At 34.0% G+C, this 144,179-nt stretch overlaps 1 protein-coding gene across 6 annotated transcripts; it reads left to right on the plus strand.

Annotated features, from left to right (window-relative positions):
* The first annotated feature begins 26,089 nt into the window (after nt 1–26,089).
* LOC6039439 lies at nt 26,090–114,445 on the plus strand. Of its 6 annotated transcripts, XM_038261984.1 has the most exons (7): nt 26,090–27,062; nt 46,725–46,766; nt 101,275–101,496; nt 101,817–101,933; nt 106,375–106,413; nt 106,535–108,869; nt 113,198–114,445. In XM_038261984.1, the coding sequence occupies exons 3-7, from the start codon at nt 101,284–101,286 to the stop codon at nt 113,629–113,631; spliced, it is 3,138 nt and encodes a 1,045-aa protein (XP_038117912.1). In that variant the 5' UTR covers nt 26,090–27,062; nt 46,725–46,766; nt 101,275–101,283; the 3' UTR covers nt 113,632–114,445. The 6 variants fall into 6 exon arrangements, with proteins under 6 accessions (XP_038117912.1, XP_038117914.1, XP_038117911.1 ...); XM_038261986.1 differs by lacking the exons at nt 26,090–27,062; nt 46,725–46,766 and adding an exon at nt 75,143–75,375; XM_038261983.1 differs by lacking the exons at nt 26,090–27,062; nt 46,725–46,766 and adding an exon at nt 75,390–75,981.
* Nucleotides 114,446–144,179: the final 29,734 nt, after the last annotated feature.

Below are 144,179 nucleotides of genomic sequence, written 5' to 3' on the forward strand. Positions count from 1 at the left end.
CGATTTAGGGGCGTTAATTACGAGTGTTGGTCGGTCGCGCGGGGGAATTTACGCTTCAACACTCTCTTTTGGTCGTAAATTTTCGCGCTTTTCTCGCGGTGTCTTTGGAGGCATGTTTTCCGCATCAGTGAGTGTGTGTGTGTGCTTTGTTATTAAATCAAGAGAAAATGAGGGACCTGTGACCGACCGGTAGCGGTGCAAAAATTCGAGGTTGATCTTTTTGAAGGTCGGCGACCTTCAAGGCGGGTTGAGGTCCTTCTACGAATTTGAGGTTTCTGATGCTTGCATGGTTGCAAATTTTTCATCAATTTAAAAATTGAATCATCTTTCCGAAAAAGAACCGCAGAAACAGAATTGATTCTTTTTCTAAAGTTCTTCTTTTTTGCAAGGTTTTTTGTTTTTGTTTTTGACAGAAAACTTTTCAAAGAGATTTTTCGTTAGTGATAAAAATAGAATCAATTTGTTATTGTAAATAAAGAATTACTAGCATCAAAGTTACAACATTTTTCTAGCCATTAACGACCATCATCTGCCGCAACAATCTCTGACCTTTTCCGCATTCGTCAGCCATTTTCCCTTGAACCTTTTCCCACTGACATCGCCTCAACAATCACCGTAATCATTACTCCAACATCGACACGATCTGCTGCTGCTGCAACAACAATCTATTACGCTTCCAGCCTCAGTCCAATTTCGCGGTTAAGGTCTCTCTCCGTCTCTGTCCAACAACTCCCTGAGTCGTTCAGCTCTCGTGGCTCGGCATTCCGAGGTTACTCCCGGACATTGAACCAGTTACCTAGTGCTAAATCTCTCTCTCCAGCCCGACTCAGCTCAGCTGCTCGGCCATTTCTCTTGCCGAGCTTGGTCGCGACATCGTCTACGATCACTTCGCTGGAAAAGTATTTTAAAAGGGCGTATCGTGAACAATTTTTTGAACAATTTCGGTAACTCAAATACCTTTACTAAAAATTAGCAGTTTATTTTGGTAGACCCTTTCAAGATGTTACTCCCAACCACCCCTCCGTTAAGCTTGGACGTCATTCGACCGACGACCACGCAACTCCACGTTGGCGATTACTTCAGCGGAACTCTTTCTATTACGGCAACCGAGCTGAACCGGTTTTTCAGGGTTTGCAGCTGGTCCAGTCCAAGTAAAAGGTCTTTCTCCGACCCACTGGCTGGTGGAGAAATGCTAGAGGTCTTGGGCTCCGACTCTGGATTAAGTCACTTCTGTTGTGAGAGGGCAGTGGGTGGTTGCTTCGATGGTGTGGCGTAATTTCGGTGCTGAACTTTTGAACCCCTCGGAGAATGTTTGTTCAAATTATGCACGGTTCGCCGGAGGGGGTTAGCTCATACAAATTGAACAATTTGGGCGATTCGTCATGGGGAAGGGAGTCGTGATTGTTGGATTGCTGGATGTTGACTTTTGTTGTGTGATTGCTAAGGCCGATGCAAATATTTAAAAAAGTTTTTGTCCCTCGGCCCTGGCCGAGGTCAAGGGGGAAAAAATAAAAAAAAATATATAAAAATTTAAATAACAAGGCATAGTCTTCACATTTAAATGAAAAAAGAGTTTTAAAATGCATTTTACACTAGTTCAGTTGTTTTGCAATCATTAGTTTTCAAAAAATCTAAGATCTGACAAAAACAAAAATTGTAAAAAAAAGATTTTGCATAGAAAATTTTCAAAAAATCTTAAGATTTTTTAATAACCCCAAACATGCTAAAAATGATTTTAAACGCAGGAGAATGTATTTTAATTCGATTTCAGCTGGCTGCACTTGAATTTTCATTGAAATTTTGAAGTTTATTGTAAAAATATTTTTTTTTGCCCCCTGATTTTTCGGGCCTACATTGAAGGGGGGGAAAAAACTTGTAAAAATATTTGTACCAGCCTAATAATAGATTTTTTTTTTAAATTGAATTGAATTGAAAAACATTGTAAAGAATATTCCTGCAATCCTGAAACCATATTATTAAAACCATTACAATATGATAAGGCCATTGCAAATATTATATCAAATTTTGTCCCCCTCTCCCTTTTCAATGTTTTTCAAAAAGCGGAAGACCAACAAATAATTATAGGAAAATAATCATTGGCTAAAATTGAATTTTGCATGAACAAATTTTGAATTTTCTGACTACAGATCGGAAACTAAAGGAGTTATTAGACTACGACAAACAAACAAACTCGCAAACATTTTTTTTAAACAGTTTGTGGTTTGTCTGCTTTATTGGTTTGCAGAAACAAACAAAGCAGGCAAACTTCCAATCTGTCAAATAGTTGGGTTGTTTGTCGTAGAGATATCTCCTTCATATACTGTAGTCGGAAAATTCATAATTTGATGAAAGATTAAAAAGCCTACATTTAAAATTACTATGTTTAAAAGTTTGGCAAACTGTCACACAAAATAGTGCGAATTTGTTTGAATGTTTGCCGTAGTCTAATACCTCCTTGACGTAAAAGTTTGGTGAATTTAGTCTGCCATTCTATTTTGAAATTTCTTCCTTTCCAGTCATTCTCGAATGACATAATGGCATATTTTTCAAAGCAAAAAAAAGAGGGATAAAACAGTACTGAAAAGTACATCCCAGCAACCTTTGAGTGCTAAAAAGTTCAACTTTTCAGCACTTGCATCGAAAAGCAAAACTTCTGGAGTTTGGCACTTATCTTGTTAGTAAATAAAAAAGTTTTTTTGTTACTAAGGCTAAAAGGTTGAACCTTCCTGTCTCGAAAGACTAAACGGCTTCCTTTTTTATCACCAAAAAAAAACTGAATCGAAACAGAACCTATTCAACAAACGGGCTGAAAAGTTCTACTTTTTAACACTCAAATTGAATTGAACTTTTCAGCACTTGTTTCGAAGTGTAATACTTTTCAGTATCATATCAAATCTCATTTAAAGTTCCTGGTTGGATAAATGTACGACTCACGAATAAAATAAATTTAGAAGACTTCTCTTTTAAAAGATACTAAAACAAATTCCCTAGACTTTTCACATCAAAAATTTTATTACATTTGACAGTTTTAAAAATTCAGATTTTTGTGCAGGTTGGCTGAAACAGCCATGCCAGATATGCAGATAAATCTGTATTTGACAGATTTTTCGATTCCAAAAATCGCAAAAATCTGTATATACAGATTTTTTAAAAATGATGATACTTAATAATTTCAACTATTTAGTGACCGAATTATACTTTAATATGATTGAAAAGCTTAAATCTACTGATAAAAAGATATTAATGTCTTCTATGGCCTCGAACTCGACATGGTACAGATAAAATATAGATTTATTTTTAAGAAAATACAGATCTGTCATAAAATAATCTTGCATCGTTGGGTTAAAATTATTTTAAATGTGTTGCAAGTTTTTCAAAAAAAAAAAAAATCTGTTAGGTGGATCTTTTTTTGGCTTTATTTCTTTTTGTATCATCAAACTTTCAGCAACTCTCTGAAACTTCAAACACCAACTATTTTTATGATTTTTTTATTTGGAAGAAATTTAGTGTGTACTTTTTCTATGACCAAAGAAGACATTTTGCTTCATATAAATATCCGACAATGTTTGCAGTTGACTATACAAAAAAATTTTAACTTTTTTTTAAACAATATCTTGAGAATAAACTTTATGATCCACTTAGTGTCTTCGGCAAAGTTGTAGGTATTGCTTAGGGTTCCCAGAAAAAAAATGATACAATTGAAAAAATATTATCCAACTATTTAATATGACTTGAAACACATAAACCGAATTTTGCAAAAGAACCATTTTTGGAAATTCTATTTTTAATATTTTTTAAATTACATAAAATGCTTTCTTTTGAGTTATGCCTTTTGGTAAATAAAAAAGGTTAAAAAATTAAACTACGAGTCACGGTTAAAAAATTTGTTTTAAAAAATTATTCTAAAATATTTTATTAAAATTAATTGAATCAAATTTGAGGGGGGTAAAACTGTGAATAACAATTACGATTTAAAAAATCAAGCAAAAATATCATAAAACCCTATAAATAACCAAAAAATTTTTTCTACATTTTTGGCTCAACTCTGAGGGCAGCTTCAGATTCAGCGGGCAAAATTACATGAAAAAATATATAGTTGAAAACTTTTCAAATTTCGATAGGGTGGTCACTTAGAAATTTTTTTTTCTACAATTTTTCTAACTCCTGTTAATCTCTTCGTTGTAAGGTAGTACGTTCTAAAATGGTTAGACTTTTAACAAACAGCTGAAAGGACCTCCAAAACTATGTTATGTACTGCAAATGAACTTATTCTAAAATGATTATTTACGAATAAAACTAACATTTAAAAAGGGCGTAATATTAAATGTTTGGCCCTTTTGAAATGTTATTCTTGATTTAAAATTTTAAAAATATTGTTTTCGAAAAGATCGGAAAATTTCGCGAATGTTTCATATTATAACATTGAAAATCGGACCACAAGCAGCTGAGAAATCGACAATAGAAAATAATGAGTTGTTTGGGTGAGACTTAGAAAACATCAATTTTCCTGGTTTAAAATGCATAACAATATCTCAGCAACTAAGGGTCGTATCAACAAAATTCAAAAAAGCAAAATATAGAGAATTTTCTCAGCTTTTCAAAATTATTTTTTTCAGAGGTGGGCAAACATGGGCATGTATTAAAAAAAAAATAACTGAGACTATTTAAAAAAAAATACCTAAAAATGGATTTAACTTGAAAACGGTGCACCTTATCAAAATTTCACTAAAGTACTATTGATTGAAAATTCGAATTTACATCGAAAAATAAAGTTGTAAAATTTTGGCGACCAGTATTTCTATTTGTTGATAAAATCAGTTTTGATTCAAAAATTCTTAACTCGGTTGAATATTTTTTGCCCATTCTGGAAATTTCTGAAAAGTTGGCATTTGATGTCCCCTAAAACATATCAGAAAATAAAATAAAAATGGTGTTTTTTTACAAATCAAGTTTATGTGACAAAAAGTGAAAACAAAACTCCCCAATTTTTTTTTAACTGTGTATCATATTTTTCAGTGTAGTCCACCAAATAGATTAAAAAAATCCTTCAAAAGATAAAGATTTTTGAATTTTCATGTGTTATTTTTGTACGGACAGCTGCCAAATTTGTATGGATAATTATATGGAAAAACTAGCCGGATTAAAAAAAAAAATCGAATGACTGAAATCTCAGAGAATTGCTCATTTGCAACAACTCTTCTGAAGACAGCAAAACATCATCATTTTTCGTAAAACACATTTTTCACCAAATTTTGCGCAATGGCCTTCCTACGGGTTTGATTTTTTATTGTTGTTGTTTTAAGTCACTTTTGTTCCCCAAAATAAAACTTTCCTACAAAAAATCAAGTTGTTTCCATCCTTCCCTCGCATCTTTCCTCCCCATTTTCACGGCCACCCCACATTTCGCGTTCCGAGTTCAACGAACTCCAGCAGCCTTCAACCAACCAGCCAGCCGCCACCAACATCGTCGACGTCAGGGTGACACAATTTCTCCTCTTTCTTTTTCTTTCCCACCCCATCCATACACACGCGGCACTGTCTACTTGCTTGCTAGGCCGATAACAGTGTTAGTAGTGTAACAGTACTTATCGTACAACAGCTCGCACACAGTCACAGCGTGCGCCTTCCCATACATTGTAATGTGGCAGTGAAAACCACCTCATTCAAAATTCGCGGAAACCATCACTTATTACACGGCTTGAAGAGTGAGCGAGTGAGAGAGAGAGCTAAATCTGGACCAAACAACGAGTTCATCGTTCGTTTAATTTTGTTTACTTCTCGCCGCCGATCGTCCTCTCTATTGTTTAATTTCTTCGTAACTCATTTTTTTTTCTTTCTATTCGCTCGTGATCGGTTTTCGCGATCGACGATCGCGCTCTGGGTTAGTGGTGGTGTTGATGATCGACCACAGACCGCACAATATTTGGCGGCGGAGGACTTGGCCTACACTTTCTTCACTCACCTAGTTTCCACACACGACTTGCCAATCTCTCACCACCGGATTATCGGAAGACGAACCAGCGAGTCGTGAAATGCGATGCAGTTGTGTGTTGCATTTTCGCAAATTGTTTTCCATGTTGAAGATTACACTGATAAACACGTTGTTTCAGCTTGAAGTGATAAGTTGTTCGACAACGATTGTTGAGTTGAATTTTGATGCGATTTGATGGATGGTGGAGATGAATAATTTTTAATATAGGATATTTTAGCCATTAACAATGAAATCATAAGTCTTTTGATCAATTTTGACTATTTGTTTCATCAGTAATTTGTTTTTGAGCAGAAAAATAGCCATTTGAAAAAAGGTTTTGTTTTTGCCTGTTATGGACACCCTTTTCCTATAGTTGACCCGGGTCCATAATCCGATTATGGACCCGGGTCCACTCTAGAAAAACTGTTATTTTTCTACCAAATTTAACCGATTTTTGGTGTTTTCATGCATGGTGGAGTCTTATGATAGATATAATGATTAAAAGATGGATTTTCCATCATAAACAAATATGATTTGTTAACAAATTTGGCTCAAAACAACAAAAAACCTAACAGACATTTAAACATTTTTATTTCCGAAAAATATCAAAGAAAACGTTTCAAAACCAACTGTATACATCAAAATGTTTAAAAAAAAGTAATTTTGATGCACATTTTCCATATCAATTACATAAATAGTTGACCGAAACAAAACAATAAACTTGTTAACAGTTGTTGATAAAACTACGCATGTTTATTTTCAAAAAATGGTTTTGTTATTGATTTAACATTATAAACTATCATTTCAAAATTTAATTATGATGCTTCAGTTAAGTACAATTAACTATACTTTTTTATTTGTTATGAATTCTTACGGCTTCAGCATTTTTGATACTTTTAATATAAAAACTAATTTAATCCACCTATGTGGTTGGTGCCTCCCTCACTTTTTTTCCAAAAATGGGTTTGGACACAAATTTCGTCTAATTTCGTTAAGTTTCGGAATACAAAAAACACACATATTACTCAAGGGCTCATAAGTGGCATCTTAGGTGGTCATAGCTTGAGGCAGGGTTACCTGATCTTCAATATTTTAGACTCGTTGGTGAGGTCTTTCGATTACCTAACCAACGATGGGTCGGATGATGGATCCGGACATTGTTTACATACATTTAAGTGAGATCCGGCTACAAAAAAGTACATAAATATCACTAAAGTGGTCAGAACTCGAGACAGGGTTGCCAGATCTTCAATGTTTTAGACTCGTTGGAAAGGTCTTTCGATTACCTAACCAACGATGGGTTGGATGATGGATCCGGACATTGTTTACATACATTTAAGTGAGATCCGGCTACAAAAAAGTACATAAATATCACTAAAGTGGTCAGAACTCGAGACAGGGTTGCCAGATCTTCAATGTTTTAGACTCGTTGGTGAGGTCTTTCGATTACCTAACCAACGCTGGGTCGGATGATGGATCCGGACATTGTTTACATACATTTAAGTGAGATCCGGCTACAAAAAAGTACATAAATATCACTAAAGTGGTCAGAACTCGAGACAGGGTTGCCAGATCTTCAATGTTTTAGACTCGTTGGAAAGGTCTTTCGATTACCTAACCAACGATGGGTTGGATGATGGATCCGGACATTGTTTACATACATTTAAGTGAGATCCGGCTACAAAAAAGTACATAAATATCACTAAAGTGGTCAGAACTCGAGACAGGGTTGCCAGATCTTCAATGTTTTAGACTCGTTGGAAAGGTCTTTCGATTACCTAACCAACGATGGGTCGGATGATAGATCCGGACATAGTTTACATACATTTAAGTGAGATCCGGCTACAAAAAAGTACATAAATATCACTAAAGTGATCAGAACTCGAGACAGGGTTGCCAGATCTTCAATGTTTTGGACTCGTTGGAAAGGTCTTTCAATTACCTATTCAACGATGTATATAATGATGATGTTTGGTTCAGTTTACTGCCATTTATTCAACTTCCAAAAATATGCGAAAACACATTTTTATACATAACTTTTGAACTACTTATCGAAACTTCAAACAATTCAATAGCACCGTATGGGACCCTAAACCAAGTCGAATGCAACTGGTTTGGTCAAAATCGGTTCAGCCAGTGCTGAGAAAACTGCGTGACATTATTGGTCACATACACACACACATACACACACACATACACACACACATACACACACACATACACACAGACATTTGTTCAGTTTTCGATTCTGAGTCGATATGTATACATCATGGTGGGTTTTCGAGCTTTAAATAAAAAGTTCAATTTTAGAGCAGGATTATAGCCTTACCTCAGTGAGGAAGGCAAAACTGCCATATTTATACTCATAATTGAAAAAAATATGCAATTAGGTTGATTACAACAATCATTTATTGTATGTTTAAGAGAAACTTTTGCTTAATTACAAAGTTTTCTTCATTTTTGAAAGTTAAATAACTGGGGTCCACTTTTGGAAAAGTTAGGATTTTCATTGTCCTGTATTGGACCCTCCTAATTTTGCTTGAAAATGAGCAATTCTTCGCTTTATTTTAGAATAGTTCCTCAAACTCACATTATTTTGACTTACTGAAGTTAAATAACCAATCAAAAAATGATTGGATAGTTAATTCAATCATATAATAGAAATGCTGTTTTGTTGTGAACATGCTAGTGGCCATGTCTGATTTCAGATGTCGAACTCAAAACACTTATTTTGGCAAAAAGGAAAATTCAATGTCAGTCAACATTGCTTGAAATGATGCTGAACATGCCAAATAACAGATTTGCAGACAAAAACACGCTTAAAATTGGGATTTTATTGATTTTTTCAGGGTCCACTGTAGGAAAGGGGTTTACTAATAGATAACGTACCCTAATAACGATAGAGAGCAGTTCTCTACGAAATCGGTCTTTTTTCTTCAATTTTAGTTTTTGTATTTTTTAATCCGACTGAAACTTTTTTGGTGCCTTCGGTATGCCTAAAGAAGCCATTTTGCATCATTAGTTTGTCCATAAAATTTTCCATACAAATTTGGCAGCTGTCCATACAAAAATGATGTATGAAAATTCAAAAATCTGTATTTTTGCCTTCCTCACTGAGGTAAGGCTATAATCCTGCTCTAAAAATGAACTTTATATTAAAAGCTCCTAGACCCACCTTCATTAATACATATCGACTCAGAATCGAAAACTGAACAAATGTCTGTGTGTGTGTATGTGTATGTGTATGTGTGTGTATGTGTGTGTATGTGTGTGTGTATGTGTGTGTGTATGTGTGTGTGTATGTATGTATGTGACCAAAATTCTCACTGAGTTTTCTCAGCACTGGCTGAACCGATTTTGATCGAACCAGTTGCATTCAACTTGGTTTAGGGTCCCATACATCGCTATTGAATTGTTTAAAGTTCCGATTAGTAGTTCAAAAGTTATGTATAAAAATGTGTTTTCACAAATACCCGGATCTCAATTATATGCACGTAAACGATGTCCGGATCCATCATCCGACCCATCGTTGGTTAGGTAATTGAAAGACCTTTCCAATGAGTCTAAGACATTGCAGATCTGGCAACCCTGTCTCGAGTTATGACCACTTAAGTGATATTTATGTACTTTTTTGAAGCCGGATCTCACATAAATGTATGTAAACTATGTCAGGATCCATCACCCGATCCATCGTTGGTTAGGTAATTGAAAGGCCTTTCCAATGAGTCCAAGACATTGAAGATCTGGCAACCCTGTCTCGAGTTATGACCACTTAAGTGATATTTATGTACTTTTTTGATGCCGGATCTCACTTAAATGTATGTAAACTATGTCCGGATCCATCATCCAACCCATCGTTGGTTAGGTAATTGAAAGACCTTTCCAATGAGTCCAAGACATTGAAGATCTGGCAACCCTTTCTCGAGTTATCACCACATAAGTTATACATAGTGTTCTTTTTTTTCTGGATCTAAAAAAATTATGAAACCACTCATATACCCATTTTTGGTAAAAAGTGAGGAAGGCATCAACCACATAGGTGGATTAAGTTAGTTTTTGAAGGAATTTTTTGATCGATTTGGTGTCTTCGGCAAAGTTGTAGGTATGGATACGGACTACACTGGAAAAAAATAATACACGGTAAAAAAAATTTGGTGATTTTTTTATTTAACTTTCTATCACTAAAACTTGATTTGCAAAAAAACACTATTTTTAATTTTTTTTATTTTTTGATATGTTTTAGAGGACATAAAATGCCAACTTTTCAGAAATTTCCAGGTTGTGCAAAAAATCATTGAGCGAGTTATGCATTTTTTAATCAATACTGATTTTTTCAAAAAATCGAAATATTGGTCGCAAAAATTTTTCAACTTCATTTTTCGATGTAAAATCAAATTTGCGTAATGTTGAATGTTTGGCCCTTTTGAAATGTAAGTCTTGATTTGAAAATTTTGAAAATATTGTTTTCGCATTTTATGTCCTCTAAAACAAAAACTAACTTAATCCACCTATGTGGTTGATGCCTTCCTCACTTTTTACCAAAAATGGGTATATGAGTGGTTTCATCATTTTTTTAGATCCAGAAAAAAAGAACACAATGTATAACTTATGTGGTCATAACTCGAGACAGGGTTGCCAGATCTTCAATGTTTTGGACTCTTTGGAAAGGCCTTTCAATTTCCTAACCAACGATGGGTTGGATGATGGATCCGGTCATAGTTTACATACATTGAGGTGAGATCCGGCTTCAAAAAACTACATAAATATCACTTAAGTGGTCATAACTCGAGACAGGGTTCCCAGATCTGCAATGTTTTGGACTCATTGGAAAGGCCTTTCAATTACCTAACCAACGATGGGTCGGATGATGGATCCGGACATAGTTTACATGCATTTAAGTGAGATCCGGCTTCAAAAAAGTACATAAATATCACTTAAGTGGTCATAACTCGAGACAGGGTTCCCAGATCTGCAATGTTTTGGACTCATTGGAATGGCCTTTCAATTACTTAACCAACGATGGGTCGGATGATGGATCCGGACATAGTTTACATGCATTTAAGTGAGATCCGGCTTCAAAAAAGTACATAAATATCACTTAAGTGGTCATAACTCGAGACAGGGTTCCCAGATCTGCAATGTTTTGGACTCATTGGAAAGGCCTTTCAATTTCCTAACCAACGATGGGTTGGATGATGGATCCGGACATAGTTTACATACATTTAAGTGAGATCCGGCTTCAAAAAAGTACATAAATATCACTTAAGTGGTCATAACTCGAGACAGGGTTCCCAGATCTGCAATGTTTTCGACTCATTGGAAAGGCCTTTCAATTACCTAACCAACGATGGGTCGGATGATGGATCCGGACATAGTTTACATACATTTAAGTGAGATCCGGCTTCAAAAAAGTACATAAATATCACTTAAGTGTTCATAACTCGAGAGAGGGTTGCCAGATCTTCAATGTCTTGGACTCATTAGAAAGGCCTTTCAATTACCTAACCAACGTTGGGTCGGATGACGGATCCGGACATAGTTTACATACATTTAAGTGAGATCCCGCTTCAAAAAAGTACATAAATATCACTTAAGTGGTCATAACTCGAGACAGGGTTGCCAGATCTTCAATGCCTTGGACTCATTTGAAAGGACTTTCAATTACCTAATCAACGATGGGTCGGATGATGGATCCGGACATCGTTTACATGCATACAATTGAGATCCGGGTATTTGTGAAAACACATTTTTATGCATAACTTTTGAACTACTAATCGGAACTTTAAACAATTCAATAGCGATGTATGGGACCCTAAACCAAGTTGAATGCAACTGGTTCGATCAAAATCGGTTCAGCCAGTGCTGAGAAAACTCAGTGAGAATTTTGGTCACATACATACATACACACACACATACACACACACATACACACACACATACACACACACATACACACACACAGACATTTGTTCAGTTTTCGATTCTGAGTAGATATGTATACATGAAGGTGGGTCTAGGAGCTTTTAATAGAAAGTTCATTTTTAGAGCAGGATTATAGCCTTACCTCGGTGAGGAAGGCAAAACGGTCTCGTGGCGCAGGGGTAGCGGCTTCGGCTGCCGATCCCGATGATGCTATGAGACGCGGGTTCGATTCCCGCCTTATCCACTGAGCTTCTATCGGATGGTGAAGTAAAACGTCGGTCCCGGTTTCTCCTGTCTCGTCAGAGGCGCTGGAGCAGAAATCCCACGTTAGAGGAAGGCCATGCCCCGGGGGGCGTAGTGCCAATAGTTTCGTTTTCGTCCTCTAAAACATATCAAAAAATAAAAAAAATTAAAAATAGGGTTTTTTGCAAATCAAGTTTTAGTGATAAAAAGTTAAATAAAAAAATCACCAATTTTTTTACAGTGTATCATCTTTTTTCAGTGTAGTCTGTATCTATACCTACAACTTTGACGAAGACACCAAATCGATCAAAAAATTCCTTCAAAAGATACAGATTTTTGAATTTTCATACATCATTTTTGTATGGACAGCTGCCAAATTTGTATGGAAAATTTTATGGACAAAAAAAAACGAATGACCGAAATCCTAGAGAACTGCTCTAGAGTATTTTCAAAAGAATTGAAAAAAATAGGAACTAAAATAGGGACATAAACTAAAAATGCCAAAATAACCTTGAAACTGCAATGTTAAATTCTAGAAAGTACGTATTATTCATATTTTCATTTCTGTATTAATTTTAACTTGAAAGTAGAAAAACATGTTTTCATTTTTTTTGTTCTTTGTAACATTGTAAGATTGTTCATCAGGGGTTTCATACATGTAAATCGGCAAAAATGTCAGAGATTGGTATGAGCACACATTTTAACTTTTTTCTAAATCTGTTTTCAAGGCATTGGAATATACAAGTGTATCTGCTAACAAAATAAATTTGAAGACATTTGGTTGAATCATTACTGAGATATAGCTATTTGATGTTAGCAGTTTCAAAAAACGGATTCCACGATATCTTAACACTGCGAATCGGCTCAAAATTTTGGTGTATTTCTTAGTAAATGTTGTAACAATTTTGTTTTAATGTTTTCGTTTCAATTAATCAAATTGTAATAATCATGCTTTTTAATTGGAAAGAAATGTAGTACAGTCCACATTGTCTCCTAAACTACGCTAAAGTGATTTAGAAATTATATATCCAAGATGGCGGCCAATATGGCGGTGACGAAATATTGAAAAAATGCATTTAATTTTTAATAGGCAATCAACTTTTCAAATTTGACTAAAATGGGGTCGCAGAACTCGAATTTGATGTATAAAACAAGAAAAAAAAATTTTTTTTTTGGTCTTTATTCGATCATCCGAAACCTTTGGATAAACAAACTTCAGATAATCGAAACTTCGGATAATGAAGTCTGGACTGTGTACACAAATAGGCTTGAATAAAATAGTTGAATCCAGATTTTTTTAAGTATGAGATTTAAAAAAAATGTATGCCAAATCGCGAAAATTCAATAAACCTAACTAAAAGATATAAATAATCATGCTGTTAAACTAAACATTTATGACTTTTTTCAAATTATTAAAAAAAATTGGAAACATTGAGCTCAAATCAACCAATTGAAAGTTAAATAATAAATTTTAAAATATTATAAAACACAGACCCTCACAGAATTAATCAACTCATCCTGAAAAAGCAACATTTTGCATAAACTACTAATTTACCATTTTTTGATGAAAGATTCGTTTTTCATGAAAAGGAATAACAGTACATCTTAGGAAAATTTTGATTGGCAACAGCCGTGTGAGTTAGCAAAGGATTACCCTTACTACATTTGAACGTCATTGACGTTCACAAGCGACTTCAACGTATCGTCAAGATTCTTGAACATGAGAAATTCCTGATTTTCGAGATTCTAGTACGATTAGTTGTTTCAGAAAAAAATATTAAGAAAAAAAAACGGACGATTTAGCTTTTACTAGCGAGACCACCAATTTTCATCATCCAAGAAGAAAAAAAGAACGGAAACCTTCCAATGAAATTAAAACAATCACTTTCCCGCCGCCGCAAACAATGCCAGCCTTTAATTAATGGAAATGATTTGGCACTCGTCCGGAACCATTCCCGGGCCACAAGTGAAAAGTGCTAGATTCCGGAAGAAGACCCCCTGCTAGTTGAAATAGAACAACCGACGACTAAACCTTGGTGCGGGGGAACTTCGTAGCTCCAAAAGCACACAGAGTGCTAACTGTAAAACAGTGAAATGTTTAGGAGGAGAAGGAGGAGAAGAAATAGAAGGAAGAAAAGCTGACAAAAACCTAGCCAAGAAAGAAGAGCTTAGTTTTAAAAATCACGGACAAGACACGACCGTCCAAAAGTCTTCAATGGCGGGAAACGAAGAGAGCAGTGCGAGCGAGTCAGCGAGAGAGAATTGATTAAACGGTACATTTACAACTCACACGATTTAGCGATCGTGAGCGCTCTCTCTCTCTCGCTCGCATCTAGTAGGATCTCGGGTGTTGATGATGTTGGGGCTCGGAATCCCCAATCGTGGCGAACTTGACTTGGACCTGGACGCGAGAGAGAGAGGGTTCGTTGAACTTGCGGCTGATTTACCTCGTTTTGATTTTTATTTTCTTCGTTTTTCTTCTTTCTCCGCGGTGTCTGTGTGTATTTTCGTGTATTTTGTCACACATTTTGCGCGGTTTTTGTGCTCCTCCTTCCTGGTTGGGAAGGTTTTTAAGTTTTTAGTTTTTAGTTTTTAGTTTTTAGTTTTTAGTTTTTAGTTTTTAGTTTTTAGTTTTTAGTTTTTAGTTTTTAGTTTTTAGTTTTTAGTTTTTAGTTTTTAGTTTTTAGTTTTTAGTTTTTAGTTTTTAGTTTTTAGTTTTTAGTTTTTAGTTTTTAGTTTTTAGTTTTTAGTTTTTAGTTTTTAGTTTTTAGTTTTTAGTTTTTAGTTTTTAGTTTTTAGTTTTTAGTTTTTAGTTTTTAGTTTTTAGTTTTTAGTTTTTAGTTTTTAGTTTTTAGTTTTTAGTTTTTAGTTTTTAGTTTTTAGTTTTTAGTTTTTAGTTTTTAGTTTTTAGTTTTTAGTTTTTAGTTTTTAGTTTTTAGTTTTTAGTTTTAGTTTTTAGTTTTAGTTTTAGTTTTTAGTTTTTAGTTTTTAGTTTTTAGTTTTTAGTTTTTAGTTTTTAGTTTTTAGTTTTTAGTTTTTAGTTTTTAGTTTTTAGTTTTTAGTTTTTAGTTTTTAGTTTTTAGTTTTTAGTTTTTAGTTTTTAGTTTTTAGTTTTTAGTTTTTAGTTTTTAGTTTTTAGTTTTTAGTTTTTAGTTTTTAGTTTTTAGTTTTTAGTTTTTAGTTTTTAGTTTTTAGTTTTTAGTTTTTAGTTTTTAGTTTTTAGTTTTTAGTTTTTAGTTTTTAGTTTTTAGTTTTTAGTTTTTAGTTTTTAGTTTTTAGTTTTTAGTTTTTAGTTTTTAGTTTTTAGTTTTTAGTTTTTAGTTTTTAGTTTTTAGTTTTTAGTTTTTAGTTTTTAGTTTTTAGTTTTTAGTTTTTAGTTTTTAGTTTTTAGTTTTTAGTTTTTAGTTTTTAGTTTTTAGTTTTTAGTTTTTAGTTTTTAGTTTTTAGTTTTTAGTTTTTAGTTTTTAGTTTTTAGTTTTTAGTTTTTAGTTTTTAGTTTTTAGTTTTTAGTTTTTAGTTTTTAGTGCCGTGTGCCATTCCTGCTCATGACAAGCTTCACTGTTGAGGCCACACCTCCCGTTTTGCGGGACACCTGTGACTGCTGCGTGCCAATTAGCTCCTTTGGCTAGCCCGCCACTTTCGCCCTGTTGATTTACTGTCACTTACCTCGGTTGACCACGCGAATTGATTGGCGGTTTTCTGAAACAGTGAGAACTTTCCTGGAACAGGTGCATTGGACGCCAGACACGTGTGGGACAAGTTTTAGGTCATTTGGGATTTCTGAGTTGATTTCGTAGCATTCTTCCTGGGATGAGTCAAAGACCCACTTGCATAACCCTTTGCGGCCCCAAGCAAGACCCGATTCGTCAACGTCGTCGTCGTCACGCTGCCACACCGCTAGAACCGTTAGTACCTTTTGCCTCCTAGCTGTCGTTGAACTTCAGCAGCTCCAGCAACCGAAATGTGTAACGTGAATAATTGTGAATAGAGTCAGCAAAGCAAGGCAACTTGAACCAACTTCAAGACCTGGAACGGGAGACGGCTGCTGCTAGGAAAATCAACAGCAAAATCGTGAGTCTTCGACAAGACTCCCCCGTCCGTGGCATCGCCCTCACCTAGCTGGTTGGGCAGAAGAATCGTGGCAGCCCCCGGACCAGCAGCGTTTTAAAGTACTCGGCCGGACCGGAGTTCAATTTTAAAGACGCGGCGACTCGACACATGCGCGTATAGCATACATAATTTCGGTGGTTGTTCACCTTTTTCACTGCCTCGGATGGCGCAATCTGGGTCAAACACGTCATTTCAGTACTTTGTTTGTTTCGTTTCACAGGTAGAGTAGGGGAGGTGTTACGTGGTTTGTTATTTGTTGAAGTTTGGACTTCTAGTGTTAATCAAATATTTTCGTAAATATTGTCAATGGAGGTTGTTTCTTTCCATCACAACCATGCAAACATGGTCCAGCATGACACATTTCGCAAATTCCCCAGAACTCCGATGATGACGTCGATGACAAACTGCTTGAAACTCGGTCAACGAACGTTTTTTCGCGATATCTCAACTGACTCAATCGGTAAACATCCAAAGCGCTGTTGCGCGTACATTTCCATTCGCTACATTTCCTTTTTCTCCGGGCTTCCCTTTGCTCAACTTTCTTCGGTAAAGTTCCGAGGGAATTCCCCCAGTTCTTCCCGGTGCTCTTTTCTTTTTCTTCTCTTTTTCCTTGTGCTGAATGAGTGCGACCAGGTTCGTCGTCTGTTCCCTTTAGCTTGTTTCAGTTTTTTTATTTCTTGAGATTTTTGGACTGGATGCAGTTTTACGCAGCGCTGCCTCACTTTTCACCGGAAAACGAGCGGGATCATTCAAGAAAGGGGGAAAAATAAAAAAAGGAAGAAGGTGTTGCTGGGTTCGAAATTTATGTTTCCCCCCTCCAATTTCGCGGTCACTGCGTTACGTTCGACTTGAGCCACCTCTTGGGTGTCGCGATCATGGATGAAGGTACTGTTGAAAATAATTTTGTAGTCAAATTGTTACTAAACTCATAAAATTATTAAAAGAAAAAAAATTAAATTCAGAAATACTCATTTATTAAAAATCAAAAAAAAATGATTTCAGGTTTATTTTTTCCATTTTCTATATTTTTTAACCGTGTTCAACAGAAGGCCGAAACTGGGAGAAGCAAATCTACGCACATTACAAAATCAAACTTTGGAGAGGTGAATGACCGTCCGAAATAAAAGCGACCACCCAATCGAGGAAAATGCGAACGCAATGGGAAGACGGACTTACGGATGACCAACGACTTTAACAAGCAACAAAGTGAGATTTGCTCTAGTTTTTCGTAGATTTAGAGAAAAGTGTTTGGAAGGCAAGGCAAAAATACAAAAATACAAAAATACAAAAATACAAAAATACAAAAATACAAAAATACAAAAATACAAAAATACAAAAATACAAAAATACAAAAATACAAAAATACAAAAATACAAAAATACAAAAATACAAAAATACAAAAATACAAAAATACAAAAATACAAAAATACAAAAATACAAAAATACAAAAATACAAAAATACAAAAATACAAAAATACAAAAATACAAAAATACAAAAATACAAAAATACAAAAATACAAAAATACAAAAATACAAAATACAAAAATACAAAAATACAAAAATACAAAATACAAAAATACAAAATACAAAATACAAAAATACAAAAATACAAAAACAAAAATACAAAATACAAAAATACAAAAATACAAAAATACAAAAATACAAAAATACAAAAATACAAAAATACAAAATACAAAAATACAAAAATACAAAAATACAAAAATACAAAAATACAAAATACAAAAATACAAAAATACAAAATACAAAAATACAAAAATACAAAAATACAAAAATACAAAAATACAAAAATACAAAAATACAAAAATACAAAAATACAAAATACAAAAATACAAAAATACAAAATACAAAATACAAAAATACAAAATACAAAAATACAAAATACAAAACAAAAATACAAAAACAAAAATACAAAAATACAAAAATACAAAAATACAAAAATACAAAATACAAAAATACAAAAATACAAAAATACAAAAATACAAAAATACAAAAATACAAAAATACAAAAATACAAAAATACAAAAATACAAAAATACAAAAATACAAAAATACAAAAATACAAAAATACAAAAATACAAAAATACAAAAATACAAAAATACAAAAATACATAAATACAAAATAAAAACAAATACAAAAAAAGATGACGAAGGAAAAAATATGAAATTAGCTCATTGACATCGCTTTTCTTGTTCAACCCCTTTTCATCGACTTATTCTTCACTACGCTCTTCGTTCAAACTTTGACACACATTCAGACCAAAACGTAGCTGTTTATGTAAGCAACAATTTCCTCCTTCGCTTCTACTACCGACTGCTACAACCATGAGCCAGCGTAAGCGACCCTTTCAAGACCTCTCCCCCCAAATGCAAACTCATCCGCATTCAATTATCACACCCCCTCCCCCCCCATTCTTCCAACGTGTAGTTACTACACGATCGTCGCCGTAATCGCTCGCTCCGGGGTCTTTGGCCAACCTCCAGGTGCCGCTCGACCACAAATCCCATTGTTTAGAACTAGCGCTTTGAACTCGAGTGCCCCCGCGAAACGGTTCAACTCCCGCGTCACGTAACATCTCCCTTCCGACGTTCCCCCGCAACCAACCGGGGCAGGTTTTCTAGACTGGAGCAATAGCTTCAAGCGCTAATCCCGTTACAAAACACACTGTTTAGTTATTTTTTTTTTTTCAACTCTCTGAAACACATTACCCATTATGTCACACGAGTGCGCGAACGCGCGCAGGCTTGTGAACTTGAAGAGCTGACACGTGGGGTAATGAGTGTGCTCGAAATAAACAGTTTGGGGCAGGGGAAAAAAACAAATTAGACTTTTGAGTGCAGCACGAAAAAACAAAATACAAACGGGAAAAACACTACTTTTGGACTTGATACAGTTTTGGTAGATGGTGGAAAAATCGAGTTAGACTAGGCTTCGTGTTTTGATCCAATCGGACTAGGAAATCTTTGTGCAGAGCTGTTTCTATTTATATATTTGTTTTCATTATTTTAGACTATCCGTGATTCAAATAGTTAATAATATCCTTTCTATCAAAATTCAGCTATTTGATCACGGAGAAGCATGAACCATATGATACTCAAAATAAGTTCATTTTGATTTTTTCAATTTGGAGTATGGCTCAACGATTATCCTCCAAAAAAATCCATGCTATAAGTAAAAAGAGCTATCCACTTTTCGATAACAGGCCGAGTGGGTGAGAGGCAGCCATACTTACCCCTACCTACACCATGGGTCCCGGCTACAAACATACTTTCTTATAATTTCACTGCCGGCCAGTGGATATTTGATTGGAAATAAAGTCACACACACAGTCACATGAATATTGTTTTACAGTAACAGTTTTATAGGCAAACAAATCACTTTACAAACTCTGTTAGGGGGCCATCCATAGACAACGTGAACAACAAAAGGAGGTGGGGGTTCCACGCTCCACTCATAAGAGACTGTTTTGCATGAACATTTGTGCACAAGAAGGGAACGGGAAAAGTCTGAAATTCTCTAAAAGTGTTAAGGATCGACAATTATGTTACACTCCACTCATTTTCATCAAAATTTGTATGGAAATTTTGTTAAAAGGGGGTCGAAAAATATTTTTTTGCAATTCCACTGTGAAACTGTCAACTCTTTTCCTGTTTTATTGGAGAAACGCAACGGCCTTCTTTTCCCTACCAGAAATAACTGAATGGAAAATTAATACCTTTCAATACCAGTGCTGAAAAGTTGTACTTTTTAGCACTGAAATGGGTGCTGAAAAGTTGAACTTTTCAACAATAGCATCAAAAAGTAACATTTTTCATTATTTTTTGTTTTGAACAAGAATGTTTGACATAAAATTTCATTCAAGAAGCGTTTTTCGGAATTGCAAAAAATGTTGTAAGCAACTCGTTTCAAAACTTGATTTTTTCAGCACACGTCGCATTTATCCAACTCGGCAAACCTCGTTGAATAAGCGTACAACTCGTGCTGAAAAAATCTTCTTTTTTCAACTTGTTGCATAAACTACTATTTTTCCGTTAACAACTTTTTTTTTCAAAACTTTTTTTTTCAAAACTTTTTTTTTCAAAACTTTTTTTTGACATATTCAGGCGTCATCAACTTTTGTTTGAAGAAAAACTTCATTTTTTTAAAATGTTTTTCTTGTTTTATTTTTAGTTTTATTGTTTCTGACAGTATTTGACGTAACAACGGTGTGACGATTCTTTTTTGTTCAGGTTTTTAAATTGTAATTCGCAATTTTATAAGCAAGCAACTCATTATCTCTACATATCGTCGTTTGTGTGTCTTATGACTCGTCTGCTGTAAAAAGATAGTACTTGTCACAAGATAGCACACATGCGACAATATTCTGAAAGTACGTTTAATTTGCCATGAGAATCAACTTTGGACTTAAAAATTGGGTGTAATTCGCTGAAAATTTTGTTTATTTTTATATATTATATTGAAAAGGCTGTGATTCTGCTTTATTATCTGGGTAATTCTCTACAAATTCACACAAAATCGGGGAAAGTTGCCCCGACCACTCTTCGATTTGCGTGAAACTTTGTCCTGAGGGGTAACATTTGTCCCTGATCTCGAATCTGAGGTCCGTTTTTTAATATCTCGTGACGGAGGGGTGGTACGACGGTGGTGTTTTTCAATAATTTACAGCCTGATACGGTGATGAGATAGAAATTTGGTGTGAAAGGGACTTTTATGTAAAATCAGACACTCAATTTGATGGCATACTCAGAATTCCGAAAAAAAAACATATTTTTCATCAATAAAAACACTAAAAAAGTTTCAAAAACTCTACCATTTTTCGTTACTTGACTGTAAAAGATTTTGAAACATGTCATTAAAAGGCAAATTTAATGTCTTTTTCGAATCTACATTGACCAAGAAGGGTAATTTTTTCATTTAGAACAACATTTCTCATTTTAAAGTTTCGTGTTTTTTTTCTAACTTTGCAGGGTTAATTTTTAGAGTGTAACAATGTTCTACTAAAATATAGAGAAGACAATAACAAATACTTTGGTATTTAAACATAAGGGGTTTGCTTATAAACATCACGAGTTATCGCGATTTTACGAAAAAAAAGTTTTGAAAATGTTAGTCGTCGTCAATCATGGCCGTTCATGGTTACCTGCGACAGACACGGACGACGAAACAAAGAGAAACGCAAAAAGTAACTTTTTCAAAACTTTTTTTTCGTAAAATCGCGATAATATGTTGATGTTTATTAGTTAATCCCTTATATTTATATATCATTTTTTTAACCCTGCAAAGTTAGGAAAAACACGAAATTTTAAAATGAAACATTTTGTTATAAATGAAATAAAATATTCGAAAAGTACATTAAATTTACCTTAAAATGACATGTTCCAAAAAAACTTATAGTCGAGAACGGAAAATGGCAGAGTTTTAAAACTGTTTCACAAAAAAACAAAGTTGACTTTATAACTGTCGGCCACCATTGCTAGTACCAACCACTAGTGTCTTCCTTTTATCTACAAGGACTTCGCCGCCCTGGGCTCCTAAGTGTATGAAAGCATGGCACGGAGCGACGGCGCCGAATACCCATATTTACACAAAGAATTTTAGAGCGCCCGCCGCGGGATTCGAACCGGCGACCTCTGGATTGTGAGTCCAGTGCGCGGTCCGATTGATTCACACGGGCGGGACGTTTATTTATTTTTTACTGCGTTTGTTTATATATTTTTTATAAAGTTAGGCACCTTTAGATTTTTTTTTTGCAAATTTGGAATTTTGGGACCTTACAATTTTGGGATATAAAACTTGAGGGGGAAAAATTACATAAATTCAATGATATTTTGAAAAAAAAAATCAACCAGCATAACTGAAATAACTTTAAATGCGTTTTGTGATACTTATTGCATTAAAATTTTGAAAGTTGGGCTTAAAAAATTGCAGTTTAGTTTTTTGTCCCATCCTCAACATTGACTGAAGCTTAGGGACAACAACTTTACAAATGATTTATACCAGCCTAAAACATGGTAAACCAAATTTTAGTATTATCTACAATTTGAAGAGCGCTTTTTTCAATGCGTTTGGCAAATTTAAGTTCAAAGCCCGCCTGATGGCTGGTTTGGTTTGTAGATTTTAAATGATCAAATGTATACTAATGAATTAAAAGAAATTCTGCAAATTTTCGAAAGTGGCATATCTATTGAATTGTGTAAACCATTTAGCAAAACATTTTCTTTTTTGAATTTTGAAAAGTTGGATTAGTTTTTTAAAAAATATATTAAAAGTTTTAATTACTAAATAAACAATTATTATTTTCTCAAATTTCCGTCTCCATCTCCCCTCCCTCTTTTCAAAAATTTTTAGGCTTCCACTTGATTCATCTTGGAGCGCGTTTTTTCTCATAAAATATTAATTTAACTAATTTTCTAGAAAAAAACGACACATATAAAAAGCAATGAACACCCTCACAAACAAAATTATAAATAAGAAAAGAAAAAAAAATATTTTTTTTGCTTTTTTTAACAGAGTGAAGAAAAATCACAAATTTTAAAGTAAAAGTTCTGCTCTAGATTAAAAGACGGTAAAAATTCAAATAATATCAATTCATGCAATAAGTTTCAAATTGATGATCTTTTCTTAGGACAAATCATACGTTTAATCAATGAAGCTGAACAAACGAGTTTTGCAGCGGGTTGCCTAAAACATGTTTTTTTTTCAATTCTGAATTGTTTGTTTTCCCCTCTTTTATTTGAGTCAACTCACAAACAATTGATTTTAAAAGTATAACTTAGTATTACTTTTCAATATAAATGCTGAAAAGTTAATCTTTCCGGCACGCAAATGAGTTCCAGAACAAATTTTTCAGCACTGTTATTTTGGGTGTTGATAAGTAAGCTAATTCAACACTAAACAAGCGATATAAAAAGTAAGTATTTGAAAAACGGGAATCACAAAAACATAGGGAAGATAAACCCATTTTTGGACGAAGATAGAATTGCGATAAGAAAGGGTTTATTTGCCCTTCTGTTGGAGTCTTTTTTGGGAATTATGTTTGTTAGAAAGAATTAAAAACCTCATAGAAACGATTTTAAAACAACTCTTTTCAACTGTTAATGTTTATTTTTCATATATGTTTTTTTCGATTTGGCGAAACGACCTTCAGCAAAATGTTCATTAGGTGAAACTGCTCTTCGTTTTCGACACACAGAAAAAAAAATGATGGTAATATTACATCTGGGAAGGGGTACATCTTTTATGTCAGAAAAAATGTGTAATTTTACCTCTGGAAATGTGTAATTTTACCACTTTTCTGGTGTAATGTCACTTTTTCAGTCTAAATTGAGGTAAAATTACATCATAAAAGAGGTATTATTCAACCTTCCAAAATTATAGCATCCAAATTTACATTATTTTTTCTGTGCAGGTTAGCTTTCAAAAGGGCATAAAATTAAACATAAAATGCAGTTTTTTCCACATACAGTTAATGTACATACACAGTAAAAAATTATGTAAATTTGGAAGGTGTAATTTTGAAAGGTTGAATATTACCTCTCACATCAATTTAGACTGTAAAAGTGACATTACAGCAGAAAAGTGGTGAAATTACACATTTTCAGAGGTAAAATTACACATTTTTTGTGACATAAAAGATGTACCCCTTCACAGATGCAATATTACCATGATTTTTTTACTGTGTATCTTCTAGCGTAAGCGGGTTGAATTGTTTGTTTACATCCAAGGTTCCAAAATGTTTCATTATCATCGATTGTGCCTTTTATAGTAGAATTCAGTATCCAATGTTTTCTATGCTAACTTCAAGCTAGCTAGCAGAAGCTACATTATCAAAACAAAAAATTGCAGCCGATTGTTTTTTAAGTTTTTGAATCGAGATTTTCTAGCATTTTTTAAATAAATCATTCTGTTGAATATGAATTGAATTATACACAGAAAAAAAAATCATGGTAAAATTACATCTGGGAAGGGGTACATCTTTTATGTCAGATAAAAGGTGTAATTTTACCTCTGGAAATGTGTAATTTTACCACTTTTCTGGTGTAATGTCACTTTTTCAGTCTAAATTGAGGTAAAATTACATCATAAAAGAGGTAATATTCAACCTTCCAAAATTACAGCTTCCAAATTTACATTATTTTTTTCTGTGTACTAAAAGTCATTGCAGTACAGGACAAAGTGGACCAAGAATTAGGTCATCGCCTTCAGCTGATCAAAATGATCACATCTTCAATCACTCTGCAAATGTTAAATGAAATATAATGATCATCTTCGCTTCACTCATTTCCCGATTTAGAATTCCATCCTCCTCCACAGCTAACTAGACAGGCTAACAAGATGCAGTTCGTTTCATGACTCTCGTTCTACAACCAACCTCATCGATCGCCAATCGATAGGCGGAGCGGTGATGGTTATTAATTTATGTAACCGAGCAATTAATTAAGAGAGACGTCGACTGGTCCCAAGTTGTAATCACCCGATGTGCATACTAAATCAAGCGGACAGCAGAGCAGCGGTTGTAGAACCGACGAAGAACTTCAACGCATGGGCAAGACAAGTTGAAGTTCCGCGTTAGATTTGTATCGTATTCGCGGTGCATTCGTAATTGGGATTGACGTGGTGTTTTTGAAAACAAGCATTTTAGAACCAAGAGTTATACTTCCTGAACAATTTTAATTGGGTTCTAAAATTATGCTTAAAAAATTCTAAACAATATCCTATGACTTAATAACCCCTCGCCTAATTATGCAATCACCTCCGTGTGTGTGCGTGCGCATTGTTATGCAACTCCCTATTCAGAACCCCACACACAAAAACCCCTTTTGTTAGCTTCCCCCAATTTAACGTTACATAACCATCACAATGCGCGCCGTCAGATAAAAGTGTCAAACAACTGAAAAACTAAAACATTCATTCGATGCGGGTGTCCCCGCGCGACAGCACAATGACCGACCATCGTAACGGCAGCAGCAGCAACCGTGAATGAAAGGTTGACCTCGACCCCGCGCTACCTCCAACGCAACGCAACGCCGGTGCAAAAAAGTTCCCATGAACTTCAGCGCAACGCGCGCTGCGTACACCCAAAGCTGGTGCTGGTGCGAAGTTTTGACGGAAATTGTGCGAAAAGTTGATCAAGTCGCGATCGCAAGTCACCCAATCGCGATCAGAGTGTACGACGACCCTACGCAAAATTCTACCTGTATGTCATGGACGTCACACACCGAAACCTGGAGAAGGTCGAGCGGAAGAGGGTGAGAGAAGAAGGAGCGCGACTATGCAATACAGCAGCAGCAGCAGCAGCATAAACTTCGATTCGGTGTGTACCGTTATTCTTTGCGGGCACGATCTTCTGAGCAACACACAACAAAGGGCGACTCCGGCGACGCAAAGAGGAGAGAAGGAAAGAAAGGCACAATAACACACACGCACATAATGATCGTTTTTCGCGTTCTCTTCCTCCTCTCTCCGTTCGTTCGTTCACACGTTTTGTGCTGCGAGGGTGAGTGATCGCGCGCTCTTCCTTCTTCTAGCTCTGTGATCGCTGGCAGTGTGTGAGTGTTGAGCTTTTTCCTGGTTCTGGATCGTCGCCCGCTCGCTCTCTCTCTCTCTCTCATTCTCTCGATCACAGGTGTGCGGCCCACACTCAACTCAACAAAAGCTCGCAGGTTCTAGACTCGGTTACACAACTCGGCCACTGTAATGTAGTGGTGAGTCGTCTTCCCCTCTCGGAGGAACTCGCTCACTGTTAGTGGTGGTGGGGGTAAAAGCACCTTGACCGTCAAAATTTTACCGATTCCCGGAGAGTAAACAGTGATTTTCCGTATCTTCCTCGATTTAGTTGCGCCGAAGACAATACACGAGACGGACGTTAGTTCCCGAAAGTTGCTGCCGTACTCCGGAACCACGTTCTGAGTGTAGTACGACCCCCTGTCGTGAGGTTTCGAGCGCGATCGCGGCCGAGCTCCGGTTTTTGGGCGGTGTGAGTCATTCGCGCGAGCGTTACATAAGTGTGAAGCGTGAAGAACGTTGATCGTGAAGAGTGAGAATTTTGTTTTCGGGGGGAGAGTGACGATCACGAAGGATTTGAACGAGTGTGCAACGTGGGGTAGAACACGAACCTGTGACTAGTTTTGGGGGAAGATCGCGGGATTTGGAGACTTCAACAGCTGATCATCGGCGCGTGATCAACCCGCACAGGATTCAACGAACTCCACGCAACGAAGCGGTGATCCTGGAGAACTGTTCGGGGATCGTCAAAGAAGAAACAGGAATCAAACGTGGATTAAGTCGTGTGTGAGTGGGTAGACCTGGATGATATTGTGCAAAGTCGCGGCCAACCTGGAATTGCGACTTTAATTTTAACCTGTTTGATTGTTCGCGTGTGTGTTTGTGAGTGGGGATTTCAGAATGTTCCCGAGGGAATCGCTGCCGTGTCTGTAGTCCCGCAGACCTTGAAGTATCGTGTGACAACGAAAACAGTGTGAATCAAGATATCAAGCGTCAAAACCTGGAAGTGATTTGAATAAGTTAGAACGCAATATAGCGGACGTTCCAGAAATCGATCCAGAACAGTGTGTTTGCTCTCTAGCTGAAAAGTTCGTGTTTTTTTGTCGCCGCATGTGATCGTGAAAATTAGCGATCCTTTACACCGCAGAGAACTCATCATCCCCGACGTTACATCAACGAATCTTCAACTGTACAGAGAGATAGCAAAAAAAAACACTCAATTAACATGTGCCTCGTAATCGAATACAGCGGCTAAGCGAGTACATTCCGCGCACAACAACAAAAAAAAAACAGGTAAGACGAACCTTCAAAAGACCTTCCTCGCGATCATCTCGCGAGATCACGCGAAAGGATCGTGCTCACAAGGTTGCGGAAGAGAACAATACGCTGCGCATCGCGCGCACCAATACTGAAGCAAAGTGAGCGTGAGTGACCTCGCGCGAACCAATACACGGGGAGCGCTCGTGAGTGGCACGTAAACTGGGTCACAGCGACCGGGGTCGTTGAACTCTTGAAGACTGTGTGGTGGTGTGAGTGAAGGCGACGGGTTGCGTTGTATTAGTGCTACCTGAGAATAGCAATAGAGAAATTTCTGGAAAAAAAAGACTTCTCCGTAAAAAATGGGATATTTGTGAGTGAAAAGCGATTTTTTTAACAATAGAAAGTTCAAAAAGTGTCACTACAATGAATACAAAAGAAATCACAAAAAGTAAAACACAAACTGTAACAAAGAAGATTATTTTGTTTAAAAAAAACATTAAAAACATAAAACTTCTTTCAAAATTGCGTGAGTGCTCCCCCTAATTTTTCGCAATAGAAATCGCGAAAAACCAAACAAAAAAACAACTGAGTTACCGCCCTCTAACTGGGTCATCGCAAGCGCGAGGTGAATGAACTGTCGTGTCGGTAATGCAGCTCGGACCCGAAGTGCATCGCCGAACATTGCCGAGCTGTGCCGAGCGAAGAGAGTGGGAAGCGGGAGAGCGAAAAAAACGTCAAACACGCGAGAGAGCGGGAGTGACTTTGAAGAGAGAGAGAGAGGCGCAGGCGCTCGCGCGCCCATGAGTGAGTGAGTGAGTGAAGGGATGAGAGGCGTTCGGAGCGGATGAGATGAGAGAGAATGGCACAGATGATTTTGCGCTAGAGAGAGAAAAATGAGGCTGGCGCCGTGGCGGGACTTTTCCGGGTGATGTTTAGTCTTGCGATGAGTTCAGTGAACTTGAGCGATTTTTGCGAGCGGGTGTTAGGGAAATTTTGTTGTGTTATTTTTTTGGTATTTAAAAGTGAATTTTGCTTAGTGATTTTTTTGTAATTTTGAATGGTGATTTTTTTTTTTTGAGTAAGTTTAGTGAATTTTTATATCGATTTAAAGAATAAAATTTTGTCGACAATAAAAAAAGAGTTTTTTGAAAATTTTCAATTGAAAATACTCTGTCAATAATTCGAAAAATCTTCGCCAAATATCTTTCTCTGTTTTTATTCTCAAACTCTAAAATGGCCTTGAAGAGGTAAATGTTACAGAGACATCTTATTGTGAGATACAGAAGCTTTTTAGCGCATTTGAATTTTGATTAGTTTAAAATTGAACTAGATTACAATTATTTTTTTAAAGTTGTTTTTGTTTTCAGTTTCACTTTTTAGCTTGCATTTTTTGTCTAGTTTTGATTTATAAATTATTCATGATTTAATTACGATTTAGCTTGTATTTAATCTTTTGGATTGAGTTAGGGTTTTGGTTTTTTGTCTTTTTTTTTGTGACACTTCAAAATTAATATTTCAATGTTAGTTTGTTAATGCTTTTGTTATTTTTTTTTTGGAATTGTTTTCAAATTTCGTCTTCAAATTTGTTGTTTATGTAGAGAGATTCACATGTTTATAGGAGAATTTTGCCTCTTTGTTTGATTTAATTATTTTCATTGATCAAAAAAGGAGATTTTACAACAAATCTCAACACATTCCATCGCCATGACTGTCGTTCAGCACATTCCTGGCAACCATTCTCGGTGTAATTTCTAGTTCTTGCAACCCGATCCCCCCTATTACAGCACACCCGGTCATTCCCGGGACGCCACAGACCTTGACGAGCGAGCGCACAAGTTCATGAACACGGGAAGCCCGCATTCCGCGGCTTCCACTGCAAGCTTCCGATCTGCAGTAGATCCAATTCCTCGAACCCTTATTAAAGGTTTAAATTACTAGAAAATGTGGCGCTCACGGTAGCATAACGCACTGGGAGTTGAAGGGGTTACGAACAGCTTGAAGAGTTTTGACAGTGAATATTGATCACGATTTCGTGAACATTATTCACAATATCGTAAATAAGCTCTTCATGAACTTCCCTTTAATCTAGAGATCTACCAAGAGGTAGATCACCATGGAAGGTGGGTGGGGTGTGCCAAACCTCCCAATAGCCGGTAATTATTTCTGCTACAAGCCCGCTTATGGGGAGGTCTGTTGGATCATCACTGCGAAGCAGTGTCTGTCTATACCGGGTAGTTCGCTGGTGTATGTGCTTCAAACCAGCCATAAAACATTCCTCCCCAAAGCTGGATGAATCAAGTGGGGGGAGGGGGCACATCACTGGGTGTTATTATTCTTGAACTTGACTCGTGCACACCTCTACACGCGAAGCCCCAGCGAGAACTCATCCAAGCGTGATTGCAAACCTTTTTTTGCTTGCGAACTCTCTGTAACGAGAGTTGGCACCAATACCCACAACCACCCTTTTCAGTTCGTTCCGGAGATTATGAAACCCGGCTGAATCTACCACCTGTGGGACACTTTTGCGATCACCACTTTGAAAACGAGGCAAATCCGCTCATCACGACGCGAAAATCCTTGACAGTGACATTAAGCGCTCTTGGATTACACACAAATACCGAACCCTTCGTCATACGTCGGGCAAATATCGGAGGCACGATCTTTATTGACATTGGCGTACCGGCGCGAGAGTCAGCCTTTTGCGAGGTTAGGTAAATTGTCATTTGAGTTGGTGGGGACGCGGCGGAACGTCGAGGTGAGGGGGGGGAAGGGGGGGGGGGGGCTCGGATTAGTCCGGATGAGTTGTAAAATTTGCTGTTTAGTGGATTGTTGAGGTGATGATGCTGGAGAACCAATCAATTAGATGGGGAGGTTTCAGGTGATTGGAACATCGGTTTTATGTCTTTATTCTGTAAACATTCAGTTGGAGTTCTTTCAAATAGAGTTATAGTCCAAAGTTCGAATATTTGAAGTTCTTTAAAGAATTGTAGATCATTTTTTTTCTCAATTCTGAAAGTCAAGCTAAAAATTTGGGTTTCGACTTCGACTGCAGCTTTTGAAAACATCTGACTCAAACTTAAAGAGGTTTATCTATTCCAACTCGGACTCCAATTCCAGCACTCTTCAAAATTAGCCATTTCCATCCTCGGCTTTTGAAGATTTAGTGACCTTCGCTCCCTCTACGGGTTCTAAGAAATCTTATTTTTTTTTTAAGTGTTGATTGTCACTTCATGTTATTACAGGGTGGCCACTTAAATTGGCAAAATCGAGAAAAACAGGAAAAAGGAGGGAATTCGACATTTTTTTCAAAAAAATCTTTAAAGGAAACGAAATTTTTTATGTTTTGTCGGAAATTTCAATCAAAGGGGAAATAAACTATTACAGGGTGGCCAATCAAGTCGGGAAATTGAGAAAGTCGGGATAAAATCGAGAATTCGTCAAAATCCTCAAACAAAAAAAAATCGGGAAAAAGACGGGAATTTGTGATTTTTTGGCAAAAAGTAGGGAATCTCGAGCATACTCGTTTAAAATTTGCTCTTGAATAATTTCGAAATATTTTCTACAATTTAAAGTGATAAAACTCAATTCTCCTTTAGCACTTGATTTTAATGTAAGGTTTTTTCTACCATTTTAGACTATTTGTTAATGCTGTTTGGCTGTTCAAGAAATTAATAATTCTAAGATTTAATTCATGTTTTTTTGTTGAAATAAAAATATAATTTAAAATTCAGATTTTTTTTTTATTTTTTCCTATCCCCTTCTCATTTTCAGTTAGATATGAGTTACAAAAACATTATAATTGGCGAATTTTAAAATATTCATTGAAATTTTATGTTTTGTTATGCTTTTAGTTATTTTGTGAAGAGACTCTACATAAAAAATTAGTGCTTTTCAAAAGTATTTTTTTAGTAATGAACTGTTAAATTTCTATTTCTACCGAAATGGTATTTTATAATGTAATAAGCAATTTTGTTAGGTGTTTGATATTAACTTTTGTTTTAATTATTCTTTAGATTCAAATGCCCTTTTACTTAGGTTCTGAAAAAGTCGGAAAAAAGTCGTGAATTGTAAAATGGGGGTTGAGTGGTCACCCTGTAAATATACCCATTTTTGGCTTTTTTAATGTAATACTTTGGAATATCTTGCAATATTACAAATTCAAAAATATCGAGGTATTTATATCAACAGCACTCAATCGGTCTTTAGCAATTAACTGAATATTTGAAGTTTCCTTTCACTTTTTTTTTCATTTTATTAAATTTTATCAAATTAAAAAAGCAAATGTGGATAAAGCTTGTTTTTTTTTAACTTTAAAAAATATGAAAAAAAAACATTTAATTCATAAATCTGTCTAAATAAGCTTAAAATTTTGTAAATATGGCTATATGAAACTGTTTTGAAAATTCATCTTTCAAAAACAAATTTATAAACATGGTGATAAAGAAAAAAATCTTATTAATCTGGATATTTTACTATAAAATAATATTAATATACTGACCACTCAAAAGATCGCCATAGATTGTTTAAATAAAATTAAAATCCACAATTTAAAAAATCACGGTGAAAACACATTTTAACACGCTTTCCTACTTGTTACTTTTATAAAAAAAATTAAGCTATTTTTTACGTTGTGCACTTCCCGTTTGTAAGTAAAACCGATAAACGATAACATTTAGTTTTTGACAATTTCAAGTTGAAATTTTCAATTTATCATTTGTGAGGTATTTAAAATATTTTTTATTTAATTTCAGCTTTGAATTAAAATTGATTGCAGTTTGATTTATTTAACCATTAATTGAAACAATGTTTCGACAATTGATATAACAGTTTTCAAATGCAGTTTTATTAGTTGTCATTATTCTTAGGGTATGTTTTTTTTACTTTTTAATGCCGTTGCAAATATTTTTCAAAGTTACTGTCGCCCCCCTTCAAATTCGGTTTGAAAAATCAGGAAAAAAAAATATTTTTTCAAAAAGCTTCAAAATTTTAAAGGAAATAGAAGTCTAACCAACTGAAAATAATTAGAAATGCATTTTCCTGCGTTTAAAATCATATTTAGCATGTCTGGGATCGATGAAAAATATTTTCAATTTTTGTGAAATTTCAATGTACAGCACCGCAAAAAGTTTTTTTTTTCGGCGAATCTCTCTTCAATAATTGAAAACTAATGATTGCAAAACAACTAGGCGGGTGTAAAATGCACTTTAAAATTCTCTTTTCATTCAAATGTTGAGGCCATGGCTTGTTGTTAATTTCCCCCTCCACGACACCGACCAAAGTCGAGGGACATAAACTTTAAAAAATATTTGCAACGGCCTAAAAGTCTTGAAGAAATCAGAAATTTTGAACCGAAAATTGAGTGGCCACCCTGCCATTATTCCATATTTGAGGTATTTACAAAAATGTTTTACTTAATTGCAGTTTTTAACTGAAATTAATTGAAGTTTGATTTATTTAGCAATTAATTAATGCAATTTTTCTACATCTGCTATGACATTTCTCTAAATCAGTTTTTCAATTGCAAGCTATCTTTGGTAAAGGAAAACATTTTTTTTTTAAATTCTGGAAAAGTCATTAAAATTTAGCAAACTTAAAAATTGGATATGAGTGGCCACCCTGTCCATATTGATTGTTTGAATAATTCTCTGAATCAAAATTATGAGTTTTGAAATTTTTGTAGTAAATTTTTAGACATCACAAAAATTTCTAGTTCAAAATTCGTTGTCAGCTACTTTTTTTTTAAATTAATTCAAAATTAATAACATTTTTTAAAAGAAATTTTTGACAAGGAATTGTAAAGTCGGGAAAAATTCGGAAATTTGCCAATGAGAGTTGAGTAGCCACCCTGCGTATATTGATTGCATAGAGGTTGATTCTTTGAATCACAATTATGTGTGTTTCAGTTTTTAACCCTCTACTGCCCAATTTTTTTTCGATAATTTTTATTTTTCTCTTGTTCAGGAGGTTATTTTGAGCAACTTTTGTTATACGAAAAACTTTACTTCTTTGGTTTTATGTTTTTCATGTTTAATTTTTAAGTATTTTAATTTGCATTTATCTTGTTTAGTTTATATTTGTTTTTGGTAGTATTTGGTCTATTCTGCCACCTTCTATCATTACATTTTGCCTATCTTATTTTTTCATGTTTTATAGCCACTTTTGCAATTTGTTGCTTGTTTTCTACATTTTTGGCTACAAAATAACACCATTATTACATTGTAAATAAATGCTGGGACAATAGAAAAATTACTGCATGCTTCTTTTTACTTAAAATGTACTTAATGTTAGTAAAAAACACTGCCAAAATTGACCCCTAAAAAATACCATTTTTAAAAACATTGGTAAAGTCACATAAAACAAGTTAAACTTCCAACCCATAAATTTTCTAAAATTTGAAGAGTTCTTCTTTCCAATACTTTTTAAAGCTAAAAAATTGGTTGAAAAATTGATTTTTGGCGATTTTTTGATTCGAAGCCCGTCTAAAGGCGGGGGTTTGTTGTAGAAGGTTAAACTTTTTTTTTTTTAAATTGAGTTGAATTTTTTCTAAAATTATCAATACTTTATTTTAAATTAAATTTATTTTTAAATTTTTAAAACAGTTTTTGAGTGTCAATCATTTTTTGTGTAATTTGAGCTTCTGTAAAAGTCTAGAAAAGTCGTCAATTGAAAACAAAAATAGATTTGAGTGGCCACCTTGGTGATATAGATTTCAAATTCTGAGAAGCCGAAGTTACTGTCGGAGTCAGAGTAGACCTGAACTTTACGAAAGGGTTTCCTCTGGGACCGCGCACTGGACTTACAATCCAGTGGTTACTGGTTCGAATCCCGCGGCGGGCGCTCTCAAAATTCTAAGTGTAAATATGGGTATCCGGCGCCGTCGCTCCGTGCCGTACTCAAACACTTAGGAGCCCAGGGCGGCGAAGTCCCTGTAGTTAAAAGGAAGACACTAGTGGTGGGTAGTAGCAATGGTGGCCGACAGCTATAAAGTCAACTAAATTTTTTTCGTTTCCTCTGAAGCTTTGTCATATTGCTAATTTAGACGATTCTTGGTGATTGATTCCATGAAAATCGGTTAAGATTTTTTTTTAAATTCCTCACTGAGAAAAGTGTTTAATTAAGAACAAGTCGAATCAAAATATGTTATATTTGAAAAACATTTTTGGATGATGCAAAAACAAGATCGATGAAACTACGACTTCATTCATGCTTCCTTTTCTTCCAATCCAACTTTACAGTCTCTTAACCCCACCAGAAATCAAAATCCGAGAACCCAAGCCCCATAGAGTTCAGCGGCTTCGCCCGCAAACCCATTCCCCGATACCCAACCAAGCGAAAAAGGTTCTTCAACTCTCGCTCCGCCTTCACACGTTCAATTAACCGCGGGAGATCGTTTCAGGCGTTGCTATCCAGGCGGGTGTGAAGTGAATGTTCCCGGGGGGGGGGGGGAGCGATTTCTTTTTTTCTAATTACCTCACCTGACTCCCCTTTTTCCGAGGTTTGCTTCCGCTGTGCGGAAACCTAGAACACTAGAGTTCCTCCAAGAACCTAATTACCCGTCGCCGAGGCCATATCGCGCGCGCACTAGACAGGCACGATCTATGCTGCACTTCTCCGTGCACTAGACCAGAACTTGCTCTCTCGCCAGAACGCGCGGGGGAAGAGTGCAAAGAACTCTGGTTTTGGTCTAGCGCGCGTGTATCGATCTTCTGCGAAGATCGCGGGCGATCTTCGACTTGTTGTTCTTTGAGCGATCGTTTCGCGTGGTTACGCTGAAGAGCGCACGCGGTTATGTAGATCATCCAGAGTGGTTGAGGTTTGTCGAATTTCCGAAAAAACGTATCAAATTTCCCCGCCTCAAGGTTAAGGTCGGACCGAACTCTTCAAGGTGGTCCTGCGTAGCTTACGCAACGCTATCGAATTACTCGGAAAAGCCACAAATACCGCGTCTTCTCGCGTTCGATCGAAAGTGACGGGCCCAGAACTCGGGTTGGCCAAATTACCACAAGAGTTCATTACACCGCACGCGTATCGCTGTGTGCGTGCGACGACTTTCGTGTGCGTAGGAGATTTTGGGGTTCGTGTTCTGCGGACGTTCAAGTCTCCCGGCTTGATTTGGCTACCCGACGCTCCGCTACGAACCGGAGAACCGCCGAAGAGTTTGGAAACAACAAAAATAACGATTTTGGCAGCTTTTTGGCGTTTCTGTTTGCGTTTCCATCATTCTGGCGGCTACTTGGAGGGGTCGGGACGGGTTGGATATCGCCTTAACGTGCTTAACCCAACCCAAGGGTGCGTTGAACCTTCCTTTTTGAGGAACTTTTGGAGCATTGCTTCAACGTCAAGTACAATTTTATTGAACCTGAAGGTTTCGGACGTGTGAGCGAGGATTTTTGGAGGGCGAGAAGAATGATTGAAGAACTTGTTTTGGCTTTTTGGAAGGTGAACAAGCGATGAGGTCATGCTTGTTTGAGTGTTGAAGATGTGATGGGAGATGATTTAAAGTGGCAGAATTACTGCGTAGTTATATTTCACCCAAACAGCGATCAGAAAACAAAAAATCACGAAAATATCGTCAACTCTTTGATGATCTATTGAGAGCTCAGAAAAGATTTTCACAACGTCTCACTTTCATCGATTAAAATTGATTTTTTTGGAAATTGTTTCAAGACAAGACTTACTACCTGTAACGCTGCCCAACTCTTCTTCCCGAGATCATCCCCTCGAAAGCTCAACCAGGTGTATCGAAAATCTGCCACAGAGAGTGCATTTGCCCCTTCTCCCCAAGTTCTATGAACTCTTTCCACTCTGCTGTTCGGTTGCGCTTCTTCACGCTCCGAGCTCGGAACTCGGAAACCATAACACCTTGCTCAACAGAAGAGTCAGAAGAACAACAACGCCACTGCCGGCAAGGTGCTTCCTCGGAGATGTGCTCAATTAAACCATTATTTTGCTACCAGCACCAGAGCTTCATCATACAAAAAAGAAGAAGAAGACGACGACTTGCTGAAAGTAAAAAGGCCACGCAACGAAATCGAAACTTTTATAGCTTCTTCCTTTGCTACGTGGTTCTGCGCGCGAACGCGCGCTCAGGTTCTCGCCACGAGGTTCTGACCAACGAAAACGAAACCTCCTTGGTTCTCGTTTCTGACTCAACTCAACTCGATGTGTTCACCCGGGTGGAACGTTCTGAAAGGGGGTTCAGCGACCTCCGGGGAAGTTCTGCACAACCTGGAGCTCATCGCGCAGAACCCCGTGGAAGTGGAAAGTGAGAATTTCATCATCAATCTCGGTGGGGTTTTTCTTCATCTTCGCAAGAAATTTTCGTTCTGCCTCTTTATGAAATCAAATCGAGGAGCTTGAGCGAGGACGGGATTCGGAAGAGGGAAAGCGTAATTTGCAATTACGATGTGGCAGCTTTGAGAAGTGGTGCGCGCCCACACCGATTGGCCACGTGGTTTGGAGTGAAAAAGAGCGTTGGCCTCGGGGACTCGCGTTCGTGGGTGTCACAATAGACAGTTGAAGGTGGGCTCGGGGAGGATGTTTTGTCTGGAATGATGAGTTTTTTAAGAAATAGCTTGTTATTGAGGGACTTTGCAATTTAATGCCATAGACTAAATTCATCATGTTGAAGTTCTACATGAATAATATTAACTAGCTTATGGTTTATCTAAAGATAATAATTTTATTCAAATTAATTAATTTTGTATTAAAAGATGTAAAGTTACACTTACAAATTTTAAAACATATGAACAAAAAAAATGCTCTCGTAGCTTTCATTTTTGTGTCAAACTTATCAGTATTTTTGTGCAAAACTGTTTAATTAATATTTAAAGTGTAAAAATTTTCTCAAAATAAAAAAAAATCTAAAAACAAGTACCCCTGGAAAATAAAAAAAAGTTATTGATTTTTTCAGATATCTTTTCAGTGAGCTTTTAACATCATAACATAACAATAATCAAATCAATCTAAAACTAAAATTTTGATCAAGACTGAAACAAATAAAATTTAAAGTTATTGTTTTTTAATGCTATTTTTTACTGTTTTTGAAACCGCCTGGAGTGAAGGATATTTTAAAACACTCAAAAAGCAAAATATAAAAAAAAAGTATTTAAAGCTTTTTAAACTACACCCCAAAAAAATTTATTACGTTTTTTCACCCTCGACAAATTTTAAAAAAAAGTATTTTGATAAATAAATATTCTCGAAAAATATGTGTTTTTATACATTTTTTTTTTGGTATTTATGGTAACGACCATGCTTTTTGCATAAAAATTATAAAAAAAATAAAAATTACGATTAGAGAAAAGTTTGTGATAAAGTGACATTCAGGAAATGTAAAAGATTTTTTGCAACAAAAAATTAAAGTAAAATTTTTTTATGGTTTACTATAATAGATGGAACAATACTAAAATTTATATGGAATAAGTCAACGATGAAAATTTACAAATTCTTTAGAGGGATCCGTCAAAATTTTCAGTTGTAATATTACCATAATTTTTTACTGTGTTTCTAAAACATGATTTTTCAATCTTTCAACTATAAATCTTTGCTATCTAGGCAAATCAATATCAATTTACTTTATGGATTTTTTTTGAGAAATTATCAAATAGGCACAAAAAAATGGCTCAATTTGAAGATAAGAAATTATGTGTAAATATTTTGTTAAGAGATTGACTGTTTGGCGAGAAAAATCACAATTTAGCATCAAGTATGAAAAGCATAATAAATATTGGACAATTTAAATTATTTACAGATCGATCAAATTCCAATTGAAAAAAAAATACATTCAGGTTGAAAAAACTACATTTTAATTGATGAATTGAAAAATCTAGAGTTTTTAAATAAAAAATCACCAAATTTAATGCTCAAAAATATTTTGACTGAATGAATATTTTTTGGAAAAAAAAAAACAAAAAATCTTAAGAGTTAATTTAATTTGTTATAAAAGTTACTAAAAACACGGAGTTTTTTGGTTGGGTTTTTTTTAAACTGCCTAAAACTAAATCTTGATAAATTGATAAATTGATAAATTGATTTATTGATAAATTGATAAATTGATAAATTTAAAATTGATAAAATGATAAATTGATAAATTGATAAATTGATAAATTGATAAATTGATAAATTGATAAATTGATAAATTGATAAGTTGATAAATTGATAAATTGATAAATTGATAAATTGATAAATTGATAAATTGATAAATTGATAAATTGATAAATTGATAAATTGATAAATTGATAAGTTGATAAATTGATAAATTGATAAATTGATAAATTGATAAATTGATAAATTGATCAATTGATAAATTGATAAATTGATAAATTGATAAATTGATAAATTGATAAATTGATAAATTGATAAATTGATAAATTGATAAATTGATAAATTGATAAATTGATAAATTGATAAATTGATAAATTGATAAATTGATAAATTGATAAATTGATAAATTGATAAATTGATAAATTGATAAATTGATAAATTGATAAATTGATAAATTGATAAATTGATAAATTGATAAATTGATAAATTGATAAATTGATAAATTGATAAATTGATAAATTGATAAATTGATAAATTGATAAATTGATAAATTGATAAATTGATAAATTGATAAATTGATAAATTAATAAATTGATAAATTGATAAATTGATAAATTGATAAATTGATAAATTGATAAATTGATAAATTGATAAATTGATAAATTGATAAATTGATAAATTGATAAATTGATAAATTGATAAATTGATAAATTGATAAATTGATAAATTGATAAATTGATAAATTGATAAATTGATAAATTGATAAATTGATAAATTGATAAATTGATAAATTGATAAATTGATAAATTGATAAATTGATAAATTGATAAATTGATAAATTGATAAATTGATAAATTGATAAATTGATAAATTGATAAATTGATAAATTGATAAATTGATAAATTGATAAATTGATAAATTGATAAATTGATAAATTGATAAATTGATAAATTGATAAATTGATAAATTAATGAATTGATAAACTTAAAAATTTAAAAATTCAAATAGATGACAGATTGACAGATTGACAGATTTGCATATTAAGAAATTGACAGATTGATAAATTGGCATATTAACAAATTGACAAAATTAATGATTGACAAACGAATTGACGTGATGAATTGATAATTAAAAATACAGAAAAAATAAAAAAATATATTTGAAAAATTTGCAATTTGACAACTGAACAGATAAAAAACAGATTTAAAATTAGACTGGATCCTACTTTTGAAAAGTTCACAGATTGATAAAACTATTGAAAATTTATTGATTGTCAAATTTACATGTTGCTACAGATCGATTTTCCGATAGATTTGCAAATTTAGCTGCAAATTGGAAATATAATGATTGACAATTTGATTAACTGTTACATTGACATATTTACAAATTGAACGATTGACAAATTGACGGAATGACAAATCTGCAGATTGAAAAATTTACAGATTGAGAAATTGACAGATTGAAAATTGACATATTGAGAAGTAGATTTACAAAATGACCAGCGCACAAGAGCTTGACAAATTTGAAAAGATGACAACTTGACAGATTGACAAGTCAAAAATTTGACAGGTTGACAGATTAACAAATTGACAAATAAAATTGTTCACAGATTAACATGTTTTGCGTCTCGTTCCCCACCGGTCCATCTCACATGATTAATCACGTTCCATCACTCATCACACCTCTTCCTCCAAAAATTTTGACAACCAAATCACAATTCACCACCACTCTAAAGTGTGTTTGCAAACTCTTGGCCGCGCTAATCGCTTCGTAAATCAATTCCTCCTCCGAAATATATGCGTTCATCAGGTTCGCCTACTTCGTTTGACGTAACCACTGCCAGAAGGTGCCATCATCTTTTCGGTTGAGATCAGCTCAAAACAAAGCAAGCAGGCGTCTTGACTTTGACGGTCCTGAAGGAATTTTTGGCTGAAGCTGTGTTTGCGTACATGAGGCAGCAAAACGTCAAGAAGCAAGTTTTTTTTTATTTCTTCTGCGCGCTGAAAGAAACAACAACAAAACAAATTGCGAAGAAAAGACGAAGACGAAGAGTTCGGTTGAGTAATCCACGCAATAAATGGCGATGTGACCTCGAGAGAACGTCCGTTCTTGGTGGAAGAAGCACACACATACGCACACCTTGACCAACAACACGCAAATCTTCTGTAACTTGTTTGCCCGAAGAAGCTCCTCCGCTCGCTCACGATGTGTTTTCAATTTCGTTGGGCACGGGCAAGTTCAATGATCCCAGGAACTTGGAGCTCGGAACAGAACTCTAGAACAAGAACGGCGAGCGCAAAAAATAAACGCAAACACACACACACACACACAAAACAACTGAAGCGCGGCCGAAACGACGCAGCACGAGGAAGTTGAGCAAGGCATGAACATGTTCAGTTCATGCATGATTCATTCGGCCACGGGTGAACTCCGCGGCAAGTGTAGGTCGATGAATGTTGCGGCTTTTTGGCTGACTTGTTTTTGCCGGCCGGCCGGCAGTAGGCCGTGAGACTGTAGTGGTGCAAGCGCAAAATTGAAGAGAGCTTTTCTCCCGCGCGGAAGCTTTCGCGTCACGGAGTCGTAACTTTTATTTTTCGGGCCTTCACATTGAACTTTGTTCAAAGTTTTGCGTTTGTGGTGTTGGTGCGATGGTTGATGATTGCATAATTGACTAATAATAAAATTATGTTTTTAACTCAAATGTATACAAAAAATATCACCAAAACATTGCTTTTATATCAGTCTGAGAATTTATATCTCACAAAAAAAAACAATATTTACATGAATCTTCTCCCTTTTCCCTTCTCTTCTTCTCTCACTTCTTCTCCTAACTGTCATCCGTAAAAGTACCTGCCCGACCTGGACTGGACCACAAACAGTTTTGGGACGGTCCTCTAACGGTACTCTTCGTCACGGCGGTCTACAGTTGTTCTTCTTGTTGTCTTCGTCTTGCGTTCTTTCGATTGATGTCGTGTGTTGTTCTAACGAAATGCTTTGTACCCAGCTAGCTGTCGTGGCATACCTTTTGAATGGATCTATTTACGGTCCATTCTTTGAGCACACACTCGCACGTTCTTTCTTTTTTTACTTTTTTATGTTTTTCGTGGTTTTGCTTGTCTCAAATGCGTGCCTTCACGTATCGGATTACACTGAATTGAGGTTTGGTTTGAAATAAATAAAATGATTTTTTTTTTATTAAGAGAAACGCAAATTCCTCTAAATTCATCAAAATCACCTTTTTGCAATAGTTTAAGCTTTTCAATAACAAATATCAATCGATGAGTTAAAAAAATTAAAAATAAAAAAAATCGTCCTGCTGTCGTTCACACAAACTAAACAAAACAAAAACAAAACATTGAAAAAGCTATTGTCTAGCAAGCATTGCCAAGGCAAAGTTAAGAAGGAAATGAAATGGATAAAGAAAAGGTACGAAGACAGTAAAGCAAAAAGAAGGAAGGAAAAAAACTAAAGTCCGAAGCGTTTGCTTTTCACAATTTTTCTTAGCTGTGAACGGTACTAACGGTATGCAAATTAAGGGATGGCACTGTTATTGTGGTTGTTATTTTTGCCCTGTTGGGACAGACCTAACAGTGCACGGTTAGGTTTGTTTCTATATTTTCTGACTTTTGAATCTTTTTTTATAGAATTTTTGTAAGTCCTTGATTTTCCCTATGTTTTAATTCTTCTTTTTTATTTTTTTTCAGAAATAAAAGGCCCAAAACAGAAATTTAAAAACTTGAAATTTATTTTAAAAATGCATACAAATGCTAAAATAATATTTAACGATTAGAAATGAATGTCAACCTTACTCAATCAATTTCAAGATGTTTTTTTTTTATTTCTTTAACAAGACTTTATTTTAAAAAAGTAACCTAACATTAAAAACTGGCATGCTAACTATTCTTTAAATAGTTCAATAAAATTTGACAAAAAATTACTTATGTCTTGATACTTTAACCCTCTACAATCCAACCCTGCCTTAAGAAGGGCTTCGATTCAACAAAAAATCACCAAAAAATCCTTTTTCAACGAATTTTTGATCTTGAAAACGTATTGGAAAGAAGAATTCTTAAAGTTTTAGAAAATTCATGGGTTGGAAGTTTTACTTATTTTATGTGACTTTGCCAATGTTTTAAAAAATGTATTTTTTTAGGGGTCAACTTTGGCTGTATTTTTTTTACTAACATTTTCTATATTTTAAGTAAAACGAAGTATGCAGTAATTTTCAGATAAAGGTGCCATTTTATAGCAGAAATTGTGAAAAACAAGCAAAAGATTGAAAAAGTGACTGTAAAAACAAGAAAAAATCGATAGACAAAATATATTGCTAGGAGGTGGTAGAAGAGGCCAAATACTACCAAAAACAAACATAAACTAAACAAGATAAATGCAAATTAAAATACTTAAAATGAAACAAGAAAAACATTAACATAAAAAGTGAAGTTTTTCATTAAAAAAGTAGCTCAAAATGACCTCTTAAACACAAGAAAATTAAAAATTTTCGAAAAAAAAATTGGGCAGTGAGGGTTAATCATCAACATTTAAAAAATCCTATTTTTTGCTTCTGAGCAGTTCTCTAGGATTTCGGTCATTCGATTTTTTTTGTATTTTTTAATCCGGCTGAAACTTTTTTGGTGCCTTCGGTATGCCCAAAGAAGCCATTTTGCATCATTAGTTTGTCCATATAATTTTCCATACAAATTCGGCAGCTGTCCATACAAAAATGATGTATGAAAATTCAAAAATCTGTATCTTTTGAAGGAATTTTTTGATCGATTTGGTGTCTTCGGCAAAGTTGTAGGTATGGATACGGACTACACTGGAAAAAATAATACACTGTAAAAAAAATTTGGTGATTTTTTTATTTAACTTTTTATCACTAAAACTTGATTTACAAAAAACACTATTTTTAATTTTTTTATTTTTGATATGTTTTAGAAGGCATAAAATGCCAACTTTTCAGAAATTTCAGGTTGTGCAAAAATCACTGACCGAGTTATGAATTTTTAATCAATACTGATTTTTCAAAAATCGAAATTTTGGTCGTAAAATTTTCAACTTCATTTTCGATGTAAAATCAAATTTGCAATCAAAAGTACTTTACTGAAATTTTGATAAAGTGCACCGTTTTCAAGTTATAGCCATATTTAAGTGACTTTTTGAAAATAGTCGCAGTTTTCATTTTTAAATTAGTGCACATGTTTGCCCAGTTTTGAAAAAAATATTTTTGAAAAGCTGAGAAAATTCTCTATATTTTGCTTATTTGGACTTTGTTGATACGACCTTTAGTTGCTGAGATATTGCAATGCAAAGGTTTAAAAACAGGAAAATTTATGTTTTCTAAGTTTCACCCAAACAACCCACCATTTTCTATCGTCAATATCTCAGCAACTAATGGTCCGATTTTCAATGTTAATATATGAAACATTTGTGAAATTTTCCGATCTCTTCGAAAAAAATATTTTTGGAATTTTCAAATCAAGACTAACACTTCACAAAGGCCAAACATTCAATATTACGCCCTTTTAAAATGTTTGTCTTGATTTGAAAATTTTGAAAATATTTTATTCGAAAAGATCGGAAAATTTCACGAATGTTTCATATATTAACATTGAAAATCGGACCATTAGTTGCTGAGATATTGACGATAGAAAATGGTGGGTTGTTTGGGTGAAACTTAGAAAACATAAATTTTCCTGTTTTTAAACCTTTGCATTGCAATATCTCAGCAACTAAAGGTCGTATCAACAAAGTCCGAATAAGCAAAATATAGAGAATTTTCTCAGCTTTTCAAAAATATTTTTTTCAAAACTGGGCAAACATGTGCACTAATTTAAAAATGAAAACTGCGACTATTTTCACTTAAATATGGCTATAACTTGAAAACGGTGCACTTTATCAAAATTTTAGTAAAGTACTTTTGATTGCAAATTTGATTTTACATCGAAAATGAAGTTGAAAAAACGACCAAAATTTCGATTTTTGAAAAATCAGTATTGATTAAAAATTCATAACTCGGTCAGTGATTTTTGCACAACCTGGAAATTTCTGAAAAGTTGGCATTTTATGTCTTCTAAAACATATCAAAAATAAAAAAATTAAAAATAGTGTTTTTTAAATCAAGTTTTAGTGATAAAAAGTTAAATAAATCACCAAATTTTTTTTACCGTGTATTATTTTTTTCCAGTGTAGTCCGTATCCATACCTACAACTTTGCCGAAGACACCAAATCGATCAAAAATTCCTTCAAAAGATACAGATTTTTGAATTTTCATACATCATTTTTGTATGGACAGCTGCCGAATTTGTATGGAAAATTATATGGACAAACTAATGATGCAAAATGGCTTCTTTGGGCATACCGAAGGCACCAAAAAAGTTTCAGCCGGATTAAAAAATACAAAAATTAAAATTGAAGAAAAAAGACCGATTTCGTAGAGAATTGCTCTTCTACTTATTTGAATGTTCTTTTCAGAAACCAACGCAACCTTTTTGTAATTTTGTCTACAACCCAACCCCGCCTCTAGGTGGGCTTCGATCTAAAAAAAAACGACAATAAACCATTTTTGATCGATTTTGATTGAAAAGCATGGAAAAGAAGAACTCTTTAAATTTAAGAAAATTAGAAGGAAGGTAAGACTTGTTTTTTTGTGACTATGCCAATATTTTTTTAAAAAAAAGTTTTTTTAACAATTTAAATGATAATGTTATTGTTCCATAGTATAAAAATTAAGCAAACAAAATGTTGAAAAAATGACTGTAAAAACAGGAATAAGCCAGGTGTGCAAAAGGTAATGGTAGGAGGTGGTAGAGTAAGCCAATTACAATCAGAAACAAAAATAAACTGAACAAGACAAATTCAATTTACAATACTTAAAATAAAACAAGAAAATTTTAAAACAAGAGAAGCATAGTTTTACGTTGAACAAAATTTGCTTAAATGTTTTTGAAGAAGGGAAAGTAATTTTTTTCGAAAAAGGCAGTAGAGGGTTAACAGTTTATTAAAAAAGCATGAATTCTTTTTTACATCCAACGTTTTCAAAAATGAATTGATATGATTTTGTCAGGGGTATTTGTCAAAAATTAATCCATTTTGCCAACATTTAAATGATTTTGAAAAGGATTATTTTTAATTAAAATAAAACATATCATTGGAGGTTACAAATGTTTTTTCACTAGAATTTGAAAATATTGCTCAATTTTGAGATAAAAAATCACTACAACTATTTTGGCTCTGACATGCTTTAAAAGGTTTTTTTTACGAAAACATTAAAAAATTGTCATATTGTTGTTTGTCGAGAAGTCTTATTTTATTTTAAAATTTAGCATTAAAAGGCCCACCTAAAATACTTATTTAGTCCAAGTCGTCTTTGGTCAAGAAGTAAAAAAAAAAATATACTAATTATAAGTTCTTGTCTCAAAAAATGCAAAATTTCGTTTAGTTTATTAATTTAATTTTGTTCCTAAGGTTTATGCATTTTTTCAATCTGGGGATCTAAAATTCAAAATTACCAAAAAGTCCTATTTAAAAATCGAAAAATAAAAGTTATTCATTGATTTTTATTTTATTTTTGACAATGGATTTTTAAATAAAAATATGTATTAACAGCAACATTATTTTGGTCCTAATTTTTTGGAAAAAAGTTTCAATGGCTTAATTTATTATAAAGGTTTAGGTTTTTTTCAGAAAACATCTTTGGATTGATAATGTTACTTGTTTTTAACTTAACTTTGTCCATGTTTCTTTTTTTTCAAATATTCTTTGTGCTGGGATTATGAGCTGTTTATCAAACTATGGATATTCAATATTTATTACGTCAAAATGTGTGTTCAGTAATGTTTGAATTAGATTTTGCTTTAGCACAATTTACATCCTTATTCTATGTTTTTGGTAAATTTTTATAGCAAATTAAAAAAACGAAAAAACGAAAAAATTAATAAAAACAGCAAAAAATCAAAATTTATGATAGGAAATTGTGAAATAAACATGAAATTATCAATAAGATTAAAAAAGATAAATGAAACTATGAATACTTAAAATGCATGAAGAATATAAACTTCTGAATACGAGAAAAATAATAACTTTTAAGATAAATTGAACAGTAGAGGTAAACGATTTAAAAAAGTTTAATTTTCACATAAGTTTCAGGTTTATTTCCCAATCGTCTTCCCAGATTTATAACTTTTTTTGAAGCCTTTTTAAATAAAAAAAACTAACATAAATACAGTTGAAGAAATGATAATTATGTATTTTTTGATTATGTATTGAAAATTAACCACTTTTCTGTTGGAATGCCACATTTTCAGTCTAAATTGAGGTTATATTATACGGAAAAAATTATGGTAATATTCATCAGGGGATGGTGGAAGATTTTGTGTAAAAAAATGTGTAATGTTACATCAGGAATTTGTGAATTTTTATCAGTTTCTTCTGAATTTTCATCAACTTGACATTTTCACATATGTTTTTGGTAAAATAACTCAAAAAGAAGTAATATTCAACCAACAAAATTTTCAACCTTCCAAAATTCAACTTTGTTTCCTTTGTACGTCATAAAATAGATAATAATGAACCTTCCAGTTTGACACCTTCTAAATTTACACAATCCCTTCATCACTGACAATTTCCATTTTTCTTTCTTTTTCCAGAAACCTAAATCACAATCTATGGGCATCAAATAAAGCGTCACGGTAAGTGTCAATCAACGATATTACCATTAGCCAACCCACATTTACCATTGCACCTCACCCTCCAAAACAATGCCAATCAGCAGTTCAAGACCCTGTCAATAACCTCTAGAATGTCCCCGGACTAACCTGGCAGGAAGGTGGCGCCACCAACAAAACCATCATCCTCCTGTGTCAAATTCCGCGAACCCGCACCGACACGCAATAGGCCAAACGGGTTCAAATTTTAAAAACAGTCTTTTTTTTACTCCTTTTCATTTGCTTCCTCGAGTTCAAGTCGATGACCTTTCCCAGCAGCAGCAACTGCTGGTACTGTACCTGCGCCAAAACCCTAACCTATCCCAACACACAAAAGCCCCTAATGCGCCTCTCAATACAAACTGTGTTGTGTCAGGGCGGGAAAAAAAGTACCACTCACACTACCACGCCAGAACAGAACGTTGCACTTTTGCCCTGAACTTCCCCCCGCTTTCACCGCCCACTTTCATTAAGGGGAAGCGACGACCATCATCCATTAGGCCTCCAAACTCAAAATCAAAGCCCATTTTTTCCCCCCTGCTGCTGGCCCGATATTTACCCGACATAAACAAACACCACCGCTCTCTAACACTAGCGTCGTGTTGTGGGAAAGTGAGTGTGTGTGGGCTGCACCACCGAGCCCATTCAGAACGATTCTTCGAGATTAACATTTTAAAATGTGTTATTTATTTACTCTAAACTGCTTTGTTGAGAGAAGTCATTAAATTAACTTTTTCAAATATTGACCTTATCCCAAAAAAACGCCGTTTTGAAAAAGTTTGACCAACCCCCCTTTTTACAAGCCCACAAAGTGTCAACAACCTTTAAACTTCAAAACGGGTGGAAAAATAGTTGGAAAAGTACAGTCAGACAGGGGAAAGGCAATGTTTTTTGAAAATAGCGAAAAAACTAAAAGCAATTCTAATCGCACCTTGTTCCTCAGAGCTTGAAGGTGAAACGGAATCGTAATGTTTTGATTTTTTGCTATGTTTGGTGAACTCTTGCTTGAAAACAGTGGATTTTTTAAGGTTGGGTCAACATTGGATTTGTTCAAAGATTAAAATGAATTTTTCGTTAAAATACTTTCCTCCACGCAGAAAAAAATAATGTAAATTTGGAAGCTTTAATTTTGGAAGGTGGAATATTACCTCTTTTATGATGTAATTTTACCTCATTTAGACTGAAAAACTAACTTAATCCACCTATGTGGTTGGTGCCTTCCTCACTTTTTTCCAAAAATGGGTTTGGACACAAATTTCGTCTAATTTCGTTAATTTTCGGAATACAAAAAACACACATATTACTCAAGAGCTCATAAGTGGCATCTTAGGTGGTCATAGCTTGAGGCAGGGTTACCTGATCTTCAATGTTTTAGACTCGTTGGAAAGGTCTTTCGATTACCTAACCAACGATGGGTCGGATGATGGATCCGGACATTGTTTACATACATTTAAGTGAGATCCGGCTACAAAAAAGTACATAAATATCACTAAAGTGGTCTGAACTCGAGACAGGGTTGCCAGATCTTCAATGTTTTAGACTCGTTGGAAAGGTCTTTCGATTACCTAACCAACGCTGGGTCGGATGATGGATCCGGACATTGTTTACATACATTTAAGTGAGATCCGGCTACAAAAAAGTACATAAATATCACTAATGTGGTCAGAACTCGAGACAGGGTTGCCAGATCTTCAATGTTTTAGACTCGTTGGAAAGGTCTTTCGATTACCTAACCAACGCTGGGTCGGATGCTGGATCCGGACATTGTTTACATACATTTAAGTGAGATCCGGCTACAAAAAAGTACATAAATATCACTAAAGTGGTCAGAACTCGAGACAGGGTTGCCAGATCTTCAATGTTTTAGACTCGTTGGAAAGGTCTTTCGATTACCTAACCAACGATGGGTCGGATGATGGATCCGGACATTGTTTACATACATTTAAGTGAGATCCGGCTACAAAAAAGTACATAAATATCACTAAAGTGGTCTGAACTCGAGACAGGGTTGCCAGATCTTCAATGTTTTAGACTCGTTGGAAAGGTCTTTCGATTACCTAACCAACGATGGGTTGGATGATGGATCCGGACATTGTTTACATACATTTAAGTGTGATCCGGCTACAAAAAAGTACATAAATATCACTAATGTGGTCAGAACTCGAGACAGGTTTGCCAGATCTTCAATGTTTTAGACACGTTGGAAAGGTCTTTCGATTACCTAACCAACGCTGGGTCGAATGCTGGATCCGGACATTGTTTACATACATTTAAGTGAGATCCGGCTACAAAAAAGTACATAAATATCACTAAAGTGGTCAGAACTCGAGACAGGGTTGCCAGATCTTCAATGTTTTAGACTCGTTGGAAAGGTCTTTCGATTACCTAACCAACGATGGGTCGGATGATGGATCCGGACATTGTTTACATACATTTAAGTGAGATCCGGCTACAAAACAGTACATAAATATCACTAAAGTGGTCAGAACTCGAGACAGGGTTGCCAGATCTTCAATGTTTTGGACTCGTTGGAAAGGTCTTTCAATTACCTATTCAACGATGTATATAATGATGATGTTTGGTTCAGTTTACTGCCATTTATTCAACTTCCAAAAATATGCGAAAACACATTTTTATACATAACTTTTGAACTACTTATCGAAAATTCAAACAATTCAATAGCACCGTATGGGACCCTAAACCAAGTCGAATGCAACTGGTTTGGTCAAAATCGGTTCAGCCAGTGCTGAGAAAACTGCGTGACATTATTGGTCACATACACACACACATACACACACACATACACACACACATACACACAGACATTTGTTCAGTTTTCGATTCTGAGTCGATATGTATACATCATGGTGGGTTTTCGAGCTTTAAATAAAAAGTTCAATTTTAGAGCAGGATTATAGCCTTACCTCAGTGAGGAAGGCAAAAGTGACATTACACCAGAAAAGTGGTAAAATTACACATTTCCAGAGGTAAAATTACACCTTTTTTTCTGACATAAAAGATGTACCCCTTCCAAGATGTAATATTACCATGATTTTTTTTCTGTGCATTAAAACTTTAAAGAATATTTTTTCCTCGTAGAATTCGGGCCTGTTGTTGAATTCGGGCTTGTTGTTTTTTTTTCAATTTTTTTCTTGATGGTTGGCGAGATAACGTCAGTTGAAAAATTAAGACTAGTTAGTAAATAAATTCTGTAACTTTTTAATTTTCTCAATTCTAATGCTGTATCTTGTTAACTATTTGTCTGATTTTGATGCAATTTGGTTTTTTATTGTTTTAAAAATGATTTAGGAACATTTTTTGCTATAAAAATTATCTTGGAATATGGAATGTTTATTTTTTCAAATCTGAATTAACACAAAAAATATTAATCCATAAAAATTATGTTTTGTCCATGTTCTTGCTTTTTGCGGTCTATGAAAATATTTCAAAAGTTAAAAATAGATTATTTGAATATTATTTCGAGGGAATCTTTTTGGATTGAACAATGTCTAGATTATTGAATATTTACATGCCATTTTTTGTATGGACCACTGCCAAAATTGTATGGACGAACCAATGATGCAACATGCCTTCTTTGAATCGTAAGGAGCACAGTAAAACAAATCATGATAAAATTACGTCTGGTAAGGGGTACACATTTTATGTTAGAAAAAATGGGTAATTTTACCTCTTTTCTGGTGTAATTTCACTTTTGCAGTCTAAATTAAGGTAAAAGTACATCATAAAATATGTAATATTCAACCTCCCAAATTAAAACATTTTTTTACTGTGAAGCGCTCCAGACAGTTCCAGCCATTTGAAAAAATGTAAGAAAACTGCATTTTCGGTTTTCGTGAATAATAACACAGTAAAAAATGAACCTCTTACCTCTTTTACAACAGAAAAGTGGTTAAATTACACAATTTTAGAGGTGAAATTACACATTTTTTCAGACATAAAAGATGTTCCCTTTCCAGATGTAACACCATGTTTTTTTACTGTGTACATTCAACTGAATTCTGATTGTTATTAACATTTTAGTTGTAGATTGGCAAAAATTGAAATTTTATAGCAGAAGTATGTAGTTTCATGCATATAAGGCTGGTACAAATTTTATTTAAGTTTTTGTCTCCCCCCTTTCAAAACAGGCGGCAAAAAAATATTTTTTTCAAAAAAATTCAAAATTTTATTGGAAATTTAAGTGCAATCAGCTGACATCAATTGAGAATCTTTTGATTTTTTTTTAAATGTTCGATGTTGATTATCGCTAAAGTTTTGTCTTCGCTAAAATTTTAATTTTCGTCAAATCTTAAATTTTTTTAAAACTAATAATTCAAAAACAACTGAACTAGTTTAAAATGCATTTTAGAACAAATTTTCCATGTAAATATTGAAACTATGGCTTGTTATATCAATATAAATCTGATAAATATTTGCATCAGCCTAAGTGCCATTGCAATGTTAATTAAACAACGAAATTAATTAAAATCTTATTTAAATACCTTTCATACTCAGGAGAACAATTGATGGATATATTACATCTGAGGATGGTGGCAGATAAAAAAAAACGTAATTTTACATGAGATTCTTCTAAATTTTACCAAATTTTTACACATTTTTTGATAAATTTATCGAAAAAGGGGTAATATTCAATCAAACAAATTTTTAACCTTTCAAAATTCATATGTTTAAATTGTGTACCAGAAATTAGAAAGAAGGATTTTAAAAAACAAATAAATTTAGGTAATTACAACTTTCAAAATGTATTCAATATTTTTATGTAATTTTTGACAAATAAAAAAATTAAGCGACTTTTATGTGATACTCTTAAAAAGCATAAAAAGCTGCCAGCAAAAAAAAATCTCTTTTCACGTGAAATTTAACATTGAACCATAAAACTTAAATCATCTTTCAAAATTAACGAGACTTTATCGATAATGGATTGTATTAAAAACATAAATTAATCCCTCATCCGAACCATGTTTTGGTTAACAAATTTTTGAAACAGTTTTAAATTTTTAAAAATAAAAATAAACTTAAAGTTCTTTAAAATACATCATTACAGTAATGCTCTACTGAGAATAGGAAATATGAATGACTTTATGAATAAACGCTAAATTTTAACGTTTTATATAATTTGTAGAACCAAACATTAAAAAATTGATTGTGCAAGTTAAGTTTCGTTTGAAAGATTTAGTTAATTATTAGTTTTTCGCCCCCCAATTTTAAGAGAAAATTTTGAAAAGGGACGAAAAAACTTGAAATAGAAATTGCAAAAATTCTAATCGCTAATTAAAATGCTAAATATTCATAATTATTAGACTTTTAATGTTAAATATTCTGACAAAAAAGAAAATAAAACAATATTTTTATGATGGGGCTTCGCTCTCGAGACAAACAAATTTAAATTTTACGATTTCAGCATTATGCAAATTCAAATACGTTTTGAAACTTTTTAGTGATAAGCTTAATGTTTTTTAAACGTTCAAGAGTTACGATTTTCTCAAAAAATTTCAAAATGAAGATTTTTTGGACCACACTAATCGTCAAACAAAAAAATACGAGTTTTTTTTGCCAGGAAATCCTCAGCCCAAAATTTAAACTATATCAAACCTTATTGAAACCTCCTGGTTTGACGTAAATTGGTGAAAAATAATTTCAAATCTTAAGAAATTCACATAAATCGAACAAAAAATGGTTCTTAAATTCCAAAATCCATAATTTTTCAAGGCATATGATTATAAATAAAATTTCTTTATTTTCAAAACAAAATCAAGCGTTTTGTTTTGAAAAAGTCATTTAGTCGTATGAAACACAGAAGTTTATAGGACATTTTCAAACAAAATCTAGAAGGGAATTATGGTGTTAAACTTTTTGAAACAAGGTTACAAAGTTTCAACTAACCACCAATAAATCACGCAATGGTAAAAAAACAGTTCACTGGCCGGCAACCCCCTCTCTTCACTGTCACACCGCACCACCACCAACAACAACAGTTACAGATAACCCTTTCGTGACGCGTCACCATGGTGGTGCTGCAAGAACAACCTCGAACTCTGACGAAAAGTGCATTCACACCTTTGCACATTACCATAAATGCCGCGCGGCGTCGTTTTGCACACACCATTCTACAACCCCTTTCCCTTTTGTATGTGTGATTCGCTCTCTCTCTCACACACATGTGGTCGGTTCCTGAATATTACATGCCAACAATGAATGGTTGAGTAGGTCGGTCATTGAACTCGGTGCGCTTGGCGCGCTGCTTTGAATGCCAACCCCCCCGACCAGCAACCCCAAACAATTTCCACGAGGACACCGAGACAGACGAGCTTTCCCGGGCGCGCTTTTCCGCGCGGTCATAGGCGCGCAGCGGGAGTGTGAGTGTGTGTCTCCTTTTGTAAAGTGGTGAAAAATTTCTTGTTGATCTTTGCAACTCTTTTTCACACTCGAATTCTTCCCCATTGAGACAGTGCAACGTTTTGCGGCATTATCGTTTCTGCAGGACGAAATTTTTCCCCTTTTGTTTTGGGCTGGCGCTGACTCCTGAAGGATGGTTTTACTGAAAAGAGGTGGTTTGAAAAAATAGTTCTGGAGAATATAGACCTTTGTAAGCCGTGTGAATGTGTTCGTGTCAAGTTGATGAGGCCTTTGTTTTTGGTGTAGATTTTGTTTGTTTAACATTTGGCGAAAAGAAAACTTAATTAAATACTTTGTTGAAGATTAAAAAATAAAAAATTGTAAAATTTAAACTGATTTCAGACTGAAAACTGTCAAAGTTACGTTTCTCGACACCAAATAAAAAAAAACCCTCCAAATTGACGAAGCCAAGTCAGCCGAAAAGAAGTCACGTTACGGAATTTCCTGGCTCGTTGCATTCATCCTACATCAGCATCCAGCTGTGTGCCGCTGCTGAGTGCTGACGTTCTTTGCTATCTAGTATTGGGCCTGGCATCGCCTGGTCTGCGGTGCTTTACATTGTGGGATACTCCTATGTATGCAGCAACACCAATACGAATGCAGCCAACCAGGTGGAAATCGGGAATTTTGTACACTGTGAAATGGAAACTAAGCAAATAAATAGATTTTAATTGGTTTTAATAAAAGTAATTGCAATAGCCATTGAGGAAAACAAATTCAGTTAAACATAATATTTTTTCCTGAAAAAAATGTCAAGGGACAAAATTATTTAAATTTTGAACTCTTTATCAGTTTAAATAAAAAAATTGTTTGATTTTTTTTATAACAAAAATTCTCTTTTTTTCTGGCTATAACCTATTTGACCGATCAAAGTACTTTTGATTGCATTAAAAAAAGTTTTTTTTTCATTCTGTTAAAAAAAAAATTAAACTTTAATGATCCTTGAGATGTTGAAAAATTACTTTACTTGATTTAAACATTTCAAAATTTTCGAAGATTTTGCGATTAAAAAAAATATTTCAGTTATGGTGCTCTTTATCATTAAATATAAATTAAAGGTAGTAAAATATTAAACAATTACTAATTTAAAAACAAACATCTAAGATGCCTTTTTCTCCATTTCGTACTTAAATTTCTCAAATAAAACATTGCGCAAAAAGTTGTTAAACTTTTATTTAAAAAACAGCTTCTTTAAATCATAAACCAATGGTTATTTTGTAATTGATTTTATGTGTTTTTTGCCTTCAAACCTCCAAAAATCCTAATATTTGTTTTTTTTTTTTAATATTATTCCAATTATTTCTATAACGTATTGTGCACAGCAGTGGTAAATTTACTTTAATAAAACCAATAATAACAATAATTATTTACGAGACGTTTATGTAGTAATAAATCAATTATTTATTTGTAAAAAAACAAACATTTTAAAGGTTTCTTTTCAACATTTCTTCCATAAATTTCTCAAATTAAACATTGCGCAAAACTCAATTATTTTCAAATTGTGATAAATTTGAAAAAAAAAACTTATGAAACTCTTAACCACTGGTTATTTTATAATTATTTGTTTGTGTTTTTTGCCGCTATTTTTTGATTCTTCATGATTCTTGAGAAGTTTCAAAATTCCTTTAATTGATTGCTTAAATTCGATATTTGCATAAATTTTATGATTTTTTTTTTCAACATATTATTCCATTTATTTCTTTTACTTATAGTGCTCTTCATCGTTAAATAATTTTTTTGTAGTTAAAAACAATTATTTATTTGTTAAAAATCAGATATCTGAAATGCATTATTTTCTTTTTTGCAATTTCGTCGTGAAACTACTTACTTTTCCTGTCATTTTTGAACGACGAAATAGCCTACTTTTCTGTACCAAAAATAACAGAATCGAATAGCAACACTTTTCAAAATAAATGCTGAAAAGTAACACTTTTTAGCACTCAAATGGGTGCTGAAAAGTTAAACTTTAAAGCACTTGTTTCGAAAAGTAACACTTTTCAACATTTTTTGATTTAAACGATTCATTGACAAAATATATGAAAATTTGACATAAAATTTCACTCAGTGTGTGTTTTTTGGAATTGCAAAAAATGTTGTATGGAACTCGTTGCAAAACTTGATTTTTTCAGCACTCTTCGTATTTATCCAACCCGGTGAACCTCGTTTGATAAATGTACGACTCGTGCTGAAAAAATCCTCTTTTTGCAACTCGTTGCATAAACTACTATTTTTCTCATAAGGCTGGTACAAATATTTTCAAAAGTTTTTGTCACAATAAACTTCAAAATTTCAATGAAAATTCAAGTGCAACCAGCTGAAATCAAATTAAAATACATTCTTCTGCGTTTAAAATCATTTTTAGCATGTTTATGTTTATTAAAAAATCTTATGATTTTTTGAAAATTTTCGATGCAAAATCTTTTTTTTCGATACAATTTTTGTTTTTGTCAGATCTTAGATTTTTTGAAAAATAATGATTGCAAAACAACTGAACTAGTGTAAAATGCATTTTAAAACACTTTTTTCATTTAAATGTGAAGACTATGGCTTGTTATTTAAATTTTTATATTTTTTTTTATTTTTATTGCCCCCCCCCCCTTGACCTCGGCCGAGGGACAAAAACTATTTTAAATATTTGCATCGGCCCAAAAATCACGGAGCAAAATAATACTTATTCTTTCAAAATTTTAAATTTGTAACTGAAAAAAAAATATTTCATTCATTAATAAATGGTTATGCTGTCATTATTTTTTATGTTTTAAGACCTCCAAATTTTGCTCATGTTTTCTGAGCAGACTGCAATTGTTTTCAAATATTTTTTTTAAATAAAAATTGTAAAAATATTGAAAAATATATGTTGTTAAATTTATGGAAGAAGGAGAGAAAAGAACATTATAGATATTTGTTTATTACAAATTAATAATTGTTATTTTCTCCAGTTTCAATACTACCATAAAATTCTATTTCTATATATTACGATAAATGGCACCAACAGTTTTAGATATTACTGAAATATAATTTTGAAAATTTCATAAGTCTCTGAAAATTTTGAAAAAAAAATATCTTGGAAGTTTGAAGAAACACTGAACTAACTCTTAAATCGCAAGGAAGTTTAATTTAATAAATTGGCCAAATTTTTAAATCTGCTTAGATCAATTTTGATATGGAGGCAATTGAATTGAAATCTGTGTTCAACACTGCAGTTACAATTTTTCTTTTAAGTACGAAATAATTCATAAAATAATAAATACTATGTGTACTTTTTGGACAGCAAATCATAATGGTCATTAACCAAAAATTTAAAAAATCATTGTTTTGTCATCTGGGATAACATTGATAGGTTTTTTTTTGTCATCGAAATTTGAAAAGTTTAAGGGTGCACAGCAACGAAGGAAGTTGTTGTCTTCTTATTCCAAAATTGTCAAACTTACGGACCCAATCCTGCAACAACGGGATTGTAAAATAAGTCAAACTTTGTTTTAAACTACTTTGTGGACAGTACTTTAGAAGATGATTAAAAAAATATTTCGATAGTACTCGTAGTTTTGCAGAAACTAAAATATCTGTAACAAAAATCTGGGTGCAAAAGCTTTGATTGTTGTGCACCGTTAAGAGTAGAAAGATGATCTTGAAATTTATTTATTTAAATACTCTAAAAAATTGATGATTATCTTATTTACAGTAAATTTAAATTTGTGCTGAAATTTCGTATTAAAATTTGTTTTAAAATAAGAAATTTTCAAGTTTTATTTAAACAGGATCCAAAATATTGACTAATTTGTGAGCTTTTCACAAATTTCAGTAATATTTTCAAGAAATTGAATAGGGAATGGAAACTTCTTGTTTTTTTAAATGAAAAAATAGAAACCTTTCTTTATGTTATTCTGAAAATTTTGTTTTATTTACAAACATTTAAATATATTTTAGGCATTTAGCTCTGGGCTAGGTAATTTTTTTAATTTTAAGCCTCTTTGCCTAATTTTGAAACAAGAAGTATCACCAATGTGGTACTGTCAAAAATAGTACAAAATCAATTATTTATGATTTTTTTTTTATGTTTTTTATTTAATCGTGTAAAAATTCGGTAAAAGCACTAAAGTTGCCATACATTTATTGGAAAATCAAAATTATCCGTTATACCATGTTTGCTATCGATTAAAAAAGTTTTTTTTTTAAATAAATTTTTAATTTCAGCAAGACTTATGTTTTGCTCCCCAGAATTTTTAAGGATAACAATTAAAAAGAAGGGGTCAAAAACTCGAAATATATATTTAGAAAAAAAATATATAACAATTGAATTTCCTTCAACTCTGAAAATGGTGATTCATTTGAAAATTATTTAATGGTGTTGCTGTACGTTTTACGAAAAAACGTTGAATTAGATTTTGAAATGTTGCTTGCTAACAATGCTTAATTTCAACAATCTTATCCAACCGTGTACAATGTACATCCCATCAACTGCTCGTAATGCCCTTTTCATGATTGCTTTTCCGTTCAAAAAAAAAAAAAGAATCGAGGTAAAAAAATCACCCCAAAACTGCCTACACCGGCGTTGAATTCAATCCCCAGGGCCAAAAAAAACTCTCCACTTTTGTTGGTTTTCCAATTTGTCCCTCGCCCCATTGCCATTTTCCACAGGGCATTTCCCGACCATGGTCACGTGAACCTGTCGTAACCCTTTTCCTCACCTCCCTTCGGGGGGGAAGAAAATAAAAAAAACTCTGGCTCCCATCCAGACTTCGTCGCAGCAGGGACACTTTGGCCGTCGCCAGTCTGGCTCGTAGGCTCGTCGCACGTCTCGTAGTGCCGTAGGTCGTTGCCTATTACTCCTCGCGGGCCTCGTCGGCCAACTCCTCGTTCCGCTCTTTCTCCCAGAGGGCACCGAACCGCGCAAAGCGACACTGCAACGCGGCTGTTAACCCTCAATACTTAGTTTGTTTTTGGTTGATTTTTATTTCGAAATTTAAAGTTGTAGGATTTGATTTTAAAATTTCTTCAATGACAGTTTCAAAGTTTATCTCATTTTCAAATAAAAACTACATGGAAAAATTGCATCAATATTTCAATTATGACAGATTTCTTAAGAAAAATTAAAGTGATTGGAGAAGCTTGCTGGTTTAAACTCATAATTAAAAGATATCTAAGTTACTCTAGGACAATTTAATAAACAATATTTTTCCAACAACTTCACACTCACACTGCTGTAATCGTCGTCAGACGGCGACGCCGTTCCCGTAGTCCCGTTCTTGTGGGTTAAAAGGCAATTGAACTCTGCGTTTCCTGGCGAGCAGGACAGGAGCCAGGATTGTTGTGCAAGGGGGAAGGTTCTGCAATTTCCCCTTCGCTGATTTATTTTTGTTTCCACATTTTTGCCTCCTCGGCGTCGTCGACGCCATCGTTTTAATTGAAAATGAAATGACACACGGCGCGGTGCGACTCACACTGCTACAAACAAGGGGGAGGCGGGATTGTTTGTAACTCGCGAACGGTTTATCAATGGAGACAGTTTAGGTGAAGAGTAGGAAGAGTGAGGTTGAGGTTTAGGAGGCGTGCTAGGTTCAACTTCGCTTTTCTTGGAAGTTATTGTTATCCTTTTTCGCTGTGTCAATGTTTGTGAGGACTTTTTATTATTCTTTTCTCCATCCCACCATTGTTTGTCCACGGTATCCTGCTGCTGAGACAACAGTTATAGATGTATTGTATGGCAGACAGTCTAGTGTAGTTACAATTTCGATTAAGGTTGATGAACTGTATTGCTTGCCATCAAAACAAGCAGTGACTAGATGCACCCAAAGCAGAACAGTTTTTTGTTGAATTTGTTCAATATTTTATTTTCTAAATAAGGCTTGTACAAATTTTATTTGAAGTTTTTGTCTCTCCCCCTTTAACTCGCTCTTGAACTTGAAAATTTCAATTGAAATTTAAGTGTAATCAACTCAAATCAATTTAAAATGCATTCCCCTTCGTTTATAATAATTTTTAGCATGTCTGGGTTAATTTAGAAATATTGAAATTTTTTTAAGTTTTCGATTTTTTTTTTCGTCAAATCTTACATTTTTTTAAAACTAATGAACTAGTGTAAATGCATTTTAATTCACTTTTTTGACATGTTGAAAATATTGCTTGTTATTTCAATTTTCATATTTTTTATTACCCCCTCCCCACCCATCGACACCGGCCAGAGCCGAGGGACACGGGCATAAGATAAAAGAAATTTTCAGATTACACGTGACGGCAATAAGCTGATGCGTTAAGTTTTGGTTCATTTGAATATCTGAACAAATAAACAGTTGTTGCAAATTTAAACATAAAAAAATAAAAATTCTGTTGATAATTTTTTAATAAGGCTTTTTGAAAATTGTGTGTCAGGGGTTTGTCTCTCTCTTCAAAAAATCTACCCTCTTCAAAAATTCTACGAAAAATGAGGGTGGAAAATAATTATCACTTTAAAATTCAATTTTATTTGAAAAAACTTGTACAATCAATTATTTAAAAAAAATTAAGTCAAATAAAGTACTTTTGAACTCAATATGATTTTGGATACAAATAATAATTTCCTTAATAAATTGATAAATAATTTCCTGCATTTATTGATAAATTTATAACAACTTGTTCTAATGTATCACAAGTTTAAATTGTTTTTGGAAATAATTTAATTAAATTATCTTTTATTATCACTTGCAAAATTTTTATTAAATTTTCAAATTGTTTTGGAGCCCATTTTAAACTTCTTAATTCCAACTCCGTCTCTAGAAGAGCTAGGATTTCAAAATTCATCAAAATTCGTTTCTTTTAAACAATTTTGAATCTTTCAAAGGCAATGCTATGAATAAATTAGGTTATTTGATTCTACTTTTTTATGTGATTTATCCAATGATTAGAAAAAGAAAAGAAATTTCCTTGGTGAAATTTGCTGTTTCTTAAAACCTTCATCGAGTGCCACATTGGGTCTGGACGGAGTGGGATTGGGTCATACAAAAATGCTGAAATTCGTATGACTCAATCTCACCCAATATCACCCCAGATGACGATAGTATTTCTTACTTTGTATTTAAAAATATGTTTTCAGTAATTTTTGTTTCGTAGTTCGATTCTTCTGGAATTTTATGGGGGAAATTATGTGTTTCAATTAATTTTGAAATCAATCATATGATATATTTTTTTGTTTAATGAACTTTTTTTAACTTTCTTTGAATAATAAAAAAAATAAAAAAAATAAAAGTTCTGAAATAACAAGCCATTGTTTCAGCATTTGCACGGAAAAAGTGTTTAAAAATGCATTTTACACTTGTTCAGTTGTTTCGAAATCATTAATTTTCAAAAAATATTTGACGAAAACAAAAAAATTTAGCAAAAAAAACCGAAAATTTTCAGAAATTCAAAAGATTTTCAAATCAACTAAAACATGCTAAAAGTGATTCTAAACTCAGAGAAACGCATTTTAAATTGACTTCAGCTGATTGTACTTCAATTTCCACTGAAATTTTGAAGTTTTTTGAAAAAAAATGCTTTTTGCTTTTTTCGGGTCAATTTTGTAAGGGGGAGGGTAGACCTAAACATTCAATAATATTTGTACCAGCCAAGCAGTTTTGAAAACAATTTGTTTTTTAAATTATGGTAAAATGGACCTTGTTCAATGAACTCTTAGTAATTTACAAATTATTGAAAATGCTATAGTTTTCCTATAAATTTCAGAACTACTAAGAAAATTTAAAAAAATATATATAAATTATGCTTTTTTATACCTTAACATATTTCAAAATTTAATAAAATATTCATAAATCTGGATTAAAATAGAAATGTCTTGTAAAAAGTATTTTTCTGATTATTAAAATAAACATTTTTTGTTAAATCAGAACCAAATTACAATCCCAGTGTTAATATTTGACCAAATTGCAAATATAATGAATAAACGTTAAATTATGCCTAATTTTTTGTTTTTTTGATCAATAAATTAACAATCCAGATGTTTCACTAAATCAGAAATCAATGTTGTTCATTTCAAATCAATTCCTAGAGAAAACATTCTTTTAAACTATTCAAGAAAAAATCATTTAAAAGCGAATCCTCAATTGCAGTAAACTGTGCTCAACCAACTCCTCTGAACAGATCAAAGTCTGATGTCGTAAACAAGAAAATATATTTTTGCAATTCCGTCGTGAAATTACTTACTTTTCCTGTCATTCTTGAACGACGAAATAGCCTACTTTTCTGTATCAAAAATAACAGAATCGAATAGCAACACTTTTCAAAATAAATGCTGAAAAGTTCTACTTTTCAGCACTGAAATGGGTGCTGAAAAGTTGAATTTTCAGCACTTGTTTCGAAAAGTAACACTTTTCAAAATTTTTTTGATTCAAACGAATACATGAAAATTTGACATAAAATTTCACTCAATGGGTGTTTTTCGGAATTGCAAAAAATGTTGTATGGAGCTCGTTGCAAAACTTGATTTTTTCAGCACTCTTCGTATTTATTCAACTCGGTGAACCTCGTTGGATAAATGTACGACTCGTGCTGAAAAAATCCTCTTTTTGCAACTTGTTGCATAAACTACTATTGTACCAGCCTAAGCAATCGTAAAAATAAAAAAATATTTGAAATATCAAGCAGTTTTGAAAACAATTTGTTTTTTTAATTATGGTAAAATGTACCTTGTTCAATGAACTCTTAGTAATTTACAAATTATTGACTATTGTTTTCCTGTAAATTTCAGAACTACTAAGAAAATTAAAAAAAATGATAAATTATGCTTTTTTATACCTTAACATATTTCAAAATTTAATAAAATATTCATAAATCTGGATAAAAATAGAAATGTCTTGTAAAAAGTATTTTTCTGATTATTAAAATAAACCATTTTTGTTAAATCAGAACCAAAATACAATCCCAGTGTTAATATTTGACATAATTGCAAATATAATGAATAAACGTTAAATTATGCCTAATTTTTTAATTTTTTAATCAATAATGTTTCACTTAATTAGAAATCAATGTTGTTCATTTCAAATCAATTCCTAGATAAAACATTCTTTTAAACTGTTCAAGAAAAAATCATTTAAAAACGAATCCTCAATTGCAGTCAACTGTACTCAACCAACTCCTCTGAACAGATCAAAGTCTGATGTCGTAAACAAGAAAATATATTTAAACTTGTATATACTTTGTAACAAATGGGCTCAAAAAATCAGGGGACAAAAAAATATTTTTTCAGAAAACTTCAAAATTTTAATGGAATTTCAAGTGCAATTAGCTTTACTATGCATTTCCCTGCGTTTAGAATCAATTTTAGCATGTTTAGATTTCTTCAAAAATCTTTAGAATTTTTGAAAATTAGCTCTGTTTATTTTTTTTTGCATTTTTTTTTTTGTTTTTGTGAAATTTTACAGTTTTTGAAAACTAACGATTGCAAAACAACTGATCAAGATTGAAATTCATAAAAAAAAAGATAATTATTCAAATGATGAGACTTTTGCTTACAATTTTGATTTTTATATATTTTTTGAAATTTAATTTGTTTGTCTTTTAATTTTCGAGCTATTTTTCTTATATATTGTGTTTATTCAAACAATCATTTTGATATCCTTAAATTTTTATTATCTGCCTATATGTATATATATTCAATTATTCGAATATTTCCAGATTTCTAAATGTTATAAACTAGAGTTTGAACATGTTTTGACTTAATAACAGCTTCTTTTAATTAGTAATAAATTAACTCAGTAACTCAAAGAATATGTTTTATAATAACACATGAAAAAATATTCAGGTAATATCAATTTATTTTATTATATAGTCGTTTTTAAGTTTTTGTAATATTAACTTAAAAATTTGCTAATGGCTTTCAAATCTTGGTTTTCTTTTACTTTTATTGGAAACTTTATACTTTCAGACTGCCGTTTAATTGCTTGAAGATGCAAAATTCAATACAATTTCTATTATCTGAAAAAGCTACAGTTTTATTAAAAAAATCTTTAAAAAAAGAAACGGATATCTTTTAAACTTTGCTCTCAGCTCTTCTATCATATCTCTTCTCTGAAGCCACCATTAACGATCGCAAACAAGCTCCAGCAAACCAGCAAACTCAATCACTTGTCCATCGTCAAAGCTCAGCCCGGTTGATTCGCCTGCTTAATTGAAATTAAATTTTAATTAAAGCGAACCTTTCCTTGATTCTGCCAGCTACTTCTGCAACAACATCAACGCCACCATCGATTTCTTGCTTGCATCCCTCTTCGAAGCAAGCAGGAGGAAGCACGGAAAATCACCCAGCATCAGCTGCTAGAGGAGACTCCTCTCCTTTTTTTTTGCTGCAAATCTCACGTCTCCAGTTTTTACTGCCAGTCACATCATTTAAAGCTTAATGACTGTTTTCGCTTGGCTGGCCACAGCGCTCTAGACTGCTAGACGGAGACACAACGGTTTTTTGTTGTTCCAGCACCGGGCTGGATAATTCCCCATAGTTTATGGCGTTTGGCTCACGAGAGGAACGCTAACGAGATCCTCAATCATATCCTCATTTGCTTTGTCTTTTGGATTTTGGTCGTTTGAAATTGGAGATGAAATCTCAAAATAGGGGAACAGCATCTAATTCCAGCGTGCCTCTAATGTTGGCAAGTAAGAACTTTGACATTCAATTAAAGCTAATTAAAAGCGTTTTCAACTGAAATCGAGTGATAAATAGCTCAATAAGAAGTGAGCAAGCAAGTTTATATCAAAAGTTTTGCAAATTTAGTTGTTTAAATAGTGAAAATGAGCAAATTGGATGGAATTAGGTGCGAGTGATTAACCTGCCAAAGATACGAGAATTTCCCCTAGAAGTTTCTTGAAAATTGCGAAAATTTCACTGAAAGGACAATTACTGAACAAAGGACTTCCTTTAATCTACTCAATGTGCTGCAGTTAATTCCCCAAATTTGCATAAAATTGCCATTCTCAGAACCTTTCCCGACTCCTTAACCAAATTACAACTTGCAAAAGTGCCCACCGCGCGCGCTCGTCCAATCTTATTTGCCCGGGCTCAACGTGTCCCTCAGTAGCAAATTTTGAAAATTACTTTAAATTATCGGTCATTCGTCGTCGTGCTCCTCGACATTTTCCGCATTTTCCCTTCGGTGCGACAAAATTCATGGAATTTCATCCCGCCCAACCCCCTCAGAACCAGCAATTACGGGGCACGTCACGACGAGACGGGGCAGAGTGTTGTTTTTGTTTCGATTCGCTTTCAACCCCCGCCGCCGGAAAATGTGTCTCTCCCCGGAAAATAACCCCCCCGTCACCCAGCAGGGGGCAGTTTTCCATTTCAGTCTGCGCAAGCGGAATAATGTTGTCCTAGGTTCTGGGTTCTCTCCTCTCTCGATTCTATTTGAGGGATTTTTTTACGTGGTTGAAGGGGGGGGGGGGGTGCCTCCCCCCTCAGTCTGTCACAAAGGGGACCATTAATTTTAGTTACAATGGGAAGAGAGTACTTTTCCGAACTGTTTTGTAGTCTGGCGAGACTGCCGACGGCGGCGTCGGCGACGATGACGAGGATGAGGACGCCCTCTCTGGTGGCAGCCGATCGTTAGTCGATAAGTGTGACTTGGGGTGGGGGGAGAGGAAGAAGCGGGCAATTATATTTTACATAGTGTATTTTAAATCCGATTTTCAGGGAATGATAGGAAGTAACATGAGACTGCGCTGAGAATATTTGAAAAAAAAAATACATTAATTATTGTTAAAAATATCCGATTGTGGTTTTTGTAACATTTATATGTTCAAAAAACAAATATGCTTTTTTGCTTTTTTGCTTTTTTGCTTTTTTGCTTTTTTGCTTTTTTGCTTTTTTGCTTTTTTGCTTTTTTGCTTTTTTGCTTTTTTGCTTTTTTGCTTTTTTGCTTTTTTGCTTTTTTGCTTTTTTGCTTTTTTGCTTTTTTGCTTTTTTGCTTTTTTGCTTTTTTGCTTTTTTGCTTTTTTGCTTTTTTGCTTTTTTGCTTTTTTGCTTTTTTGCTTTTTTGCCACAATTCTTCTTTGTTGGAGGAATTTTGGTTTCGTTTCTGATTATTAGGTACAGATTCAAAATAGTCAAACACTATTATGGTGTATGGTGTTAAATTTTCAAAATATAAATTTCTGATAAAGTCACAAAACTATCCGGAAAGTCACGTCTGCTTGACAAATCCACGAGACGGATCGAAGTCATTCCACGTCTTGTGTGTCGATAAAGCATGACAAATTCATCCCTTAAAGTCGCAACAATAATCTCGCACCCACAAAGAACAACTTCTTCGCTTCAAAAGTGTCGTCCAGCCTGAAACCAAAAACCCATCCATCTATCCATCGATTCTCAGTCCCTCAGTCTGGCTCAGCCAGTTTGTGTGAACGTGTTCCTCGTCCAGACGAATCGAGCTGTTTTTCCAGCCCTTCTTTTGTTTTATTTTTCCACCCAGTTAACGCAAACGGGGTAGACATAGGTCAGGAATCGTCGTTGTCGTCGGTAACCGCTTGCTTGAGAGCTAAACTTGCCTTTTCCGCATCAGTGCTTCACCAGGGGTTTTCCTTCTGACTGTGGAGTGCCGCGTCTGGCGTGGAGGACGAAACAACGACACAGCGACGAAATAACACTCAGCGAAAATATATTCATAAGCCAAGGCAAACACTCACACACATCAGTGGCTTACAAAACGGTACAGTAACAATAAGGACGTGTTGCTGGGGAAATTTGCACGAAGAAAATGTTTGAAAAAAAAAAATGTTTTGAAAAAATCCTTAAAATAAAAAAATAAATAATGACTTGAAAACCGTCCAAGTGTTAAAACTTTTTGTATATTTAATAAATAATTAAATAAGTTTCATCCTAATATGACTTTTCTAGCCTTCTGAATAAGTCTAAATTTGAAAAAAAATATTTATAAATAAATATGTTCACACTATACCGAATTCGGTAAATTTTACCGAATTATTAACTGCTGGACAGTTCGTTAAACCGTAAATTACTGAATTCGGTAAATTATCAAAATTCGGTAATGAAATTCATTATTGTTCATTGTACAACCTAAATTTTTTAAAATTTTGTTCATTTTGTCAATTATTTTACCAATCTAAACTTTACCGATTTTTCAACAACCGAATTCGATAAAAAAAAATGTAATTGTATTGGCAAAATGTTTCCTAAAACGATCAAGACATCTTCTCAGTTCTTTTACCGCCAGAAGATTTAACCAACTAACAAATTTGACCAGATATCATTTTTGACAAGCATTTAAACATTCTTCCAATATAATATTGAGTAAAAATTGATCGAATTTTATTTAAATTTGTGTTTGATAATAAACAAAAAAAAATCATTTACAAAATTCTGAGGGTTTGGAAAATATGCCAAAAAATTAAAGAAAGTTTTTTTCCAGCAACTTGGTACAATTTTGAATGTTGAAAAATGAAAAAAATGTAAAATTTTATGATGTCTTAGAAAAATATTTAGAAAATTTTGGAATCGAGACTAACATTTCTAATTTTAAAATTCACTATTACGCCCATTTTAAATATTAGTATCATTTCATTCATTTCGTTGTTTAAGCATTACTTGTGTGGAGTTACTATCCTAAGCTGAGATGTAGACTACCTTTCAACAGCTGATTAATTCAAAGTTGGGAACAGAGTTTGCGGGTGCTTAATGAATCGAGTAAATCTACTGAAAGAAAAAAGTAATAAAATGTTAGTTTTGATGCTGAAATTTGCGAGATATTTTTTTCGAAAAAATCATAAAATTTCACGAAATTTTCATTTTTCATAATTTAAAATCGGTCCAATAAATATACCTGAGATATTGGCATTTGAGAATGTGGTAATGTTTTGATGGGACCATCCACAAACCACGTGGACACTTTTTTGGAAATCTCAACCACTATATAATATTTTTTCTGCCCCCTGATTTTTCGGGCCAATTTTGAAAGGGGGATACAAAGACTTTGAATAAAATTTGTATCAGCCTTAAATTTACGGAAAAAAATATTTGTGGAATGAACAATCTTGGATACTATTAAAAAAAACGAAAAACGAAAAATTTTCAGTGAAAATTAATATCACGGTTCACTTTATGTAAAAAAAATGTTTAAATCCCATTTCTATTTCAAATTTGGTTTTACATTTAAATCTGATGGAAAAAAGTAAGTGGAATTTTTTTTCGTTTTTTTCTTTACCTGCCTATATTTCACTGTATGGCTCAAAAGTTGCGGGGTTTTGATCCCTAAAAACTACATATAATTTTTTTTCAAATTAAAAGTACGGGTTTTGAAAAATTTCAATATTTTAAAAATTTATATATTTTAAATTCGTCAATTTTTTTCCGTGTACCGACTGCTTCTAAGTAGTCCCCATTAATACCTACAAACTTTGCCGAAGACATCAAATTGATCAGAAAATTCCTTCAGTAGTTACAAATTTCCGAATATTTACGAACAGCCGCCGAAACTGTATGGAGACTTGCATGGGTGGACCAATGGCATAAAATTGCTTATTCGGTCACGTGGAAATTTCCTTACAAAGTTTAAGCCAAGTCAAAAAATGCAATGAATAAAAATGGTCAAAATCGGCCAATTTCGTAGAGAATTGCTAGATTTTAGTGATGTTTGAAAAGGTCCTTTAAAAATAAAAAAAATCATAGATCTTTAAAAAAAACTCCAGATATGCAAAAAAAATTAATATTTATTTCACTTTTACTTTTATTTCATTTTTTTTTATTTCACTTTTCTCTTTTCCTTTAAAAATAAAAAAATCATAGATCTTCAAAAAAAAAAATCCAGATATGCAAAAAAATAAATATTTATTTCACTTTTCTCATAATTTGTGCTTAAATTCAATCTTCGTTTTTTTTCAACTTTCAAAAATTAACTATTTTTACTGCAAAACATTTTTTTTTAAATTTTTAAAACATTAGGCCGATGCGAATATTTTTAAAAGTTTTTGTCCCTCGGCTCTGGCTGGAGTCGAGGGGGGGGGGACAAAAAAAAAATAAAAAAAATATAAATATTAAAATAACATGCCATAGTTTCAACATTTGCATGGAAAAAGTGTTTTAGAATGTATTTTACACTAGTTCAATTATTTTGCAATAAAAGTTTTCAAAAAACGTAAAATTTGACGAAAACAAAAATTTTAGCGAAAAAAAACTTTAGCGATAGTAGACATCGAAAATTTTCAAAAATTCAAAAGATTTTTAAATCAACCCAAACATGCTAAAAATGATTCTAAACGCAGGGGAATTCATTTTAAATTGAGTTTAACTAATTGCACATAAATTTTCATAAAAATATTGAAGTTTTTTGAAAAAATATTTTTTTTGCCCCCTGATTTTTCGGGCCAACATTGAAGGGGGGGGGGGGGACAAAAACTTTAAATAAAATTTGTACCAGCCTTATTTTTCGAAAAAAATGGTACATTCCATGTCCTACATAAGTTATGGTAAAGTAACATCGTAATTACAAAAGTATTGAACCTTAACCTTTGCAATTTTAAAAAAAGTCTTGTTCGTGATTTTTTTTTTGTTCTGTTTGAAATAAATACTCAAAAAATCTTTATGTTTTAGGCTCGTAATTTTCAAATTTTTGATGTTTGTTTAGTTTTATTTTATTCAAAATACTAATATTTTAAATTTATAATCATTTCAAAAAATTTCGTCATTATGGCCAATTCAATTTTTTTTCCCAATTTTATTGACATTTCTAAGTTTTTATTTAAAGTTGCCCATAAGTTTTCGAGGCACTATTGAAAGGGAGGCGACACAAACCTTGAAAAATTTTCGCATCAGCATTATATTGGGGGAAAAATTACCTTATCCAACCCTAACCCTATTGGGGAAAGAATCATAATTTTAAATTATATGTTTAAATAAAAAAAAGGTTAAAACTGAGCATAACTTAGTTAGTATTAGACAAGGTAAACAAACAGTAATATTAGTTGAAACAACAAAACGCTTAATATTTATTTATTTGTCTTGAACTTAACCAAAATATTTTTCAAAAATCCTCCAAAGATCTTAAAAAATTTAAAAATTGGTTTGATTGTAATGCTTAGAGCTTTGCAAATATTTTTCAAGGTTTATCTAGCCCAACCTTCAAAATCGTTCAAAAAATCAGAGGCAAAAAAATATTTTAAAAAACCTTCAAAATTTTAATGGAAATAGAACTTTTACCAACTCATAACAATTAGTAATGCATTTTCCTGCGATTAAAATCATATTCAGCATGGCTGGGATCGAACAAAAATATTTTCAATTTTTGTGGAATTCCAATGTACAGCACCACAATTTTTTTCTAGGCTAAAAAACATTTTTTTCAATACTAGGATATTTTGAAAAATAATGATTGCAGAACAACTGGGTAACACTGTTTTCATTCAAATGCTGAGAGCATGGCTTGTTATTTAAATTTTTATATTTTTTAATTTTTTTGCCACCCCCTCGATCCCAGCCAGAGTTGAGGGACATAAACTTCAAAAAATTATTGTAACGGCCTAATTAAAGTATAAAATTAAACAATTCAAAGAAAATCATTTTTTTCATCGTGTCAAAATTCTAAACTCAAAACTTACCCCTAAGAACCAGATGTAGAGGTGGGTGATGGGGGTTAGATTCTATCGAGTCATGTCGAAACATCGTTCCGCCAAATGGTGGCGTCGAGACACCTCCTTCCCTTCTTAAAACTCTTTCTTTTTCGTCAAACTCGATGATGGTCTATGATCTGGGAAAGTTTGTGAGTGTTCTTTCCGAAAAAAGTAGAAAACATTAGGGAAGGAGCGCAGACAGGTTGGATGATGAATTTTTAAACGGTGCTTGGCTAGAGTATTGAGGAAGTTTTTTTTCTTAAGTTTTAAGTTTTTTGAGAAAAACTTTAAACTTAGTTAGTGCTTTTTTCATTCGTTCAAAGAAATTGTTAACTTTTCCGATTGTTCTGCAAATAATTTTATTAAAAAACAAAACCCCCCAAGCAGCCGCATTAACACTTTACACAAAGAAAAGGTAGTTTTTTTTCTACACAAGGAAAATTTCCCTCTAAATGGGCAAACCAAGCAGACGAAAGCATTTTTCTTCGCAGCGTGGAAAACGGAAGGACAGCGAAAAAAAAATCCTGTGTGGAAATTGTGAAGAACTTTCTCGTCTTCCTACTTCCGACTCTAGCAAGCAAAAAAAAGGACGAAAAAAAACTGCAGTAATGTGAGTTTTTTGGAGAGCTTACATCGTTGCTCTGAGTCTGTGTGCTATTGGGGAGGCAGACTTTCGGTCTCACTGAAAGTAGTTTCGGCGACGGGGAGTTTTTTTGTGTGTGCATGTTTTGGGGGGAGAAGTAATGAATTTACCAATTTTTTGAATTATTCAAAGATGCAAAGATTCAAATCTTCAAATCTTCAAAGATTCAAATCTTCAAATCTTCAAATCTTCAAATCTTCAAATCTTCAAATCTTCAAATCTTCAAATCTTCAAATCTTCAAATCTTCAAATCTTCAAATCTTCAAATCTTCAAATCTTTAAATCTTCAAGATATTGATTTAAAAAAAATCTTCTAGTGGGATAGATCGTTCCAGGCAGTGCCACACCACACCGTGGGAAAACACTTTTTCCTCATTAGCTTCGTTGCCATCGTCATCGTCGTCGTTCGCTTACAATTTCATCATGCTGTTTGCACTGGTAGTGGTGCAGAAGACACGATTCCTTCCTGTCCTATCCCCTTCCAACCCTTTCAATCCTGTCACCCAACGATTTCGCTCTTGGGTCCCCATCTCTCTGTGTGTGTCTTTGTTATTAAAGGAAGCAAAACCGAGCACCCTTTCAACTTTCCTCCCCCTTAAAACCCCCCTTCTTTCTACCCTCAACAAAAAGTGTGAGAGAGAGGAAGCCAGGAAAAACAAACCGAAAACTAATTTCAACCCTTTTGGCAAACTCTCGACACCACCACCGTCGTCGAGCAGTCGTCTGGCAGAGTTTGGTGATCCGCGGGTGGGAAAAGGGGGGCAGGGGGGTGGGAAAGGATTTCCCGGCGCGCACACTCAAACGATGCAGTTTTTCCCGATGCTCTCTTGCTCGCGGAAAAAGGGTGAGAGTTTTGCTCACCGCACAGTGCAAACAGAGGGTTTGGTGCCAACGAGAGAGGGAGAGAGAGCTGCGTTTGAGGAAATTGGTGTGTGAATAGTTTGGTTTTGTCGTAGGGCATGGTTTGAACGAGGGGTGTTGTGATTAAGAATCATTATTTGACTGATTTTTTTACTCTTTTTATTATCTAAATATTAATTTTCATTTTCTTTTTTTCCAGGTAAGCATTTCTGCAAAATATGATACCCAATATGAACAACTAGTAAGTAAACATGATTTCGCAGAAAGTTTCTTTCTTTTATGTATTAAATAAAAATGCAGAATCTATTATTCAATCCATTATAAATAATCATAAAAATCAAAGTTTTTGAATACGTTTCAGAGTGTCCAATTTTATACAACATTTGGCAATTTTTTTTTTTCAGCACGACCATACTTTAAGCATTAAAATTAGGGCTTTTTAGCTTAGTAATTTTTGATGATGAGAAATCATAATTTTCAAAACAGAGGTGTAGAAAAAATCTTTATTTATTAATCTTATTGATACAAAAATCTAATTATTTCTGACACTGAATGCATTCATTCTATTAACAAAAAAAATAGTACATTTGGTCGGTAATTTGCAAACAAGAATTTGGAAAAAAAAACACAACACACTTTAAAAAAATCTTTCCCAATCAAATTATCTAATCATTCAATGCACAAGTTGACATTTCGTCTAAATATATTTTTTTAAAGTTCTGTTTTTTTTGCAAACAAAACCCACCGCTGCAAAGTTGAACATTACACGCGTTTGACTGTGATTTACTTGATTCACTTAAGTTTGTCTTTGATTTTAATCATTTTATATCTTTTAGTTTTCATTTTTTTCGAAAAAAAAAATAATAATTTTCTTTTATTTTTTCCCTTGTTTGTTTTTCCCCTATAATTAAAAAAATTGAATATTTGAGACACCAAACTCCATTTTATGTTATTTGTTCAGATTTGTATTAACCCGAATGAATTATTAAAAAAGATGAAATGAAACTGATTCTAGATTCTGTTATTAATCCAACGTATATGACTTAAATACAACGGTTCCATTTTCAATTTTCCTTCAATTAATGATGTTAAAAAATAAAATCGCATCAAAATTTGAAAAGCTTTATAATTATTATAATCAAATTTGCAGCAAAAAATCATATAAGTTTGAAAAAAATATAACAGAAATATTCATTGATTTAAATTCATTTTCAAATTGAACGTAAAAATTAAAAAAAAATCAGCTAAAAATATGTATTTTCTTTTTTCGCAATCTTTTGCTACATTTTCACAAGATTAACAGTAAAAAATGTTGATTTTTGGGAATGTTAAAAATTAGGACGGATCACTTCTGTTTTGAGTAATTTTAGCAATTGTGAAACTTTAATTTTTTGAGAAACTTATTAGTTCCGAATGAAAAATTACATTTTTTTTTTACACGAAATCTGTCATATAACCACAAAAAAATACTCTATAGCAAAATATGAAACGATTCATGAAATTTTTAACGGCCTTTGAAAATATGTTAGGTTTAGTTCAGTTTGTTTATGTTAGGTAATTTTTTTCTAAACACCTTAAATAATTTGTAAAAATGTGAAATTTAACAGAAACAGACCAAATTTGCACCAGATCCTTTTGTAAAATTAGCTATTTTCTACTCAAAATCTGTCATCATTCCCAGATACACAGATTTGTCTGTGATGCACAGACATTTGAGCTTGTGGCAAACATTTTTTGAGGTGCACAGACTTTTAACTTGTTTTAATAATTCAATATTTTGTATAAATATTAACCGAAACATATTTCGTTAGTCTTCAAATGCTTAAAATGCAATTTCTGATGGATTTCTATGATAGTAAATTTATATATTTGAATTTTAGACAAATGAACAGACAAACTCAGACTTTTTTAACAGACATTAAAAAAACAAGTTGCATTTTTATTTAAAAAATTATGTATTTTCTCAATAAATTCATCAAATTTCTAAAATGAAAAAAACAACAAATATTTTAAGCAAAATGTGGAAAACTATCCAAAGCTAAATCAAACTTACACTTTTTTAAATTTAATGCATTCAAACAGGAAAATCATTCTTTTTTTGATAGAGTTTCCATGTATGTCCATTAGTGTACCCCAAAAAACGAGATTTTGTGCAAACATTCAGGACAATCCGGATTTTGATAGGGTTTGCCTCAAGAACAATGACTTTTCATAAAACAACAAAAAATAGAAAAATCGTTTATATCTCGACATTTGCGATTCTCTGAAAAATGGCCAGTTTTCATAAAAATACTCTAATTTTTTAAAACACTCCAAAATAAGTTCAAACTGCATTATATTTCACTTAAAATCACAGCCACTAATAATGGTCTATATTTATAATGATCCAGGAAGCTAGAATTTATTTTTGTTGTTCAGTTTTTACGAATTTCTCTCTTAAAAAGAGCTAATAAAATCATTTTTTGTGAAGCTTTTTGCTAAACAAATTTGCTTTCTGAATAATTAGATTTGGTTGCTTCATTGCCAAGATTCAGCCAATTAAGATAAACACAAATTTTCTAAATTTATTTTGAAAACTTAATTTTATCATTTCTTTTGAGCTACTGCATGCTATATGCAAAATCAAAATTTTCATATGCGTTAATTTTTATTTTCAAAATTTGGCTGAAATGCGCTTTATCAAGAATTATTAAAAATAGATGCATTTGTTGTATATTTTTATAAAAAGTTGTTTTCTACAAAAATCTGATTTTTTTAATAGAGCTGAGACATTACTCTTAAATTTTTCAAGTCTGTGAAAACAGAATAAATAATTTTTAAATTTTTGCAAAGAATAAGAAACGGAGATAGTAGAAATTCTGTAAATGATTTCTAATATGCCAATTTTTTAAATTTTGACATGAAATTTTCAATAAATCATATCCCCGATCAAAACGTGTTATTCATGCATCTCTGTAGCTCAAATTGGCTTGTTAATAAGGAAGCTCATCAAAATGTTGCAACAAATTTTACAAACAATCACAAAAATCAAATATAATCCGTTTTCAATTTTCGAGAAGAATTTTCATAGAAAATATTGAATTTTACTAACACTTTTGTAAATTCCCAATTTTTGTTTTTTTTTATAAGAATAATCTTCAAAAAATATCTTTTGATTTATTTCAAGTGATAAAATAGACAACGAACTGAACTGGCTTTGAATTTCATTTGTTTATATTTATAAATTTATATAATATCTTTTTCGTAAGTTTTAAAACTTGCCTGAAAGATTGACCTAAATCCTTAAATGAACCTTCTGAAGAAAATTGAGAGAAAAGAAGGTCAAAACTTTTCACCAAGTTCTCTCTAAATGCCCCCTATTAGTTAGAAAAAACAAGGATTATTTATCTTTTTACATGAAAAATTTAATCACATTTTTAAACCTGCGAGTGAAAAGCAGAGAAGTTTGGCCAAAATTAGTTTAAAATTTATCATATGAAAATGGTTTTCAAAAAAGACAGCATTATCAAATTTATAAATTCAAACAAAAAATCGCAGCACCCCTCGCTCTTCACCACCATTAAAATGCTCCCAAACTTTTCCGCAAACAAACCATTTCCCGCTCTCTCACTACCCTGTTGTACCATCATCCCCAAAATTCTCTCTCTCTCAATTTCCTTTCCGCTCTCACCGCGGTGGGAAAAATCCCGAACCTTGCTCAACATCGTTCTTCGCGCTCGCAGGACATGCCACCGTGTTACTGCGGAGAGAGAGAGAGAGGATGCACTTCCTGCTTCGATCGCGCTCCTTCTCTTTTTTTTTTTTTTTTTGCTCCACTCTCTCACAACCAGGACAACATTGTATGCCGTGCGGTAGAGCCGTTCCGCCGCAGAACGTTTCCGAGCCACCACCGGGACTGACACTGTGTAAATATTGTTGTCCGAGGTCCGGAGCAGAGAACACTACCACTTGCTACTTTGAGGTGGAGGAAGGAAAAATTTAAAGTAATTTTAAGTGTGCGATGAGTCGAGCTAACTTTTTATGAGTTGTTTGCACAACTTTTAAGTTACATTTGCCCTTCAATGCTGCTAAATGAACTAACTAACTTGATTTAAAGTAAGTTTAGTAAAGTGAGTGAGTTTTGTAACATTTGTAATGATTTAAACCTAACCTTAATTGTTTCAAAGTAGTGAAAGTGAAAAAATATTTGAAGTTTAAATAGTTTGTAAAACTACATAGCGAAAAGCGTTTCTACCAAGGAAGAAAATTTTCACCCAAAAAAAATCGAAAAAAGTGAAATTTTGGGCGAAACAGGAAGTGTCTTCTCCAACAACAACAACAACAACAAAATCGGGGTGTGTGTAATACAAATATTACAACAAAGTTAGCACGCCGAAGTGTGCTGGTTCGACCGATTCGCCGGGTTTTACGACCGGCGCGCCGCCGTTACAACATTGTAGTTGTGCTCCCCCCTCGGTTTTGGCAGTGTGTTGGTGAACAAATCCGGAACGAACGGAGCATCCTTGTCCTTGTTTTCACCGAGCGGTTCTAAATAGTGGTGTAGTGTTCGTGGAAAGTGAAAACACGGTTCTCTACCACCCCAGCTTTGACGGGTGAAAAGTCCGGAGGCTTTTCCGAGTGAAATTTGCTCCCGGATTTCCCGGAAGTGTCCGGGAGGCCAGCCCCATCGAGTACCTGGCTCCACAAAGGATATGAGAGCAAGTAGGTTCTAAAAAAAAATATCCTAAAATGTGATAAAACTGTAAACAAAACCCCCACTTTGAGTCAAGTGTCAACAAAGCAAGCGATGACGTTGACGTCATCGCTCAAGTGTCATTATCGCGTTATCGTTACGCTAATCAACGCGACTAAGATAACCCAAATCGTAGTAGCCTAGGTTGTGCAATTGGTTGCCTAAAAGCCCGAACCTACCCCAAACATATTATCGATTTTCACCGCCAACTACGCGTGCTTTGGTAGTGTGTGTGTGTGAAGTGACATCTGGTGGCGAGCACGGAAAGCTGTGCGCTTTCCATGTGTGTGCAGTGTAATTCAAACCGAGGAAAACAAAATAAACTTTGTTGTTTTTTTGCGCGTTACACGGCGAAATGGGACTGAGAAGAAAAGCACTTCCGTGTTTGAAAAAAAAAAGCGATTTGAAAAAGGGTGAAAGATCAGGTGGCTCCACTGAAAAGAATGTTAAAGGGAAGGTGCAGTGGGGACGCGTGGTGCCTTTTGATTACTTTTTTGTGGTGTGTTATATAAGCTTTGCGGGATGACATTTTGGGATGCGCATTTCTTTGCGTAACGAAAGAGGTGTGTAAGCGTGTGTGTATGTGTGAGAAAAATCGATAGCCATTCATAACAAGCGCGTATTACGACGTATTGAATGAAAATGTAAAGAAATGGTTACGGAATTATTCGTCTATGAATTTTTAATAAAAATAAACCAACTTTAGAGAAAAAGCAAAAAAAAATCGAATGATTACCAACAAAAGTTTGAAGTAAGAATACCTATTTGTAAGAGTATTTATATTTTCTTATTAAATTTTTTTTCAAATAGACGAGTAGAATTATAAGATTGACTTAAATTAAAGTTTCATCAATATATTTTAATCTTGATCATTTCAAAGGGTTTCAACAAAAAGTGAAAAATAGAAATGAAATGAGATTATTAAACACGCCAAATTTTACTTTAAAAAATAAATGATATTTTTTTTTCTAAATCTCATTTTACTAGATTAATGGGGTTTTGATTACCTGTTGGCTTCATTTAGATGATACAACTGAAATTTGTTTCAACAGTTACACACATGAAATTAAACTTTTTGTGAAAATGTAAGGAAAATATTTTTTTTTTATTTTACAAGCACTCTTGCCATTGCGATGTGGGGATAAATTACTACCTATATTTCTTGAAATATTTCAAATATTTTTTTTTCTGAAATGTCCTGAATGTCCCATCTTGAGTATCAACATTTTCTTAATTGAACACTTGAAACAATGTATGAATTTAATTCAAAATAAAGCAAATCTGCTTATTATTAAGAAAAACATTTTACAAAAAAACATTTTTGTAGTAGAATTCAAATTTTATTTCAATCATTCGTCTCCCTCATTTGCGAAATTCCCTAATCAGGGTGCAAAAATTATGATTCCCAAAAATCTACATTTTCTAGGGAAAATATGAAAAAAAAACTCATGTTAAAACACTTTTTTCACACATTTGAGCTTTAAACAAAATTTATATTTTTCAATCGCAGCTCGGAAAATTATTCACATGTTTGGGAAAAGCAATCTTATTTTCATAAAATAACTTTTGACAAGAGCAAACATATCGTATTTGTAAAGCATTTTTTTGTTAAAAACTCTTTGTTATTTTTGTTAAATAAGGCTTGACATTTTGATCTCCTTTTTTAAATAAGTCTGCCTCGATTTTGATGTAAGCCAAATAAATTATTTAATACAAATTTTACTATCTTAATGCGACTTCAAATATTCTCTAATTCAAAAATATACAATATTAAGAGAGAGACAAACTTCGTTTTTTTTATTGTTATGCTATACTTAGAAATAATGAACATATTAAATAAAAATATTAAAAAAAAACAAATCTAATTTTATATATTTTTTAAAATATTCAGCTTTTTTTTGTTTTTTTTGCTTGATATTTTTCTTGATTTGTTCATAATATTGTCTTAATTATAAAAAATTAAAACTCAAATGCTGATTTTAAAATGAGTACACTTTAAATAATATTTTTAGGTTTTGCCTCCTCCCAATTGAAATTTCTTTAAATAAATCAGTGACATTTTTACTGGAAAAAAGAAACTTTTTAAATTGTTTTTAAGATGTTCAGAATATATTATTAATGCTCATTTATGTGTTTTAACTAAAAAAATATTCTTCATTTTTTCATTAAATTATTTTTGTTAGGTTCTTTTATGTACTGGGACCTGGTTAGGGTTGAGTCTGCATTTGTAATTTTTTTTTATTAAAATTTTGAAAAAATATAAAAATCAAGAAATATTTGATATTTTGCAAATGTTTGATAGTAGCATGATTTTGATGATATATAAAGCATTACTTTTCGTTCAAACTGTTTTTTAAAATGAAGTTTATTATTTTTTAATACTTTTTTTTTGCTTCTAAACATTGTCTTAGGGCCGAGGGACAACTCCTAAATTTAAAATATGTACCAGCCAAAGTAATTAAAATAAATGATGAAACTGTTAATTTTCTAAAAAAAGTATCTAATTTTTGAAAAATGTAAGAAGTTTTGAAAGGGTAGCAAAAATGTTTATGCAACAATTTGCAAAAATACAAATCCAGCAAGGGTCCCAAATTTATCCAAAAATTCTTTTCGGAGTTTTATTAATACGACGAGTGCTGAAAAAGTCGAGTTTTGCAACGAGCTGCACACATTTTTATTTTGCATTTCAGTAACTCTCTACATTTTTGCAAATAATTAGGTCTAAAAAAACCATTTTGCTTCTTATGAATCTTCATGCAAGTCTAAAATTTAAGGACTGCACATATTCTAAAATCTGCATCTTGAGGAAGGATTTTTTTTTATCGATTTGGTATCCTGAGCAAAATTGTAGTTTATGATTAGGACTATTCGGAAAAAATGGTAAACTCAAAAAAATAGTTTTTTTTCACATATATTCAATATTAACAAACTTTATCCCCGTTGGTTTGATATATTTTAGTGGATGAAAAAAATCCAAAAAATAGTTTTTGATAAATAAAAATTACTTTTGTGAATTTTGGATAAAATATTAAATTTTTTTAGCCCTAGATATTTTTTGATTTCTGAAAAAATATCTTTTTTAATTTTTAAAATAATGTCTTTCCGAGGGTTTATTTTTGGAAAAAATAATACCTGAACTTAGGTTGCTAAAATATGGTCGTGCGAAGAATTAAAATTACGAAAACGAGTTTTTCTGATCGCTTTGTTTTTTGGAGTTAAATGGTAGGTTATGATAATTTACTATCCAGGTTACTATACTACACTGAAAAAATATTATGTTTTCAGTTGCAATGTAATTAGCTTATATCTGTAAGCCCATACATCCAATCGAAATGTGATCAAAGACAAACTTATGGGAAATTTGATGAGCTTTCGGTAAAAATATTTTCGAGACTGAAAAATCAAGTCTGTCATATAGAAATTGCCAAAAACCATCAAAAAAACAATTTTTTCAACATTTTTATTTTTAAAACCGCTGTAATTTCACAAGGATGGACTTATGACAGTGGTCAATATGAAGACTTTTATGTTAAATTGACTGGAAAGTTGACTCTCGTGTACGGTTTTTGATAATTTTGATGTTTAGAGCACTTTTGAAACAAACAGTTTCAGTAAATGATTTTTGTTTTTTTTAGGTGAGTTGCTCCATCCTGTATTTTTCGTGAGCCTTTTTGTAACATCTTAGGCGATTTTCACAAAATTTTTGAACGAAAAAAAATCGTGGGCTCACCTTCAAATTTGACTTTTAAACTTAAAAATCAAAAAATCTCATAAAAGTGGAATGTTTTTTTCTTTGAGTATTTTTTTTCGGAAAGCCCGTTAAATTTCCTACAAGTTTGTGTTTGACCACTTTTTGATACGATGTAACGGCTTTGAGATACAGCAATATTTAAATTAGGAAATACAAAAATATTTAAAACACTAACGCCCTTCTCAAATGTCATTATCCAGTGAAACTGGCTCCATATATACAAAAATGGCTTATATAAGTGTAGGATAACATGTCTACAAAGATTCATTGAAATTGGAGAGGATCAGGTACAACCGATTCCCTATTTGACATGGAATTGCTCAATATTGTTTTAAAAATAATTTAACTCATTTTCTGAAAAATTTCAACAAAAATCTTAGAAATTATTAAAAAAATATATTGAAAATTCACGCGATCCACCCTAATGCTCGCACGTGCCATCCCTCTCCAAAGAGACAAAACTTCACACTGTGGCGCCTCCATCACATCATGCTCCTCTCATTCAGGAGGGTTATCAAATCAAATTAAAAACAACCTTGCTTTCTCATAATTGCAGTACGCAAATTGCACCCCACATTTGTTGACAAAATGAGTAGGGTTTTTTTACTAACTATGCTTATTTTGCAATCGATGTCGTCTTCCAATCGCACACATCGTCACTCTCAGAGGACTGTGTAATAGTTCAATTCAACTAGTAATCACAGTGTGTTTGCAAAAAAAAAACAAAAACACAAAATGCTGTTCATCAAACAATGCACCTACCAACGGTCACCCTGCCTTCGAATGTCCCCTCTCCCATCAACGAGTTGCTGATTACTCTGTCTGTTATCAAAGTTATACAACTACCGGAATCCAGTGCTGCCAGTTAAAGTTGTCTTCTTTGTTTTTAGATTTTAAATTAATATTTTTTTCAGTATTCTGAATTGCATTGCAAATTTGTGAATCTTCAAAGATTTTTTAGATTTGTTTCAAAATTGATAATCTGGCAACGCCCACCCGACCACGCGAAGTGTTCCCACTTCTACGTCGCTGATTCGCCAGGTTGCTCCCCGCCGTTCCTCATAACCAACTCTCGATGACGACGCCATCACCGTCGTCCGAAGCTTCTCCAGCTCAGAGTTGAGACAGTATGTGGGGGTACAAGTACGACAAACAAGCTCGAACACTCTAGTTGGCAGATGCGCTAATAAGGAAGTTCTCGACAGCGAAGTCACGTTTCTTGCCATCGCAAACCTCCGGTCCGAACGCCTCGAAGGAATTCGGAGCGCGCGTGCCAATTCCGGGACGGAATTTGGGAAACTTCAAACCAAACTGACCCGACCTTGCCCGCTCGGGAAGCTTCCACTATTACGCCGGTCCAGCGCGGCACGTGGCTCGCTCTGTTTCTTTGTATGTGGTGGTGGCGCGTGGCATCCCCTGGGAAGAGAAGTGATCTACAACACGCGCCACTCGGGAAAATCGAAGATCATCGGCACCGGAGGGGGGGGGGGGGGGGGGGGGTTGAGGTTGATTTATTTACATATGGCGGCGCTGACCGTGAAGTGGCAGGTTCGCAGCCACCATCACGGCGGTTGTGCACGGTTTGTTTGTAGAATACTATTATATATTGTTAATGAGATCGGTTCCAGAGAGTCTTAATTAGGATGGCACACGTCGCGAGGAAAGGGACAATTGGACTTGCGTCAGCGGTTCAGCGAGGATCACGTGAGTGATCGAATCGTGGAGAGTGATCCATTTAGTTTGAGATGAATTTTGATGGAGACGCTTGATAGTTTGATGGATGTTTAATGGAGTTGGGATTTTTTTTTGACCTGTTCGATTTGAAGGCTAAAGATCAAGGAGCAACTAAATATTTTCACGCGTTATTAGATATGATACTTCCAAAAAATAATTAAAACAATATTTGAAAAGCTCATGAATAAAATAATAATTTTACAGTATACTAACTATTTTTGAATCTACATTCTTTTATTTCTTATGTAAAGTAAAACTATTGACTTAGTTACTACTGTAACAGTATTATATATGTACTCATCACAAAAGTGTGTCAAGGCCATACAAGTCCAGATAAGGGTTCTATCGGGACTTGAAACAACAACTTTATTTGAATATCTACGTTTAATATTGAATGTTTAAACACGTGCACAATATTTTTAAAATTTGAAAAACTTTTTTATTATTGATAAAAATCCAAACAAAAATCAAAATTCCTTCGATTATTTTCAGAGATTGAAACTTAATTTTGAATCAACTGTTAGAGTTTATCAATGTTTAGGTAGCTTTTCAAGGTGGTTGATAATTTAAATATATTTTGCTTTTCATTAAGCTCAAAAACGCTTACTTAATTTGCTTGCAAATCGAAAGAAAATGCATGGTTTTTCTAATTATGCCGATGCAAATATTGTTTAAGATAGTTTTAAAAATGTGAAATTTATTTCTCTGTTAATTTATTATATAAATATTAAGTTCATCTTTGTACATGTTTTGAAACCGATATTTTTTATATTCACAATTAATGTTAGTGATTTCCTAATAAAATTTAAATTCTATGAATCGTTCACTATAATAATAAAATTTTAAGTTATAGTAATATGATTGGATATTCTGGATGGATATCGATAGTTTGATCATTTATTTGAAAGTACTTATTTTTGAGAAAAAAAAATAAAATTTCATGTTTTTGAAGTACGAGTATCCAACGCTAGGAAATTTCTTAAAGATTGCTATAGTTTCAGCAATTATTTTTCAATCACCCAAAATTGTCACAAAACTACGTAGTTTAAAAAAAAAATCAAATTTAAGAATCTTTTCGATATCAAAAGTATAAGCTTTATTTAACTTAAGTGTTAAGTGATCAGCTTTAACTATCGAACTTTTTGTAAAATTTCCATTCTTTTGATACCCATTTAACAAAAACATCAAATTTCAGAATTTTTTTTTTTTTTGAAAATTCGTTTGAAACCTATGAATTTCGGATAATTTTTAAATCATATTTCAAAACCATGAAATTTAAGTTTTTGACCAAAATATGTAAACATATCTTTGTGACAATATTTTGTAATGTTAAAGCTGATACGCATTTGATTTAATTTTTTATTTCATTTTCCAAGCTTGATTTTTGGAAATTTAAAAAAATGTCCGATCACAACATAACAGCTTTGCTCTAAGAAAAAAAAATGCAAACTGATTGACAGTTCATAAATATTCGTTATACAGTTTATCCTGAATAGTTTTCAATCGATTTTACAAGTTTTTTCAATGTAAATTTGTCAATTTGAGTAAAATATTAGAAATAAAATTTGCAATAGCCTAATTTTAATGTAAAGCTGACATCATTCTGATTGCACTACATGATATCGGGAAAATATGACCTTAAAAAATTTTTTGGCCTTCATTTAGACAAAACAAATAATTTGGTTCCAAATAATTAATTTATTAACAGAAGTGTCAAAATGTCTTTTGAAAAGCTTGGCAAATATTAATTTAAACATTTCGATTGAAATAAATTTTATTACACTTTAGAAAACAAGTTTTGCTAAGCAACCATAATGTACGTCAACACATTTACTAATTTCAAGTTAATTAAATATTTTCAAAATATATTTATATTTAAAATTCTACTTCAAACCATTTTGTGCTATTACTGATATAATTTTATTATGTTCTTATATGCTTTTCCATATTAAAAGTTTTATGAAATTTAGAGATAGTTTAAAGTAAGTTAAATTTTTTTCAGTTAAAAAAAATTGAATAAAATGTTTATTTATTTTTTTGTTTCATGAATTTGTCGTTTTTTTTCAATTAAAAACTACAATATCTTTTTATTTTATTTTTTTATCTTTATCAATATCATAGACCTACATTTGATAAAACAATGTCCCTGAAAAAAAATCAGGTTTAATTTTCAATACATTAACCTTTTGTACAATGTTATGGTTCCCTTCTCAGACATAAAAAAAATCAAAAATCTGAATTTTATCAAAAAAGAAATTTAATAAAAATAGAAAAAGTCAGAAAATCTTAAAAATTTTAATGTTTGATGATAAAAACTCTTATCACTCTGATCACTCTTATAGTAAATTTCACAAAATTTACTATTGCTGTAAACTGGGGTGACATTAAAATTCTAAGAAATGTTGTTTAAATACCCCACAAATTCAAATAGAATATATCAACTTTTGTAATTTAATCAATTTAAAAAAAATATAATTTTTTTGAAAAAAAATCTTTTCTGGGCACAGTCTAGACTCAATTATCCGAAGCCACGATTATCCGAAGTTTCAATTATCCGAAGTTCGATTATCCGGTTTGTATACGACTTAAAATAATCGAATCATGAACAAAAAAAATTTTTTTTCGTTTTTTTCTTGTTTTAAACATCAAAATCGAGTTCTGCCACCCCATTTTAGTCAAATTTGAATAGTTAATAGATTGTTAAATAATAAAATGCATTTTTTTTTCAATATTTCGTCACCGCCATCTTGGATTAGAAAAAGGTATATCACTTTAGCGTTGTTTAGGGGTCATACATAAGCTCGACAATCAAAAATAAGTCAGCGAAAACATTTTTTGTTTTCGTGATTCGATTAACCGAAGTGAATTTTTTCCGAGGCCTTCGGATAATCGAGTCTGGACTGTATATGTTTCACTGTTAAGTTTTATTTTTATTTAATTTTTGAATTTAGTTTTCCATTGAAATTTGTTTTATAACATCTTCCTCAACCTGCACCGTTTCTGTCATCCAGAATAATTTCCCAACCCTCACTGCCTGTTCCAGAACATCCCCCTTTCCGGACCATCAACCACGACTCAAAGCTGCGCGCGCGACTGATTCGTTCTTCCCTCTTATCAGTGCCGTTCCCAGCTAGTTTACACTAGTTTTTTTTTATATACACTAGTCGTATTTGCACTCAGTTTTGTTTGCAAAACTGTGCAATTTCAATTGCACTACTCGCTCTCTTTCCCTGTATTGCAGCAGCAGTCTGGACTCTCTCTCTCCCCGTTGGAGCATTTTCTAAATAGGTCAGCACCAGTGACTATCCCGGAGTAGTAGCTACGACTAGTGGGTCCGACACTGCAGTTCTTCGGAAATAAAAGTGAAACTGGGCTTCTTCTTTAAACGGCGTTTGAAGAGCTGAAGAAGGAGAGTTTTGACGTAGTCCCACGTCAAACTGTGTGTGCGAGTGTCAACCGGGAAGATCTCCCAGACCCCGCTCCCTTGAACTTCGGCGTTGTACGAGAGCTACTACCACAATAGCGCAAGCCGCACCACACTATAACTAGTCTGTTAGTGTTTTTGGGGTGGTAGTGGTCGTGAAAAATTGTGTAATATTTTCCCGGTGGGGTGCACTCGGGACTGCTAGGGAAACTCGAGTGCATGTGCAGTTTCGAGCAAGATCGCGACCGTGAAACAACTAGCGTCCTCGGCCGGTTCGAACTTTTCCGGACGGTTCTCAATGAGCGTGTAATTCTAGCTTTTTTTTTTGGAGCAATTTAGAAGAGTCCAAAGTTTGTGTGGGGGAGTGTTGTGAGTTCGCGATGAACCTGCCCAGAGCCGGAAGGGGGATGACATTTTCCTCAATGGACCATTTATAGCCATCGACCGCGGACGTCAAGAGTGAGAGGAAAAAATAGTTAACGGATCCCACCCCCTTCTCAACCCAGTTTTTTTTGTTCGGGAGTGAGCTATTTTTAGGGATATTTCCCCATCCCGAGTCGTGCTGTAACTAATTCGGTAGTGAAAGTGACCAAAGGTGGTCACCCCCCTTCGACCGCCCTCCCGCAACCCGGTTAGAACCGGATCCGGTTGGGGATCGAGAGTGAGAGTGGGCTATTTCCGGCGGCGAAGCCACCGTTTGTGCAGTTTTCACCCAAAGTTGGAATCAAACCGGATATCACCCCGTAAGTGGCTTTGTTACGCAAAAAGGAGTCCGATTTTTGGTGGGGTGCGCAAAAATTTTCAAGGTTACTGGAGCAGACGCGTCCGCAAGCCACCCACTACGGTGCCCGCCCACAGAACTGCAGTTTCCTCACTCTTTGAGAGAGTTTAATTGTATGTGTGTGTGTGTGCTAGTGTGTGGGTTTTTGGAGGAAAATCATTTCCACGCCGCCGTGCGGAGTGCAATTCTGCAGTGTGGGTGTTTGTGAGGGAGAGGGAGAGCAATAGGATGATGGAGCTGGATTGAGAGAGTGAGAGAGAAAAAGAGAGAAGATGCGATGTTTGCTGCGAGTCGCAATAAGTTTTATGAGTACTCAGTTTGTGCAAAACTATCGTGCGTCTCCTCCACTTGTGTGGTTTTAGATGCAATTGAAATAGACTTAACCCTTGAATGCGCAGTAGAAAATAATTCATGAAAGAATTTTAAATGTTTTCCTAATTAATTATTTTGCAAAGCAATAGTTAGGCCGTTGCATATATTTTTTGAAGTTTATGTTCCTCATCCCCCCCCCCTTAAGTCTAAAAATTGAAATAACGAGTCATGGTTTTAACATTGTAATGAAAAAAGTGTTCAGTCCAGTTGTTTTGCCATCATTAGTTTCCAAATTGACGAAATGACGAAAAAAATTTTTTTGCGGTGCTGTACATTGGGATTTCATAAAAATTCAAAACATTTTTAAACAATCCAAAACATGTTAAATGTGATTATCGATGCAGAAAAATGCATTTCAGACTATTTTCAGTTGATTAGGCTTCTATTTTCATGGAAATTTAGAAGTTTTTTGGAAAAATATTTTTCAGACCAATTTTCAGGGGGTGACATAAACTTTGAAAAATATTTGCCGCAGTAAACGTAAATTCAACAAAATCTTTTCATTTATTACTGAAAGATTTTCCTAAAATTTTAGAATATAACTTTCATATGAAAATTATCAAAACTTCAAGACTAAATTGCGTTTTTTTAACAAAATAAAAAAAGATAAAACTTCAATTATCAAGTCTGTTGATAAATTTCTAATGTTGAATTTTTTGATTTTGGCTATTTCTTCAAGCAGATTTGAAAATGTGTTTTTTTATACTTAAATTTTCAAAAATTTAGCAACTTAGTAATTCATGCCCTATTTCAAAATAAGTAAATAACAGCTCAATATTTTCGTATTAAATTCAGAATAGGTGATACAAAAATATCTCATAATATTAAGTTTGAAGAATATTTCGTGTCGTTATTGAATTATTCATTTTGGTAAAAGTTTCTCGACCTCCAATTATAACATGCCAATAAACATGAATTTCGAAAGTAAAATGTCTTACAAGTAGAAGTTAACAACAACAACCAAAAATATTCTAAAATTTCATTTTTAAAATCCTATTTTGTAATATTGGTGCAATGAATTAAGTATTTTTATTTATCAGCAAAAGTCATGATTTTTTGAATTATATAATATTTCATAATGATTTTTGTCAGCTTCCAATTCATTGACTTAAAATGCAAATATCTTGGAACCAACGATGCCAGATTATTTTATAACACATCTTTATTTTCTTGAAAATAAATCTGTATTTTATCTGTATCATGTCAAATTCGGAGCCATGGAATTTTTTTCTAAAATTTTTAACAGTAGATTTAGGCTTTTTAATCATATTAAAGCATAATTCAATCACAAAATTGTTGAAATTCTCAAATATAATCATTTTAAAAAAATCTGTATTTTTAGATTTATCTGAATATCTGGCCTGGCTGCTTGGAACTGTCGAAAATAATTAAATTTTCCTGAAATTTAACTAATTTTTGTTCATCTCCTAAGATAATTTATTTAACCAACTGATCATGCTTTTTTTGAATGTACACAATCACAATACACAATCAAACGTTACACAATGTATTTTGATCAATCGATTTAAAAAAATCTGAAATTTAGATTTAATTTTAAATATTTTTTGCCCTTGCAGTTTTTAAGGCATTTCTAAGGGAGTGTTTTCAACTTGGTATAAAATTTCCAGAGGCTTAAATTATTTTCAATACAATTTAAAACTTTTATTTTTCAATATTTTATTAATTGCATTTCCATAAGGCCGATGAAAATATTTTTTAAAGTTTTTGTCCCTCGGCTCTTGCTGGAGTATATATATATCGAAATAACAAGCCATTGTTTCAGCAAATGCATTTTACACTAGTTCAGTTGGTTTGCAATCATTATTTTCATTAACCATTAAATAAAATTTGAACCAGCTTAATGTATTTTTTTTATTTTTTCAATATTTATTTTAAATTAAATGAAAAAATATATAAATTTATATTAATTTCTAGTTTTTTTTTTCTGTCGGTTCTGGTAAAACTTGAGTTCAAAAGCCCAAATTTCTAACATATTCAAGCAAAAATTATCACAAAGTGCTTAAAGCATGATTACAGTTATACTTCTGTTTTAAATTTCTACAAAACAAGATTTCATAAAAAAATCTTAAAGTTTGCCCATTTTTCCGATCACATTTTGTATGTTTTGAAAGTAATTTGATCTAAAATTAGAAAATAAACGCTTAAAAATCCTTTGAAATCTTTTTAAACCGATTTTTCGTGGTTTCGAAATGTTCGTTTTTATTAAATAATTATTCTTTCTGTCCCCTGATTTTTTTTTCGGGAAAATTCAGGTTGCAAGTAAATCAATACAATTTTTACTGTAAAAACAACGTTTACAAAATATAAATTACCTTTTAAAGCCATAATTTCTGCGGGCAGATTCAGATTCAGAGGGCAAATGTGCATGGAAAAACAGCTCCATGGTTCCATGAAACTTTTCCTACAATTATTGACAAAAAATGTTTAAAAAATGAACTTTTAAAATTTTTGAATTTTAGCATTGCATTTTTGTTACATTCAAAAATCTCTCTTTTTTATTTATTGCAAAATTAATTGCAAAATTAATTGCAAAATATACCGATATAATTTGTCGTAGAAGAAGTCGATTTTCTTACATAGCCTAATCGTGAATCATCCCAATTTTAAATCAGGTCAAAAGTTGCCCTTTTCTATTAGCCAACTCTTCAAAATTGCACCATTTTTCGGAACATGCAATTTCCACTTATTTTTTTCAATCTTGAACACTGTGCATTTCTAAACTACTGTTAACACATTTTGGTCTAAATTGTACTAAAAACGATTATTAAAATTACTTTTTTTATTTTTTTTTTGTAGATGAACAGTGTGACCAAAAATAAGTTTGACTAAATTTATTGGTTTTAACAAATGAAAATTCTAACAAAACATATTAAATTTGATTGCTTTACATCTGTGAATAATTCTGGAGTTTTTATTTTGAAAAAGTTCAATAAACCAAATTTTTAGTTTTTGCATCTTGAGTGTTTTTAATACCCCTGACTCAAGGCGTTTTCAAAAATACCCAAAAAGCAATAAACTGGAAATTTGGTTTATTGGACCTTTTCCAAAAAACTCCACAGCTCAATATTTCTTGTTTGAATCATAGAATTTGAATTATTATGAGATTTTAAATTTGAAATTTGAACAAAATCAACAAAATCAAAGTTAAAAAAAAGTTAGAAAAAATATTGTTTTACTAGGCAGTCAAGGGTTACCCCACCCCAAAGTCACGTGTAACCATTGTTAGTGCCGCGTACGAACTGTGACTACATCCATATGTGTTTGTAAGTGTGCCTATCTGTATGTTTAACAAACGGCTTCCCGATATGATGTGCGGCCGGCACAAAACCCCTTTTCAGTAGCCTTCAATTGAGTGGACCCCCTCCCCGCTGTTCCCATTCTTCACAATTTTACAACCCACCACCCCATTGCGTCTTGTAAGATATCAAAGTGTGAGTGCGAGCGCCAACTTTTATTGATTGTCGGCGACGACGGGACCTACCCAAACACACTCTCGATTTGCGTAGAGCAAAAAAAAGCTAGTGTGAGTTGTGACGTAATGATCAGGAAAAAAATAGAAATTGGTTCGTTTGATTTTTGCCGACCAGGCAATCGATTGGAGGGGGGAGGCTCTTCAAAAAAAGTAGTGTTTGTTGTTATTGTTTGCGCTTTTCTAGTGTAAACAATTTTAACATATGGTTGCGCGATTGATATCAGGAATTTCTGATAAAGTGTGCTATAAAAATAGCAGAGTTTTATCGAGATTCATTTGTTTTGCTGGACAAAGCTTGAACTTTACCCAACAAAACAAAAAAGAAAACGAGAATTTGCTTCACGTGATCCTTTCTCAAGGTTGGTTATGAAATTATTAGTTTAAAATAAACAAAAATACTCCAATCTTCTGTTGTCTAACTATTTAAAATGTTTACCTTCAATCCAGCAACGTGAAACCGGAAAACGTGGTTTTCTACTGTGAGCTCATCTCGGCAAAACTATTACGAAATGTGTTTTGTTGTTGTTGTTGTTAAGGAATGTTTTCTAAACTTGGAGCGCTCCTCATAATTAAGAGGGAAATTTCCACTAATTATTCAAAATATATCAAGATCTCTATGAAATTAACTTCTTCGAATTTTTCCGGCTTTTTTATGTAATTAGCTTGCTTAATATAACACGCTTCATTATGGTTGAACTCCAAAAATATCTAATTGATGATTGTAAAATTTTATAATGTTCCTAAAAGGACTTAAAAATTTGGAGCCTTGAATATTAAAATTTGGATAAACTTCAAGTAAAATTCGCATTGTCCTAATAACTTTAAAAATGGATCCTCAAACTTTGTAGTACAAAATTCACTACCTTCAAGATAACAAAAAATAAGCGCTAAAGTACGTTCAACTTTGCTCACGTTTTTGCTGTTGAATGCTGGAGGAAAGTTTGCTCCTGGTTGACTCTATTTAAGTAATTTGAGCTGTTTAAATAGCACTATCGGTCACTTGCTTGCTTATCATATGCCAATACAAAATATTGTGTTTGAACAGAAACTTAAGTTATTTCAAACTTTTGAGACTATCAGAAAGAAAATCATTTTATGTCTGAAAGACGACTTAAAAATTCTTGAATTAAATTGAATTATGAAATTAGTGGCTTAAATTTCCGGCAAATGGAAATCTTTTTCGAACAAAATCTGGATTAGCTTTGACAACTTTGCTGTTGTGATTTGTTACGGATGAAATTAATTGTTTTTGTCAATTAATATCGAAAATTTGAACCCTCTGAGACAATCCCAACTGAGCACAAAAAAACAACATGCCGCCAAACAAAAAACAGCTCGCCGGCACTACCGCATAAATGTGCGACTTTAACCTTGCACCTAATTATAGGCTGACCAAACACTAGTCGCACTACACTGTACGTACGAGCAAGCTAGTCCGAGCGCTCTTCCTCCTATCGTGACTTCCAGCGCGCGAGAGATGCGCTCGCGCGCGCTTGATTGTGTTGATTTAGAATTATTACGAATCGCTAAATGGATGCACTTTTTGTGTTCCCGAGTTTGAACAGCGACAGAGTGTGACAAGTGTTTTTTTCTTCTTCTCGTTGATTAGAATTGCAGATGCAATACTTGATAAGAGATTTTTTTTTTGCTTGTTTTGAAATCGAAAAATTATGGAAATTAATCTTTGCATTCGTCATCGCCAAGAAATAGAACGTCACTCATCACAAAATTTCAGCAAATTTCTTGAAAATAACATCATACGAAACGTAGGTCATGGCAGTACGAGCGAAATTAAAATAGTTTTTCCGCCACCAACAAAGTTCATTTCAGCCGCAGAGAGGATGATGATCTTCACCGAGGGTGTGATATTGACAGTGAAAATCGTACGATCGCAGCGTACGGGGTAGATGCACTGCACTGCAGCGACGACGACGATGATGCTGAATCTGCGTGTACAGACTGTGGTGTTGCGTAACCGAACCTGCGATCTGTGCACATCCGCTTGAACTAGACAGACAGCTTGCGGATGTCAACTCTGGCTAGACGGAGGCAGGGAATGATCAAATAGAGGGGTGAAGTAATTTTCAAAAAATGAACTTGAAGTCTTTTTTTTTTACTTTATTTACCTCACAGAGGAATAGCTATAAAATCACTTGAAAAATGAACCTAATAAAACAAACCTTTAGTCTGGAACTTGCTAAACTGACCGGATTTGTTCTATCTGGACTGGGTTGGGGTCCCAACTGTACATTAACAGGTTTGGTAGGGCGCTTTCGGAGTTAAACACAAAACAATATTTTGGAAGAAACCAAAAATATTTGATTTTCACTTGATTGTCAAGAGTTCGACAGTCGACCTACGGAAACTACCTTTGCAAAGCTTTTTTTGATAGGATTTTCTTGCATACATTTAGGCGCAATCAAATACAAACAGGAAGCTTTTGCGATTGATTTGATGAGGAAGGCATCAATCACTGAGGTAGTTAGTTTTTTTTAGGTGTTTGCCCAACTTGTTTTTGGTTTGTATTGAATTTGCTTTGGATTTTGTCGGAAAATAAATGATTTCTTTTCCTAATTGAGCAATTCTCTGAGATTTCGGTCATTTGATTTTTTTTTGTATTTTTTAATCCGGCTAAAACTTTTTTGATGCCTTCGGTATGCCCAAAGAAGCCATTTTGCATCATTAGTTTGTCCATATAATTTTCCATACAAATTTGACAGCTGTCCATACAAAAATGATATATGAAAATTCAAAAATCTGCATCTTTTAAAGGAATTTTCTTATCGATATTATGTCTTCGTGTTGAACTACACTGAAAAAAAATGGTACACGGTAAAAAATTTTTTGGTGATTTTTAATTTCACTTTTTGTCACTAAAGCTTAATTTGCTATTAAAAACACTTTTTTTCATGTTTTTCATTTTCTGATATCCCGAACAGACGGTAATAACTAAATTCATGCCATTTCAATAACAAATACTGTTAAAATAACGGAAAATGTTATGGAATCTTCTTGAAAAATCAATTTTTGCAAAAGAGCTGAATAACAGTTTATGTTATCATAACAAAAATTTTTATTGGTCTGATATTGACTGAAAGCCAAAACAACTTTAGAATAACATTTTTTGTTATGGAAGAATATCTCAAAATGTTATTGGGATGATCGGAATACTTGTTAAAATAACAAGAAAAATAACAAATATTCGTTCGAAGAGTAACTAAAAGTGTTATTATTCTGTTATTACAATAACAATCCAATAACAAAAATTTCATAACGTTGAATAACAAATCTTGTTATAAATAACAAAAAATGTTATTAGCCTAGTATTTTCAAATATCAAAAAAAAATTATTCCCAGGTTGTTTCAGTCTGCTCGGGGACATAAAATGCCATTTTTTCAGAAATTTCCAGAATGGGAAAACATACTTCAACTGAGTTATGAATTTTTTAATCAATGCAGATTTTTTTTTTTTTCAAAAAATCGAAATACTGGTCGCTAAAATTTTTCAACTTCATTTTTCGATGTAAAATCAAATTTGCAATGAAAAAGTACCTTGTGAAATTTTGATACAATGCACCGTTTTTTACATTTTGCTTTTTTAAATATTGTTGATACGACCCTTCGTTGCTGAGATATTTCCATGCACAAGTTTCAAAACAGGAAAATTGATGTTTTTTAAGTCTCACCTAAAAAACCCACAATTTTCTCAGCAAATAATCTTATTTACAATGTTAAAATATGAAAAATTTGTGAAATTTTCTGATCATTTTGAATTTTTTTTTATTTTTTTTTTCAAATCAAGACTAGCATTTCAAAATGGCCAAACTTTGAATATTACGCCCTTTTGAAATGTTAGTCTTGATTTGAAATTTATAAAAATATTGGTTTCGAAAAGATCGGAAAGTTCCACGCATGTCTCATATTTTAACATTGTATGTCAAACCATTAGTTGCTGAGATATCGACGTTAGAAAATGGTGGGTTTTTTGGGTGAGATTTAGATTACATGAATTTTAACCTTTGCATGGCAATATCTCAGCAACTAAAGGTTGGATCAACAAAGTTCAAAAAGCAAAATACAGAGAATTTTCTCAGCTTTTCAAAAATATTTTTTTCATTAGTAGGCAAACATGTGCAATAATTATTAAAAAAAATGAAAAACTGCGACTATTTTCAAATTGGATTTTACATCGGAAAATGAAGTTAAAACATTTTGGCGACCAATATTTTAATTTTTTTTAAATCAGTACTGATTCAAAAATTTATAACTCGTTCAAAACTTTTTTGCAGGCCCTGGAAATTTCTGAAAAGTTGGCATTTAATGTTCCTTAAAACATATCAAAAAATAAAAAAAAATGTGTTTTTGTGCAAATCAAGTCTAAGTGACAAAAAGCTAAATAAAAAATCACCGATTTTTTAACGCGTATAATTTTTTTTCAGTGTAATTTTTATCCATACCTACAACTTTGCCGAAGACACCAAATCGATCAAAAAATACCTTCAAAAGATACAGATTTTTTAATTTTCATGCATAATTTTTGTATGGACAGCTGCTAAATTGCAATCCACTCAAAAGTTTTTTTTTTGCAATCCCGTCGTGAAACTACTTACACAGCAAAAAATCCGATGGTGAAATCGCATGCAAAAGCATGCACATCACCTTCGTCAAAATAAACACTTAATATTACACACTGCATGAACATTTTTGCAAATACAAAAAAAAGTTGCAACCGACGGGATTCAAACCCAGCACCAATAGAAAAGACTGGCGCCTTAGCCCACTCGGCCATCAGACCGATGAAAAGCTGTATGGATAAACGCATACATGAGCTTGACATTTCGGTCAAGTAGGTCTCCCATACTGATGGGTGGGCTACATTTTTCAGGGTGTAAAATCACATAAAATTGCATAAAATAATGCAATATTTATTTTACACCCAGACCTTTTACACGCAGCTGGATTACTACATTTTTAGCTGTGTACTTTTCCTGTCATTCTTGAACGACGAAACAGCCTACTTTTCTGTATCAAATATAATAGAATCTAACAGTAACCCTTTTCAAAACAAATGCTGAAAAGTTCTACTTTTCAGCACTGAAATGGATGCTGAAGAGTTGAACTTTTCAGCACTTGTTAGGAAAAGTTATACTTTTCAACATTTTTTTTGATTTGAACGATTCATTGACTCAATTCATGAACATTTGTCCTATAATTCTGTCCAAAGGGTGTTTTTCGTAACAAATTTTATAACAATTTTAGAATTTTTACGCATTTACGGATACTATGTTATGGTTTAGACTATGAGTTTATTGATGTTTATTTGTTCTGCTTAAATGAAAATAAAAAAACAAATAGGGAAAAAATACCAACTTTTAGCACACTTAGCTTACCGACCAATTCCCTTCACTTTTGCAGTTGTTCGCTATCAAAACCTACTTTTCAGAGACACCAACAAAGAATGGTTAAATGACATTTTTTTTTCGTTCAGCGTTAAACAAATCGGAGATTTGATACGTTAATCAAAGTCAATAAACATATTTAATTTGAAATCACAAAATAAATAGCCCCACAAAGACATTCCAACAGACACCCTACGCTACACTCTACACAATCGATCGCATCCAGAAACGCTCCCACCCTCCAATGGAAGTACCCACTTTTCCCGAAAGCTCTCATTTTCCGGGTTTCCTGCCAACATCCTTCTTCCCTAGCCTCCCCCCCAGAAACCCGTACAGTGAGGGTGGAAATACTTTATTCAAACCCCAAAACGCAGTCTGCGTCTGCGAGCTGCTCTCATTTTCTCTCTCTGGCATTTCCCGACTCACACCACCACAAAGAGGCAGTCGATTTCGATGTCTCTACTGACCTAGTTTGCGGGATGCTGTGTGCGAGGTCCAGGATGGGTCCTGACTGGGATGCAGCAACGTGGGTGGTGCAACAAGAGGAGGTTGGAAAATTTGCTCTCACCAGCAGCATCCTTATGGCTTTTTGTATCAAAGTGAGTGAGAGGAAAAGAGATCGAGCGAGAAAATCGGGAAGTTTTTTCCCCCGTTTGTGTTGGGCGAAAAAGATGATTTTCCCTTCCGAAAAGGGATCGATCAATAAATTGAAAGTTGTTTGCACACGATACCGAGACACACACCACCGCTTACGAGAGCCGACCATCGGTGAAGGAAAGTAAAATGGTACGCTCCCTCCCGCAAATAGTTAGTAACAGAGAAATTTTACTTTCCCAAGGGGGGGGGGCTAAATTTATCTGGGGGACCTATTTGAGACAGGTTCGGGGGAAAAAATGTCTGTTGGCGCGCCAGTTACCGCATACTGAGATAACGCACACCCGGATTAGTCAACCCCCTTAAGCTGAATAGTTTAGCACGGTGCGATCACATGATGCAAAAGGGTTTTGGTCAAAAAGGTGCCAAGTTCAGCTTCATTGCGGACCGTGAGGTGAGGGTTTTTGAAATTTCTAGATTTTTTCGTTGGAAACAAAACGCTGAATACATCTTTCATGTTCATAAATTTTATTATAACATCAAGTCTCTAACGCCAATTTGTTTCGAATATTTTCGTTTTCATTTTAAGTATTTTAATTTGCAATTGGCTTATGCTCCTGCCTCCTATATCATTACCTTTTGACTTTTAACCCTCTACTGCCGATTTTTTTTCGAAAATTTTTATTTTTCCCGTGTCATAGAATAAAAGTTGCTTAAAATGACCTTCTAATTTAAGCAACTATTTTCTATGAAAAACTTGACTTCGCATGTTTTATGTATTTCTTGTTTAATGTTTAGTATTTTAGTTTGCATTTATCTTGTTTATTTTATGTTTGATTTTGGTAGTTTTTGGCCTATTCTACCACCTCCTATCATTACATTTTGCTTATCTAATTTTTTCATGTTTTTACAGTCACTTTTTATTTTTTTTTTGCTTGTTTTTCATACTTTCTGCTATAAAATGGCACCATTATCATTTGAATTGTAATAAAATGCGTAGAGGCATAGTCTGGGACACTTACAAAAATTACTGCATACTTCTTTTTACTTAAAGTATAGGAAATATTAGTAAAAAACACAACCAAAGTTGACCCCTAAAAAAATTACATTTTTCAAAACATTGCCAAAGTCACATAAAACAAGTAAAACTTCCAACCCATAAATTTTCTAAAATTTTAAAAGTTCTCCTTTCCAATGCTTTTTAAACATCAAAAATTTGTTGAAAAAATGATGTTTAGCGATTTTTTTTAAATCGAAGCCCGTCTTAAGGCGGGGTTGGGTTGTAGAGAGTTAAGTTTTTACAAGTTTTTACTGCAACTTTTTAAATTTTTAGCTTGTTTTCACATTTTATACTACTGAATGATACCAGTATCGTTTGCACTGAAAACCGCAGCTTAAATTGATCTCAGAAAAAGTTAAATTTTTAAAACATTGGCAAAGTCACATAAAACAAGTCAAACTTCCAACTCAGATTTTTTTTTCTGAAATTTTAAGAGTTTTCTTTCCAATGTTTTTTTTTTAATTCAGCATTGGCTGAAAATAGATTTTTGATCAATTTATTTTATACAAAAAAAATCTACTTCATACCTTTGCATGAAGTTGGCATGCATGAAGTTTTTTAATTAATTTCAATGCACTAAATTTTTAGTTAAGTTGAATGTATTGGCCTTGAAAAGAAAATTCTTGTTTGAAGAATTTTCTTTTTACATTTTATTCAGTTACTTAAAAAATCCAAATTAAATATTTTTTTCATATTTTTTTTTATGTTTTAAGATTAAAATTTGTTATCAACTTAAACGATTCAAAGTAAAATCCTGAATGTTTGCTGTGTGACGATTAGGGTGGTCCAACTCAGTAAAAACATAAATTTTAAAAACTGGAAAATTTTGGTTGGTTGAATATAACCTTTAATTTGAGCAGTTTTACCTTATTACCGTAATAATTCAACAATTAAAATAGTTGTATTTTGTAAGGTTGAATAAAGCTTTTTTTAGTTATTTTACCTAAATAATGTGTGAAAGTGTAAAATTATCAGAAACTTATAAAAATTTCATCTGTGCTTGATGTAAAACTACTAATTTTTTTCACGAAATCTGACATTTCGCCATATTTAATATAACCATCCTTTTTGTTTGCTGAGGATGTATTTTTCCTGACTCAACTTATTAATATTCACAATTTGTCTGCAATCGGTTGGAAACAAGCTCAAATGCCACTTTTAACTTGTTTATTTTCATGTTTGGACATATTGAGCCAATTTTCGTAAATTTTATGCATTGAAATTTCAAACAACAAATTGGAAATAAAAATAATCTTGTGATTGAATATTATCATGAAGTCATGAATATATTTTGCAATCTTCAGACAGTAATCATATCATGCAACTGTAATCAATAGCCTGAGCAAATTTTTATTGAACTAGATACTAAAATATTTTTAGCTACTCAGAATAAAAAAAAAAAACTTCCACGATTGCTTTTCAAATTATGGAAAAAGAAGCCTCTTGTCGAAATCTTATCAAAATCAGCCACAAATTAAAAAAAGCATCAGCTCAAAACTAAATTTGTCATAAAATATAGTCCTGTTTATTTTTCTAAAATCCATGACCTAAAATTAACGAATTTGAACAAATAGAATTTGGGAACGCTAGGAAAATGCCTACCAATATGCAACCCGCAAAACATCGTTTATGGGGTGGCTGGTACGGTATGCACCTACATAATTTTCATTCACGGAATGAATTTTGGAATAGAAATAAAAACAGCGAATCGTTTTAATTTTACAATTAAACTTTTATCTATACAGCAAATGTTAACCCTCTACTGCCCAATTTAAAAAAAAAAAATCAGTTATTTTCTAAATTTGATTATCTAAAAATCAACAAGGTTTAATATTCCTTTGATTTTTGAAACATTAAAATTGATAAATAAATAATAATTGATGATTATCATTAAAGTCTAATTTTCTTTACCGTTTTGGATAACATACATGTCTAATAATCATGTCTGAAAGATTTTGTAACAGAGTTTGCTATTTGAAAAAATATCTTGAAATTTTTAAGTTATTGTTTGGCCTTCATCTTAAATCCAATTTTAATCAAAGAACACAAAATCATCCAAATTTGCAAAAGTTCACTGCCCATAATGCATATTTGTCCAATATGCATTGCATTTTAAAGCAGTTGAGAAAAACGCGTTCAAAGTTTTTCCTACCATAGTCTACTGAAAATGCATACCTACATCCGTCTAATTATTTGAAATTGTTTGCATTGGGACATTTTAGCGAAAATGATTTTCACTTGGGACGATTCAGCCATCTCCAAATTTTATCTCTTTGTCCAAAGAAAATAGGGTCGATTTCGATTGATTTTCTCAGCCATAGACAACAAAAAATTTTAAAATTTCTCATGGGAAAATTTTGCATTTTTTTATATTAAAAACATAACTTATTCTGAACATAATCGCATACTTGTCCCATGTGACATTTTAACACTTTTGAACAACTCGGACCAAATGGTTCCAATTACTTATTAGTTCTTTGTTCTCTAGATCCCGAGATAGGTATTTTTGTTTTAGTTGAGGCTTTTCGTTTCATACGGAAAAATCATCGCATGATTGTTCCATATTGAAAAAAAAAACTGATTGACCGAGAAAAAATTCAAACAAGATTTCACAAATAAAAACTAAAAAGCATTTTTCTCATTTCCACACAATTGCACATGGGACAGCTTTGCGTTTTTGGGTAGTTTGCTCGTTGATAAAACCAGATATACAATTGTTAAAAAAAACAATGTTTATGCTGTCAATTTATTGTGATGCATTTTAAGATAGATAAGATGCACAAACTATTCAAAAATAAAATTATTTCGTTAGTTATTTTTTTAACTTAAAAGGATGCACCCAATGCACAGTACTAACCCACAAAGAACCGAAAAACGCATCAAGATTCAAATTAACCGGCCGGTCATTTTAGCTCTAAATTTAAAACGCGTCACTTATTTCAGTCTGGTCGTGTCGCAAAACAAAATTTAGTAAAGTTTTCCGCTATTTTTAATACCGGGCAGGGCGCGAAAAGCGAAAACCAGATGGATTGAGATGGAAAATTGGCAGACGCGGCCCGCCACAAAACAGGAAGGGCCTTCATTGCATTTTCCCACTGCAGTGGGAAAATTTTTTTCGACTCGGACCACACTTTCGAGAGTTATGAGGGGAAAAATTAGTTGGGGAGGGGGAAAGTGGGAGGGCAAAAAGGTTGAAATTTTGCTAGCCAAATGTTTAATTTCAAGGCTACGGCGCGGCACTCACTCATTGAGAAAATTATCGAGGTTGAGGGAGATTTTTGTGGTTGTGTTGGTGCGAGAGAGAGAATGAAGGTGGGGAAAATTTATGGGAAAATGCATCGATTTCGTTGGATGCATCCCGGAAAAGTGACAAGTGCGTGGTCGTCACTTGAGTTAAATTTATGGGCAAATAAAATTATTTATTGAGGTAAGCTGTGTTGTACTGCTTGTTGAGAATCAAAAAAACTTCAATTTTAAACATTTTTTTTAATTTTTTATATATATGCTTGACAATTTAAATTGTAAATTTTAGTAACCAAAAAATATTTGAGTTGTGAAAAAAACTACATTTTTTAAGGATATTAGTACCACCCTAACAACTCTCAACGCAACAAATCCTCTCTCAAAAAAACTTTATCCGTTCTCTCACGAGAGCAAATTCCATCGCCTCCACAAAGCTCGCCCGCCTCAATGTAGGCTACGTTGGGAAAGGTTGTGATTCCGGCTTCCCTACTGCCCCCCCTCCCCACAATCTCTTTAGGTATGCGCCTTCAATTCCGGGTCCCCCCGCCCCTACTTCCCACTCTTTATAACAGAAAGTGTGTGAATGAAGCTCTCAGACGACGGCGACGCCGATGACGGTTGATCATCATTTGTCCCGAAAGTGCGCCCGCAATGCTGCAACAGCATCCCACCGAGCAGCAGCTCCATCTAGTGGTGAATTTCTCAAACAAGTGATTTCGGTGTAGTTTCAGTGTGACAGTGCAGTTTGTGGCTTTGTGGCGGGTTGCCTAAGCTAAGGCGGTTGCATAATTGCGGGCGCCTTTAAATGTCACGGCCTACCTTCGGGCGCAATTAAAAAAGATTGGTGTAAGATTGTGCCCTGTGTGATTGTGGAATTTTACTCGACCTTTGATATTTCACTTTCGTTTGTGCTGTGGGCCGGGGCGGAAAAAGTGCATGCCAGCGTCACACACACACATGGTCGTGTGTGTGTGACTGTGGGGGGTCGCCTCTCACTTTCACGACCCACTCCGCGGTGAAAATCGCGATTTCCTGCTTGACGGGGCGCGCCTTAAGGTAGTCAATTCCGCTCGCATGCAAATCGCCTTTGGTTAGGCAATCCTCGGCCCAAAGGTCAGCCCGTTTTTATGGCGTCACGCGCACGGAAATGCACTGCGCCACGTTATGGAGTGTGTGTGTGTGAGAGTGAGAGGGTGCCGTTGCATAATCCATCGCTAGCTGACCTTGATTTTCTCCCGCATCCAGAGCAGTGTCTAGCACGGTGTCTGGTCTCGCGTTGTCTCTGTCTCGCGTCTCACCTTGAGACAACAAAGGCGAAAAGTTTCACTTCCCCGTCGTCATCATTGCAACACACAAGTGCCCCTGCAAGTAGACTAACCGAAGCCGTTCTCCTCTTGTCTCGTTTTTCCAGCTAATCACCATGGCCGGAACGCAACCACCCCGCAGCGTGACGCCGAACGTCCAGCAGGACTACGACGTGACGCGGATGCGCGAGGAGGACTTTGAGCGGCTGGCCGTGTACATCGTGCCGGATGTGCCCTGCGAGAAGGGCGTCCCGGGCCGGGCCGACAAAACGCTGCCCCGGAGCCTCACGCTGAAGCCCTCGCTGGTGCTGTCGACGCCGACGGCGACGGTGAGTACTCCGTTGAAGTTAAAGTCGATCAATATCAGAAAATTGTGGTGCATTAGCGATGCCTAAAATTCTGGGCGAACGCTGGGAACCCTACAAATGTTCCTACTGTTAGATCTGATATTGATCGAGTTCAAAAAAAATGTGAAATTCATCAAATTTCAGTTAATTTTGAGTCATCCCAAAAATCGAACCTAAATTAACGTTGAACTTTGACTAATTTCTGTTTTACATTTGCAACCGTTTCCCCTCATCACACCCCGAGTACGGGTTTTTTGCTAATTTTGGCCATGTTCTCCAATCAAAAAATCAAATCCAAACAGACGGAAGGAGTATGGAGCACGGGCGTGATACCGCGCGGGACGCGCTTCGGCCCGTTCGAGGGCGTCCGGACGCCGAGCCACCCCAGTGACAAGCAGCTGTGGCGGTACTTTTGGAGGGTGAGTTTTGAGAATTTTTCGTTTTGTAGGTCTAATTATTAAGCTCTGTAAACTAACAAAGTATTAAAATATTTAACAATTTTCCTAATTTTTACAAATTAATTTAACCAAATTTAGACAAGAAACATGAAAAAGAGTTAAAATATGTGGCAATTTCATAATTAATAAAGCTGTATGTATTTTGCCTACACGGAGAAAAAAGAGTTCCCAAAATCGTGAACAAGCGTTCATGAAAATGGGAACCACGAACAAAGTGTTCAAGTTTCATGGTACGTTTTTCAAAATCGTACCATGAAATTCGAACACTTTGTTCGAGGTTCCCATTTTCATGAACACTTGTTCACGATTTTTGGAACTCTTTTTTCTCCGTGTAAGGGTTATTCAAATATTATGAAACATATTTAGAAAGGAGGCGGTTAACGATTGTGTGACGCTACATGGATTCTTTTTTTTTAAATTTTGAATAAATATTTGAAATTTGTTTGGGAAGCATCGGTAAACCATGAAGCCCCGGATGAATTTTACATTTAAAAAAAATCACATGATTTATGAATGGCCCCTTGGTGAAAGCGTTTGAAATTGATTTTTGTTTTACGTTACATTCGACAGATCCAATTTTTTCTGTTATGTGTTTTTTTATATGCTCATTTTTTTCATCAATTTTGATGATTAGTGAAACTTGCTATTTTTTAAGAATTGTAATCTTTATAAAACAACTCCATGTAAAAGTCTAAACTCAAAATTTTAAAATGGACATGCATTGATTAGAAAATTTCTTTGCACAGTTTTTGTTACTTATTTTACCAATAGGGTGGTCTTAGCCAATTTAAGGCACTTTCAAAAAAATTTTTTTTATAAATGGCGAAAAACTTGTTTCCATAAAAGCATAACTAATTGCCATTTTTAGCGAATTTGGCACTGTTCAACGCAAATTAAATGATTTTTCATGGATTTTTTTAGGAAAAAAAAAATATTTCCAGAAAATTTTAAAATCCCTTATCTAATATCGGAGTAGTTTGTTAACAGGTAAACAGGATTCTGAGATTGCATTTTGAAAAAAAAAAAACAGCATAAAAACGTAAAAAAAATATGTTTTTGAAAAGCATCACCAAAATATGAGTCCCAAAAACGTTTAGCTCATCGCTGAAATTTTTTAAAGCTCAGCCATTTTGCTTAAGATAGTTAATTTTCAGATTTTTCAAAGCGCAACGAAAAATGATGAAAAAATTGAACTTTTTTAGAAAATGTAATTTTTGGGACCACCTTAACATGGCAAGGGCCACCCTAATGCCTAAATAAAAAATAAATATCTTATCAGTTTGGCAATAACACATCCTGACCCCGACCTATTTTGGGTCATGTCGAAAGTTTGAGTTTTAACTTTATTTTATTTATTTTTTTAAATAATTAGAATTTATTATGATTATAATGGTAATCATAATTTGCAATCAGAATGTTTTTTTTTTTAATTTGTGCGAACTTTTTTCATAAAACATTCTGTACTGAGTCCTACAAGATTATTTTAAAGTTTAATATTACTTTTAAGTTGTCCTGATGTAAGAATTTTACAAAAAAAGTTTTTTTTTAAATAACGGAAGATATCACATTTAAACTATTTCTAAAATTGACCTATTTAATTTTCAATGCTTACACTAAGAATATATTTTTTTGGTTTTGTAGAAAGTTTCAAATACTAAAAAGTTTTAAGCTAAATTCCGTACTTCTTTCAAACTCAAATACTCATTATTTTCCAAATGGATATCAACAAAGTTAAAGTTTTAATGTTTTTTCTTCACCTTTATCATTTTTTTTTTTTTGCAAAGTACAAACAGCCTTTTTAAAAAAAACATTTTTGTATGTTTTGTATGCTTCCCATATTGCAGATTAAGCCAATTTAAGTATTTTCGAAAAATACGGTTTTTTGTGATTATTTTCGTATTTTACAAAAAAATAACTGAAATCAAGTGAAAATTTCATCAGAGTTTTTTTTTTGTAAAATATTATTATTTTCAAAAAATATCGTATTTTTTCGAAAAAAACTCAAATTTTCCTAGTCTTCATTATGTGTTTCAAACGATTTGAAGTTTTATATGCATTTTTATATGAGTTTAGGCCGTTGCAAATATTTTTCAAAGTTTATGTCGCCCCCCTTTCAAAATTAGTCGGAAAAATCAGGGAGGATAAACAGTATTTTTTTCAAAAATCTTCTAAATTTTAATGAAAATAGAAGTTAAATCAACTTAAAACAATCTAAAACGCATTTTTATGCATTTATAATCACATTTAGCATGTTTGGTTTGGATTAAGGTGAAGCCGTTGATCATTTTTGAAGAAAATTGATCATCACTATAAAATATTCTGTATAAATTTCATTTCAACGAATATCTGCACCAAAATGAATCAGCAAGTGCCGGTTGTTGCCTTCTTGAAGCCACTGAAGGAATTTTTGCTCTAAATCAAATGTGTTTCAAAATTTATATAATTTTGTGGAACAATCATTGACGCCCAAGTTCGCAATCATTGATTAATGACGATTTCCATAACTTTACAAGGAATGGCATAATCGTTACCAAAAGGAATCAGCAAGTGTAGGGCACTATTCTAAACAACTTGTTGAAGGAATTTTGTCAAAATATTGAAAGCGACGCAAAAGTTATATCTTTGAACGAAAAATCATGACAATGATGGAAGTGTTCACGTTAAAAGTATTTTGAACTTTTATAAAATTCCAATGTACAGCACCGCAATTTTTTTTTTTGCAAAAAAAAAAATTTTCGTCGATGCTTAGGTTTTTTGGAAACTAATGATGGTAAAACAACTGGGCAGGTGTAAAATGCCTTTTTTAACACTTTGTTCATTCAAATGTTGAAACCATGGCTCGTAAATTCAATGTTGGAACTTTTTTTATTTTTTTGCCGAGTCGAGGGACATAAACTTCAAAAAATATTTGCAACGGCCTTATAGTAAAATTCTCAAATTTTCATAAAATATTTTTTGAGAACCAAAATTTTTAAATTTTCAGTATGCAAATCTTAATAATAATGTTAATTTTTTTAATATTTTCGAATTTTCAGATAAATCTAAAAGTTATAAAATATGTGTTTGATTTGTTTATGGCGATTCCTATGTTTTCCATAGCTCTTATTTATTTATTTTTTTTTTCTTAATTTTCTACTTCAGTGATTCGAGGTAAGAAAGAATTGTGTAAAATGAGCGCTCTTTCTTTTGTCTAAATTGTTAAAATCTGAATTGATACTCCGATTTTATTGATATTTTTAAACACCGACCAATTGACTACTTAAAAAAATTAAGAAATCCTTTCGGGAAACATAACCATTTTTTTAAATTAAATTTGTTTGTAAATCTCCGTGCAAAATATATTTTAAGGAGAACATTTTCTCGTATTCTTAGAGACATGTACCGTTTATTAGATATTTTTTTGTTTATTTTAAATTATTTAAATCAATTTTCGTTGCTTTGGAATGAACCAAGGAATTACTACAGATTCTTTTTGTAAACTTTTCTTGCTCCTTGATACGGTTAAATTAAAGTATTATGAATGTATCAAATCATTGATTAAAGTTGTTTCATACCACTTCATAATGTGAATTACATTATCGAAATATTAATGGATTTATACTACAAATCTAATGGAACTTACCTAACCTAGGTTATTGCACTTTTTTTTTCCTAAAAAACAATAGTTGATAATTTCAATGCACTTAATTTCTCCCAAAAATTACAACAAAAAAAGTGCCATAAATCACACCAATTTTGGCACCATCTGCAAAACATCTGCATCGTCTTCCGGCAGTTTTCGACTGTCGGACGACTTTCCGTTACGTAACAACTTTGCGCGTACCACCTCCGCAACGCATCGCAACTTCTAGGCAATAAAATCACCTTCACCTCTCACGACCAAAAAAGAGACCTCCCTTTTGCACGTGTGCCTCCAAAACTGTCGCCGGACCTATCCCAACCGAATGTTGGTTGCGACACACAAAATTGTTGTGTGGGTTCTCTTAGCTCTTTTTTTGTTGTTGTTGTTGTCTGAGTGTGGGTGGGAGTAGATGGGTTTCCTTAGGGGTTGGAGGTTAGACAGTATCCTTGAGCTGGCCTGGAAGGCGACGGTTTGTCTTTGTTTTCAATGGCAGAACTTTTTTTTTCTTTGTTGGTCATCGCTTTTGTCTAGCTTTACTGGATAAATTTGTCTCACATTAATTATTGTATTGAAACTGTTCCGAAAAAAAAGTGATCTTTAGGTTTATTTACTAATCAATAAACAATGTTAACACTAATTCTTCTTTCTTTATAAAATACTGATGGTTCTGGGAACGCTGTACTAATCTAAATCAAAATATCTCTTTCTCTTTCATACGCTCTACTACTCGCTTCCGAAACCAAAAAAAAACTTCAACTGTACATATCAACCCAACTCCAGGTTCAGGAGCTCCGCCATGTGTCCTATGGGAACATTAAGGTATCTATCCTCGTGCTTTCCTAACGCTTCTAATGCCCTCCCCCGCTCTCTAGAACTTACTAAACCACAGATAACTAACCCAACTACACATTTCCCCTTTTCTCCACGACCCTCTCCGCAGATATTCAAAGACAGCGACTTTTACTACCTGGACGGCTCGGACCCGGCCCACTCCAACTGGATGCGGTACGTGGCGTCCGCGTACAGCTTCTCCGTGATGAACCTGGTCGCGTGCCAGCACCAGGAGCACATCTACTTCTACACCATCCGGGACATCATGCCGAACGAGGAGCTGATGGTGTGGTACTGCCGGGACTTTGCCAAGCGGCTCGGCTACGACATCGACCCCGAGCGGGCCACCTACTCGATCTGCCGCGAGGAAACGCTCAAGAAGACGTACGGAGCGATCGTGAAGACGCCGGTGCCGGCGGACGTCGCGTACAACCACGTGAAGCACGTGATGGGGTTGTACCTGCCGGCGGCGACGGCGACTGCGGTGACGGCGTCCGCGATTCGGAACACACCGACGCCGAGTCCGTCGCCACCGGTGACGACGACGACGGCGACGGTGGTGGCGAGTGCCACCACGACCGTCGTGGTTCCCTCCAAGCAGCTGCATCAACACCATCACCATCATCTTCACCAGCAACAGCAGCAACACCACATTCAGGTGCACCAGACGGTTCTGCGGGAGCCGAGGAGGGTGAAGGAGGAGCTGCGCGACAGGTCACCGATCCGGATCGTCATACGGGAGGAGCAGAGCCCACTGCGGGAAAGTGCAAAAGAGGTCGTGGACGCGGACTCGCCAATTTCTCAAACCAGCAAGGACACCGGTCACTACGAGCACCAGCTGACGCCGAACGACGGGTCGGTGCGGTCGGTTCGGTCGGACGAGGGCTACCACAGCAATGGGTACCACGAGGACGGACTCACGCCACCGGAGGACTCCAGCGATAGCGAATCCGAGCACAACTACGTGCTGGACTGCTCGAAGAAGGCGATCGAGCCGAAGGAAACGAGCGTCACCAGCCAGAAGGTGGACAGCTGTGATAAGAACGAGTACCGGAAGGTCAAGATGAAGATGCCGCTAAAGTACGAGTTCAAGAACAACAAAAACTTCAAGCAGGAAGAGCTCGTCGAGGAGGAGGTCGAGGTTGTGACCACCCCGGCAACCAGTACCGTGATCGTGATGGACACCACCCCGGAAACCACGATCGTCCCAATCACAAAGACGTACTACGAAGCGGAAACGTCCACCTCCCCAGCGTCGACCACCTTCATCCGGTACACGCCCCCTAGCAGCTCCAGCATCCTCGAGACGATACTAACCGGCGCACGGCCCGTCCCGGACGATCCTCACCGGAGGCAACCGAACGCGACCCCGCCTCCAACCTCCCCCACGGAGATGGCCTACTCGTACAAAAAATCCCAGCGATACGGAACCGCCTGCAGTCCGGACTCGAGCTCGCAAAACCCCGTCGAACCGAGCGACCCCCCAACCCTCACCACCACCCTCCAAGTGATCCAGGAGTCCAAACTCATCGCCGAACACCGCGAATCTCCCCCAACCATCATGTACGACTCCCCGTACGAACCCTCCCCCCAGCACCACCACCCGTACTCCATGTACGCCACCTCCCCCAACGGAACCGTCATCAACAACGCACCCAGTTCAACCTACTCGCCACCCCTCAACGGTGGCCACTACGAGCGACTAACCTCATCCATCCCAACCACCGCAGCCGGATTCGTCCACCTCCAAGGCTCCAAAGCCCCCGGACTCCCCCTCGGCCACCCCCTCATGCAACCCCTGCCCCCGCTCACCCACGGCATGTCCCCCGGCCGCATCTCACCCCCGAGCAGTCTCAGTCCGGACGGCGGTTCGTACTCCCGCAGCGGCAGCCCCATGAGCCCCGGCAGTCCCGGGTCCCGCGGCTACCGAAGCCTCCCCTACCCACTCCGAAAACGGGACGGCAAAATGCACTACGAGTGCAACGTCTGCAGCAAAACGTTCGGCCAGCTCTCGAACCTCAAGGTGCACCTGCGAACCCACTCCGGCGAGCGCCCCTTCAAGTGCAACGTCTGCACCAAGTCCTTCACCCAGCTGGCCCACCTCCAGAAGCATCACCTCGTGCACACCGGCGAGAAGCCCCACCAATGTGATATCTGCAAGAAGCGCTTCTCGTCCACGTCGAACCTCAAGACGCACCTGCGGCTACACAGCGGCCAGAAGCCGTTCGCGTGCGATCTGTGCCCGCAGAAGTTTACCCAGTTTGTGCACCTGAAGCTGCACAAGCGGCTGCACACCAACGACCGGCCGTACGTGTGCCAGGGCTGCGACAAGAAGTACATCAGCGCGAGCGGGCTGCGCACGCACTGGAAGACGACCAGCTGCAAGCCAAATAACCTGGAGGAGGAGCTGGCGCTGGCCGCCGCTTCGAACTCCGAGTGTATAGGTGAGTTTTCGTGTTTTTCTTTAGAATTTTGTTACTTTGAAAACTCCGAAATTACTTTATTAAAGTCATGAAGCGATGAAATTATCCCAAAATGTGATTTGTATCTAACAAACTAGAGTAAATAATTTTTCAAAAGATATAAATATATAAAATTTAGAAAGAATTTTCTAAATCCAAATTTAATATTATGCCTGTTGTAAACTATCATAGTTTTTATAATTGAATGCCTGATTTGTGAATTTTGGATACAAAAAGTATCACAAAATGCTTTAAATATCGTTTATGTTAATATATAATTTTTTACAAAAATAAATAAATTAATGACAATATTTTTTTCCCAACGTTTTTTTTCTGTTGATTGGTGGTCTTTGAATTCTAATTTTGTTAAAACATTTAAAAACCTGTATTTGATTTAAAATACGGTCACTTTCAATGTGGTTGTGGTAGTTAATTTATTTCAGGCAGCTTTAACATTTCTGTCATTCGCTTCCTACTTTCAATGTTGATATCAAGGTTTCATGTTTAACTTAAACTTTAAATTAATTTTCGATTAAAATTGAAAAGCAAACCTTTTTGGCTCGATTTTCATAATTTTGGAAATTGAAACAAGTTCAAATTTATTTTATTTACTATACTGTTTGCAATATATCAGTAAAATCATGTTTTTTCTAATTATTTTTTTCCGATCTGAGCAATTCTTTACAAAATCGCCCGATTCCATGAAATTTTTATAGTTTTTGTATTCCGTAAACCGGGGTGACATTGATAGGATTTCAATTTATTTCTGGAATATTTTCCAACTGGTAAGGTTTGTCTCATGATTATCATGTTCAAATCAAGTACTACGAAAAAAAGAGTTCTTAAAAATATTTTTAAAAATAATTGCGTTAAAAATTCTTATTGAAAGTCATAGTTTGTCCTGTTAAAATCAGATTTAAAGTGTTCAAATTTTATTTTTATGTCAAATGTATTATCACTAACGTTGCTGATATGGTTATTGAGAAAAAGTTGTTAATATTTAGTTAACTAAGCTTTTCAACAAAATACATAAAATTTCAAGGTAAAATTGATAAAAAGTCAGAAATAATTGAAAAATTATAGTCTTATTGTTATTACGCGGAATTTACATAGCTTATTAAACACTACCAATAGTTTAAAAATAGTAGTTTATGCAACAAGTTGCAAAACGAGAATTTTTTTTCAGCGCGATTCGTTCATTTATCCAACGAGGTTCACCGAGTTGGATAAATACGACGAGTGGTGAAAAAATCAAGTTTTGCAACGAGTTCCATACAATGTTTTTTTTTTTTTTTTGCAATTCCGAAAAACACCCTTTGAACAGAATTATAGAACAAATGTCCATGAATTGAGTCAATGAATCATTTAAATCATTTAAGCATCCATTTCAGTGCTGAAAAGTAGAACTTTTCAGCATTTCTGGAGTTTTTTTAGAAATGGTCCAATAAACCAAATTTCCAGTTTTTGCTTTTTGGGTGTTTTTAAAACCGCCTTGAGTCAGGGGTATTAAAAACACCCAAAAGCAAAAACTGAAATTTTGGTTTATTTGACCTGTTAAAAAAAAACAGATTTGTTTTGAAAAGGATTACTATTCGATTCTGTGATTTTTGGCACAGAAAAGTAGGCTGTTTCGTCGTTCAAGAATGACAGGAACAGGAAAGAGTTTCACGACGGAATAGCAAAAATGAGTTTTCACGATAAAAAATGATGAAAAAAAACCAAACTGTACATGGAAATTTCACTATTATTCTCGATGATTCAAAACAAACCCAATCGTGCTAAAAAACAATAAATGAAGGAAAATGCATTTGTTTAAGTTAATTGCACTTCTACTTTCATTTAATATTTTAAAATACTTTGAAACAATATTGGTTTTGTCCCTGAAAATAAATAGATAACTAAATATAAATTCTAAAACTTTTGTTTTATTTCAAGCAAAAACTATTCATTCAAAATTAATAAAAAAAAATTCTCAGATGTGCAATCACAATTTAAAGCGGTTGAATTACCAAAATTGATTTTATTCATTTTTTCAATAAAAGTTTATATTTTTAGCATAATTTATCTAATTTACACTTAAAATCTTGTAGATAAAACATGTGCTAATACTCCTGATCAATATTACAAAGATCATTTACACAAGGCCCTACACAAATTGAACGGCTGTCAAATACAAAGGTTTTACTTTGAACACAAAAAGTTCAATTTTCCAAAACCTTTTTTTTTTAAATAAATTGTAGGGGACCATAAAAGGCAACATTTGTGCCACGAGAAATATGGACAGCAAAATTGTCACGGTGATACGGTTTTTAACATATATTGTTCTGTTTCAAAAATATTGTAAAATGCACTCTGAAATAATTTTGAAAGTTTTTTTTTTAAATATAAAGTTGAATTAGTAAGGAATAATTTCAAAATTTAAAATTTGCCCAGATTTTTTTTTTTTTCAAAATCCCACTGTGGATTTTTTTTTCACCTATTTGAACCAGAAGTGGACAAATAAGAAAAAAATCTCAATTATTGAAATATTCATTCAGATAAAATAGAAAGAATTTGAAATTACTGACAAAATAAGAAAATATTGATTTTTAGAATTAAATGTCAAATTAATAAAAAACTTTCAAAATCTGTCCGAAAAATCAGAGGGCAACAAAAATATTTTTCATATAAGGCCTTTGCAAATATTTTTCAATGTTTATGGCGTCAGGAAGCAAAAAAAAATTATTTTCATTAATCTTGAAAATGTCAATAGAAATAGGAGTCTAATCAACTCAAAACAAGATCTAAAACGCCTTTTTTTGCATTGATAATCATATTTAGCTTGTCTGGATTTTTTTTTAAAATATTTTGAACTTTATGAAATAACAATGTTCAGCACCGCAAAAACTTCTTTTTCTCACAAAAATAAAATTTTCGTCAATACTTTGAAATTTTGAAAAATTGTAATTGCAAAACAACTGGACAGGTGTATAATGCATTTTAAAACAATTTTTTCAGTAAAATTTTAAAATTGTACCCTGCATTTTTTTTTTAACTTTTTCATCAACAAATTAAAGTTAATGATGCAAACAATATCTACAATAAGTTAGTACTTGTGTAGACAATCCGATAAAATTCTACTTTTTCATGAAATAATCAAGTTTACCTTGCGTTTGTTTCAACTTGCTGTTTTTTTTAAATAGGTCCTTATTTTATTTTTAAAGAATGCGTCCAACAAATCATGATTCATGATCGTTTTTTGAAAAATTGTAGCTTTGGGGAAAAGCTTTGAAAAATTTTAATGTAAAAATTGGAATACTTTTTAAACTGTATCGACCCTTCCTCCTTCCTCTCCAACCCCACAAAAGATTCAGCCAATTTAGGTTCTAAAATTAGGCTAACGATAAAGCTTATTTTTCTGATTGCAATGACACTTTGTACGATCGCAAGGGATTTAAAATGGATTTTTAAATCAATTTTCAAAAATCAACTTCGTGGTTCTTCTTGACATAAAAGGTCCTACTTGACAGCTCGTTCCAAGGGGACCGTAGTTTATCCATGGAATAAATGATGTAAATGTTGTTATTTTTTTGCATTAAAATGAAAAAAGTGATCAAAAATGATTTTTGTTTGTGTTTTTTTACAATTATACATTATTGACAGAGGGCTTTAGGACCCTATTAAAAAGTTCGAATGGAATCCATTACCTGTTTTCTTGGAGGATTGCCCATTAGCAGTCCCAAAATTCAAAATTTGTAAAAGCCCAAAGGAGCCTACATTTTGTTAATTTTTGTTAATGTACTAAAAAAGAGATTGAGTACACAAAAAAAAAACCTTCAGAATAGATGCTTAGGCCATTGCAAATTTAACTCTTGTTGTTGTCTCCGTTAAGATCATCAGAAATAAAAAAAAAGTTGTAAAAATAATAACCTAAAAAAAAAATTACAAGGCAAAAACAAGTTAAATTGATTGTTGAATACATTGTAAATCATTAATGTTTAAGCCCTATAGGGCTTTATACCAATTTTGAATTTTTTGACCACAAATAGGAAAAAGTCGGAAGATGACCTGTCAACCGTGCCGTGAGATAATTTTACTTTAGTGAGCATTCGTCGTTTGTGCGCTATCTTGTAACACGACTGCTGTAAAAAGATTGGTCGCGTCACAAGATAGCCCATTTGGCATTTTGATACCAAGTGAGGTTAATTCCGACTTTAAAAATATCCCGATTGACACTGTTCTATGAAATGAGTTTAAGGCAAAACAGTAAACATGACCCCATTTGCAATTTTAATTAACAATGTCAATCTTCCTTCTCCCGCCCCCTCCAGACAAAGAACCGGAGAGCGATCCACGAGACTTTTACGAGCTGCAGCACCTCGGCGGCGGTCACCCCCAGTCCCAACCTGGCACCCCGCACCACCACCACCAGCCACCGCACCCCGCCCAACTCTGCTCGCCCCAGCTCAGGCACAACCACATCGGATCTCCACCTCCCCACCACCAGCAGCAGCATCCTTCGTGGGTGAGCAACCAGCACCACCATCCCGGTGGTCCGGAAATCATCCAAAAGGTGTGCAAAATCGAGCAACATCCCGCGAGCAGTACTACCAGCAGCAGCAACAACAACAACAATCCGGCCGTTCCGTCGCACTATTTGACGGGGCCACCCCCGCAGCAGCAGCAACAGCAGCAAGAGCAGAGTCTTACGAGCCGACCCAGCGTCATCGAGTCCAGCCAGCCGATGATCATCGAGTGCACGTAGCCCCGGGTGGACAGCGTGATTAGGGTTAGGACGGAATGATCTTCTTACTTTTTTTATTGGTTTAAGGGCTGAACAACTGTGAATATTAGCTTTTTAAGATCGAGGGGGACGCGATAGTTTGTAAGGACAGAACGGAAATATTAAATTTATATATTTATTTTTTACTATCTTCGAGAGAGAGAGAGAGATCGACGCGAAATTGGCGAAGAAAAGATGAAAATTTGCAAAAAATACAAGAAATAATATTGTTAAGTGTTCTTAAGATTAACTAATTATACGAAGAAGCAACAGCAGGCAAGAAACGAATACTGAAGTTTGTCATTTTTCTTGAAAGTTACAAAAATCAAATTCAGACAGCAACTTAACACTCCCCCCTTCCCAAAAAAAAAACAAGTTCCCTTCCAGAGTGATCCCGAAGTTTGGTGCCACCGCTGTAAATATAGTCTGCTAGTTGGTGTGGCACCAAAAGTGCGAAATGTTCCTCGAACTTTCCCCTTTTCCCCGTAACAAGAAGTAAAACAAACGAATGTGAAAAAGAAACCAGTTGACGAAGACGAAATTATTGTGATCATTTTCCAAAATTTGGCAAACGTAGGATTTTCGACCCTAATTTTAAAAAGTTTAACTCAGTGCAAGTAAGTTTGATAAGTAAGCGAATCAAGTGAGAGAAAAAAAGAGCGAGAGGGAGCAAAATTAAAAAGAAATGATCAACATGAGCAACAGACTGAAATATATTTGCTAAAGTTAAAAAAAAATAAACGAAAAATTTGGTAGCTAAACTTTGTTTTGGCGTGTGAATTTTGAAGAAAAAAAACACTTTCTTTTGTTTTAATTGTAGCTGTTAGTGGAACATCAGTTGAGAGATGAACTGAAGAGAAGAGTGAAGAAGAAATGAGAGCGACAAAGATAGAGAGAGATTTAAAAGAATGCTTTCTGATGTTGGGCGGTGTGTTGAAAGGAAAGAAAATGTGAAAAAATGGTTTGCTGAAACTTTTGAATGTCACTTTTAATATTTTTCCCATTTGGTTTTTTTTTATACAGTTTTCTGAATACCTTTTAATTATTTGAAAATTTAAAATAAATTAAATTTTTTGTTATATTTTTCTTGAGATTTTTTTGATTTTTTTCAATCTTTGTTTTCGTTTCGTGCCCTGAAATTTTGCAGAAATAAATTACTAATTTTTACCCTATATAAATCCTTAAAACACATACTTTAAACACTCGGCATTTTTTAGTTTAATTTTTTTAAATTTTTTTATTTTCCTAATTTTTTCACTGATTTTTTTTTCTTTTTGTTTTTAACTTTTGTATGCTAGTTTTATGTTGTTTTCGATTTTTATCCTTTTAACATTTATTTAAAATTTTGTTAAAAGTTTTAATGATTTTTTCAAGTTGTAAGTTAAATTGAAAATTTATGTTAATAAATAAAATTTTAATTTGATATTCTTAATTTTTTTGTTATTCTTTTGATCTTATGATTCTATTCATATTTTATTTTAATTTTCTGCATAATATTTTTGTAATAGTTAATCTTAATCGTTTTTCTTTTTAAAATTTGTTATTAAATTTGTCATTATCTTTAAATATTATTTTTGCAATTTTAAAAATCAAATTGAAAATTAAAATCTATTTTTCTTTTATTAATGCCACATAAATCCATCAAACATAATTATTTTACTTGAATTTTTTTCGCTTAATTTTTGAAAAAAAAACTAATTCTTTCTTTAAAAAGGCATTAAAATCCTTAATAGTTAATTTTGCCTAATTTTTTTTCTAAAATTCATCTGAATAAGCATAAGCATAAGCATAAGCATAGGTGCCCACCCGCAGTTGCTACTCCGTTATTGACCAGGACCTCCAGAAGTTACATCCACGAGCCGTGGAAGATAAGTGGGTGCTATCTTTCCTCGCTTCGCAACTTCTCAAAGGCCCCTATCATGCTGATCAATACCGGCGCCGGCCACGACCAGTGGTAGAGTCACGGGGAAGTGGATGGGAATGTTAGTCCGATACTTGAGTGATAGAGACCGCCCAATCGACTGCTTCTCCGACAAAGTATCACATGAGTTTTGAGGGGGTTAGTAGATGGGTATGAGGTCAGGATTCACGAGTGGCAGTGATGTGACCATGAGCATTTTGTTTATCGGTTGAAATTTTAAATCTTAGGCAGCCGGCTGCGGAAAGATAAATAATTGATTATTTAAAAAGTTTGTTTTAATCGAACGCGTGCCAACCGAGCAGTAGCGCTATGGGCTGGACTTATCAATATATTTTTACTGTTTGTACAATTTAGATAACGCGAGCAAATTTCAAAAATAGTAAATAAATGACGCTTTACTCTTCATAAAATCGATAGATTGATGAATTAATACTAAAACTGAAAGTTGGAATAAATTTTTACGATCATTTACGACGAAAATTATCACGAAAAAACAGGACTGCGCGTCCCCAGAAGCACTGCACTTATGAAGGCATTATTCAATTATTATGCCCAATCACCCCATGCACACAAATAGCGACACAAAAGAGACGAAAATTATCAAGAAAAAACAGGACTGCGCGTCCCCAGAAGCACTGCACTTATCTTTTTTTCTAAAATTCATCTGAATGCTTGAAAATTAAAAACATTTTCTTTAATTTATTTACCTTTTTTATTCTCTTATTTTTTTCTGATTTTCTATCATATTTTTTTGTTTTAAAGTTTTGCAATTTTTGGAATTTTTGTCTCTTCGTCATTTCTTTCAAATTTTATTAACAATTTTAGTTTTTTTTTTTCAAGTTTTCTCATATTATTAATCTTCTTTGGTTTTCCTTTGGTTTCTGATTGAATTCACCTTTTTTTATTTTTTTGCATTAAATTTGTCTAACAGTTTTTTTTATATTTTACCTATAATTAAAAAAATGGGGTTTAAAGTTTTTTTTCTTGTTTTAATCCAGAAACTTTTTTTTTGGTTTTAAAACTAGATTTCTAGATAATTTCCATAACAGTTCTGTTAAAAAAACTTTTGCTTGATAATAATATTAAGAATTTTTTCTTCGCACATTTTTTTTTCGACTTTTAAGATTTTTGCATGAATTTGCTGTTATTTTTTTCAAATTAATTTGTTTGAGAATTGATAATTTTCTTGAAAACATTTTTGAATTTTATCTTATTATTTTTTATTTTTAACCGAAAATTCTTCTTGAATTCTTGAATTTTTGTTTATCTTCTTAAAAAATAAATAATTATTACTTCTGGATACAAAAAAAATCCTTATATTTTGCTATTTAATTTTAACATATTTTGATTTATATCATGTTTTTTCACAGTTATGCAATTTTTTTTAAATATTGTGTTCTTTCTTTGCAATACTTATTTAGATTCAAACTGAAATATATTTTTTCGATTTCTTGGAAAAATACAACAATTATTTAAAAAATAACTTAAAAAAAGGTTTAAAATATTTAATGTAACACTTTTAAATGAAATTTCAAACAAAGTTAGTTTCTTTAAAAATTGCAAAAAAAATAATGATTTAAAAGAGTATTACGATAACGATTTATTGAAATTATTTAAAAAGACTGCTTAATTAAAAAAAGAAAGAAAGAAAGATTTTTTTTGTTTACTGCATTATTTTTCAACTTGGAAATTTTGATTTTTTTTTAACCATCGACCAACATCACAATCAGAAAAATATAAAGTAAACCCAAAAGGCTGTCCATTGGAATCAAAAAGAAACGAAAAAACACAGAAAATTATCCCTATTCGAAAATCACAAAAAAGGAGAGAAAAATGACGAATTTCGCTGTACTAAACCGCTCGACCGGAATATTTCCGGACCCGGAACATTTTGTACATTTTGCAAAGAAAGAAAACTCGGATTAATGTTATCGTTAAAGTATAAAATAAAGAAAGAAAAAAAAAACTCAAGCAAAAAACAACAATTGAACAAAAAAAATCACAAAACGAAAAAACCTAAACATAAACACTTAAACAAGTTAGCTGAAGATCGGTGCTTTTTTCAGAAACAAGGGAAGAACTTGAAAAATCTACATTATTTATAGGTTTTTCGACCAGAAAAGTTTAACTCTTTATCACACTCGGATTTAAGGATTAACCAAGATTACGATTAGCGGAATGCAAACACTCACACACACACAGATACACACACTTGTAGAAAGATTTAAACTACTTTAAAAACAGGTTAAAATAAGAGAAATAGAGTGAGGCGAGAGCGAATAAATAGTGATTTAAGGCTAGATGAGCGAAGAGAAAGAAAGCGAGAGCGGAAATTGAGAGGAACAATTTACACGGTGGCCAAAACCTACTCAAAAAATAAACACACACAAAATATACGAAGCATTAGAAAGCAGAGCTAGAGAGCAAAACTTCCTAAAGGAACAAATTTTATCCCAAACAATATTGGACTGTTTTTTTGGTCTTAAATGAGCAGCGTTTAGAGAACAAAGTTCTAAGAAAAAAGCTCGCAAGCTTCTGTTTTTCAAACTATCAAACTCTACTCAAAGTTTACGGCAAAAAAAAGTATCAGGCAATAGCACAAACAAATAGTTTTAAATCAGACTTTAATCGATATGAAACGCCTCACCCCCAGCAAATCTTAACCCGTAAGTCAAAGTTGAGTAGGAGAATGCAATAACCTGAGTACGAGAAAGTTACAAATTTACCCACCGTTTCAGTTGTCGTCCAATGCTCGTTTTGTTTACCTTTTTTTCTCGTTAATCATCTTTAAAAAAATCCATCTTTCCATCCCCAGTTTTGAGGCTCATACGCAACGTGATGTTTGTTATTCTAATTAGTTTTGTTTGTATGTTGTAATCAGTGGAGAATAAGAAGGAGACGAAATGTGTACTGTGTACATTGAGATGAAAACAAAAATAAAAGAAGTGTAATAAATATAAGAAAACTTTTCTATTGAAAACAGAGACAAAATATTTGCAGAGAAAATCTTTTATTTAAAACAAGCAAAAAAAATGCTGCTGCAGCTGCTGCTAAGAAATGTAGAAAATGTTGACCATTTTATACGATTCTTTTACCACATTTTTTTGCGTTTCGCTTGTTATCCAACGATGACTGGTTTCTGACTCCTGTTGAAAGCAAAAAAAAAAAACAATATTTTCGTTACGTTTTTTCCCGTCCATCCCCCCGCAAAACATAAAACTATTTTGGGAGTTGCAATCGTTTGTTAGATTAAAATTAAAAATGCAGAACCAAGCGCCCCTGTGAGAGAAGAGCATTGACTGATTAAACTTAGCTCGGATTAGTTTTTCTTTTTTACGCGTGACGATGATTGGCGTGAGTTTTTAAGTTTGAAATTAGCGAAAAAAAATCGTTTGATCTAGACCAAGCCTCGTGTGCGCGCGCGCCCGCAAATGCAATTTCGCCAAGTATTCCTGTTAGTTGTGTGATAAGTTAACTGGACAGAAAAAAAAAACATACTAAATTTAAATTTAAACGCGAAACAGAAATCAAGTCATCAAGCCCATGAGAGAAAGAATGAAATTGTAGCTTGTAAGGCAAAATGTGAAACGAAATTTATGCAGGAGAAAACGTGTACAGATTTTTTGTTTTGTTTTATTGAAATAAAAAAAGTAAAAATGCAGCGTAAGAAAAGAAAGGAGAAATATAAAACTAACAATTACAACACAGAGAAAGAAAAACACACGCGCAGACAAGCAGTTGCAAAAAAACACAACAGATACACACACACAACAACCTGCAAGTAATATAAACTCTAGGAAGGCATCATTAGCTCGTAGGAACCAAAACAGTACTGAATTTGTATAAACAAAAAAAAATGATTGAAATAAAAAAGGGGAAAACCTAATGATAACGCATAAGTAATCTTTAAACACAGTAACAGTTTAAAAAACAAACAAGAAAAACAAATACGATAATAACTATTGAGGCGGCAAAATGCTAATGGAAAAAAAAAACAAAAATCTTTATAAAAATATAAAAAATCTTCATTGAAAAAATTGTGAGCGTTTTTTTATCTTTATCCGAAATTTTTAGAATAAACAAATTAATTATTAGAATTATTTTATTTCTGAGCATCCCAACCACACAAAACTTCAGCATTTCGGCGAGACGCCACCTGAAGAAGACTAGACAAAGTAACATGTGTGTTGGATAAGAGGTGCGCCACCTATACGAAAGTAGCGTTACTAGAGGGTGCATTTGTACTGAACGTGTAGATGGCAGCACTTTGAAATAAGATTTGCTAAGTTACACTCAAAGTAAAAAGTATCCTTTTTTCAAGTTCACCCGTCGTCACCCTTTAAAAGGGTATCGAAAATGTACTAAATTTGACATACCCTTTTAAAAGGGTGACGCCGGGTGAACTTTGAAAAAGGATAGAAAGTATCCTTTTTGAGGATTTAAAGTACCCTTTTGAGGGATACTTCTGACTTTGAGTGTAGAAGAAATATTATAAATTTTCTTTTAAATCAGACTAGATATTTGTTGTATTTCTTTAAAATGTTAGTTCAATTTGAGTTGATTCTGAATCAGCTTTTTTTGAAAATCTGAAATTGGGATTTGAAAAATATAGGCCATAGATAGGAAAAGATAAAAAAATAAATTCATTCATATTTTGTATTTTTTTACAACATAACTGTAACAGTGGAATTTCACGCTTTGAGAATTGATAATAGTTTTACGGTACTCAAAAATCTGCTTGAAATAAATGCCAAAATATATTATTTTAGTATTATTGTGTAGAGGAAAGATACTGTGAGAATTGATAATAGTTCAAAATTCAAAATATTACCCCCTGACACAAAATTTTCTTTGGCATTTTAAAGTCTCTCCAAACGAAAACCATTCTCAATTCACCAAAAGTAGAATTCTTGTTTTTTTTTAAAAAAAGGTTCAATAAGCTATTGTCTATCACATGTTTATCAAAAAATAAAAAGTGAGAGTGTGTGCGTGCAACATGGAGTTAAACTTTCTGAAGTGCCATGGTAAACTTGCTTAGAAAGTTTAACTCCATGTTGCAGATTTGACAGCTCGATAGGACATTTTCAAAAAAAAAACTCTGGAATTAGTTTTCAAAAAGACGTGAGAGCCATTGGAAAACATAGCCCTTTTTGCACCGGTAATCGAAGTACTTACGAAAAATCATCTTCAAAAATGCTTGAGATTGTGAAATATTGTTTAAATTTGGAGAAAAATGGAAATTAGTGTCGGAGGTCACGGTGGCTCTTACGGCTTTTTGAAAACTCACCCGATATTTCAATATTTCCAAGAGGTTAAGGCAAAGCGCAGTTTGCACAGTTTTGCAGCACTTGGTATTGAAAATAACAAAAAAAAATAAAATATTTATAAAAACATCAAAAATGCAATTTTACACAGTAAAAAAAACATGGTAATACTACTTCTGGGAGGGGTAGGGGAGAGTGGGGAGATTTGATCCCCTTTTTTTGTATCGCACATAACTCTGTCAATTTCTCACAAAACTATGATCTTTTTGCATGAATTGAATGCTTAAACATTCAACTATGTTTAGCTGATAAGGGTATTTCGTCAGATAAACTCTTCGAATCATGCCAAGCGTTTTAAAATAATATTTTAACCGGTGTTTTCAAAATGTTGGGGGTAATTTGATCCCCCTTTCAACATTTTGAAGAAATCTTAAGCAAAATGTTTCTTTTTCATCCAAACTTTTAATTTTCTATAAGTTACAGCAATTTCATAATGCCATAACAAGTTTAGCATGCAAAATATTTATAAACTAAAAATTATCTTTTTTAGACCAAAATTGAGCATGTTTACAAAAGCTGGTAATTTTTGTTTACAAAACTTTTGAAAAATAGTTCAAACTGCAGTAAATTATGTACAACTATACTAAAGGAAACTATGTACAAAACCCCAGCCCTTTTAATCTTGAGGCTGATTCCAGTGACTGTAAAAATGCAGGGATCTAGTTTCCCTAAACGCACTTTTTTAAACAATTAATTTTAAAATTGTATGACGATAAATTGAACGTCAAATGCGTAAGGGTTTTGGAGTTGATATGTTTATCAAACAATTCATGCATATAAAGTATTTTTTTAAATAATGTTTGAGTGTTTTCTATACTTATCAAAACAAATAAAAAAGATCTCTTGGAAGTTTTTTGCAGCACTTCTTAGAAAAATGTCTGTAACTAAATCTAAACATTGTCATTTCCGGAGTTTTTTTTTAAAGGTCCAATAAACCAAATTTTCAGTTTTTGCTTTTTGGGTGTTTTTCAATACCCCTGACTCAAGGCGGTTTCAAAAACACCCAAAAAGCAAAAACTGGAAATTTGGTTTATTGGACCTTTTCAAAAAAAAAAAAAAAAAACTCCAGATTTCACTGCATTTCGATGGAGATATTTAATTATCAATATCTTTAAAAAAATCTAAGTGAACCATGCAATATTAATTTTTTTTGCTTTCAAAATGCTTTTCTTGTGGTTTGTTTCAATTTAAAATCAATTTTTCAAACAGTGAGGAATATTTTTTCGAATTTCCCGGCATTTCACGGTATTGATCACATTTTACGGCCAAGGTCAAATTTCACGAATTACGCGACTTCCGTGAAATCGCGAAAAATTACTAGCCCTAGTCATAACACTACTCGACAAAACAAAACTTGTGTCAAGGGATTGACGATATCTCATCGGTTCCTCAGAGAAAAGGCATCCCCGAATCCGATGCAATCGACAGAATTTGATTTTATGTCCACGCGGACTGACGAGAAGCTGGTAAATTTTTTAACATAAAAAATCGAACAATTTAAAAAAACTTGCGTCTCCTCCCAACTATATGAGCCATCTACAAAAATATGGAGGCGCCTGGTGCATAGCCATTTCCTTTAAGCACAACGGAAACAACCAATACAAATGTATAAAAAGTTGTCAAGTTCGGGGTCCACAGCTAGCATTTTTTGTACGATTATAAAAATAAATATTAAAAGTTTAAAATTAAAATATTTGAAAAACTTTTTTTTTAAATATATTTGTTTACTAAAATTTTATGTTTCTCAAAGGTCTATGGGTACTTCGGGATGTCCATGGTAATCCAAGGACTCCCTAGAGTTAAGATCTATGAGTCTACCGCCGTAACAAGCAAGAGGTCGTCGGATTTTGACCCCGGATTATGTGCGTATAGCATCAGTGGATATGGTAGACTACTATATGAATGTAATGGGATGTACATGGTCATCCAAGGACTCCCTGGAGTTAAGATCTACGAGTCTACCGCCGTAACAAAAAAGAGGTCGTCGGATTTTGACCCCGGATTATGTGCGTATAGCACCAGTGGATATGGTAGACTACTATATGAATGTAATGGGATGTACATGGTCTTCTAAGGACTCCCTGGAGTTAAGATCTACGAGTCTACCGCCGTAACAAGCAAGAGGTCGTCGGATTTTGACCCCGGATTATGTGCGTATAGCATTAGTGGATATGGTAGACTACTATATGAATGTAATGGGATGTACATGGTCTTCTAAGGACTCCCTGGAGTTAAGATCTACGAGTCTACCGCCGTAACAAGCAAGAGGTCGTCGGATTTTGACCCCGGATTATGTGCGTATAGCATTAGTGGATATGGTAGACTACTATATGAATGTAATGGGATGTACATGGTCTTCTAAGGACTCCCTGGAGTTAAGATCTACGAGTCTACCGCCGTAACAAGCAAGAGGTCGTCGGATTTTGACCCCGGATTATGTGCGTATAGCATTAGTGGATATGGTAGACTACTATATGAATGTAATGGGATGTACATGGTCTTCTAAGGACTCCCTGGAGTTAAGATCTACGAGTCTACCGCCGTAACAAGCAAGAGGTCGTCGGATTTTGACCCCGGATTATGTGCGTATAGCATCAGTGGATATGGTAGACTACTATATGAATGTAATGGGATGTACATGGTCTTCTAAGGACTCCCTGGAGTCTACGAGGCCGTAACGTCGTCGACCCCGGATTATGTGCGTATAGCATCAGTGGATATGGTAGACTACTATATGAATGTAATGGGATGTACATGGTCATCCAAGGAGTTAAGATCGAGTCTACCGCCGTAAGAGGTCGTCGATCGTATAGCATTAGTGGATATGGTAGACTACTATATGAATGTAATGGGATGACTCTGGAGCGAGTCTACCGCAACAGGTCGTCGGATTTGACCACGGATTATGTGCGTATAGCATTGGATTACATGGTCTACGAGTCTACCGCCGTAACAAGCAGGGTCGTCGGATTTTGACCGGATATATGTGCGTATAGCATTAGTGGATATGGTCGTCTACCCCGGCATGGAATGGGATACTATATGAATGTAATGATGTACATGGTCATCCAGGACTCTAGCTAACACCGCAAGCAAGAGTCGGATTTTGACCCCGGATTATGTGCGTATAGCATTAGTGGATATGGTAGACTACTATATGAATGTAATGGGATGTACATGGTCTTCTAAGGACTCCCTGGAGTTAAGATCTACGAGTCTACCGCCGAACGGATTTTGAGGTCGTGCGGATTTTGACTACGGATTATGTGCGATACATCAGTGGATACGGTATTATGACCCCGTAATGGCGTATAGCATTAGTGGATGGTAGACTACTATATGGATGTACATGGTCTTCTAGGACTCCTGGAGTTAAGATCTACCGCCGTAACAAGCAAGAGGTCGTCGGATTTTGACCACGGATTATGTGCGTATAGCATTAGTGGATATGGTAGACTACTATATGAATGTAATGGGATGTACATGGTCTTCTAAGGACTCCCTGGAGTTAAGATCTACGAGTCTACCGCCGTAACAAGCAAGAGGTCGTCGGATTTTGACCCCGGATTATGTGCGTATAGCATCAGTGGATATGGTAGACTACTATATGAATGGGATGTACATGGTCATCCAAGGACTCCCTGGAGTTAAGATCTACGAGTCTACCACCGTAACAAAAAAGAGGTCGCCGTTTGGCTAAAGTGGTAAGCAAGGACTTTTGTTCATCGTTCAAACTTAAATATTTCGATAACTTTACATCGATTGTAGATCTTAACTCCAGGGAGTCCTTGGATGACCATGTACATCCCATTACATTCATATAGTAGTCTACCATATCCACTGATGCTATACTCACATGATCCGGGGTCAAAATCCGACGACCTCTTGCTTGTTACGGCAGTAGACTCGTAGATCTTAACTCCAGGGAGTCCTTGGATGACCATGTACATCCCATTACATTCATATAGTAGTCTACCACATCCACTGATGCTATACTCACATGATCCGGGGTCAAAATCCGACGACCTCTTGCTTGTTACGGCGGTAGACTCGTAGATCTTAACTCCAGGGAGTGCTTAGATGACCATGGACATCCCATTACATTCATATAGTAGTCTACCATATCCACTGATGCTATACGCACATAATCCGGGGTCAAAATCCGACGACCTCTTGCTTGTTACGGCGGTAGACTCGTAGATCTTAACTCCAGGGAGTCCTTAGAAGACCATGTACATCCCATTACATTCATATAGTAGTCTACCATATCCACTGATGCTATACTCACATGATCCGGGGTCAAAATCCGACGACCTCTTGCTTGTTACGGCAGTAGACTCGTAGATCTTAACTCCAGGGAGTCCTTGGATGACCATGTACATCCCATTACATTCATATAGTAGTCTACCACATCCACTGATGCTATACTCACATGATCCGGGGTCAAAATCCGACGACCTCTTGCTTGTTACGGCGGTAGACTCGTAGATCTTAACTCCAGGAGTGCTTAGATGACCATGGACATCCCATTACATTCATATAGTAGTCTACCATATCCACTGATGCTATACGCACATAATCCGGGGTCAAAATCCGACGACCTCTTGCTTGTTACGGCGGTAGACTCGTAGATCTTAACTCCAGGGAGTCCTTAGAAGACCATGTACATCCCATTACATTCATATAGTAGTCTACCATATCCACTAATGCTATACGCACATAATCCGTGGTCATAATCCGACGACCTCTTGCTTGTTACGGCGGTAGACTCGTAGATCTTAACTCCAGGGAGTCCTTAGAAGACCATGTACATCCCATTACATTCATATAGTAGTCTACCATATCGACTAATGCTATACGCACATAATCCGGGGTCAAAATCCGACGACCTCTTTTTTGTTACGGCGGTAGACTCGTAGATCTTAACTCCAGGGAGTCCTTAGAAGACCATGTACATCCCATTACATTCATATAGTAGTCTACCATATCCACTAATGCTATACGCACATAATCCGGGGTCAAAATCCGACGACCTCTTGCTTGTTACGGCGGTAGACTCGTAGATCTTAACTCCAGGGAGTCCTTAGAAGACCATGTACATCCCATTACATTCATATAGTAGTCTACCATATCCACTGGTGCTATACGCACATAATCCGGGGTCAAAATCCGACGACCTCTTGCTTGTTACGGCGGTAGACTCGTAGATCTTAACTCCAGGGAGTCCTTAGAAGACCATGTACATCCCATTACATTCATATAGTAGTCTACCATATCCACTAATGCTATACGCACATAATCCGGGGTCAAAATCCGACGACCTCTTGCTTGTTACGGCGGTAGACTCGTAGATCTTATCTCCAGGGAGTCCTTGGATGACCATGTACATCCCATTACATTCATATAGTAGTCTACCATATCCACTGATGCTATACGCACATAATCCGGGGTCAAAATCCGACGACCTCTTGCTTGTTACGGCGGTAGACTCGTAGATCTTAACTCCAGGGAGTGCTTAGATGACCATGGACATCCCATTACATTCATATAGTAGTCTACCATATCCACTGATGCTATACGCACATAATCCGGGGTCAAAATCCGACGACCTCTTGCTTGTTACGGCGGTAGACTCGTAGATCTTAACTCCAGGGAGTGCTTAGATGACCATGGACATCCCATTACATTCATATAGTAGTCTACCATATCCACTAATGCTATACGCACATAATCCGGGGTCAAAATCCGACGACCTCTTGCTTGTTACGGCGGTAGACTCGTAGATCTTAACTCCAGGGAGTCCTTAGAAGACCATGTACATCCCATTACATTCATATAGTAGTCTACCATATCCACTAATGCTATACGCACATAATCCGGGGTCAAAATCCGACGACCTCTTTTTTGTTACGGCGGTAGACTCGTAGATCTTAACTCCAGGGAGTCCTTAGAAGACCATGTACATCCCATTACATTCATATAGTAGTCTACCATATCCACTAATGCTATACGCACATAATCCGGGGTCAAAATCCGACGACCTCTTGCTTGTTACGGCGGTAGACTCGTAGATCTTAACTCCAGGGAGTCCTTGGATGACCATGTACATCCCATTACATTCATATAGTAGTCTACCATATCCACTGGTGCTATACGCACATAATCCGGGGTCAAAATCCGACGACCTCTTGCTTGTTACGGCGGTAGACTCGTAGATCTTAACTCCAGGGAGTCCTTAGAAGACCATGTACATCCCATTACATTCATATAGTAGTCTACCATATCCACTAATGCTATACGCACATAATCCGGGGTCAAAATCCGACGACCTCTTGCTTGTTACGGCGGTAGACTCGTAGATCTTATCTCCAGGGAGTCCTTGGATGACCATGTACATCCCATTACATTCATATAGTAGTCTACCATATCCACTGATGCTATACGCACATAATCCGGGGTCAAAATCCGACGACCTCTTGCTTGTTACGGCGGTAGACTCGTAGATCTTAACTCCAGGGAGTGCTTAGATGACCATGGACATCCCATTACATTCATATAGTAGTCTACCATATCCACTGATGCTATACGCACATAATCCGGGGTCAAAATCCGACGACCTCTTGCTTGTTACGGCGGTAGACTCGTAGATCTTAACTCCAGGGAGTGCTTAGATGACCATGGACATCCCATTACATTCATATAGTAGTCTACCATATCCACTGATGCTATACGCACATAATCCGGGGTCAAAATCCGACGACCTCTTGCTTGTTACGGCGGTAGACTCATAGATCTTAACTCTAGGGAGTCCTTGGATGACCATGGACATCCCATTACATTCATATAGTAGTCTACCATATCCACTGATGCTATACGCACATGATCCGGGGTCAAAATCTGACGACCTCTTGCTTGTTACGGCGGTAGACTCGTAGATCTTAACTCCAGGGAGTCCTTAGAAGACCATGTACATCCCATTACATTCATATAGTAGTCTACCATATCCACTAATGCTATACGCACATAATCCGGGGTCAAAATCCGACGACCTCTTGCTTGTTACGGCGGTAGACTCGTAGATCTTAACTCCAGGGAGTCCTTGGATGACCATGTACATCCCATTACATTCATATAGTAGTCTACCATATCCACTGATGCTATACGCACATAATCCGGGGTCAAAATCCGACGACCTCTTGCTTGTTACGGCGGTAGACTCATAGATCTTAACTCTAGGGAGTCCTTGGATGACCATGGACATCCCATTACATTCATATAGTAGTCTACCATATCCACTGATGCTATACGCACATGATCCGGGGTCAAAATCCGACGACCTCTTGCTTGTTACGGCGGTAGACTCGTAGATCTTAACTCCAGGGAGTCCTTAGAAGACCATGTACATCCCATTACATTCATATAGTAGTCTACCATATCCACTAATGCTATACGCACATAATCCGGGGTCAAAATCCGACGACCTCTTGCTTGTTACGGCGGTAGACTCGTAGATCTTAACTCCAGGGAGTCCTTGGATGACCATGTACATCCCATTACATTCATATAGTAGTCTACCATATCCACTGATGCTATACGCACATAATCCGGGGTCAAAATCCGACGACCTCTTGCTTGTTACGGCGGTAGACTCATAGATCTTAACTCTAGGGAGTCCTTGGATTACCATGGACATCCCGAAGTACCCATAGACCTTTGAGAAACATAAAATTTTAGTAAACAAATATATTTAAAAAAAAAGTTTTTCAAATATTTTAATTTTAAACTTTTAATATTTATTTTTATAATCGTACAAAAAATGCTAGCTGTGGACCCCCCGAACTTGACAACTTTTTTATACATTTGTATTGGTTGTTTCCGTTGTGCTTAAAGGAAATGGCTATGCACCAGGCGCCTCCATATTTTTGTAGATGGCTCATATAGTTGGGAGGAGACGCAAGTTTTTTTAAATTGTTCGATTTTTTTATGTTAAAAAATGTACCAGCTTCTCGTCAGTCCGCGTGGACATAAAATCAAATTCTGTCGATTGCATCGGATTCGGGGATGCCTTTTCTCTGAGGAACCGATGAGATATCGTCAATCCCTTGACACAAGTTTTGTTTTGTCGAGTAGTGTAATGTATAAACCATTTTGTAATACTTTTTACATAAAAATTATCAAAGTTTGGCATGAAATAAGAAAATTAGTTTTTTCGGCAAACAGTCAAATTTATTGCAGCTTGGGGATTGTAGAATAGGCCTAAAACTACAATGAATAAAGAAGTACAAAAGTTGCCTCCCAACATTTAAAAAAAAAAATACGGTACAATGTTAATGTTAAAAAATTTAAATCTTTCAAAGCTTTGTTTTTTTTTTCAAACATTGTTCCAATAAAGTCAATTGTTACTATTAAGAAATTTGTTATGAATATTAGACTATTTCATAGACAATAAAATATTTTAATTCAACTTTATTCAAAATACTTTTGCATTGTTAATATTTGAATTACCAGACAAGATTTTTTTATGTTTTTATTTTTTCAAATCGAAACCTTTTAATGAGTAAAGCTTGAGAAACCCGAATCCAAATCACTGAACGAGAAAAGTCTAAAAAATCTAAAATTGTAAACAAATTTTTTGGCGTTAGCATCTCTTGAAAAACGTTCATAGCATATTTTTATGCTTTAGGATTTAATATATTGACAGTAAGGTTTGAAAATTAAATTATTGCTGATTGCTTAACTGAAAAGAAAATTTGAAAATGTTTTACAGCATAACATCGTTATATTAAATTAACTTTTCCAAGGGACAATTCAGAATTAAAACACTTGGGCGCTTTTATCTAAAATCAGAACGAAGGACATCACAGAGATTTTTTAAAAAGAATATCAGAAAAACTTATGTTTTTGTTTCGTAGCATTTCCATTAGGAAAACTATCAGTTTTGTCAGTTATGATATTTCATTTCAATCAACCATCATTATTTACCTGAATTTAAAAAAAACATAGGCTGTTTTGGCTTGTCTGCTCAGCGAGGTTTGAAATCAAGGAATATCAATAATTATTTATAAAACAACAATCAAATTGTCTTTGAAAGCGTACCCCTCAATTGAGACAATAAGCTGCTGTTTTTTTATGAAGACTGAACGAATTTTTCCTGTTACTTCAATGATTTTTTTTTAATTTATATTACAAACAAAAATAAACACCAACATAAAATGCCATGTTTAAAATCTTCCAAACATTTTACAAATCTAAATTAAATATGTTATAAGTATATTAGGAGCAATTCTCTACCAAAACCAGAAATGGTTTTTATTTGATTTGGCTCAAACTTTGTGGGGCCTTCCCTATGACCAAATAATCTATTTTGTGTCATTGATTCACCCATACAAGTCTCCATACAATTTTGGCTGCTGTCCATACAAAAATGGTATGTAAATATTCAAACAGCTGTAACTTTTGAGTGAATTTTCTGATCAATTTGGTATCTTCGGCAAAGTTGTAGGTATTGTTGAGGACTTTTGAGACAAAATAGGTACACGGAAAAAAAATTGCAGATTTTTTTATCAACATTTTTTCCCTAAAACCACGGGTATGAATCTTCAAGCAATTTCAATATGGCGACTTGTATCAGAATAAAGTGAGGCATTTTCGCTAGTTCTCACTGTTCTGTGTTCTGCGTGCACGTCCGCAAACATCGACCAAACACATACTAACACAAAGCAGCACCAAGAGGCAAAAGGTGATTACGAATATTTTTGGCATTTTCGTTAAAAATATGCGGTTTTGAAAAAACAAATAACAAAACCAACTTTTAAGTGTAGTTCGACTGTCAAACTTGTAATTCGTTGCTGATTTGTTCGAAAATTTGTTAAAAATAATAAGTTTTTTGCAGCACCTCTTTTGGACAGACATTTTTGTTATCACCTTCTGGTTCCTTGGATTGGCTATGGATAATTTCACAGTGTAATAAACAGGGCAGCTACCACCACGTGGCGCCACTGTTTCGATTGAGAAAATGATACAGGTTTTTCAGACGAGTTTCAATCCCGTGCTTAAACTCAATTTCCCAAAATACGTATTTTTTTGATTTTCGAGATTATTGATATGTTTTAGGGGACAAAAATCCGCAACTTTTGAGCAATAGAGAAACATGGTCAAAAAATCTGCCGCCGAGTTATGAGTTTTTGAAAAAAAAAAAACAGTGATTTTTGCAAAAAAATCGAAGTTTCATGCAAAAACAAGTTTGACATTATTGAATTTGCAATCGAATAGTACTTTGCATTTTTTTTTATAAAGGGCTCCGTTGCATTTTTTTAAATCAAGACTGGTGAGACTTAGAAAACTTTAATTTTCGTGTTTTTTTCTTAAAGCGGCTCTATCTCAGCAACCCGAGGTACAATCTTCAATGTCTCTTAGACAATTTTATAGCAAATTTTCTGAACTTTTCTAAAAAAATATTTTTAGAAATGGTCACTCATGGTCACTATTTTTAAAAATTTTAAAATTGCAAATATTTCGCTAAAATCAAACTTTCGGTGGCTATATCATGAAAACGGAGCCCTTTATCAAAAAATCTGTAAAGTACCGTACTTTTCGATTGCAAATTCAATTTTGCATTAAAAAATAATGTCAAACTTGTTTTTGCATGAAACTTCGATTTTTTCCAAAAAACACTATTTTTTTTTTAATTCATAACTCGGCGGCAGATTTTTTGACCATGTTTCTCTATAGCTCAAAAGTTGCGGATTTTGTCCCTTAAAACATATCAAAAAATCTCGAAAATAAAAAAAAAAACACGTATTTTGGGAAATTGAGTTTAAATGAAAAAATAGCTGATTAAAAAATCTGCAAATTTTTTTCCGTTACCTATTTTTTTCTCAAAAGTCCTCAACAATACCTTCAACTTTGCCGAAGACACCAAATTGATCAAAAAATTCACTCAAAAATTACAGCTGTTTTTTGTATGGACAGCTGCCAAAATTGTATGGAGACTTGTATGGGTGAACCAATGACACAAAACAGCTTATTTAGTCATGGGGAAGGCCCCCACAAAGTTTGAGCCAAATCAAAAAATACAAAAAATGAAAATGGTCGAAATCGGCCGATTTCGTAGAGAGTTGCTCTTAGATAATTTCATACATCTGCTGAAACTGAATACTTTTGACGCTTTGTAGAAAATATTTTCATATTATCAAATTTCTAAAAGACATTTTTGTAAACCTAACAGAGCTAAACAAATAATTTTGAATATTTATTGGCTGGATTCTTTTATGCTCTAATGCTCAACTTGAATCAATTCGTAAGCACTCTAGTTTCCATCATATTCATTTCGAAAAAAATGCGTCAAACACATTGGCCCAAAAACCGCTCACCATATTCATCATTCTTGCCGAGCACTGACGTGCCAAACTGCATCCCTCCCTCCCGAAACGATTCTTTTGGCAAATTTTCGAGACCAGAAAAAAATCATCAATTCTCACTCTGGAAGGTGCATTTCGGTTTGCACCCCTCACGTTAGTCCCAAAAACGAGGGTGAAAAAGGTTCCCTTTTCGGTGTCGGCCAAAGCAAATCGATGTCCTCTGACAGGCAGGGGTTGCTTCCCCCTCTTTGGGCTGTAAAACGGGACGCTTTCCTCGCACGCGTGGGGTGAACGCAAATATCGATCAGCTGCCAAAACTCAAAGGAAGCAGGACTTGCGAGGCATGCGGTTTCAGGATTGGACCTCGTCGTTTGGTGAGGTAGGGGTGGTTTGGTTGTTTTTGATAAAAAATACATGTTCCGTAAAAAACAGAACAGCCAATCGGAAGCGCGTTTTTTGAAGGAGGTTGGATGTTTTAGGAGTTTTCGGTTGCGTGGAGGGGGTTTCTGGGAAAAAGTAAAATGGAGATCTTTCCCCTTGCGGGAAATTCCGAGAGGATAGCATTTGTTTGATTGACAGCGGCTCTAGTGATGACGCAACCGAATGTTGTTTGAACAAACACTCAACACCATTCTTGCCGAGTTTGTCTAGCTAATCCTGTTGAGAAATTTGTGGAGATCGGGTGATTGACAAATTTTTGGATGATACAAACACTGGACGATGGCTTTGGTGATGACTTTTAACACTAGGAGATCAAGATTTGTTTGAATTGTATAGAAGGGAAGGAGGAATTCGATTTTTTTTCATAAAGTGAATTTGAAATTACCTGAGGATTCTGATTATGTAGAATTTGAGACCAAAATTCAAAAGTTAAAGGTGTTGAAAGTTTGTTCCTAAAAATCGTCTTATTATGAGAAAAACTTACATTGGTCAAAAACTAATAACTAGAACTAGAAAAATACGACTTACTTCAACTTTTGATCAAATGTAGGATGGACGTTGAAAGTTGGTGGAAAAATATATTGAAATTTTAAAAATTATCATTGTTACGATAGTTTGTCAAAGCTATGAGAAACCATTCCAGAGATTCTATGGAACACATGAAGTGTTTTAAAGACCTTTTTGATATAATAAAAAGCATCGTTCAGAAAAAAGTGCAAAATTAAATAAAATCAACATTTTTGGTTCAGGATCAAATTTGGAGATGCGTTTGGCACCATAAAAAAATGCTAGAAATCTGATTTTCATCCTTATTTGACAACTACCTTCTTTGGCACCACCTTAAAGGTTTTTTTTCGCTAAATGTGTTAGAAATCTCAATTTTTAAACTACGGTATCTCTAGTATCTCAATTGAGCCGGGGGATATCTCTTTTGATTTTCCAAAAATTTAATTTTTATCGCCCTATCCAAAGCTCTTTTTGAAAAGAGAAATCACGGTGTGTTTCCTAGAACAAACTTATGAAGAAAAATTCGGCAAGTCTGATATTTGGTACCATGAAAGAAGGGATCATTCCCGACATTTTGCAAGGTCCAGCGAAATATTTTGGCGGGGGTCTAGAGCGACTTTTTTTGAAGATTTTTTTTCGTTTTATAAGATTTTTCTTCACGAAAGTCGATGGAAATCAATGGGTTCATATCCATCAAATTTCTTATGCATGTGTCTCAAGAGACTCTAAATTACATATTAGACCTAAAATCAAAAGTTTCCAACCCAAATTTACCATATTTCTAGCATTCTTTGATATAACCCCAACATCCAAGAATGACCAAAATGACCAAAACGACCAAAACGACCAAAATGACCAAAATGACCAAAATGACCAAAATGACCAAAATGACCAAAATGACCAAAATGACCAAAATGACCAAAATGACCAAAATGACCAAAATTACCAAAATGACCAAAATGACCAAAATTACCAAAATGACCAAAATGACCAAAATGACCAAAATGACCAAAATGACCAAAATGACCAAAATGACCAAAATGACCGAAATGACCGAAATGACCGAAATGACCAAAATGACCAAAATGACCAAAATGACCAAAATGACCAAAATGACCAAAATGACCAAAATGACCAAAATGATCAAAATGACCAAAATGACGAAAATGGCCAAAATGACCATTTAATCACCCATTTCAGTGCTGAAAAGTAGAACATTTCAGCATTTATTTTGAAAAGTGTTACTATTCGATTCTGTTATTTTTGGTACAGAAAAGTTTTCCATTTCGTCGTTCAAGTATGACAGGGAAAGTAAATAGTTTCACGACAGAATTGCAAAATTTTTATTTTTTCTATGAAGTTTAAATTAAGTTCTTTTTACGCTGGCTTTATGATACCAAACAGATCAATCATTTCACCTCAAAATGCAGCGTTTAGCAGAAATTGTCCAATAAATTCCTCACCATCGGCATACCGTAAACATGATAACCGTCAGTCAATTTTCACCAAATTATCGTCGTTCGACCGGCCAGTGATCTAATCGATTCACATCGTTCGTTCGTTCGGTTTGTCAATAACATTTTGAAACGTTTCAAAACTCCGACAAACATCTTCGGAATGTAGCATCCCGTTAGCTCTGCACGACGAAGGTCTCTGGCCTGGGCGGTGCATATGACAAACTAGAAGAGCGAGAGAGAGAGAGAGAGAGAGAGAGAGAGAGAGAGAGAGAGAGAGAGAGAGAGAGAGAGAGAGAGTCAGAAAAAAACAACAACCCGAGGAATTCAAATGTAAAGCACGAAAAGTAAATAAAAAACAACTATTTCGACTGTTTTTATTTTTTTGAGGTTTGAGGGGGGACTTTGGGGAATTGAGAAATAACTACGAAAACAAACGCCACCGCGCGTTGAATGAAAAAAAAAAGTTTAAGCAAATGGGAAGCTGTTTTGAAGGGTCTCCCCTTAAAATGACAGGGGCAGCAAAAAAAAGAAGGGAAGCCATACTCCACTTCGGGAGCTTCAAAACAAACTTTCTCTCGAGCGATTTGGAGGAAAGAATTCGTCCGCTTGGTACTGTCAAGTTGAACGAGTTTGTAAAAAAAATTAAAACTTCAGAAATTTTCAATTTGGAAACGTTAGCTAAAATTGAGAAGATCCACAACCTCGTTGAGTAAACTTTTTTTTTTAATACATAAATTTCAAATTCACTCAACCTAACAGTTCTCATTTGCCAGGTATACTAAAACCGCACCACCCCATCGATTGCTCAACAGAGTTTAGTGATGAATGGAGGATGAAGGTGAAGAAAAAAAAAACGACGTACGCATTCCATTCATGGCGACGCAACGAAAAACGGGCGGCCAGACAAACGGTTTGGCCCTTTTTTAGTTGCTCCTACTAGCGCACTACACAATAACAAACAGACGGCTCAAATTACACACGTCACACACGCTGTACCGCAGGTAAAATACCTTCAAATATCTCGCGGGCAGGAATTTCAAGGATGGAAGTTTGGGAAAGTGAGCAACATTAAAAGTTTTCAAAAACACGTGGTTTATTTTTTAAATCTGAAAAAAAATATTTGACAATTTTGATGAACTAACAAAAAAGTAATGGGACTGATTGCCAAAAGAAGTTTCTATCCGAGGCTTTCATTGGCTTTCCCGAATTTAAACACTGACGCTGTTGTGCTATTTTCTCACACGTCACTTTTTGACGTCCCAGAAAAACGCTTTTTAATGTTTGACCTTGAATGAAAAAACTAGAGCGCGCAATGTGAACTTTTGACCAATTTTGTGCATTTTCCCAAAGCTTGGTTGCATTTAGTTGCCGAAGTCCCAAGTTATGATTAAAAATGATTACGGCATTCGGCCAGGTACGTGTGTCAAACGCGTTCTGACCTGAACCCCTTTCCCGAGCATGGGTAAATAACAAGGGAAATGCGTAATAATCCCTTTCTCTGGTATCAATACCAAATTTTGGTATTCCTGGACCCTTTAAAATTTGTCTTAAGGATTATGCAAGAGCAAAATGTGGTATCATACCAATTCAAGGTATTGTTTTGATATTGCAAAATTGCAGAATTTGTCAATGACTAACACCACATTTTGGTATTCTTTTGGTATTAAAGAGTTTTATCAAATTCCTCTGAAACTAAAATCCGCTAAAATGATGTCTCAAAGCGATGTCTCCGCTAAAATGATGTCTCATAGCGAATGCTTTCATTCAAAACCGGAAATTTCAAACTTGATTTTAAACATTTTTGATATACCCCCTATAGAAATGACTTGAAATTGTGGAAAATTTTCTAAGTCAGGATGGCACATTTTGGTATTATTTTGGTATTTAAGTGTTTTATCAAATTCCTCTGAAACTATGGGAAAATTTTGACCAGTTTTGACAAAATAATTAATTTTGTGCTAAAATGACTTGCAACCCAAAAATGTTAAAGATGATTTTAAAAATTAGTGTGATATACCCACTAATATTTTTTTCAAAAACGTTGAAATATCTCTAAGTCGGGATAACCAAATACTTTGAAAAACGAGTCAATCGACAGATTAATGAATTTTGGTGAATTTCAATTCAGTTTCATTTTAATAATACTTATTTTTCAATCTTGTTATTTTTCAGAAGCTTCAAGAACTTCAAGCACAGGCCGTTCATCAATGACAAATGCATTCGGTGTGGTGAAGAATATCACTAAGAACAACATGGAATCATCAGGTGAGTAGATTTGGCTGTTGCATATCATTTCCGTTTTTTCACTAACTGCAACTGCTGCACTAAAAATGGTATGAAAATACCAAATTTTGGTATTACTTGTTCAAATACCAGCGACCATAATGTGCTCTTAGTTGCCCAGTAATAGATGGTAAAATACCATGAAATCATACCAAAATCATGTATGTGAAAGACCACAGAAATACCAAAATATGATTTTCCAAGGGCGCGGGAATACCTAAAAATAAAACCATGGCAATACCAAGTTTTGGTATTCAAGCAATGTTCAAAATCCAGAAGACCTCAACTTGGTATTGAAATGGTTTTATTTTGAGGTATTATTTTACCCTTGGAATAACATGGTTTGGTATTGTTGTGCCCTTCCACATACAAGCTTTTGGTATGATTTCATGGTATTTTACCATCTATTACTGGGCAACCAAGGGCACATTTTGGTCGCTGTTATTTGCCCAAGTAATACCAAAATTTGGTATTCCCGTGTTATTTACCCCTGCTCGGGTTGTCCAGTTGTCGCACTTACAACATTTTTCAAGGTGTGTCAAGATCGCACGACAGGATTGAAACTTATTACGTATGAAAAGTGCAAAAATGCACGGAGTTTTTTCGGTTTTTATTGAATATCTCAGAATTGAAATCGAATTCTGGGGATTTGTGAATCTCAAAATATGAGGCATTGTGAGCTGCACGAAATGACGTTCTTAAATGAGTTTTGCCCAAAATGGACGTGCTGCAAGATAGTACGACAGCGAAGATATATAGAACAACATTCTTTAAAAAGTTTCGGAAATGCTTTGCTCTATTTTCAACACTGATTAAATCTGTACACCCCATGCAAAAAAAAAAACACCTAGCCCCTAATTTGAATACACACATTCGGTAATCCACGTCCTGCAACTTTCACTTTCGAGAGTGCTGTCAATTTCCTATAATTGACACTTGAGTTAGCACGCACAATGGTCCTGTCAATCAATGTCCGATTTTTCTTTTTTCGAAGGACCCCAAACCAGAAGGACCATCGAAAAAAGTGATTGCAAATTGCATTTTTTGTTCCTGTTGTTACCCAACCTCCCTCCCCGGTGTTGTTTGTTTGTCCGAAAAGCCGATAATATCTTATTTTGGGCACATGCTGATCACGAAAAAAAACGGTCAAAGGCTATTGTTACCGGTCCGGCTTCCGGGCTTTTTTTCTGGACCTTCGCTAATGATGATCCGAAAATATTGCCTAAAAAGCATATAAATAAAAAATTAACCTCACTTTCCCATGTGCGTATTGGATTGTCCAGGGCTCGTGCCAAAGCATCGATTCTGCACCATATTGGTGGCGATTGAATCCGATCGATCCCCTAGGGTGTGTGTGGGATTCGTTGCATTAATCCGCTTTTTTTTTGGTGAACAGCAGAGGCAAAAGCGTGGCGATCGAAATCATGGACCTTGTTATGCATTTCGGGACGGGGGTGCGGACGCGATTGGGCTTTGAAACTGGAATGGACCAGGTGTGTGGTATTTTAGCGAAAGAAGCGTTTTTGAACGTTGAAATTCACATTCACACATTGAACATCACATTATCAAAGCAATATGTATCCTTGCTTTAAAACAAATATTTTTTTATAAATTGTATAAATCCAACATACTTAACATTTCCAGTTTATTTATAATCATCAATTCTCTTGAAAAAATCTATAATCTTTTCAAATATTTATTTTAATATCCAAAAAAGTCTGAATTCGGTTACTTGAAATTTTCAAACAATTGTTCACCTATACAGGCACAAAAGAAGAACGAGGAGGTAGTACCTACAGTAACTACAAATATGGATACACCAGCGATGAACCTTCAGTCGAGAACAGAACACTGATGAAGTCTGCAAGTAGTAGACGAAATACGTATCTGTCAAGATATTAAAAATATATAGCGGAATTAAAAGGAACAACTCGTCTCTTTGTATTCACAATTGTTCACGTGATTCATTGATAATTTTGTCATTTAAATAAAATGGCAAACAGTTAATTTGATCTTAAAAATATGTACAACTTTTAACCACAAAAAAAACCTTTTTCAAATAATCTCAACTCATAGTTCTCAAACGTTTGAAACATTTTGGTCATCTTTCTAGTAAAACAAAGCATTTTTTTACAAATATTTTATTATTGTTTCATTTTCGATATGGTTTACGTTACGTTTTTAAGCATTATAAATAATTTCTGTTGAAAGTGTTTTATTACCATAAAATGTTTCAAATTTAACGCTAATTACCGTATCGGAAACAATTAAATAATAAGATCTAGTTCTTCTAACGTAATCCTGATCTAGAAATTTTGTGATTCCAACTTAATTTTGATTCAAATTTGTTATGGCAAACAAAAACGTTTTGATTTCGATTTTGCCCTTGGTTTGAAGGGTTAAAAAATATAAGCTTACCAACCAAATGTTACAGTTTATCCCATACTCAAATATCTTGGCGCTGGAGTATCGAAATTGCGATTTTTCTAAAGAAAAATGTTCGTGGTTTCTTTCATAACTTGATGGGGACTTTTGGAAAAGTACATTGTTTTTGATTTTTGACCACCTTATGTAATTAGTGGTCCACTTTTAGCGAGAATTACTCCTTTGCAAAACAACCCTTCAAATACAAAGTGTTGTAACGAGCTCAAAATCAAAATTTAGATTGTTGATTTTTCTTCAAAACTTTAACTAAACAAAACAAAATATTTTTTTTGCAATTCCGTCGTGAAACTACTTTCTTTTCCTGCCATTCTTGAACGACGAAATAGCCTACTTTTCTGTACCAAAAATAACAGAATCGAATAGCAACACTTTTCATCATTTTTACGATTTATTGAAAAAATATATGAAAATTTGACATAAAATTTCACTCAGTGTGTGTTTTTTGGAATTGCAAAATATGTTGTATGGAACTCGTTGCAAAACTTGATTTTTTCAGCACTCTTCGTATTTATCCAACTCAGTGAACCTCGTTGGATAAATGTACGACTCGTGCTGAAAAAATCCTCTTTTTGCAACTTGTTGCATAAACTACTATTAAATCACCCAAGGTTGAATAGAACCACCCTAAGCACCATATTTGAATTTTCAAATAAGCAATTTGAAAGAAGAGTACAAATCGCTAGGATTTGAAAGAAAAAGATTTTGGAAGGTATCGTGTTAACTTTTACGAAAGGTGGATCATTTTTACATTGCGTAACACTGGTAAAATAAATGATGTTACAGTAAAAAAGAAAATTTAACATAAATTATTTAGTTTTTATGAAATTTGATGCAATGATGGAATCCTAATTTATGGACAACTCACAAAGACTTAATCAAAGTAACCATTGAGTTCCTATACATAAAACCAATTTGTGGGATAATACTGCACTGTAAATGTAGTGAATTTCTCCTTTTTCACCTTGAAATCAAATAAAAAGTCTAAAAATGGACGGCATTTAAAAATCCCTACTTAGAACATTTTAGGAGTAAGAAATCTTGAAAGGGGACATCTTAAATTAACTTTCCCCATAAAAACATTTTAGGTACATTCAAATTCAATAATAAGTTCGTTTCAGCCAACCGTGCGGGGTGAAGTGATTTTTTAGTTATTTTTGGTGATAATGTAAGTTTTTTATTAAGTTTTCAAAAGAGGGGATGTTATTTACCCCAAATCAAGATAATATTATGATGAATTTACTTATTTGAACTAAGTAGGACTTATATTAATAAAAATTAATTTTTAGGGTTAAAAACCTTACCATTTTCGTATAAGTTTTAAGTCCGATTTTGGCAAAAATACTATTTTTAGTGATTTTGAATCAATTTCATCAGGAATAAATGTTATACAATTTGTTTGATTTTTTTTTTTCATACAAAAATGTGTGAAAACTTTAAAGCGCATCTCGCAAATTTCTTTTTTGGAAAAATAATGGTAAAAAAATAAGAAGAAGACGAATTTCAATAATTCTTAAAGCGTTAGCAAGGTAATCCCGAGCAGGGGTAAATAACACGGGAATACCAAATTTTGGTATTACTTGAGCAAATAACAGCGACCAAAATGTGTCCTTGGTTGCCCAGCAATAGATGGTAAAATACCATGAAATCATACCAAAAGCTTGTATGTGGAAGGGCACAACAATACCAAACCATGTTATTCCAAGGGTAAAATAATACCTCAAAATAGAACCATTTCAATACCAAGTTGAGGTCATCTGGATTTTTGAACATTGCTTGAATACCAAAACTTGGTATTGCCATGGTTTAATTTTTATGTATTCCCGCGCCCATGGAAAATCAGATTTTGGTATTCCTGTGGTCTTCCACATACATGTATTTGGTATGATTTCATGGTATTTTACCATCTATTACTGGGCAACCAAGGACACATTTTGGTCGCTGTTATTTGCTCAAGTAATACCAAAATTTGGTATTTTCATACCATTTTTAGTGCAGCAGTTGCAGTTAGTGAAAAAACAGAAAAGATCCATATGCAACAGCCAAATCTACTCACCTGGTGATTCCATGTTGTTCTTAGTGATATTCTTCACCACACCGAATGCATTTGTCATTGATGAACGGCCTGTGCATGATGTTCTTGAAGATTCTGAAAAATAACAAGATTGTAAAATAAGTGTTATTAAATTAAGACTGGATTGAAATTTACCAAAATTCAATAATCTTTTGATTGCCTCGTTTTTCAAATTATTTGGGTTTTTTTTTCAAGTCATTTTAGCGCAAAATTTATTATCAAATTGGTAAAAAAATCCCATAGTTTCAGAGAAAATTGATGAAACCTTTCAATACCAAAATAATACCAAAATGTGCCATCCTGACTTAGAAAATTTTCCACAATTTCAAGTCATTTCTTCAGGGGGTATATCAAAAATGTTTAAAATCAAATTTGAAATTTCCGGTTTTCAATGAAAGCATTTGCTTTGAGACATCATTTTAGCGCAAAATTAATTATTTTGTCAAAATTGGTCAAAATTTTCCCATAGTTTCAGAGGAATTTGATAAAACACTGTAATACCAAAAGAATACCAATATGTGGTGTTCGACCATTGACAAATTCTGCAATTTTGCAATATCAAAACAATACCTAAAATTGGTATGATACCACATTTTGCTCTTGCATAATCCTCAAGACAAATTTTAAAGGGTCCAGGAATACCAAAATTTGGTATTGATACCAGAGAAAGGTATTATTACGCATTTCCCTTGTTATTTACCCATGCTCGGGATTGGCTAGGCTTAATACTAGGTAAAAGGTTACAAAAATTTCGTTAAACTGAAGTTTTGTTAACCTTATTTTGTAAACTTCAAATATGATATCAAAATAGCTCAAAAGTGACTTTTATAATAATTTTCCAAAACTATTTTTTTTTTCACTTCAAAAATTGACCCTAAATCAAATCGAAACACTGAATATGAGCTTTTTAAGTTAAAATTAATTATTAAAAAGACTGGTGCGCACCTTTGCCCAGTGCGCACTTTTGCCGCGCAGAAAAAAATTGATACCTTTTTATCAAAAGGTTTAATATTTAGCTTGGAATTTCTACTTTATTTAATTTTAATTTGTTTAGTTAATGATTTTTTTTCCAACTCGTCCATAAATTTTCATGTAGATTGATTCAAATAAACAAAATAGTAGTTTTTGAAATTCTGAAAAACGCTTTTTGAGTGAAATTTCTTGTCTTTTTTTTTTTTTTAAAAAAAGGTTCAATAAACCAAATTTTCAGTTTTTGCTTTTTGAGTGTTTTTTAATACCCCTGACTCAAGGCGGTTTCAAAAACACTCAAAAAGCAAAAACTCGAAATTTGGTTTATTGGACCTCTTCAAACAAAAAAAAAAAAAAAACACCCCAGATGTGTTAAGTAAATTTAACGTTCAAAACTAAATAAAATTGAAAATATTTACTCTTCGACATAAGTGTTGAAAAGTTCAACTTTTCAGCACCCATTTCAGTGCTGAAAAGTTCAACTTTTCAGCATTCATTTTGAAAAGTGTTTCTATTCGAATCTTTTATTTTTTGTAAAGAAAAGTAGGCCGTTTTGTCGTTCTAGAATAACAGGAAAAGTAAACAGTTTCAAGACGGAATTGAAAAATAGTAGTTTATGCAACAAGTTGGAAAAAGAAGATTTTTTCAGCACGAGTTGGATAAGTACAACGAGTGCTGAAAAAGTCAAGTTTTGCAACAAGTTGCTTACAACATTTTTTGCAATTCCAAAAAAACGCTTTTTGAATGGAATTTTATGTCTATCATCCATGTGTTCAGTAAATTCATCGTTCAAAACAGAAAAAAATATTAAAAATTACTTAACGACACAAATGTTGAAAAGTTCAACTTTTCAGCATTCATTTCAGTGCTGAAAAGTAGATTTTTTCAGCACTGGTATTGAAAGGTATTAATTTTCCATTCTTATATTTTTAGTGGGGAAAAGTAGGCCGTTTCGTTTCTCCAGAAGGACAGGAAAACATGACAGTTTCACAGCGGAATTGCAAAAAAAAAGTATATTTTGATTGTTTTTACTTCAATTAATTAAAGTCAGAAACAGGCAAATATTCATAAATTTAATAAATTTTTAAATCTGTCTCAAACGTCACCACCAGTTGAAAAACTTCCTCTGCTCTACAGCACCACGTGTTGGAAACCCCTTTCCACGGACACGTGTAGCCACCATCACTGCCACGCTCATTCAATTTTCTAAACTTTCTAATTGACCCAATTTCAAGCAGCAGCAGCAGCATTGTCTTCGTGAGAACCACCATCCTTTTCGACGGTGGCGGCTTTTGATTGTTCTGATCAAAGTGAAATTACAGAACTTTGGAGTGAAGTTGGGCTTGGTGGGCTGAGCTGAGATGGTTTGGTTTGGAGGAACTCTTAAGTCCCCTAAAAAGAACTAGTCTTGAACTAGATTTGACAGGAAGTGAAGAGCAGCGAAAGTGATGAATTCGATGAACCACGCGGGTTTTGGCGGTTTACACTCAACACTATCAGTTATCAAGTTTTCCAGTGGCTTGGATTTCCTTTGTTTGTCAAATGAGGCTAAATTGAATTTTTGTAGTTCGTTATTCAAACTGTAAATCCTCGATTACTCATTGATTAGTCACGATTCTGAATTTAAATGGCACCCATTACGACCACCAGCGTGCGCCTCTAGAATCAAAACAAAAGTATCAAAACAACAAAATTCCAGAGCAAAACAAAAAAAAAAAAACGACAAACAGCCGTCATAACCTCGTTTCATTT

The sequence above is a fragment of the Culex quinquefasciatus genome, chromosome 3 (assembly GCF_015732765.1).
Source record: "Culex quinquefasciatus strain JHB chromosome 3, VPISU_Cqui_1.0_pri_paternal, whole genome shotgun sequence".
NCBI classification, from domain to species: Eukaryota; Metazoa; Arthropoda; class Insecta; order Diptera; family Culicidae; genus Culex; species Culex quinquefasciatus.

Bases quoted from the DNA above. Each gene is read 5' to 3' on its own strand.
- LOC6039439 (XM_038261981.1), top strand. From the start codon at position 100,515: ATGCTGCAACAGCATCCCACCGAGCAGCAGCTCCATCTAGTG. The intron at 101,934-106,374 runs GTGAGTTTTGAG...ACCCAACTCCAG, and splicing joins TGTGGCGGTACTTTTGGAGG to GTTCAGGAGCTCCGCCATGT. The intron at 106,414-106,534 runs GTATCTATCCTC...CCCTCTCCGCAG, and splicing joins TGTCCTATGGGAACATTAAG to ATATTCAAAGACAGCGACTT.